The sequence below is a fragment of the Marmota flaviventris genome, chromosome 3, assembly GCF_047511675.1.
Source record: "Marmota flaviventris isolate mMarFla1 chromosome 3, mMarFla1.hap1, whole genome shotgun sequence".
In the NCBI taxonomy this organism is placed as follows: domain Eukaryota; kingdom Metazoa; phylum Chordata; class Mammalia; order Rodentia; family Sciuridae; genus Marmota; species Marmota flaviventris.
This window is the reverse complement of record NC_092500.1, coordinates 52,638,730-52,749,983: the sequence shown is the minus strand read 5'-3', so window position 1 is coordinate 52,749,983 and position 111,254 is coordinate 52,638,730. Positions and strand designations below refer to the sequence as shown.

General features: G+C 36.8%; 1 protein-coding gene and 1 pseudogene across 4 annotated transcripts; both read right to left on the bottom strand.

Annotated features, from left to right (window-relative positions):
- Nucleotides 1–14,968: 14,968 nt before the first annotated feature.
- LOC114087740 (small ubiquitin-related modifier 2 pseudogene) lies at nt 14,969–15,373 on the bottom strand (annotated as a pseudogene).
- A 17,901-nt stretch (nt 15,374–33,274) lies between these two features.
- Nucleotides 33,275–108,925, bottom strand: C3H12orf56 (chromosome 3 C12orf56 homolog). Of its 4 annotated transcripts, XM_027930156.2 has the most exons (13): nt 108,588–108,925; nt 89,269–89,431; nt 84,064–84,136; nt 71,979–72,387; nt 67,575–67,636; nt 58,068–58,212; nt 48,687–48,793; nt 48,281–48,370; nt 41,272–41,395; nt 39,177–39,251; nt 38,853–38,927; nt 35,888–36,066; nt 33,275–34,058 (listed from the first exon to the last, which is right to left on the bottom strand). In XM_027930156.2, the coding sequence occupies exons 1-13, from the start codon at nt 108,837–108,839 to the stop codon at nt 33,932–33,934; spliced, it is 1,881 nt and encodes a 626-aa protein (XP_027785957.1). In that variant the 5' UTR covers nt 108,840–108,925; the 3' UTR covers nt 33,275–33,931. The 4 variants fall into 4 exon arrangements, with proteins under 4 accessions (XP_027785957.1, XP_071465802.1, XP_071465804.1 ...); XM_071609701.1 differs by lacking the exon at nt 35,888–36,066; XM_071609702.1 differs by lacking the exons at nt 33,275–34,058; nt 35,888–36,066 and adding an exon at nt 37,078–37,153.
- Nucleotides 108,926–111,254: the final 2,329 nt, after the last annotated feature.

The window sequence follows — 111,254 nt, the reverse complement described above, 5'->3', positions numbered from 1 at the left end:
ATAATATATGTAGTGAATTAACACATCCATTCAACTCACATAGTTTTGTATGTGTGTGTATGTGTGGTGAGAACACTTAAAATCTATATTCTTAGCAAATTTCAAGTGATTATACGACATAGTATTAACTGACAATACAGTATTAACTATAGATGACATGATTCACATCAATGAATTTATTCATTAAATGAATCATGATCACTAGAATTTATTCATCTTATAAGTGAAAGTTAGTGCCCTTTGATCAAGATCTTCCCATTTTCCCCTACCCTCCAACTCTGGCAACCATTCTACTCCCTACTTCTGAGTTCAGGTTTTTTAGATCCCACATAAATGAGATCACACATACTTTTCTTTCTGTATCTGGCTTATTTCATGTAGCATAATATCCTTTAGGTGCATCCTTGTCACAAATGTAAGATTTCCTCTTTTGTCTGGCTGAATAGTATCCAATTTTGTGTGTCTGTATGTGTGTGTATCACATTTTCTTACATCATTTCCATATCTTAACTGTTGTGAATAAGGTTGAAACAATGTGGGTGTGGATATCTTTTCAAGATACTGATTGTATTTCCTTTGGGATTGCTGGGTCATATGACAATTCTATTTTGGTATTTTATTTCCCTTTTGTTTATTTTTGTAGTACCGGGGATTAAACTCAGGGCCTTGCACACGCGAGGCAAGTACTTTTCCATAGAACTAGGTGGTTCTTGTTTGTTTGTTTGATTGGTTGTTTGGTTGGTTTTTTGAGACAGGTTCTCACTACTGAGTTGCCCAGGCTTTTTAAACTTTTGATTTTACTGCCTTAGCCTCCCGAGTAGCTGGGATTATAGGTGTATACCACCACCTTGTCTCTTCACTTTAAACATTTTTGAGGAACCGCCATTCAGTTCATTCCTGTTCATTCCCACCAACAATACACAGAGTTCCTTTTTCTCCATACCCTCAACACTTGTTATGTCTTATGTTTTTGATAGTACTCATTCCGACAGATGTGGAATAATAGCTCAGATTTTTACTTTTCTGATGATCAGTAATGTTTAGTATGTTTTCATATATATGTTGTCCCTTTGTATGTTTTCTTTGGAGAAATATCTGCTTAGGTCCTTTGCTCATTTTTTAATCAGGTTATTTATATTTTTGCTATTAAGTTGTATAAATTCCTTATATGTTTTGAATATTAACCCATTATCAGATAATGTGGCTTGCAAATATTTTCTCCCATGCTATGGGTTGCATTTTCATTTTGTTGATTGGTTCCTTTGCTATGCAATTCTTCCTTTCTAACTTGATTATTATTTATTTTTCTTGCTTTCCTGAGTTTCATATATCCTCACTTATTTATTCTTGCCTTTGTTGCCTGTGCTTTTGGTTTCATATTCAGAAAAATTGTTGGCAAGACCAAAGTAAAGGAGCGGAGCTTTTTCTCTGTGTTATTTTCTATGAGTTTAATGATTTCAGGTCTTAATAATGTTTTTAACGCATTTCCAGTTAATTTTTTTGTGTTATATAAGGGTATATTTTCACTCCTTTGATGTAGATATTCAGTTTTTTAAATATTATTCATTTATTGAAGAGATTTCCTCTTCCCCATTGTATATTTTTGTGCCCTTGGCAAAGAATAACCTGTATTTGGGGGTTTATTTCAGGACTCTTTATTCTGTTTCATCGGTCCATATTTGTGCTTTTTGACAGTACCATACTATTTTTTAAAATTTTTTATCAGTGTGTTATAATTACACATAACAGTGGGATATGTTGTTAGATATTTGTATATTCACACAACATAATTTAGTCAATTTCATTCCTCAATATCTCCCACTATACTATTTTGATTAATATAGCTTTGTAGTATAATTTGAAATCAAGAAGTATATTGACTCTACCTTTGTTCTTCTTTCTCAAGATTGCTTTGGTTTGGTTTGATTTCAGGTATTTTGTGGTTCCATACAAAATTTAGGATTGTTTTTCCATTTCTGTGGAAAAGTGCTATTACAATTTTGATGGTGCTTACAATCAATCTGGAGATGGCTTTATGTAGTATATATGTTTTAACTATTCATTCTTGCAATCCACAAACATGGAAAATCTTTCCATTTGTTTGTGTTTTATTCGTTTTTTTTTTTTTTTTTATCTATGTCATAGTTTTTAGTTTACAGATCTTTCACCCTCTTGGGGAAATTTTTTCCTAAGTATTTTATTTTTATTTTTGATGGTATTATAAATGAGACTGTTTTCTTAATTTCTTATTCAGATACTTTGTTGTTAGTGTATAGAGTCACAACCAATTTTGTATGTTGATTTTGAATCTTGCAGTTTTCCTGAATTAATTAGTTCTAACAGTTTCTTGGTAAGCCAGGGTTTTCATTGTATGTGTCATTTTTATAGACAATTTAAATTCTTCCTTTCTGACTTGATTATTGTTTCTTTTTCTTGCCTAATTGCTCTGGTACATTCCTTCCAAACCTAATTTATTTAGAATTTTTTTAATCATGAAAGGATATTGAACTTTGTCAAATACTTTTTCCACATCGATTGAATTGGTTATATGATTTTTATCCTTAGTTCTATCAGTGCGATATAACATAATTTGTGTATATTGAGTTGTCTTTTTATTTCAGGGATCCCACTTGATCATGGTGTATGATCCTTTTAATGTGGTGTTGAACTAGCTTTGCTAGTATTTTGTTAAAAACTGTTGCATCTATATTCATTAAGGATATTGGTTTGTAATTTTCTTTTTTTATAGTATTCTTGTCTTACTTTGTGGTACCTCATAATGTAAGTTTGAAAGTATTCCCTCCTCTTTTGTTTTTTAGAAGAGTTTGAGAAGGATTTGTATTATTCTTTAAATGCTGGGTAAAATTCACTTGTAAAACCACTTGATCCTGGGATCATTCTTTTTTTTAAAAAAAAAAAAAAGAGAGAGAGGAGAGGGAGGGGGAGAGAGAGAGAGAGAATTTTTTTTAATGTTTATTTTTTAGTTTTCGGCAGACACAACATCTTTGTTTGTATGTGGTGCTGAGGATTGAACCCGGGCCGCACGCATGCCAGGCGAGCGCGCTACCGCTTGAGCCACATCCCCAGCCCCCTGGGATCATTCTTTGCTGGGAAGTTTTTGATTACTACTTCCACCTCTTTATTCACTCCTGGTATGTTCACAGTTTCTATTTCTTCATGATTCAGTCTTGGGAGGCCATATGTTTCTAGGAATTAGAATAATATCTTGTATTTAATGGATGTTCATTAAATATTTGGCTGATGCTTTATGTTTTGTGAGAATGTTATAATAAAAGAGATAGAGTTAATGATACATCAAGCTGTTAAAACATTAACATTATAATGAAAGAGGTTATTTTGATATTTTGCATAGCAGCAGTAAATATTTGTTATTGATGATGTGTTAGGTGTATATTGTCATATTAAAAGTAACCCCCCAAACTTAGTGACTTAAGACAATAAAAATGATTTACTATTTCTCACAATTTCACTGAGTCAGGAATTCATGAGTGCCTCAGGCAGTTCTGTCTCTCTTAAAAGGTTGCAATTAGATGTTGGTAGTCATTTGAAGGCTCTAGAGAAGTACTTCCAAGGTGACTAACTCTCACATGTTTGGTGAGTTGGCACAGACTGTTGGCCACATGGGCTTCTCCACAGGGCTGCTTGAGTGTCTTCACAGCATGGCAACTGGCTTATAGTGATTAATATAGAAGACTGAAGTAGAAGCTGCACTGCCTTTTATGACTTAGCCTTGGAATTCGCATATCATCTCTCCTATATTTGGGGCCAGGCTTAACTGAATTTAAACAGGAGACAGTTAAAGGTCATGAATGCTAGGAAGCCAGGATCATTGGAGGCTGTCCTAAAGACTGGCTACTGCAGATGATAGAATTTCCAACACAGAAAATTATCTATCGTCTTAAAAATAGCTAAGGATAGAAAACTTTAATTTTTCCTTCAATGGCATTTTTAAAATTTATTTATTTTAATTAGGTATATATTGACAGCAGAATACATTTTGATTCATCATACACAATTGCACACAACTTTTCATTTCTCTGATTGTACACGATATATTCAGTGGGATTTTTTTAATATTTATCTTTTAGTTATAGTTGGACACAATACCTTTATTATAAAATAAAGGATAGAACCCAGGGCCTTGCACGTGCTAGGCGAGCGTTCTACTGCTGAGCCACAACCCCAGCCCTTCAGTGGCATTTTTAAATGTTCTTTCTTGCTGGGCATGGTGGCTTGTCCCTGTAATCACAAGTGTCTGGGGAAGCTGAAGCAGGAGAATCCCAAATTCAAGTCCAGACTCAGCAACTTAGCAAGATCTTTTCTCAAAAAATAAAAGGGACTGGGAATATAACTCAGTAGTAAAGCACTCTTGGGTTCAAAGGTTCAAACTCTGCACCAAAAAATAAGATAAAATGGTATAGTGTATGCCGGGTTTCTGTTCGCGTGACTAAAAGGCTCAGGGGTCACTCCAGATAAACTGGGCTAACTGGGATGTGCAAAATAACCACACAAGAGACACAAATATCTTTTTCTTTGGGGTCACTGTGACGGCTTCTCTGACCTTAAGGGTCCGCAGGAAGAGAGAGAAAGAGTTCATGCGCTGACCCCTTTTATTGAGGAGAAGCTATTCAAATGAGGCAAGGGGTCAGGTTTCAGGGGGCTGAGTCTATCTTCATGATATCCACTGTCAGCAGGTTGACTGACATCTGGGTAGGCCACACCCAAGGCACAATAAGAGAAGGGGACACACATAAGGCACTTCCATGAAAGATTCTACCCGAAACAGGACAAGGGGTTATATTACAAAGGACCAGGTGAGCAAAGCTTCACCCATGGGGCCGTAGCAAGACACAAAGTTGAAGAAGGGTGGGGAAAGCTCTGCCACATTTCTGTGACTGAGAGCCTCAGCACCCAGCCGGGGAGTGTGACTCAGTCACGTGCAAGGTTGGTCTCCCACAAATGTAGAATAAAATAGAATTTTCATAGTTTTAACTAAAATCTCTTCTGTTAAGTCTAGCTGGTTCTGGTGGTTCTGCTCAATGCCGTTGACTTGATGATTTTTTTTTTTTTTTACAGGTCTTTGAAAATATCCGTAGTGACAATACCAGTGACAAAATCATTTTAGTTAACAGCAGTCCATTTTAGGGGCAAAGGGATATTAAGAACAAGGAAAGGTGTTTGTTCTATCATTCATTTGAGAAATAATGGGCCAAGTTTTATTTGTGGTCATTATACACAAAGTAATGCATATAAAAATGATTTTACAATGTAATAATTATGACACTTAATTGCTACTGAAATATTATATTATTTGGGCTCTCTTCTCTTTTCCTAATTTATTTTCTGAACATAATACTTATAGTAATAAAACTGTCACTGCTTTAGCACTTACTATGTGCCGAATGTTTTACATATCACTAATCTTTCTATGAGTCAACGTAAATGTGGTTATAGATGTTCAATATTGGAAGCACAGATATAAAAATTTCCTTCATCATAAAACATTCTTAAGGACAGGATGGAAAAAACAAAGTTATAAAAAAAGAATTTCACAGGTCAGATAAGACAAACCAAAATGAACAATAAAGTCTGTGTATTATTATTTTGAATTCTATCACACTATCATTATTCTTGACAGTATCTACATGTATGTTTTCTTTATAAATCATGTATGTGTGGATATAAATATATTAAGTACTCAATAAATTTAAAATATATTTATTTTGTATTTGTAAATCTAAATACAAAGCAGGGCTGGGGATATAGCTCAGTAGTGTAATGCTTGTCTAGCATGCATAAAACTCTGGGTTCTGTCCCTGGTACCACCAAATTTTTTTTTGTTGTTGTTATCAGGGATTGAACTCAGGGGCACTCAACCACTGAGCAACTCCCCAGCCCTATTTTGTATTTTATTTAAAGACAGGGCCCCACTGAGTTGCTTAGAGCCTTGCCATTGCTGAGGCTGGCTTTGAACTCGAAATTCTCCTGTCTCAGCCTCCCAAGCCACTGGGATTACAGGTGTGCACCAGCATACCTGGTTCAAAAGAAAAATTTTTTTAATAAAAAATAATTATAGATTAATATATTGAGGACATTATAAACTCTATGGATTGTTCTAAATGCTTCATATGAATCAACTCACTTAATTCTTAAGACAATTCTGTGTTATAACAAATTTGGAAAACAACAACAACAAAACACCCTTAATCATTATTAAAACACCCTTATCATTATTGACATTTCTAGGTAGATGCTATGGTGTGCTCCATAGATCCCAATATACAACTGCCAGGAATGTTAGCTGTTGATGGCTCACAGTTGAATTCTTCTCCAAAATTGCCTTCTGTGAAGGAAACTACTTCACTTAAGGTTATATCCTTTCCCTGGGGAAAGCCCAAATCCAATGTCTAGTCATTTTTGGAGGTACAAAGGTTTAGTTCCTCAAATGAGACTATATAAAACATCCTGGTGCTAGGGCATCTTATGAAACCAATTGAAACCTCTGTGGCAACTGCCCTGCAATTCACCCTTCTCTCTCTGCCCAAACTTTTGCTTTTCTTGCAGGTGCTGTTCTTGAATGCATTCTCCAGTAAATCACCTGTGTGCAAATCTCTGCCTTACAATCTGTTTGCTGATCCCAACCAAAGTCAATACTTTGGGGATATAAGTTCCAATTTTACCTTTTTGCATATATGTATTTTAAATTTTAAAATCTAGATTTCTTTTACTCCAAACCACAAATGGGAAATTTTCTTCTTTATGTATTGTTTTGTGAGTTAACTTTTAGTTGAGAATACTTTATAAATAACTTTGCAGGTAAGTTCTAAGTATCTACAGTGGAATTTTCAACATCCATTTATATGGCACATCATATTAAGTCAATCTTGTATTATTGGGTGTTTTGAAATATCCTGGTTTACACTGTGGCAGATCCTGAAACTTGGCAGACAAACACCGTTCCCATCCTTCTTCCCACTTGCCTGCCTCTGGAATAGAAAATGAAATATACTCCAGTATTTAGTATTCATATCCTTCCTATTCTTCTTCTAAGAGGTAAGCTGAAGTTCTCTGAGGCTTGAGTGGGAAGTTCCAGGAAGCCATTTGCCTTCTATATAAAAAGAGACAGCCAAAGCTGGTATCATCTCTTATCTATTTTTTTTCCTTGTTAAGAGGTGTAATGCTGGAGTTGTAATACCCATCTTTTGACCATGAGAGAAAAATCAAGATTAGATAGTTGGCCTTGACAGGATCCTTGAACATTTAAACCAATGCCAGCAACTGCCTACCTCTGGATTTTTTGTTATGATGAGAATAAATAAGTGATTTTTAGCCTACTTTGTTTAGATTTTATGTTATTTGAAACTTAAATTTCACTATTCCTAACGTTAATTTATAGAAGTAATTCAGCAGTGAGCATCAGTGTACATAAATACTTGAATGGCAACACTTAACATAAAAGTCAGAGAGGGAAAGCATTAGGATTGCACATTTCTAGCATTTCTTCTTGATTTTATGCAGCTCTGTCCTTAACCTTTGTATTTTTCCTTGCTATGGGGTCAGAAAAATAGGGCACACAGTCTTCCTAAAATTTTCTATTTCCATAAGCTATGTTGGACAGATTCGATCTGGAGAGGAATAATATTCTGGATAGTGAGGCAATCGATCATTTTTTGGTTTTATTTGTTGTTTGTTTGGTACTGAGGATTGAATATTGAGATGCTTTACCACTGAGTTACATCCCAAGTCCCACTTCCCCCTTTTTTTGAGATAGGGTCTTGCTAAGTTGCTGAGTCTGGCCTTGAACTTGTTATCTTCCTGCCTCAGCCTCCCAAGTCACTGGTGTTACAAGCATGTGCCATCATGCCCAGCTAGCTAATCAATCTTTTTTATGTAAATATTTTTTCTGATTTTTTTTTCTCTTCAGTACTGAAGTCATCCTACTTAGCTTCTCCAATTTTGTACTTCCAAAAAGTCGTAGTGATTGAAAGAGGAAATAAACCTTTTGTAAATCAGAACCTTTCTCTTCAAATAGTATTTTAGCAAATATACAACTTAGCATGTTCATATCTACTCTGACATAATCAGCAAGGTGTGTGTGTGTGTTTTGAAACAAGTATTGTTCAAACTGGGTTGCATTCTAAACTAAATCATGAGTGAACTCCCTATATATTTGCCTGGGAATCAATAAGGTCTCAGGTTTGGGATGTTTTGGGTTATTTTAGATAAATATAGAGAATCAAAGAATCTGAACTGAAAAACCATTTTAATTAAAAAGGAGCAGTGTCAAATTGAAAAACAGATACTGAATTATGTTTGATTTGAGGTTACTAGCAGGCATTTCACGATGCAAAACCTGAATCTAATGAATCCACCAATATACCCCCATTTATTCACCCAGCCTTGAAGTTGCTGCTAATTCTGCAGCCCCAAAAGTGTTAAATTGGCTGGTTCTGATCCAAAGGAAAGGCATGGGGTGCTTTCAGATATTATAAGCAATCAAAGTGTCTATACTTGAATATCCAAGATAGAGGTGCTGCTGGCTCATTCCTACTGATGTCTTTAGGACAGAAGACAGCTACAACAGACCTGGCCAGACTGTAAGTAAGTTGCTCCAAACTAGACTTTCACTCATGAGCACAGATTAAAACTGGACTAGCACAGTCGGTAGAGTGAAAAAGCATCCTAGCTCCAGAGTATAGCTCAGTGGTATATCCCTTACCTAGAATGCATGAGACCATGGATTTGATCCCAGCACCACAAAAAGAAAGGAGGGAGGGAAACGCAACCTACAAAATGTGAGAAAATATTTGCAAATCATATATCCGGTAAATGATTAATACCAAAATATATTAGGAAATCATCAATTCAACAAAAAATAACCTTAATCCCCCCACCAAAAAATTGGACAAAGGACTTGAATGGATATATCTCCAGAGAAGATATACACGTGAACAAGAATATGAAAAGATGTTCAACATCACTAATCACTTGGGAAATGGAGATCAAAACTACAATGAGATACTTCCTCACATCTATTAAAATAACTACTATTAAAAAACCATAAGTGTTGGCAAAGATGTGGAAAAATTGTAACCTTTGTGCACTATAAATTGGTGCAGCCACTGTGGAAAACAATACAGAGATTCTTCAAGCAGTTAATAATAGAACTACCATATGATCCAGCAATTCCACTTCTGGGTATATAGCCAAAAGAATTGAAAGTGGGACCTTAAAGAGGTACTTGGCACACCTGTGTTCATAAAACTGATATCCATAATACTCGAGTCAGAAGCAACCCACTTGTCCTATCAAGGAATTAATGAGGGGCTGGGGTTGTGGCTCAGCAGTAGAGCAATCGCCTAGCCCTGGGTGCAATCCTCAGCACACAAAAAAAATAAGTAAAATAAAGGTATTTTAAAAAGGAATGAATAAAGTGGTATATATGTATAATCATATTCTGTTCAGCCTTTAAAAGGAAGGAAATTCTGTCATATGCTACAGATGTGTGAATCTTGACATAATACTAAATTAAGCCAGTCACAAAAAGGCAAATTGTATATTACTTATATGAGGTATCTTCAGTAGTCAAATTATTTGGTACAGAGTTGAATAGTGGTTGCCAGGGGCTGGAGGGGGTAGAAATGGGGATTTGTTTAATGGGCTTAGTGTTTTCAGTTTTGCAAGATTCAAAAAATTCTGCAGATGTGTTTTGTAAAAGTGGATATGTCTTTGTAAAAAAAAAGTTTTCTAGTTTTCTGACCCCTGAAGACTATGTTATTTATAACACTTTTTGCATCTTTTTATTGTTAGTGTATTAGGTGCAAGAAATAGGAAATACTCAAACCACTTTCAGCAAAAGGAGATTTGATACAAGAAATCAGGAGTTTACAAAATTATTGGAAAGTTTAAAGGAATGGTCATTTGACAGGCCTGCAGAAATGATTCCTAAGACTGCTGGATGGTCTACTTGGGGAGCTGCTACCTCTACAGTAATTAGAATGGCAGGGAATCAGGGGTATCTACTGGACTGTTGAGTTCAAGGACATACCCCTGTAGCAGTGATCCAAGTTAAATAAGGAAATCACTACTGCCCTACAATGATCTCTCAGCGCCCACAGAGTTAGTTGTTAGACACTGACATACTACTACAGAAAAGTCCAATGTGTCCATAATTGAGTTTGCCATCAAAAACAAAACAAGATGGCTGCGGCCTGGGATTCACCTTCCAAGTGCATCTAATTGGCAGAAGCAGAACTCTAGCTGAAGGAAATGTGGCTTTCCCCTCTTGTTGCCTCTGCAGTGTAAGAAAGAACACTGGCCTGTAATCTCAGCAACTAGGGAGGCTGAGGCAAAAGGATTGCAGGTTTGAGGCCAACCTCAGCAACTTAGTGAGGCCCTAAGTAACTTAGCAAGACCCTTTCTCAAGATAAAAAAAATTTAAAAGGGGGTTAGAGATGTGGCTCAGTGCTAAGGCACCCCTGGGTTCAATCTGCAGTACCAAAAAAAAAAAGAAAGAAAGAAAAAACACTGAAGATTGGCATGGATGCTGAGAGCCAGTTAGTTTATAAGAACCACTACAACTGGTTTGTGGCTTTAGGCAATTTTCAGGTCTCATCTTTGGCCAACTCCATATCCTTTCATTTGAGAAGCCTTCTCTTACACTCCCTTTTGGATGCCCTTTTGTGAACTTTTATAGCACTCCCTTTATTATGTGTCTATCATTCCATATCATAATTGCCTGGTTTCCTACACTGAACTGGCGCTTTTAAAACAGAAACTCAGATTTATCATTGCTAGGGGCTTAGAGTTTTCAGTTTTATAAGATTAAAAAAAAATTCTGCTTATGTTTTTTTAAACATAGGAATATGCCTTACAACCATACACTTAAACATGATTTGGATGACAAATTTTTGTAGCTTTTTATAATCAGAAATTAAAATTATTTTTAAAATAATTAGATGGGACATCAGAGGTAGGCAGAGGACAACTTTTTGTTTACCTCACTAGGTGATTGGTTGTACTTGTTGAGAATGATAAATAGTTTCTGTATTATAACATCCCAAATAATTTTTCTTCCCTGTGTTCTTTGTTTTATACAATTAGATACTGATATCTGTATCTAGTGAAAGTTTAGTAAATGTTAACTGGCTTCTTTTTTGGCAGGGTAAAGAGAAGTTCTGTCAATATTCTATGTATGTGTATCTTTGACTGTATACCTATTTAGGTTAATAAATGCTATGGAAGAGCTAATGTTTGAAAGTTTCAACATGAAGTGTACTAAATTAAAATTTCATTTAATACACATACTGCATAAATAGATTCTATTTTTATTCCCATTTGAAGGAACAAGGTCTTAGAGAAGGTAAGTAGCTTATCTACAATTACAGAGTAAATGACAAAACTGGACTCACATCAAGTTCTGGCTAATACAAATTTGTATTCTTCACCACTGTGATGATGATGATGATTGTGATCATGATGAATGGTTCCAGACATTGTGCTAGAAATTTTATGTGTATTTTCTGAAGCAATGTATATCCTTGGTTAATGAAATATATAGTGAGGTAGACATAGCTCTTGATATTGGGGATCTATTCCTGGCTCTGCCACTAATTTATTTTGTGATCTCAGATACACTACTGACCCTACTGGGCTATACTTTTCTCTTTGACAAAACAGAGAATGATCCTTAAAGTAATTTTAGTTCCAAAAATTTCAGAACTCTGTGAATTAATCCTACTTTGTTTTTCACTGTATAATTACTACTTCTATGTAAGGATACTTTACTCACCCTTGAAATTATTAGCTTCTATAGGATCTTGATTTTGTTTTATAGTTTTCTTACATCTTCCATGATACCTTTTCCACTGCTCTGTATAATATATAACATTCTCATGATAGATGTATATATGTAGTTATATGGATATAGGCTGAGATCTTCAGGGAAATACCATCCTCATAAGAAACCGTGCTTATTGTCATGTTGACTTCCTTAGGGGACAACATTCAAATATAATTCAAATGAGCACTTTTGGAAACCTTTGAGTTATAGATAGATTTTTATCCTTAAAGCAGAGCTGTGGTAACTGCCCAAGAATACAGTTCTGTAACTGAATGCAGAAATGTTTTATTTTTGGAAATGATTTACCTGAGTACAGGTAAAAGGGTCTTTGCCTTTGGACAATGAAGATACTGTAAAGAATTTTCTATAGGGAACCAATTCTCTGCTTCCCATCATAGAACAGTCAGAGATTCACAAAATTTTTGACAGTTTTTCTAAATTAACATGAAGTGTTAGAGCCCTGCAGCAAAAGCCCCAAACTGTGTAGGGTTAGCATGGGGTGGGGGTGTCCATATGTTGTTGGTCCAGTTTTCCTGAAGAAGTTGAATATAGAGAATTCATAAAGGAAATTGGAAACCGATATTAAGAACCATTCATTTGGGCTGAGATGTAGCTCAATGGTAGAGTGCTTGCCTGTCATGTGTGAGGTGCCACGTTTGATTCCCAGGAGCACAAAATAGACAAACAGGAGAACCATTCATTTGGGAAAACACTACATATTTGAAAAAAAAAAAAAAAAAAAACGTTAACCTGTTCATATGTGCATCTGTGCATTTCTTAGTAACTGTCACCATGGTAGCAAGGCAATTTGATAAGGGACCCTTTTTAGCACAGAGCATACGAAGAAGATTGACAGCTAATTGTGTACTGTCTATACCTTTATTAAATTGTGTTGATCCTTTACCTTTAACTGTTAGACCCTGACATTTCTCCTCCTTATACCATCAACATGGTACTAAGAATATATTGAGCATTCAAATATATGTATTTACTGACTGAATTAAATGAATAGTATTTCTGTTATGTCTTCCTTTCCAAGCTACCTGGGCAGCAATTTGCTTTTTAAAAATTACCTCTACATTTGCCTGGGGGATCAAATCGAATCATTTTCCTGACTGGCCCAACATGGATTTCATGTTGGGGGGTTAAAAGGACAGCAATTAGGTATTTGGAAATACTGTATGATTAGGTAAGTAGAATAGTAAGTAAATTCACAGTCATCAGGCCATTCAAGGCCCAGAGGTTTTGTGTGAGGACTTCTGGTGACAAGTTTGGCAGCAGTTCCTAAAGTGCTTAATATCAGGCCTGAGTTAAAACCTTGAGAACAAGGAGTTCCACCACTAGGACTTCAGATTGAGAAAGCTTTTTAAGCCCCCACCTCCTCCTTATATTCAGTTAGCACTCAGCCTGGGAAGCCTCCTTATTATACCTCCTTGAGTTAATGATCATCTCTTATATAGCCTTTTCCCTAGTGTGTTCTTACATTTCATTTTTAATTGTCAGGTATATAATTGTTCTGAATTTCAGTTACTTCCATATCTATTTTTAGTATTTTGTTTCACATTTCTTTTTAAAAGAGCTTAAATGTAGATACACCCTTTTTATTTTAATAGTACCTTTATTTGCTATTTTGAGATCTGGGTTCCTGTAGTTTCAGCAGACCCTCAGGATGTGCCACACCAGCTTATAGATTGATATTCTCGTCATGTTCAAGTTTGAAAACAGCTGCAAGAATTTGTCCTTGGAATTCTTTAGCAGTAGTTTCCATTGCTAAAGACCAAATTTGGCCACTCTAGTGGATCAGCCACTGGGCCAATATCATCAGCATATTATCACCCTCACTGAGACAAACTAAACCAGATCAGCCTCTTGCAGAACAAGTTGGAGAAGCTACTTTTCCTAGAAAGGGACAGGTTAAATCCTTGCAAACCTGCTAAGGAATTTGACCTAGTTCCTTGAAACTAGAATGTTATTTGAAAGAAAAACTGGTTGCAAATGTGTTCTTCAAAATTACTTTTGAACCCCTCTGAGACAGGGGGAAAGTAATTCTCTTCACATGGCCTCACCTTCACCACCAGTTAGTTCAATTTAATGTGAAGTTGGGGAAGAAACAAATAGTACAATTTCATTTTATCAAAAGAATATGTAGGTCTCTAGTTGTAAAAGTCTGAATACAGACTGAATAAGAACTTGCAGTTCTGGCACTCAGTGCTTTTTACTTTTTTTCCCCATGTGTAATTTATACTCTGTCAAAATAACTTGAATTTCCTAAAAATGTCTCCTTTTCTGCTTCTGTACCTTTGCAGTTGCAAACCACTTAGACTATGAATGTGTTGCTAATTTTTAAGCCTCATCTCCAGTGTTAACCTCCTCCATGAAAATGTTACTGGTTGTCTGAATAAAGTATACCCTATTTCCCATGAAATTTGGAATCTTCTGGTCATTTGTTATGAAATCCCTGATGACTATAGTTATAGTCTGTGGTTAGCTTACTCATCTTGCTACACTGGAAACAACTTTTTTTTTTTTCATTTTAAATAAGAAATTTATTTAAATAACAAGATGCTTGACTTGAAGGGAAAACTATCTAGGAATCTTATTTTTTAAGAATACTTTACCCCTACTTAAAGACAGATTGTGCTACATGTAATAGCAACATACAAAAAGTTACAAAATTGTCCTAGGTTTTACAATGATAAATGAAAAACATTAAAATTCTTCAAGTGAACAAGGTATGCAAGGATTTTTATGTTGTTCAGGTTTTTTTGTTTTATGTTTAAACAGAGCAAAATAACACTGAAATATAAAGATAAGGCTGAATGAGCACGCCACTAATGGAGAAAGGGGATATTTTCACAGAACCAGTATTTTTTCCTATCCCATCTCTATCCGATGTCAATCAAAACATCATTGGCCATTTAATATTTTTAAAATGCAATATGGGGAGAGGGGCGGACTGGGGTTGTGGCTCGGGTAGAGCGCTTGCCTCGCACATGCAAGGCCCTGGGTCCACTCCTCAGTACCACATAAAAATAAATAAAATAAAATGCAATGTGCTTGTGCACATATACCAGTTACTTTTTGTACGATAAAGGAATGGGGAAGGGGAAAATGAAAGAGAAAACTATACTGTAGTCAGGATTTGGTGGAACCAAATTGCAGTTTTCTAATTGAGAATGTATTCTTGATCTGTAAGAACAGAGTTCTGGAGTAAAGTAGCAAATTCCCTTTTTAGTAGACACCTCCTGTCTGCTGCTGGAACACATCAATTGTCTCTTCATCCTCCATTTCCAATTGTGCAGGTGTGTCTATTTCATTAATTGGCTGCCCGTCAAATGGGAATCTTACCTGCCTCATTCACAAATCCTGTCATTCACAATATGCTTCCATTACTTTACTATGCCTCTTAATCTTACAGTGCTCCACAGAACCAGCCTGCCCTGCCACCTTCAAGTTAATATAATCATTGTTCTCAGTCCTGACTCCTTCCTTGGGCTTTTCTTTGGCCATGGTGAGCGCCAGAGTCTCCTCAGTTGCCGCTTCACAAGAGGTACCAGATCCTCACTGAAGGAGCACACAAGCAGCTCCAGGAGCGGCAGAAGTTGGAAATTTCTTGAAGATAGTCACTGGGTCTTATCTATTTTTGAAGTGCCTAACACAGAGCTCTGTAATTAGCTATTGGAGTAATTATAACAATTTGTTTTGCTAGTACTATACTATTGAACCCTAGCAAATAACACTTATTTTCATCTTTTTTCTTAAAATGAATGTTATTCTTATTTACAGCCATTATTTAAACTTCAGAAGTGTATTGGAAATAAACCTTTGTCAACATTTTCTTTCCAATTAATTCTGTAGAAGATTGGAGCATTCATTAGGACTTCCTTTATGCTTTAAATGATTATGGATTTTTTTTTCCTAGTAACATCATTAAAATTCACATGTGCTCTTCAGAGATCTTTTGAGTGTATTTTATAAAGCATGGACATATCATTAAATTTCTAATTCCTCTGAACATTCGTTCGCCCTTATCATTCTTGTCTGCTTTACTAGAAGGTGGCATTTCCATTCATTCATCTATTTACATAGGAGGCAAAGGTCTGCATGGGCCCATGGGGCCTTGCTTTCTTCATGATTAAAAAATTCTTTCTAGAAATGTCCTCTTCCTGACACTTAATGATAAAACCAAACATCCTTTTCCTTTTTTTAAATTGGCTATCACCACCTGAGCAGCAAAAAGAGAAGAGATGAAACAAATTATCCTAGAATTGAGCCTGAAAGTGAATTACTGAGAAGCTTCACTCATGAAAGCAAAGAAACTTCTAATGCTGTATTTCCTGAAATGTCTAGTTTCTTGAGGAAGGTTTGTAATATGTCACTGGGAATATTCTAAAGACTCAAAGCAAAAGAGGTGAAACAAAATTGTTCTTAACAAAATTTGGAACTCTACTCTGGCTCATGTATGATTAGTAGCCCTGGGTTTCAACTTTCCAAGTATCCTGAAAACTTTATTTCTAAAGTAAATGCTCTTCCAGTCAAGACATCACTATTATATTAAATATAATTCTTTTCCCCATCTCCTCCTCTTGCAAAATAGCTGTGATTCTCCCAATTTCTTTCCCCTGTCTTTGTCACTCTCTGCTCCACCCTGTCTAATCATATCCCTAATTTTTCATCTTTTTATTCTAATTACTGTATCATAATATTTAGCCATAAAATATTTTCTTACTTTTTAAGGTAATTTCTTAGTCATCTTCTCCTAATTGAGTTTTTTTAGAACATGTTTCTCATTAATAGTAACTATTGGGCATCTACACTTAGCCAGCTTGTGGTCCACTTAAAGAGGTACAGTAGTAAACAAATCACACAAGGCCCTGCTTTATGGAACTCATAGTCAAAAGGAGGTGATATTCATTAAATAATTGCATAAATAGCCATGTAGTAACTTAGTGTATAATAGGGTAGAATCAGAGGTAGCCTTATTGAGAAAGTGACATTTAAGTTTCATCTTGTGGATGCGAATGGAAATAAACCCAGTGAAAGTGGCAGTACTCCTCCAGGAAGAGGGTCACAGCAATGTATAACGGTGAGCTGTGAAGGGACTTGGCATGTTCAAAGTAAAGAGGAAAGACTGGTGTGGAAGAAACAATGTAGGTAAGCCAAAGGTATAATGATTTGAGGTGAGGTGCACAGAACAATGTATGCAGTGCAGCCAAAAGCCATTCAGTATTTTGGATTTAATCCTAAGAAAATTAGAAGAGCTACTGAAAGGTTGCAAGTAAAGAAAATATATAATGAGGTTGATTAATAACTAGGGATAAACCAAAAATTCAGAGACCATTAAAGAAAACACTATTGTTGTAATCTTAGTGTAGAATGATATTTTGCTCAGACTATTACTAGAGTTGGAGAGAAATGAGTGTTTTTTAACCATACTGTGGACAGAACTATACAGATCAATTTGGGATGAGTTTGGATCTATCCTGCGTAGAGGGAGAAGTGCAGTGACCTCTTATGCAGCATAGGAGCCTGATTCAAGGCTAATTCATGATAATATAGTATTTCATTATGGAAAAAAGCAGATAAAAGAAGAGTTAACTATATTAGAGCAAAAATTCCATGAGATCAGGGAATTATGTCTTGTTCACTACTGTATCTCCAGTACCTGGAATAGTGCCTGACACATAGTAGGCATGACATAAGTATTTATGGAATGAATACATAAGCCCCCAAGAGCAGTACAGAGGCTAAGTTGCCTTGCCCAAGACTGATTAAATTTCATCACCAACTCCTCACGTTAACTTTCCAAGAGAACAATGAGGTGAAATTTCTTGTTTTTAAACTTGGGAAGTTTAGGATTAAATTAACTAGCTGCTATGGAATGAAATGTTTGCCCTCAATCACTACAAATTAATATGTTGAAACCTAAGCCCAGTGTGATGGTGTGGAGGTGGTGCCTTCAAAAAGTTATTTGGTCATGTGGGCAGAGCCTTCATAAATGGAGTAGCATTAATTCATTTTCTGTTGCAAACAAAGAGTGGATAAGTTATAAAGAAAACAGGTTTATTAGGGCTCAGGGTTATCCAACTTCAAGGCTATATTGAGTGACAAGAGACAGGGAGTTAAGACTCTCACAACCCAATCATCTCTCCTCTGAACCTTCTTGCATTTGCATTCTCTCACACATAAGCTTTTGGGGAACACCTCACATCCAAACCATAACACTGAGTGTGTCTGCATTTGTATGCTGAACTCCTGGCTTTAATTACAAGCCATCAAGTAAGTAGGAATTCGTCAGTGCTTATATCACACATCTATAAGACATACAGATACCCTCACCAATAAGTCCTGAGAACAAAACCTTTCCTGACTATAACCATCTTCCAGCTTTCCTAAACTGAATCTTTCAAGTTTAAATAATTGAATTCACCAATAAGCTCTGAGAGTTCATCTGGTATCTTGCATGAATGGGTCTACAACAGAGACTGGTAAACTATTGTCTATAGGACTAACTGAGCAGCAACTTGTTATTATTTTTAACAGCTTTATTGATATATAATCCACATACTATACAATTCATCCTTTTAAATTGTAGAGTTCAATAATTTTTAGTATATTCACTCACTTGTGCAACCATCACAATCAATTTTATATTTTCATGACACACGCACCCAGAATCCTCATACCCATTTACAGTCATTCCCCTGTCCCCACAATCTGCTCAGCCCTAGCTAATCTACTTTGCATTTTTATAGATTTGTCCATTCTGTTCATTTCATATAAATGAAATCATATAGTAAGTGATCTTTTTACTGGCGTCTTTCACTTAGCATATTTGTTTTATTTTATTTTTTTGTTTTTTTGGTACCAGGCATTGAACTCATGGACACTAAACCACTGAGCAATATGCCCAGTCCTATTTTATATTTTCATTTAAAGCCAGGGTCTCACTGAGTTGCTTAGCACCTCACTGTTGCTGACGCTAGCTTTGAATTTATAATCCTCCTGCCTCAGCCTCCTGAGCCGCTGGGATTACAGGTGGGAGCAACTGCACCTGCAACTGATCATGGTTTTTGATTCATCCATGTTGTAGCACATCAATATTTCATTCCTTTTTTGAAGCCAAATAATATTCCATTGTATAGATATTTCATGTTTAGTTTACCCACTGCTTAATTGATAGTCCTGTAGGTTATTTCCACTTTGGGGATTATTAGGAATAACATTGCTATGAATTTTCACATACAAGTTTTTTTTTTAAGTTGGACATAATCCTTTATTTTATTTATTTATTTTTATGTGGTGCTGAGGATCGAACCTAGGTCCTCGCACATGCTAGGTGAGCCCGCTACTGCTGAGCCACAACTCCAGCCCCTCACATACAAGTTTCTGTTTGAAAATGTTTCCATTTCTCTTGGATATATACCTAGAAGTGAAATTGCTGGAGCTTATGATAACTGTTTAACTGTTTGAGGAGCTACCAAACTTTTTCTGAGGCAGCTGTGACATTTTATATTCCCATGAGTCATGTATGAAGGTTCTAATTTCTCCTTATTCTTGCCAACATTTTTTATTACCCACCTTTTTTATTACAGTCTCCCAAGGTGAGAAGTTATATCTCATTGTTACAGTTTGGATCTTAAATGTCCCCCAAGACTCCATGTGTTATAGGCTTGATGGTGCTATTGGAAGGGGGTGAAAGACCTTTTTTTCCCCGTCTAATGAGAGATCTTTAGGTTATTGGGGACATGCCTTTGAAAGGGATTGTGAGACCCTAGCACCCTCTTCACTCTTGCTTCCTGGCAATGAGGTGAGAAGTTTTACTCTGACAAACGCCTCCTCCACCATGTGCTGTCTTGCTACAAACCCAAAGCAATGGGACCAACTGTTCATGGACTGGAACCTCCCAAACTATGAGCCCAAATAAACTATTTTTAATAATTTAATTATACCAGGTATTTTGTTACAGTGGCAGAAAATTCACTAACACACTCAGTCTGGGTTCTTTTTGTTTGTTTGTTTGCAGTGCTAGGGATTGAACCCAGGGCCTTGTGCACACAGGAAAGTGCTCTACTGAGCTATACCCTGTGATTTTTGTTTTGCATTTCCCTAACCTACAGCCTGTTGTTTTTTTGTTTGTTTGTTTTATTTTGTTTTTGCCACTTGAAAAACTAAGAATTCTTTTTACATTTTTTAATTGTTTAAAAAAGAAAGCATTTCATGACCCATAAAAATCTGGAATTGAAATTTCAGTGACTATATATAAAATTTTATTAGAAAACAGCCATTTGGGGCTGGGGTTGTGGCTCAGTGGTAGAGCACTTGCCTAGCATGCATGAGACACTGGGTTTGATCCCCGGCACCACATAAAAATAAAAACACCTAAATAAAGATATTGTGTCCATCTACAACTAAAAAAAATGTTAAAGAAAAAACAGCCATATCTGTTCATTTTGTATTTGGCTTCTCTTCTTGCTACAGTGACAGAGTAGTTGCAGCAGAGCCCATATGGTCACTGAAATATTTACTATCTTGCAAAAGTTTACCAATCCCTATTCTACAGTATAGATGGATGAGACTACAAAGGATCTGGGATAGGAAGAAAGAAATGTGACTGCCCGGTGGAAATGATTTTTTTTTTTTTTTTAGGAAATCAAGATGTTATGGAACTTAAGTAGACCACCATATTTTTAACTGAACTATTATAAAATCTTTCTAACTCTGAGCTCTCCTTGTAGTTCAAATCCTAATCTATTGTCCTGATCATATTATTCATCAGAAACCTTCAGTGGTCCCCTCCTTCCTTCACTACAAACCTCTCAGCCAGGACCACTTAGCCAAGGTGCTGCATGATTGGACCTTATCTTACCTTTCTAGTTGTTTTCCAGCACTCATCTGCAGTAGAACTGACATCCGGCCCTGAATTTCAGGATTCTCTGCTTTTGTTCTTACATTCTCTTCCATTTGGAATGTAATGTTTTTGTCTTCTCTAAGTCGTAGACACACTTTATTATTGTGAAATATTCCAAGCATATAGAGAAGTGAAGAGGCTAATATAGAAGTATCTATGAATTCACCACAAAGCTCTGTCAAATCTTATATTTTTCCATGTTGCTTTAGTTTTAAAAAATATTACAGACTTAAATATTTCTTAAAACCTCCTCAAATACCAAATCTTCCAAGTAGGCCTTGTTGATCTATTCAGTCAGAGTTAAACTATTCATCCTGTGGTTTTATTTATTTATTTATTTATTAGAGAGAGAGAGAATTTTTTAATATTTATTTTTTAGTTTTTGGCGGACACAACATCTGTGTTTGTATGTAGTGCTGAGGATCGAACCCGGGGCCCACGCATGCTAGGCGAGCGTGCTATCGCTTGAGCCACATCCCCAGCCCTGGTTTCTTTTTTTTAAAAAAAAAATATTTTTTAGTTGTAGTTGAACACAATACCTTTATTTTATTTATCTATTTTTATGTGATGCTGAGGATCAAACCCAGGGCCTTACACATGGTAGGTGAGCACTCTACTGCTGAGCCACAACCTGGGATTGAACCCAGGGTCTTGTGCACAGGAAAGTGCTCTACTACTGAGCTATACCCAGCCCCTCCTGTAGTTTCTTGTAACACTTTCTTTGTACCTCTAACATCTGAATTTCTCTGCCCTTGTACGTTTTCTTCAGGTATTCTTTGTTTGTTTGTTTGTTTGTTTTTAGTTGTAGTTAGACATATTATCTTTTATTTTTATTTATTTACTTAATGTGGTGCTGAGAATCGAACCCAGTGCCTTATACATGCTAGGCAAGCACTCTACCATTGAGCCACAACCCCAGTCCCTCTTCAAGTATTCTTTACTGAAGCCAAGCCCTTGTCCTGAAGTAGCAGAGTGATAGCCCAGATGGACTGGAGCATGGGTGGAAGGCACGGGCTAATGCCTAGCAGAGCCCACTGTTCCGGTGTGGAACTTTGGCAAGCCAAGGCCTGCCAATCTGTCATGCAGCTCAGCTGGTCCAGTGTAGATGCCTGATCCACATAGCACCGTATTCCAGAACCCCCAAAGCATCCCCATCCATGATGACCTCAACTTCCCACCTCCCTACAAGCAGGCAGGAAGGTGGAAGTGGGCCAGACCTGAATGTGACTGCAGAGCTAACCAATAGCATTGGTACTTTTCCCAGCCCTTATTAGCATAAATGTGAACCAATTGTGTTGGAACTCTTCCAAGTCCTGATTAGCATAAATTTGGACCAATAGTGTTGACCCAAGTACTATATAAAACTCTAGACTAGCACACAAGGAGCAACCTCTCTTGGGACCCCTCTCGCCCTGTGGGAATTATATTTCTATTCCCCCTTGAATAAATCTTACTTTTACACTCACTCATCCTCATCTGTGGGTCTCATTTTTCAAATTTGCAAGCCAAGAAGAAATTGGGAGTGGTCTACTATAACACTAGAGGGCATAGCTTGTCATTAAGAGCTGCAACATATTTCTCAGCTATAGATGCCTACAGCTTATACAGACCCCATCCACCAGCAGAAGTGGAGAATCTAGTTTAACCTCCAACTCAGATTTCATTACCATGTTCATTCCCATAGAGTGGTACAAAAATAATTTTAGATAATCCAAGGAAAGACATTTAAATGTTTTTAATTGTTTTTATTTATTCATGTATATTGGAAGTATGTACACACATGTACTTAAAAATATATTTCTAAAACATCAATTCTGTTATTTCCCAAATACGTTTTAGGAAAATCATAAAGTAGATATAGATATTGGAAAAATATTGAGCAAATAATATTAAAAAATATTGAGTAAAAAGAATTCAGAAGATATGACAAAAATTTTGAAGGTTGTGCTCAAGTAACTGCACATAGAAAAATTTAGCTTACTAAAATGCAAATCCTTGCCAACAGACCCAGTTTTATTTATTTTTGTATCCTGCAAGCATCCAACAAAGTCAGAATAGATGTTTATTGAATTGAATTGATTTCTTTCTAGGGCAGTAAGACCTTTTAAAATCATATGAAACTTCCCAAACCTTCTGACTGACAACTTTTAAATATTTTCCATGAACTGAATGCCAGTGCCAGGGACAGATGGCGCATTTCCCCCTCTTTCTTCCCTTCCCATTATGACAAGTTGCCCCAGTTTGGAGCTTGATAAATACAAAATAATACTAATAATAGTCATCCTCTGAAGGAATGAGGACTCAAGATTGCCAGAATGCTTACGTTAGTTTTGCTCCAACAAACCAGTGTCAGCATATTTCAGTTTGTGAACCACTTGGATTCTTGGATTTGGTCCAGTTCACACACCCACACACAGATACACACCCACACATAGTTTTTCTCAAAATGCTTTATATATTTTTTAGAGAAATCTTTCTCAGTCTCCTTAAAAATCACTATTTCATGCCATTTTCTCATTATTGTTCACACTGAGACATCTGAAGTCATGTTGGCAACTGAATTTAGTCTTGAGACTTGGCATTGAAGAGTCATTTTGTTATGTAGCAACCCCTAGCCACAATGTCAGCCAAATTATATCATATGGTTTCAAAACTGCTGTACTATATTCTAATTTTTCTCAGTAAATGTGACCCTTTCAGAAGTCTTTCTCCTCCTACCCTAAAATGACCTCAGATATTAGAGGAACCTAATTATAATAAAACTTTTACTATATTTTCTTATTTATTTTGAAGGGTGTTTTGGAGACACATGGAGTAGAGGGAACCATTTAAGTCTCTGAGTCACAAAAGGAAATCAGAACAATATTTCTGTTTGTATTGACCTCCAAAGCACCTCTCAGTTTGGAATAGGTATGCTTCCTGAGGGAGGTCTGTGAAACTTCTATAAATGACATTTTATTCTGTTTCTTATTTCCTATTGCTATGACACAGGTTTTTCCTGATTATAACCCTAGGTCAGCTGGGTAATTCCAGCTACTCAGGAAGCTAAGGCAGAAGGGTTCAAGGCCAACCTTAGCAAGTCTCTGTCATAAAAAGAAAAAAAAAAGGAAAATTCCTAGGACTGGACTGGCTTATAAACAGAGTATATAACTTTATACTTTATCACCCAAATCAGTACACTTCTGATTGAAAGGAAGTGTTGGGGGAGGCATAAACCAGTGCCCACATAGGCAATCCATGACGTTTGATAGGTCAACATACGTAAAACACTTGGGCTCTTATCTTCTATGGCTAAAGCCTCTCAAATTAAGGTCTATACATTTCAATTTGAAAGTCTGTGAGGTTTTTCTGGAAAATTTAAACTTTTGTTTAAATCACAATGAAATGCCTGTGATTTAAGTATCTCTGTTTGCATTGTTTACATTGGTCTGTTGTTTATCTTTACATGGGAAAACTTTGATTGTCCCTGGTCAGAGAACAGAGGTGACAGTAACTCACAGTGAAATGTTAGGGTGTAAAAGAGTCAATATAAAGTAGTGGTCTGAAAAAGTGCAACATGATAGTAGGATGCTGAATTCAGGAATCCGTATTACAGCATTCTGTCATATTCACTTTACAAGAAACGGTTTGGGCAACACATCATTTGTTACACTGATATTAAATTGCATTTATTGTATAAACTTAGATTATAAATTTGTGTTTTTATAATAGCATAGGAGTTTTCTTACACCTAGATTTGTTAGCACATATTAAAGAGAATGAGAGAAAAATAATTTTAAAGGTTTGTTTGAATTTTAAGAATCATTGTTAATATGACATTAAAAACATTGGCAACAAATGCAACAATAGAAAAGTGAAAGGACATCAAACTAAAAAGCTTCCACACAACAAAACACTAAAATGGAAAGGCAACCATTGAATGGGAGAGATAATACAAGAAAAAAAAAAAACACAATTCAAAAGTAAAAACAAAAACAAAAACAAATCAAAATGAACAAAAGACCTAAATAGACATTTTCCCAAACAATACAAATGACCAAGAGGTATCTGAAAAGATGCCCAACATCACTAATCATTAGGAACATATAAAAATCATAATAAGATGTCACCTCATACTGCTAACATGGCATTTGTCAAAATGACATAATGTTGTAATTATTATAGAAAATAATATGGAGATTTCTCAAAAAAGTTGAACTACCATATGACCCAACAATACCACTTCTGGGTATGAATCCAAAAGAATTACAAAGGGGTTTTGAGAGGATATTTGTATTCTCATGTTCACTGCAGCATTGTCTACAGTAGTGAAGAGGTAGAAACATCTGAATGTCCATGAATAAATGAGTAAATTTTTTAAATGTGGTATGCAAATACAATGAAATATTATTCAGCTTAAAAGAGAAGAAATTTCTGTTACGTGCTCCAACATAGATTTCTAAGACAATGAAGTAAGTCAGTCAAAAAAAAAAAAGAAAGAAAGAAACAAATATTACAGGATTCCACTTATATTTTCTAATATAGTCAAACTCAGAAGCAAAAAGTAGAATAAGAATGCCAGGGAGTGGGGAAATTAGTTACTATTCAGTGGATAAATGGTTTCAGTCATATGAATAGACTGGTGAATAGTTCTGGTGTATGACAAGGTGCATATAGTTAAAAATAGTATATACACGGGGCTGGGGATGTGGCTTAAGCGGTAAAGTGCTTGCCTGCCATGCGAGGGGCGCTGGGTTTGATCCTCAGCACCACATAAAAATAAAATAAAGATGTTGTGTCCACCGAAAACTGAAAAATAAATATTAAAAAAAAATTCTCTCTCTCTCTTAAAAAAAATAGTATATACATAAAACATTGAGGGTAAATCAGTTGTTGGAGGTTTAAGCTATATTTTAAAATTTTTATTGCATATATTTAAGATAAACAACATGATGTTATAAGACATATATATGGTATATAGAAGATAAACTACATATATAGTAAATATATATATATGTGTATAATATGTATATATAGTAAAATAGTTACTACAAATATATGTGTATATTTTACTATATATAGATAGTAAAATGGTTACTACTGGATCAAGTTACCTTATCCAGTGTTGTTTTTTTTTTACACTTAAAAAAATCAATATTCCATGGTTAGATCATAATTTTGCCTTTTTTTCCTCTTTCTAATACAACTGTGCCCTCTGGTGGTTATAGTTTCTAATAGATGTACTCCCTTTCCAAATTCACTTGTAGGTCATCAGTGTGGAACAGGATAAATCCCCTGTAGGGGTAAGGACTTTGATTTTAATGCTGGGTAGTATAAAGCAATACAAAGGTTTTAGTTGTTGTTGTTTTGGTTTGGTTTTGCAGTACTAGGGATTGAACCCAGGGGTATACTGAGCCATATCCCAGCCCAATACAAAGGTTTTTAGTAGAAATTTTGATTCTCTAATTCAAAATATCACTTCCAGGGCTGGAGTTGTGGCTCAGTGGTAGAGCGCTCACCTAGCATACACAAGGCACTGGGTTCAAGCCTCAGCACCACATAAATGTAAAATAAGGATACTGTGTCCATCTAAAACTTAAGAATAATTTTTTTTTTAAATCACTTCCATTTTAAAGAATGGATTGTAGGGGTCGAGGATGTGAGAGCACAGTAACTAAATAATCTATTACAGTAGTTGTTGGATGTTTAAGCTAGGGGGTAGTCAAAATTATGGAAAATCAATAGATCAGGAAAATATTTTGAAGGTATTGCTAGTAAGCACTTCAGATGGATTGTATTTATGGAATGAATAAAATGGGGAAAACATATCTCTCAGGTGTCTCTTAAGCAGTGGAGTAAATAGAACAGTCTTGTTGGGTACAAATATGCCACAATGAAACTCACTCTTCTGTATAATTAATACATATTAATAAAAGGAATTCTGTTTTGAACATGTTTAAGTATATTATGCCTATGCAATAATTTATAATTAAATGATTTGACTTGATTTGTGGTTTATCCAAATCTATGCAAGAATAAGTAATGTTATAGCAAAGTGCTATGCTACCTGGGAAATTAGAATAAATTGTATACAATAAAATACAAAGGCAGGAAGTAATTGTTTCTGTTAACTTAATAGTTACCATTTATTGAGGGGGTTTCTATTTGAACCATATGGGATTGCAGATTTCAACAATATTGGACCTGCAAAATGGCAATGTCATATATTTCATCCTACTTTAGACTATCCACAATACTAGATGTTTATATTAAAATTAATATTCATAAAATGCTGAATATAGGCTTTTATTATTGCATAATTGATTATACAGAGTCCCTAAAAGAGTTATGAGAAGTAGGTGGGTAGGCAATATTCAAAATAAGTTCTTACATAGCATTTGGATTCTTATCCACAAAATTACAGTACTCAGATTTCTAGCCAACAAATCACACTGCCTCCCCCAAATGGGAAAAGCTTCAGATCCAAAACACACAGAAGAGCTGACTGGATGGAGAATTGCATTTTCCTTTCTATAGAGAGGCAAATTCAAGTTGACCTTACAAGTCTGTACTGCATTTAGAAGTAAATACAGTGAACACTGAGAAATCAGACAATTATTTATCACTATTCCGTTTCCTCAAAAATTCCCATCAAATACATTCTTTAAGAAATTTCCAGCTTCTCTTCCATATTTATCATTGAACCTCTCTATTCTGCAAATGTGTTAAATATAAAACAAGTGGTTCTAGACTCAGAAAAAACATAGAACACTAATGATTGGAGCATATCAGCAGTCAACAAGCTTGATCACTCTCATTAGCTGCTTTATAGCACATTTGCTAATGTAATCATAAGTTTTCCTATCACAATTAAAAGCAGCATTAGCAAGGAGTAAGATTCAATATGAAAATATGTAAAATACTTTTTTTTGGGGGGGTGGGTACTGGGATTGAGCCCAGAGTCACTTTAGCACTGAGCTACATCCCTAGTCCTTTTTATATTTTATTTTGCAACATGGTCCCACTAAACAGAAGAAATTGACAGTTAAATCACACTCCTACTAATACAAAGTTGAATTTTTAACATTCAAATGAATCTGTTCTCCAATGCTATATAGGCCAGGAGTTCTCGGATTGTAGTGGCTGGTCTCTAGAGTAGCCCCACAAAAGGGTCGTACTTATTAGTCTCTAAATTCTCAGCCACCTTTGGTATTATTTTAATAAGAATAATAAATACTAAGCCAGGCTCAATGGCACATGCCTGTAATCCTAGCAGCTTGGGAGCCTAAGGATCATAAATTCAAAGCCAGTCTCAGCAACTTATCATAGGCCCTAAGCAACTTAATAAGATGAGGGGAAAGGGAAAAATAATACAAGGGGGACAAATGAATGTCAGTAGAGGGGGCAGAGAGAGAAGAGGGGAGGGGAGGGGAGGGGAGGGGGGATAGTAGAGGATAGGAAAGGCAGCAGAACACAACAGACACTAGTATGGCAATATGTAAATCAATGGATGTGTAACTGATGTGATTCTGCAATCTGTATATGGGGTAAAAATGGGAGCTCATAACCCACTTGAATCAAAGTGTGAAATATGATATATCAAGAACTATGCAATGTTTTGAACAGCCAACAATAAAAAATTAAAAAAAAAAAAAAAGATCCTGTCTAAAAATTAAAAAAGGGTGGCTCAATGGTATCGCAACCCTGGGTTCGATTCCCAGTACAAAAATAATAATAAGTACTATTTACTGAGTCCTTACTACATGTGAGGGACCCTAATTAATGCTTCACCCACAACTTTTCATTTATGTCCCCTAACTCTTTACAATAGGTTATATACATTCTGCATTAACTGAAGTTTGGAGATGTCATTAACTTCCCAAGTCCAAATCAAGTGTAGAGATGGGATTTAAACTCATACATTTTAGCTTCAAAATCAATACTCTTAAATTGTACATACAAAGTGTGTATGTGTGTGTACTTTCAAAAATACTTTTTTAAAGAATTGCTTTATGACTTTTGCTGGTAAACAGATATAACTGGAGACTATCATGCTAAGTGAAATAAGCCAATCCCAAAAAACCAAAGGACAAATGTTCTCTCTCATATGCGGTTGCTAACAGACAATGTGGGCTGGGTGGGGGAGACAGAAGTTTGACAAAGGAGAATGATGAAAGGAAGAGGGGGGGGATGGGAATAGGAAAGACAATGGAATGAACTTTCCTATGTTCATATTGAATACATGTCCAGTTAAACACTGTTGGGGATGCAAATCAAGTCAAGATGGCGCCTGGCAGCTTGCCAGGAGGATTGGTTTGTGAAGCAATGCCAGCAAGCCATTAAGATGATGAGGATTCTTTATTGGCTGACTGTTGTATCTAGATGATGTTAATTGAGTCAAGCTGTGTGTGATTAGTTGGGTATATATATATATACCTCTGCTGTCCGGCAGAGAGGCAGCTCCTGCTACCTTAGGTGCCCACTACTTTGAGTTCTCGCTCAGTTGCCGCTGAGTTCACTCGCAATAAAGTAGTTCCTGCTTGAACCTTCAGTTGCTTATCACCTCCCGGTTATTTGCCCAGCCGGACTCTGGCAAAACACCACATCATGTATAACCACAAGAATGGGATCCTAAGTAGAATAAGTTACACTTCTATGTATGTATGTCAAAATACACTCTACTGTCATGTATATCTAAAAAGAGCAAATAAAAAAATACTTTCTAAAATGGTAGAAATGATTGTCTTTGGGGTAAGTAGGGTTGGTAAATGACTGCACTCACATCATGAAGGTGTTCAAAGGATATAGAATCTTGAAACCAGCTCAAAAACTAGGCTCTTTCTGGTGACATTTGTATTCTTAAAAATATATTTATGTGATTTCCATATTCAAGTTTGTTTTTTGCTTGAGGCCAGTGTTTAGGTAAAGTATTAAATGTGTCTGATCACCAACAGAGATGGTTTATTAGGTGATTTTTCTTGCATTTGGTAATAATGCAAACAAACTCACAAGCATAAAAGAATTATGGAAGAATAACCCTTTTAAAAGTGTTAAAATTTCTTGTTTCTTCCTCTTCCTGGGACTGTCAAATGAGTCATACAGAGTAAACTGAAGAAAATCAAGGTGACAAATCCAACCATTAGCTCTTTAAAAAGTCAATGACTTTATCCCTACATGGAAAGATTCAGGTACATTCTGACAGAACTTTGGCTCCCAGAAATTAGACAAAGTATGATTTCAATGGGAGAGGAGCTGCAGAAGAGTCAGGACAGCACATGAGAAACTCTAAGCCCTCAGCAGAGACTGCACTATTACCATCAGAGTTTGCAAAAAAAAAAGAAAAAGAAAAAAGAAAAAAAAAAATGCCTGCACTACTACCTTCCCAGGTAGAAGCACCCTACTAGCCAGGGTATTTCCAGAAGACAAAGTGTAACTGAGTTGTTGATGCTCTTGGTGTTGTCCTATGGGTTTCATCAGTATACCATTTGTCTAGTTTCAAGTGATGTATGCTGGTGTCCTCAGAATCTCGTCACACTCCTCTGACTGACCATCTCTTGGGAATAATCCCTCATCTAGCAGCCCAGAATGCTCATTTTGCTCCCAAAGTGGATGACTTGGATTCCTTAATGGGTGATGGTGAGAAGACTGGAGACTTTGTGGGACAATGTTGGTGACACAAAGAAAGCAGGATTATTTGGAACCAGTGTGAAATCATCTACTAAGCCAGGATGGCAGAGGAACACACTATCCCATTTCAGAGTGTCAAAAATTGTTTCGTGGGCTGGGGATGTAGCTCAAGCGGTAGCGTGCTCAGGTTCGATCCTCAGCACCACATACAAACAAAGATATTGTGTCTGCCGAAAACTAAAAATAAATAAATAAATATTTAAAAATTCTCTGTCTCTCTCTCTTAAAAAAAAAAAAATGTTTCTTACAGGCAGAGAAAGGGAACTTAGCATCCAGTCCCACCCTTCCGCATAACAGAAGGAAGCCCAGAAAGAAGTAGATAAGGCCTGGAAAGAAGTAGAATAAAACCTGAAGCAAAATCAGTATTTGGCTTAGAACCAGGAATAAGATATCCTATTTTTTTCCTCTTACTTTCTGCAACTTTCATTTCTAAGATATTTTTAAAAGTCACATTAAAAACATCTCATAGAAAGAAGGCTAACAGATAATTTGTAAACAAAACAATATATAAAAATTTTATCATTGTGTCTAAATATTATTATTATTAGTGTGTGTGTGTGTGTGTGTGTGTGGTGCTGGGGATTGAACCCAGGGCCTTGTGCATGCAAGACAAGCACCAACTGAGCTATATCCTGAGTCCTAAGTATTATTTTTAAAAGTAACATTATACCAGTCTTTTAGTTTTAAGTCAGGATTGCATTTATGTTTGCATTTTTTAAAAATCTCACAATAAATCTGCCTTTATGCATTAAATACTGGCCTAACAACAATACAAGCACATAGGGTTTATAAATGAGGGAAACCTTGCTACTGGCAGATTAAGTCATTTCTGAAGCTGCAGGTGCAGTCTACAGGGTGCTCATGACGACAGGCCGTGGTTGGCACTGCTAAGAGCTGGCGCTTCTGAGAGGCAGAACAATGTAGAAATTTCATCCTTGTCATAGACATAGACATTTTAAAAACTAACAGCATATGTGTATGTACAATTTTCACATAAAGTCTCAGGTTTAGAGCAGGTCTATTTTTACATAGAATGTACGTAAACTATGTAAATATTAAATCTAAGAAAGGCCTTGGAAAATCAATAAGAACCAATACAAATGTTCTGTATACTAAATTTATAATTACAAAATAGTTTATTTAAATATTGCAGAACATGGTGATTAAGAATCTGCTGAAAGTCCTCAACAAACTGTAACTATAATTACATTATTCAACACAGGTGAATATGGCTGGGAATTTTTTTTTTCAGGGTAGGGTACTGGGAATTGAACCTGAGCCAATCCTCAGCCATATATATATATATGGCAATAACGCAAATAACGCATATATATATTTGGTAATAATGCAAATATTATCTATATCTATCTATCTATCTATCTATATTTTTTTTTAATTGAAAGACAGGATCTTGCTGAGTTGCTTAGTGCCTTGCTAAATTTCTGAAGCTGGCTTTGAATTCCCAATCCTCCTGCCTTAGCCTCCCAAACTGCTGGGATTCCAGGCAAGCACCACCATGCCCAGCTGGGAACTCTTTCTTTGGAGGTAGATTTTTCTCTTATCCTTCCTCAAATCATGATAAGTTCACAGAAGGCCCAGTTCCTAAGTTCTTAGAAGTCAAAATTCCATAGCTCACAATGACACCAAAGTTAAGTATTTGTGGGATTAGTTTATAGCCATAATAATAATAAAGATCTCTTTTTTAAATGGTTGTGGGAGAGCCTTCACTGCTCATGAATAATTTCTCTTCCACAGAGACTCTATGGGACTGTTCACATTACCCACAGGTGCCTGAAGTAGAGTGGCAGAATCATTTGTGGGATTTTTTTGTTTGTTTGTTTTGGTGTTTGGATTTTGGGTACCAGGGATGGAACTCAAGGGCACTTGACCACTAAGCCACATTCCCAGCCCTACTGACACTGCCAGTTATTGGTGACGAGTTCTGCTTCCAGCAAGTTGAAGTTTGAACATTAGAGAAGCACAATGAGGCAAGCATATAAAGCAGGATTTTTTTAAAAAAATGGGGTAACACAGACTTCTTCCAGGAGGGAGAAGGGGGCCATAGCTGGTATCCTCAGAAGCGAGGCATTCTACCCTTTTTAGATGTCCTATGCTTCCTTTGTTCTCCTCCCTTTTCCCCCTTATCTTTCTCCTTCCCGCATAAATGACTAGGCCCAGGAATGCTTGGTAGGATGGCCCAAGGGTGGGAAACAGGTGGGCTGAAGGGGGAAGGGCAGGATGGTGCAAACCCCAGCACACTTAAAGCTCCCTGTAGGGAGGGGCAATTCCTGGGACAGGTTACCTTGGCAACAAGTTGGAGCAGGGGCAGTTTCTTGATAAGGGTGGAGGAAGGGCTCTGAAGGAATTAACATTTCAATCCCTCAGGGGGCAGTCTCCAACTTCCCAGACTCACTCAAAACTGGCCTCCTTAATCCGACCTAACTCGATTTACCTATCTATACTGACTGCCTGTCTAATTCTGGCTTCACTACTTTGTATTTTATTTAGAGACAGGGTCTCACTGAGTTGCTTAGCACCTCGTTTTTGCTGAGTCTGGCTTTGAACTCATGATCCTCCTGCCTCAGCCTCCTGAAACACTGGGATTACAGGCGTGAGACACTGCACCCAACTGCATTTGGGTTTTTTGGGTTTTTTTAATTTTAATTTTTATTTATTTCTTACATATATGACAATAGTGGAATGCATTAGATTCATAATTATCCATTCATGGCAACTCTGTATATAAAGCATTTGGTTTTGTTCACGAAAGTCTATGCTTCGTGCCGGGCACGGTGGTGCACTCCTGTAATCCCAGCAGCTCATAGGCTGAAGTGGGAGGATCACAAGTGCCAGCCTCAGCAAAAGCAAGGCCCTAAGCAACTCAGTGAGACCCTGTCTCTAAAAAAATACAAAATAGGGCTGGGGATGTGGCTCAGTGGCTGGGTGACCCTGAGTCCCTGAGTTCAAAAAAAAGAAAAGTCCAGGCTTCTTTATCCTTGACAAATGAGGAGCTGACATTCTGTTCAGCTGTGCCTGTGTTTCTCCTGCTCATTCTTCCAAAAATACTTTTGCCACTAGTTTTTAAAGGTGGAAAAGTAGGGTGTCATCCTATTGCTCAACATTTCTCTATTGATGACTCTGTAGTTTATACTCTGTACAACAATTTTTCATTATATATTTCAATGGCTTCACACCAATTATTCTCCTTGAGCTTCTGTTCCCTTTGTAGTTTTTTGTGTCTGTAGAAACTTTTCTTTCTGGAGAAACGCTAGTTTTTAGCACCATTCTTACAGGGTTTTTTGTTGTTGTTTGTTTGTTTTTAGCAGATAAACTTCAAGGACCTCTTAGGTATTGATGAAACATCATAGGTATTGATGTAACATTTAGATAAAATCTTTGTTTATAGAACTCAAGATGGATTAAATAAATAAATAAATAAATAAATAATTTTTTCATAGATTTCCACTCCCAATTAACATTTTATATTCTTATTAACATTTTACATATTGTTTCTGTTCAACCAATTTGAGAATTTCATGAAAAAGTTGAGTGGTTGGCTGAGTAATAGGGTAACACAATGGGAGCTTCTTTTCCAAGGCTGGCATATGAATAAAGTACCTGAAAATCACAAAGAGAAACAAAAGAGAGATCTTTAAGAACACGAATTTCATACTGGTCACATTCACACTAAGTGGTGCAGGATTGTGGGTATGTGAGTCTGAGCCACAAAATTCAGTCAACATTTAAAGCCTCCCAACCTCCCCCACTTGTGACCTAGAAAATCTCTTGATACGTGGGCCTTTCAGCTCACTGAAGCACTTTACTTAAGCAAAGGAAGTGAATTTCATTAATAATGTATCAGTTATCAAGGCATTAATAAGGAAGCCAAAGGATGAGTTGAGGCTCCTGTGGTTTCTCAGGCAATGCACAATGGGGAGTTGAAATGGAAGTGCCAAGCTGTGGAGACTGCTAGGGCAAAGTCAAGAGGAAAGAGAGGGTTTATCCCACAAGCTCAGTATAGGAAAGCTGTGAAAGAGACAAAAGTGAGAAAGCCTCCCCTTGGATGGCTTACAAAATGGTTTTCAACTCCAAGTGTACATTAGAATCACCTGGAGAGCTTTATAAACTCTCAGTGCCCAGACCCCAGCTCAGAAAACTCAAACAGACTTTCGAGGTGGGAGACCAGACCTGGGTAACAGTATTGTCAATGGTTACTAAGGAGATTCTAATGCAAAGCAAGTTGAAAAATCCTAGGTTAAAACAAGGATCACAAACCTAAATTTAGTAATAGCAATGGTTGCAAAACATTGTGGAATATATTAAAAAGACAGTGGACTATACAATTTTAAATGGTGAATTTTATGCTACGTGAATTTTCCTTAATAAAAAGGAAAAAAGATATGAGGAGACAGGAGTAGGGGGCGGGGACTGGGTTGCTGGACAAACCCAGAGTCAAATGAATCCTCTTTATGGGAGCCATAATGAGCCCTATGGTGTATGAGGAAAAACAGACCTTACAAATGGGGCCAAATTTTTGTGAAGTCAATCTAAGGCCATAATGGATGTCTCCACAGCCTTATCTAGCTCCATCCAAACTAGTAACAAAGCTATGCCAGCTGCACTCTTTCATCTTAAGGCAGACACAACCTGGGTTTTTTCCTTAATAGGTGCTAATGCAGGCTGTGGCTTTGCCAGCCTATAAATAGAAGTGGAACCCCTGAGGTGCAAGAGAACAAGCTGGCTGATGAAACCAATGCTGGCTACTGCTCTTTCTTACCGTTCCCTTTCTGAGTAAGAGAAGGGAAGGATAAATGAGACAAAAAAGAAAAAAAAAAAAAAAACCTCGTTAACACCGTTCATTAATTGTTCCTCCATTATCTATTGATTTTTTTAATGACTCAATTGAATTCACAGTCCATAATTTACCATTCCCTTCCTTAGGGTTTGTTACTCTTAATTACTCACAGCAGGTTACAATCATTACTACTTATGTGACAGGCCAGCTTCAAGAAAGACAAAGAGTGAGAAACAATCCTCCAAAGAGAGTTTGATGTTTCACTAGTATTTTCTGATCTGGAATATATTTTGAACGGCAAAATTCTTTGAATTCTCCCCCAAATTCTTTCTTTTTTTTTTTAAAGAGAGAGAGAGAGTTTTAATATTTATTTTTTACTTTTTGGCAGACACAACATCTTTGTTTGTATGTGGTACTGAGGATCGAACCTGGGCCGCACGCATGCCAGGCGAGTGCGCTACCGCTTGAGCCACATCCCCTGCCCCCCAAATACTTTCTTTCCTCTGATCAAAGTGCAATATTATTAAAGATAAAAATATATATTTTTTTGTCATCACATAACCTAAACATTGGGCCATGTTGCAGGTTTGTAAGAAAATCAGAAAAGAGTGGTCATATTGCAGATTAGATGCAGATTTTTTTTTTCCCTTACCTAAATTCTTCGCTGTAGTCATTCCTGATATACTCAGCTAGAGTCTTGCTGTATTGCAGGCAGCTCTTGAGGATGTAAAACTGCTGGTACAACAGAACTGCTTGGAAGGGACTTAGCAGTTGCAATGAAGCTGAAAGCCCCTTCACTACTTGTTTCATAATACTGGCCACAAAGGTAACCTAGACAAGGAAAATGCCGTTACATATAGGCTACATTCAACCCACAAGAGTTCCTATTTCAGCTGGAGTGTCATTTACAAGTCTAGGTTGAAGTCCTCACCACACTTGCACCAACACCTCTGCACTATTTCTCATTGAAATGGTACTCAGCACCAAGTCATACTGACTGGGGATTAAGTTTTGAAGTTCTTCAGCACTTGTTTTAACCAAAGTAGATAATCAGAGCTGATTGATATGTAGGTGGTACGTTGGTCTCTTTGCTTGCAGATTTCTCTCAAATGGACTGTTTCTACCCATGCTGTTTAGAATTGGGTTAATGTTGATGCTTTTTATGGTGTTAGTGATCCCTTTGGCTTTTGCCACCCTTCATTTTGACATGCTTTATGATTATAGCGTGGCGTTATACTTAGTTCAATTCCTTTGGGGAACCAACTCTAGAGGTTGACAAAGGAGCTTCCCTATTGTTTGGAATCTTGCAGACCCCATATTTTTACCCCTCAGTTTAGATGACAGGGCCTAAAACCACTGCACAAATAGGGGTCTTGCATCTTGTACATTTGGCCTTCTGTTGTTAACAGTAAAAATTATGGCACTCCTAAGTGGGCCTAAAACTGGTTGGGGTCTGTGCACTGCTGAAGTAGCCAAGATCAGGGGCTCGGTCTTTGTATAAGGCAGTTTGTTGCTCAGCTTACAAGTGTTTGGCCCCAGCCAGCTTTTTGTAAACATATGTCATAGGAATCTGACAAGAGAATCTAGATTCCATGGGGCAGATTCAACATTGCTCTGGAAAAACAGCTCAAAGCAGGGAAACACTGTTGGTCCCCAGAGGCATGTTCATATATGGGAAGATAACAATTACCTTGTGTTAAGTCCTCTATTAGCAATGAAAATTAAGTTAGGAATACTTGCTTTTGACGAGATTTCCAATTAAATGAATTATGTATGAATGAATAAAGGGAAACTAGGAGAGTGAGAATAGATTAAGGGATAGAGTCTTTATTAGAATCAATGCAGTAGATATTTTATTCAACATTTATTATGTGCCTAACACAACAGATATAGCTCCCACCCTTGTGACACTTGAAATCTATGGAGAGAAAAAAAAATATTGTATCAGTAATGATGAAGTAGGTAATGTTATGGTAACAAACCTCTAAAATTACCAATGCTTTCCATAAAACAGCAAAAGTTTATTACTTTACACTGTATGTCCCTCTTGTATTATTGGGGGCCCTGTTCATCAGGGTCATCAGCTGGTGGAGCAATCAACATGTGGAACATTGCCAGTCACCATGCCAGAAGGAAAAAGAATGCTCTGGCTCTTACAGCTTCTGCCCAGAAGTGACAGGCTACTTGGGCTCACATTTCATTTGCCAAAGTAACAGAGACCCATCTAATTTCAAGTGCAGAGGGAAGTAGAATTGTACCATGTGCCTAGGAGAGAGAGCTAGAATGTGCCACTAATGGCTATTACAGGGCAGAACCATATAACAGCACAAATATTATCTGTAGCAGTGACAATTCCAATGAAGAAGACCCTGCTGTGCACTGTGTGTGCCTGTGTAGGGAAAGCCTAACCTAGTCAGAGGGTCAGAAAATCATCCTCTGCTTCCCTACAGGAAAGGGCAGTGAGGCCTGAAAGATGAGAAGTGGTCAACTAGGTGGGAAAGAGAGATAAGCACTTCGGACAGCAAGATTGCTGTGGCTTGAATTTGTGCCCCGTGTTCATGTGTTACAAAACTCAATCCCTAATGCAACAGTGTAGTGAGGTGGATAAATGTTGTTATTGGACAGGGATGCCCACTGGAGTGGGGTTGATATTGCAAGAGTGAGTGTGATACAAAAGTGAGTTCACTCCTCTACTCCACTTCACCTTCACCCATGGGACAATGTAATAAGAAGGCCCTCACAAGATGCAGCCCCTCAGTCTTGGCCTTCCCAGTCTGCAGAACCATGAGTGAAATAAATATCTGTTCTTTATAAATTACCCAGTCTGTGTTAGTTTGTTATAGCCACACAAAATAGACTAAGACAGAGATGGAGGGAAATGATAGGTCCTGTGATGAAGTCAGTGGGGGAAGCAGGGTGGGAGTGAATAAGAGCCCCCACATAGCTGGGTGAGTAAGGGACTAGATGAGGCTATAGAGCCAGAGCTCACAAGGCCTTGAAGGCCATTTTAAGGAGTCTAGCCTTTATTTAGAGAAGAACTGCTAAGAGATTTAAAGTAAGGAATGACAATCAGATTTTTATTTCAAATAGCTCCCTCTGGCTATAATCTGGTGGGAAGACAAAGTTAAGCCATTTATTTGGGAATGTAGTGTCAAAAAAGAAGATTGGTGACATTATACATATTATGTCACCAATATGTATATTGGTATAATGTCACCAATAATGTATAATGTCACCAATCTTGGGCCAGAATGGTGACTGCCAGCACAGAGTGCACAGGTGATTCCCATTGTTATGTTCATACTCGATGTTAAAGGTGAAGATTAATCATTTTTACTTAATTATACAGCCAATAATTTAATATCTTATATTTTTATCTTAAGAGTTCTTCATAAAGTAAGGACCATATCTAAAACATCATTTCAGTGCCTTAATAAATCAGATCTCAAATGTAGAACCATTTAATTTTAATTAAATAATAAAATTATCAAATTTATATATTACTTCAGGTTTGTAAGCTAGATCATGTCATAGAGAAAACTTGTGTTTAATTAGTAAAAAAAAAAAATAGTTTCTGTTTAGCTAGGCCTGAACAGTGACTACTTCTAGGTACTTACTATAGGAGGACAACTTTGAAGAAAGGACATCATCCAGCTAATAGCAAACTTTGTAGATCCCAATCCAAGGTTTCCCTAAAAACTCAAGGAAATAAGTTATGAAATTCAGGTCGTATATAAAAAGATACTCATCCTCAAATACATTTTTATCCTGATTAATAAAATCTTTAAAATTGGTATTTGTTAAACATAGTAGATGAGCACTTAAGAGCAAAGGTAGTATCATGTAAATCAACCAGTTTGGGAAATTATCTCTAAATAAGCATTTTGGACATATTATTAATCATAATATGTATAATCACAGAAGATATATAAAATGTGTACCTGCTGAAAGACAAGAAGTATCTCATATAAAAGTGCTGTTGCTGTATCTGTGTATTCCAGGATAAGATTCTGCAACTAGAATTTTCAAAAATAATCAATATATTATTGTAGGCTAAGCCAGAAAATAGAAGTTCCTCTTGGTTTCCTTTAAATACTTCTAAAACAATTTTTATTAACTAAAAATTTAATTAGTGCAATCCATTTTCCTGTTCCATTTGGTTCTGTCATTCTCAAGAAAGTGGCTCTAATTAAGAGATGATAGGTTTAAAACAGCTCAAAGAGCAGTCAGGGAAAAAAGATACATCTGTCCACAGAACATAAAACACACAAAAAAATTGTGCACCAATTTACCAAATCAGTCAGATCAATAACCTTATTTCCTTTCAAGAATGTAGAAATATGCTTCCTAGAATTGAGGTGGCAGATTCTCTGAGGAATTTAGGTTTACGCCCAACTCAAACTATGATCCCTTCTGTAGTATGAGTAAATGCACATAAGACATTTTGTTGCTCTCCAAAACTCCAGGCATTGGGAAGATTGTCTTCTGGCCTGTAGGCCACTTGAGACATAAGAAATGTCTGTGGGCTTGCTACAGGCCAATACATTCTTCCTAAACATATTCTTCTCAGGGGAGAGATCTAGATTGAAATCTCCCTCTCTCTTACACCTTTGGAACAAAACTTTATATCATCTCCTGTTGGACACATTAATACCCCAGGTGCAACAGATCAAAAAGTCTGAAAACTAGACCTATCTATTCTGCCCAATTGGTATTTTCATATAGAAATACCATTGGCTAATCAAGTTAAACCCAAAACCAAGCTTAGTATTTCCCTGTGAGTCTAATTCTCTTGCTGTAATTCCTATCTGACTCTCAAGTCAGAGTCTAAAAGTCATCTTCTAATCTTTACACTTTATTTTCACATCAACCTACCTACACAATTTCTTAAACATTTCTGGAATCTATCCTCTTTACAATTACCATCTTTCTTCTTCTTTTCTTCATTTATTTATTCATCAAATATGCATCAGACACTGTGGTAGGTGTTGGGGATACAATGAAGAACAACAAACATGGTCCCTGCCCTCATGGAATACACAACCTAATTTATAAACCGAAAGCAATCTAACAAATGCATAGTTACAAACTGAGTCCAGGGCTATGAAAGAAAAGTACAGGAAACTAAGAGAGCTCTGAAGAGGAAGGCTAGTCTCCTTTGGGGGTCAGGAAAGACTTCTTTCCAACCTTTGTCATCCCCCCCTCACCTCAACTACTGCACTATCATCTTAAGCACCCTGCCTAGGAGTCTTGCTTCTGACCCACTTTTTATACTCCATCATTGAAAGTGTATTTCAGACACTCCATAGACAGTTTGTAATTATATATTCCTAGGAATATTTGAGCAACATCCGTCCCTCACACCAGTTTGTAAACCAGTGAAAGTAGAGATTGTGTTTTGCTTACTGTTTAGACCCCCTGGCTAGCATGCTATTTGCTCATAATAGATGCTTATAAATACATACTGAGTGAATGGGTAAATGAGTTTTCTAAAACATAATTTCAATTATATGTTTATGAACTATCAAATCATGTCCATACTTTAAAAAACATTTTCTATGTTGATTTGGCTCAAAATAAATTAATAATAAGCTGATTTATTCTCTCAAAATATATGGTTTGCAGTCAATTTGATATTTCCAATGTTTTATTACAACCTTAGGAAAACAAGTAATTCTCTTCCACTTATATAGGTAGAGAAATGGTAAATAAAAGCCCTAGAGTTAACCCTAAAATTTCTAAGACATTGCTTTTTTTGTCCATTAGACCCCTACTATGGAATTCATGTATATTGTATATAGAGACACATAGCATATAACTTTTTAACAATGGCTATTATTTTCCTTAGTATATATACCTTAAAACAAATAAAATGAACACATTAATATTGACAATAGTTATCTAGGTTTTTACATTAATAACAAAATATCTATTCTTTGGTTTAAGTATATGTCTATATTTCTACAGTGTCATGGTCCATGTAAAAAGAAGCCACATTCCCTATATAGTTAGTATGCCCCCAAATTTTCATCTCACCTTAGCATCAAAAGACATTTCAGCTAAAGTTGAATCAGCCATCAATTGGACATCAAATACAGGACAAGATTTTGGAATCTGAGGCTTGCTAATTAAAATCTTCAAGAGATTAAATAGAGTTCCCCTAAAAAAAAATAAACACAAAGAGCGGTTAATGAATAGCTTTTTAATTTTTTTTTTATTTTTTAGTTATAGATGAACACAATATCTTTATTTTTTTTTTTTTTTTTTACCTATTTTTATGTGGTACTGAGGATTGAACCCAGTGCCTCACATGTCTCGTGAGGTAAGAGCTCTGCCACTGAGCCACAACCTCAGCCCTAATGAATAGTTTTGAAAAGAAAAACAGTGAAGCCAAGTTCGCAGACACATCTTGATTAAACTTTTGGACCCTTGGGCATGCAGATGTGTAAAAGTAAGAAATATTTATTTATTTTGAAATAAGAAATTTAGATAAAAATGCAATTTCTTGGGTTTTTTGTTTGTTTATCTCAGAGCAAGTCTACTTCTAGAAGTTCAAATAGCTTGGAGAGTTTAGCAACTCTAGATTTAAGGGAGATGCTGGTGATTTCAAATATAGTAATATTTTCCAAAGGATTTTTTTTGGGGGGGTACCAGGGATCAAGCTCAAGGGCATTTGGCCACCACGCCGCATCCCCAGCACTATTTTGTATTTTATTTAGAGACAGGGTCTCACTGAGTTGCTTAGCTAGCTTTGAACTTACACTCCTCCTGTCTCAGCCTCCCAAGCTGCTGAGATTACAGGCGTGCACCACCACGCCCAGCTCCAAAAGATTTTTTTAGGAATTAATAATTTCAGGCAATATTTTGATCAAAATAGATTCTGTGGTCAAAAGAAACATAGGAAATACTTTGTTACACTAAGTTTATTGAATATCTTTTACTACAGGACTTCTCATTAGCTTTACTATGGTAATATGTACTGCATATCTCTAGGACAAAGCAATAATATATATCATTTCTTTTTTTAGTTGTTTTTTAAATTAACAAATAAAATTATATATGTTTATGGTGTACAAAATGATGTTTTGAAATATGTATACACTGGAGTGGTCGAATGAAGCTGTATGCTTTACCTCTCATACTTAACATTTTTTGTAATGAGAACACTTAAAATCAACTCCTAGCAATTTTCAAATATATAATAAGTTGTTATTAGCTGTAGTCCCCATGTCATACAATAGATCACTTGAACTTATTCCTCTTGTCTAACTGAAATGTTGTACCCTTTGACCACATCCACCAATTCTACTACCCCGACATCCTGGTAACTGCCATTCTACTCTGTTTCTTTGAGTTCAACATTTTTAGATTTTGCAAATAATGAATATCATATGGAACTTGTCTTTCTGTGCTTGGATTACTTCACTTAGTATAGTTTCCTCCAGCTCTAGCTCCATCTATGTTGTCATAAATGACAGGACTTTTTTCTTAATTTTAAGGTTGAATAGCATTCTATTGTGAATGTATACCACATTTTCTTTTTTCTTGCATCCATTCATGGACACTTAGGTTGATTCCATATCTTGGCTATTGTGAATAATGTGCAGAATTCTTTTTTAAATCTTTTTTTATTTTTCAGTTTTCGGTGGACACATCGTTATTTTTTATTTTTATGTGGTGCTAAGGATCGAACCCAGTGCCCGGCGCATGCCAGGCAAGCGCGTTACTGCTTGAGCCACATCCCCAGGCCCCAGAATTCTTAAAGTGCTTATTTGATCCCAAGTTTTATGACTCCAGAACCCCCCACCTTTTTTTAAATATATAACAACAGTGGAATGCATTACAATCCTTATTACACATATAGAGCACAATTTTTCGTATCTCTCTATATAAAGTATGTTCATGCCAATTTATGCCATTATACATGTACTCTTTTTTCTTTTGCATTACAATTCTTAATACACATGTATACCACAATTTTTCATATCTCTGTTTGATATAAGGTATGTTGGCACCAAATTCAAATCTTCATACATGTATTTTATATAATGATGACCATCACATTTCACCATCCTTGCTAATTCCCTTCCCCCTCATTTTCCCTCCCATCCCCTCTTCCCTATCTAGAATTAATCTAATCCTTCCATGCTCTCCCCCTCCCTACCCCACTATGAGTCAACCCCCTTATATCAGAGAAAACATTCGGCATTTGTTTTTTTGGGATTGGCTAACTTCACTTAGCATTATCTTCTCCAACGCCATCCATTTATCTGCAAATGCCATGATTTTGTTCTTTTTTAGTGCTGAGTAATATTCCATTGTGTATAAATGCCACATTTTTTTTTACCTATTCATCCACTGAAGGACATCTAAGTTGGCTCCACAGTTTAGCTATTGTGAATTGTGCTGCTATAAACATTGATATGGCTGTGTCCCTGTAGTATGCTGTTTTTAAGTCCTTTGGGTATAGTCCAAGAAGAGGAATATAGTACAAGAAGAGGAATGGTGGTTCCATTCCCAGATTTCCAAGAAATCTCCATACTGCTTTCCAAATTGGCTGCACCAATTTGCAGTCCCACCAGCAATGTATGAGTGTACCTTTTTACACCCATCCTCACTCTATAACCCTTTTTTAACAGGACATTTTAGAGGTTTACTGTTTCATTGAATACCACTAGCTATTAGTTAATAAAACTAACCTCAGGTCTTTTGCTTTCAAATGTAGTAGACTGTACATTAACCTATATGAATTCTCACTTAAAAGTTACTACATGTTTGAATAATATATGGCACCCTCCTATTTGAAAATAAAAAGGCAAAATTCACAACTCAAAGTATGCATCCTAAGGAGCTCAGCCAGTAACACCATCTTCAAATGTTAAGAATAATCCATGTACAGTTGAATAGGAGCAGGAGAAAATCATGCCTAGCTGTGCATGGTGGCGCATACCTATAGTCCTGGGAAGGCTGGGGTGAGAGGATTGCTTAAGCCCAGGAAGGACTTCCAGACCAGCCTGGGCAGCACAGCGAGACCTCATTTCAAAACAGAAAAGAAAATTCTTGGACTAACTAAAGAAAATAACAGAGTAGATTTGAAACATAGGAGTAGTAACAAAATTTAAGAATAAGGACTATAAAAATTCTCTATAACCATAAGCATTCCTTTTATAACAGAATGAAGGGGACTATAAGCAATCTGTGTTTAGTAATACTTGAGACTTTCTAATCTTTTTACAATAATTTAAATCATACTAGGATAAAAAGCTCACAATCAGCTCAAAAAGCAAGTCTAATTCTTATGTCTGGAAAAGAAGAATCATTATCAGTACATTTCTCAAAAAAAGCAGGACAGATCCTATAGAGTATTCACTACAGTTTTATAAAGGCTACTTAAAATGGCTAGTTTTACTTTTAGAAGATCTTTCCAAAATCACAGAACACTCCTGTTAGAAGCTTTTCCTGATATTGTTTGAGTTGACATTCCATTCATTGTTATATTTAATTATAAACCTTCATTTTCAGTAACAGCTTCTTTTCAAAGCTAAGGAAAGGAACTCTCAAATTCTGGGTCACTTACTGTGATGATATATAAATTCAACTCTAACAATACTAAAATATGAACGGATGTAGCACATTTTAAGAGGAATAAAGCAAAGTGCACTTATCTAATAAAATCCCCATTTATGAAAATAAAGAGGGAAATGCTAAAATGAATAATTGCTTTTTATATTCTCAAATGCAATTTAATTTGAAACCCACTCCTTCCGTCAACTTTATTTAAACTCCATTAGGCCAATAATTTTAATCAAAATGGTAGTTTTATCCTGGAAATACTTATAGGTTTGACATCCCAGGCTTAAAAATAGCCCCAACAATTTAATACTTTTATTCTTCTGTTTGTTATTATTTCCAGTATATGAATTTTTAATGCATTTCAATATACTTTAAAACACAGACTCTAAGAACAAACTTATAGTCTCTTAAGTCAGTCTATGATATTGTGAAAGCAGAATTGTACTTTGGCTTCCAGGATTCTCACCTCCCATATTCATTTTGTATATAATTCCTTTCAAGTTTGGGCAGTATCTATGAATATGCTTTTCTAATAATTTATGATTATATTAGATGAGAAAGGTGAAGAGTTTTGCAAATATAATTAGACCTCTAATTAATTGACTTTTTTTAGTCAATTCAAAGAGGAGTATCCTGAACAAACCTGATCTAATGAATGAGCCCTATGAAAGAGAACTTGAGCCTCTCCTGAGCTCAGAGATATGCTCCTGCTAAGCAACAAGTTCTATAGCTGTGTACAAATCAATTCTGCCAGCAACCACCCAGATGAGCTTGGAAGAGAACTCCAGCCCAGATGACAGTGGTGCCAAAATTCCTAACTCACAGAAACTATAAGATAATAAATATGTTATTTTAAGTTACTGAACTTGTAATAATTTGTTACATGACAACAGAAGACTAATACTGTTATGTAAACATTCATTGTGCTAATTAATACTATCGATAACAGGACTTGAGCCTATATATATCAAAATGGACAGTATAACATTACAACCAGACTCTACTTAGCAAATGGATATATGTATTAAAGGGCATGAAAAGGATTAGTCATATCAGGAAAGATGATTAATATAATAGGGCTGATATGGTCAAACCAAGTTAAAAACGGAAAAATTAAAGAAAGGCAACATTTCACAACAGAAGTGAGGAAGATTTTTTTCAACTTTAACAGAGAGAAGTAGAGACAAAAAAAAAAAAAAAAAAGAGGAAAGGAAGACAAGATTTAGCAACAATTTTAGTGTAGGAGAACAGAGAAATACCAAAAGTAGTCTTAAATCTCTATCTTAGAGACTGAGGGATTAGCAGTACTACCAATGGCTTAAAGTATGCAGAGTAAATAACAGTGTACTTTCTTTGTTTGCTATAAAGCAGGGGTCAGCAAATTATGTCCTGCAAACAAATCCAGCACACAGCCTATTTTTGTACACAGAGCCATTTTTGTTTGTTTTAGCAATGCTGGGGATCAAACCCAGGGCCTCACTCATGCTAGGCAAGTGCTCTGCCACTGAACTACAACCCCAGCTCTGTAAATAAAGCTTTCTTAGTACACAGCTGTGCCCATCCATTGGCATACTGCCTAGGGCTGCCTTTGTACTACAGTGGCAGGATTATAGAAATATCTGCCCATCCCTGCTATAAAGTATTCCTATATGCCCTTGTAAGTGGCAAGTTACTTAAAAAATATTTATGATTATTATCACTAAAATTTATGTTTTAAAAGTCTAATAAAAACCCTGGAAAAATATTACTAAGTTATTATTCTTCCCCCTGGTTTAAGTGTTTTAGAGCTCATCTCCTTTATCCTTCCTACATTTTCTAATATAATGAATTTAGGTAAATAATCAATGAGGGGTGAGTGAAACAAATTCAGTTTTAACCAGAACTTTGCCCAAGGATATAATTCATGTCCATAAATACATATTTAAAAAGTCAAAGCAATAAAACATGTGAACACATTATTTTTGTGTATTGAGTATTGTCCCCCATTATAGATTCTCCCATGCTTCCTTTAAATAACAGATGTGCTGACCACCATTCAAAGTTTAGCTAGGCCCTCGGCTGTCCAATTACAGATACATTCCGTCCTCTCTGAGTTCTTATCAATACACTGTGAACCTAAGTGCTGTAAGCCTTGCTTAAAAAAGGAAATTTGCTTGTCCTCTGCTTCTCTTTCTACTTCCCAGTGGTATAATGAAATCATTAAGGTCAGGTGACTTCAACCAAGAGGACACAGCAGAATAGGAGGTGACAGAGTAACTAAAGGGGAGGAAGCCAGGCCCTTGGCTGGCCTTGTGGAGGAAAGCTTGACTGTCTACTATAGACTGTTATGTGAGAAAGATATCAATTCCTATCTTCTTTTGGCCAAATATTTTTAGAGTATCTTCATTACAGCAGCTCATCCTATAACTTAATAAGCCTTCTAAGGTCACAGTTACAGTCATGAGCCTCATAATGATGTTTTGGTCAGTGACAGCATATTCAGCAATGACTCTATAAGATTCTAATGAAACTGAAAAATTCCTATCACCTAGAAACCCTGGAGCCATCAAAACAATACAGAGAATTACCCACATTATTTATGGTGTTGCTTCTGCAAACCTACTGTGCTGCAAGTCAAAAGTACAGTACATGCTGCACTTTCTTAGTGCATAATCCTTGATTATGTGCTAACAAAGTAATAAACAACAGTTACCGGTTTATATATTTACTATACTACACTTTTAAATCATTATTTTAGAGTGTAGTTCTCCTTTTAAGTAAATAAGTTTACTCCAGCAACATCCTCATAACTTCTCATTTATTGCATCTCTCAATTGCATCATTTTTGCTCATGCTTGATTGAATCTTGTGTTACCTTGTTTATCATGGCTGTAGGAGTAGTAAGCTATAGTGTATATATATATGTGCATATATAATATATCTTTATGTATATACACATTATATATATACATAATATATATACATTATATATATGTTTTTTGTCACTATTATAAATTAACATATATATATATATTAGACTATACCATCTAGGTTTACACAGGTACACATATTCTTTCCATGGTTAAGCAATACATGACTATACATAATAAATGTGGCCAATACAATTCCTGTCTTTCCAATGTGATTTTTCTGTTGTAGATACAAATGAACCCTAGAAAATTCTCGTGGAAAGTCCCTGGCTTTTAATGTATGATGGGTTATTTGGTCTTTTTCGAGTTCACCAAACTAGGATAAAAGATAAAATTATGTTATTAAAACCTCTGTACCCTTAATAATCCAAAGGGACAAAGAGAACTCAGCATGTGCCAATTAATCTAATCATCACAGAAGGAATCAGAGAGTCAAAAGAGTGTAATGTACTTACAAGAGGGTTGAACTGAGAAGTTAGAATATTATGTGTTTTGGAAGACATTCAACAAGAACAGTTAAAAAATCAAAACTACAAGGGCCAATGTCTTCTAAAAGATCTTACTTCTTAGCTGCCAATGTGTTTAGGCGTGATGATTCAATTTCTGTTTCTCTGAACATCAGTCCTAAGGTCTGTATAATTTCAATGCATGTCCTAGAAAACAAAGAGGAGAAAGAAAGAAAATTGCATAATTTCTCCTTTTTTTTCAAATAAATAATATTTGATGACTCAAAATATCAAAGGTGAAAAAGGAGATACAATAAATGATGATTTTCCTCCAGTCACCCATTTTTCCTCTTTGGGACAGCCAATGTTACCAGTTTCTTGTGTAATGCAATTTTTAAAATTCTTTGTGAAGTGAAACTTGCAGCACCATTAATTATTAATACCACATATATTTTGTCTAGTGCCTTCAATTTATCATTAACACTGTAGGGGGGAACTATCAAAGTATCTAGTTGGTACTTACACCAGCTCATCAACCCTTTGGCTTTTATTTTGAAGTGCATTCTTATCCTTAGACTCTGGTAAGTACTCATGTAGTTTGTTCACTAGGAAGTAGAAAAGGTCACTGGTCTGTGAAAACAAGTGGGAAAGAAGATGGTAATTAAGATATCTACTGTTAAAACTCTCTATCCTTACATGAAAGTATGGAAAATGATTTGTTTTTTGATTCAATAAATAAGTTACATTATTTCTCATTAACATTAACATGATCCAAGTTGACAATATAAGTTTTATTACAACCAGGAGACCTCTGTACTGGTGAACAGAACAAGAACTAGGGGATGATGTAAAGAGATGCCATTTAGGCCTGGCTGAACCACTAATATTGATGATCATCCAAAAGTTAGTGTATAATCTCAGACAAATCATTCAATTATCTTGGGTTTTTTTTTAATAGTTCCTGCCTTTCCAAAGTAATTGGGCTTTTGTCAGGATATAATGAAATAATGGATAGGAAAGCTCTTGTTTTAAAATGTTTACTAACACAAAAACAAGTGCATATCACAAATATACCCTGTAAAAATTATGCAGAATGACACATTTCTGGTAAAACAGTGGAAACACAGATCACTGTTTTTGTCTCAAGAAATACTGACTCAGAGTTGGGGAACTAATATTGTTGTATTCTTATTTAGTTTCATGAGATAAATCAAGCATGAAAATAAGCACTGGCCCATCAAATCAGGCAAGTTGGTACTAATGAGAAAAGTTGTATAATTGCTTCTCTTTTCTATTCCTGTTTTTCACTTTTTTCTCCTGGACTACTGATTACTAGTGACAACTTAGACTCCATTTAGACAAGTGTTGTGTGCTCTTGCTTAGGTGATATGGCATGAGAAGAGGCTAAGGATGGCAGTGCAGAAAGGGAAAGGAAAAGGAGTAGGATGGACACCAGATCCTCTCCATGTGCTTGGGCTTACCCAGTACCTGATAAATTAGCAGTGAGGCAGCTTAACACACTTGACTCTGGAGCACAGCTCTCCAAATTCACTTCCTAGCTCTGCCACTTGTTGGCTGTATGATATTTGGCAAGTTATTTATGGTCCCTATGACTCAGTTACTCCATCTCTAAAATAGTGTTAATTGTTTTGCTTCATGGAGTTGGTGTTGAAACTAAATAAGATAGAATTTGTAAAGTTGAATAGTGCTTAGCACATCATAAGTGCTTAATAAATTTCAGTTATTATGATCTCCCATCTGCTCATTGGTTCATGAATTTTACTCCCTAAATATCATACAACCAATCTATAATAACATGGAAGACTCTCAGAAGTATTAAGCCAAAAGAGTACATTGTGAACAATTCCATGTTAGAGGACTACTAAAACAGGCCATGTTAATTTATAATAGTGACAAAAAAACATATCATTAGTTTCCTGAGGCCAGGAGTGTAAGGGAACTTCCTGTCAAAGGGCACACAGTAGCCTTCTGGGGTGACAGATATGTCCTAAACCTTGAATGGGTTAGTATTACATGGATACATATTCATCAAAACTCTTCAAGCTATACCCTTAAATATGGGTACATTTATATGTATTTATATGTATTATTTACATGATTTATAATTATACCCCAATAACTTCTTCAAATAAGATATACAAATATCCAATAAACACATGAAAAGATGTTCAACATCAATAACCATTAAGGAAATGCAAATCAAAACTGCAATGAAGGGATGGGGTTGTGGCTCAATGGCAGAGCGCTTGCCTCACACATGTGAGGCACTGGATTCCATCTGCAGCACCACATAAAAATAAATAAACCAAATAAAGGTATTGTGTCCATGTATAACTAAAAAATATTTTTTTAAAACTGCAATGACGTATCACTTCCCATTCATTCAGATGGCTGTTATAAACACACACACACACACACACACACACACACACAATAACAAGGGCTGGTGAGAATGAGAAATTGGAACCCTAAGACAATGAATGCATATTCGACATCTTGGAAATGATTCCTAGTCATAATCATTTCCAGTGTAAATATAAAATAGCAAGACACTATAGAAAACAGTATAGTGGTTCCTCAAAAAACTAAAAATAGAATTACCATATAACCCAGTGTAATAAGCCAGTCACAAAAAGACAAATAGTCTATGATTCTACTGATATGAGGTATTTGGACTAGTCAAATTGATAGAGACAAAAGTAGAATGGTTCCCAAGAGCTAGGGGCAGGGTGGTAGAGGATTAGGCAGTTATTGTTTAATGAGTTTAGCATTTCAGTTTTGCAAGATGACTAGAGTTCTGGAGATTATGGTGCTAATGGTTGAGCAACAGTGTGAATGTACTTAATTCCACTGAAATGTACACTCAAAAATGTTAAAGATGGTAACCGTTATATGTATTTTACTAGGCTTTTTAAAAACTAGAAAAAAAAAAAAAACCTCATGGAGAAAAACAAAAGACTAGGAAAGGACATGAATAGAGAACTCTCATTTATGCATTTATCCAGTAACTGAACTTATAACTACTGATTGCCAGCTCTACAGCAGGTACTATGCTAGGTAATAAAATAACACCTTGAGCTGAGCAACACAGATAAGACATAAGCCTGTATTCCTAAAACTTTCAGTTTAGTCGACCTATAAGAAAGTGTTCTCATAATTTAAGTTCTAATTGCAATACAATGAAAAAGATGACTTTAAAGAAAAAAACCTATACCCCAATAAGTTGATTTTAAAATATATAAATATATATACACACATACATACATATATGTATAGATGTATACACAAAGTAGGAATATATGTATACACATATATGCATGTATGTATATACATCTATACATATATGTATGACATGTGTGCATACATCTGTTCATATATGTATTTGTGTGTGTGTGTAAAATTTTCCATCTTCTTTTCCAGGAACGAAAAATAAAGTAGCCTCTAATCTCTAGACCTTACTGTGAGTTCCTGAAGGAGCTTTATACAACCTATGTTCAGGGAAATTCAATATAAGGTAGGAAAACCACAGCTTTCACTCATGGACATGATAGCAATCATTTAAACTTTTAAAAAAGCTACTAAAAAAAGTAGGAATGTTGACATTTATTAGTTACATATGCTAACTTTGTGTAAATGAATATAAAAATAGATTTTGTGGAGGAGAAAGAAAAAAACATAAAACTACCAGGTCTTGATGGCATGGCCAGGGAGTGGGCCATGGGTAGTCCACTAAAGTGTGGAAAGATTCCAATCAGGATGGTACCCACATGCCTTTTATCTCCCTCTCCATTCACTCTGATCTTTCATATTTGAAGACTGAATTAAAAGATCTTCTATTTGGTACATCTAAGAATATTACATTAAAAAATGTCTGCAGCATTTCCAAGTGTGAAACAGAACATGAATGTTTTATTCCTAGACTTCTTACCACATTAATTTTCACAAGAGAATAAATTTGATATCCCATAGGAATCATTTCCAAGATGTCGAATATGCATTCATTGTCTTAGGACTTAACTTAGGAAGAACACAAAGATGAGTAAGTAAGACACATGCCTGTCCTGAAGAAGTGTATAGCATGTTGTAGTAAATAAGAGAGCTGAAATGGGAGTTCATAACCCACTTGAGTCAAATGTATGAAAGATGATATGTCATGAGCTTTGTAATGTTTTGAACAACCAATAATAAAAAAAGAGAGAGCTGTGCCAATAACTATAGTAATACACACACACACACACACACACATCTAATTCTTGAAAATAGATATCTTCTTTTCCTCATATTTTCTTTTTAATTTTTTTTCCATATTTTTATTGGTGCATTATAGTTGTATATAATGGTGGGAATCATTGTTATTATTTGTACATGCACATACTATAACAATATAATTTGGTCAGTATCATCCAATATTTTCCCTTTTCCTTCCCTCCTCCCTCTCCCTGGTCTCTTTTACTCTTACTCTACAGATCTCCCTTCGATTTTTATGAGATCTTCACTACTTCTTTTCCTTCTTCCTCTCTATCTTCCACATATTAGAGAAAACATATGACCCTTGACTTTCTGAGTTTGGTTTATTTCAGTTAACATGTTCTCAAGTTCCATCCATTTTCGCAAATGACATATATTCTTCTTTTTATTTTTATTTTTATTTTATTTCATTTTATTTTTGTAGAGAAGGGCTCATGGTTTCAGAGGTCTCAGTCCATAGACAGCCAGCTCCATTCCTAAGGGCACAAGGTGAGGCAGAACATCATGGTGCAAGAGTGTGGTGGAAGGAAGTGGCTCACATGATTATCAGAAAAGCAGAGATAGAGATCTCCACTTGCCAAATACAAATTATACCTCAAAGCCATGCACCCAATGACCCACCTCCTCCAGCCACACCCTACCCACCTCCAGTTACAGTCAATTAAGTCAAGAGATTAATCCACTGATTGGGTTAAGGCTTTCACAATCAAATCATTTCCCTTCTGAACCCTCTCACATTGTCTCACGTGTGAGTTTTTGGGGGACACCTCACTTCCAAACCATAACATTCTGCCCCTGGCCCCCAAAAGCTCACACTCATCTCACAATGCAAAATACATTTTGTCCATTTTCATAAGTCCCCAGTAAGTCTCAATAGTTCAAGATTGCCCAAAGTTCAAGTCCAAAGTCTCCTCTGAGACTCAGGGAAAGCTTGCATAGTGAGCGCCTGTAAAAATCAAAAGCAACTTACAAGTACCCAATATGCAAAGGCACAGAGTAAACACTTCCATTTACAGAAATAGGGGCATAGAAAGAAGGGCTAGGACCAAAGCAAGACTGAATCCAGCTGGGCAAACAAGTCCTATAGCTCCATGTTAGGCATCTGGGGCACATGGCAAGGTAATGTTCTGTGCAGGTCTCCCCTGTAGACTTTTAGTTGGCTTGCCTCAACTTAACTTCTGCAGGTTTCCTCAGCAGATGTTCCATGGTACTGGCATTTCTTAATCTGGGGGTTTTCCACTGCAGTTTTAGCTTCCTTCTCACATCTCCATGCATTGTCCTCTCGGGTTGCCCACAGGGACTCTGACCCTGCTGCACTTTGCCTGGCCTCCCAGGCCTTCATTTGAAATCTTGGTGGAATCCTCCATGATCCCTTAGCTCTAGCATCCTGCATTCCTGCAGAAGCAACACCACATGGTTGACACCAAGGTCTGACACCAACTCAAGCAGTATTAAAGCCTCAAGGGACCCTGGCTCCTGCAGCCTCTGAGTGTCTGGGTGGCTAAGTCTGTTGAAAAAACTTCCTAGGCTCCCTTGTGCAAGAAAAGTGTCCCACTGGTCTATTCTCTAGAGAATTTTTTACTTTTATTTCCTTGAGTCTGAGATGGATATGAACTTGCCAGCTCCTGAGATGTCCTCAAGCCATCTTTCTCATTGTCTCTAGGCAAAGTCTTTAGCATTTCTTCAGTGGCAGTAATGTTTTTAACAACTGCAACTTTCTTAGCCCTGGTTTTACTTCCACCTTTCAAGTCCAAGTTTTTCAAATCTTTCTGCTCTGCTTTCTGCTTCTGATTATCACAATAGATTTGCCTAAAAGCCACCAAAAATGTCCATGCCACCATCTGAATGCTATGCTGACTAGACATTTCTTCGAAACAGATTAAAGAGTCCATCACTTTTAAAATTAGTCTCAGAAAATCTCAGGATATGGGCAAAAGACAGACAAATTCTCAGCCAGAATATAACACGAATGGCCTCTAGTCCAATTACCAATAGTGTTCTCCTTTTTTTTCTAAGCCCTCTTAAGCCCTTTCTTCACTGTCCATGGTCCTATTGGCATTCTAGTGTTCTGAGCTCCCACTGAAATCAGCCATTAATTTCTGCTTACAACAATCTAAAGCATTTACAGCTTGCACTGCTAAACATCTCAAAATTCCTCCCACCAATTCTAAAATGCTCCAGAAACTTATGAATCACATGGTCAGGTTAGTCTCAGCAAGGATCCCACTTCTCACTACCAATTTCTGTTTCAGTCAGCTTTTTTGCTGCTCTGACTAAAAGACCTGACCAGAACAATTGTACAGGATGAAAAGTTTGTTTAAGGGCTCACAATTTCAGAGTTCTCAATCAATAGACAGCAGGCTCCATTCCTAAGGGCTCGCAGTGAGGCGGAAGAGTGTGGTGGAGGGAAGCTGTTCACATTATGATCAGAAAGCTTCATTCTTCTATGACTGAATAAAAACTTCAATGTGTATATATAACACTTTTTCTTTATTCACTCATTGATGTATACCTAGACTGTTTCCATAGTTTGGCTATTGTGGATTGTGCAATCCACATGGATTGCACAATCCATGTATGTATGTATCATTATAGTAATGATACTAATGACTTTAATTCTTTTGGATAAACACTAAGGAGTGGTATAGCTGGATCATATGGTGGTTCCATTCCTAGTCTTTTGAGGAACTTCCATACTGATTTCTACACTGGTTGTACTAATTTATAATCTCAACAATGTAAACATGAGGAACTGAATATCTTAACCACACTTGCATTTCTAATGCCCGCTTCTGCTACCATTAGAACTGCAATGAATGTCTATTGAATTATTAGAAAATACTATGAAAAATGCCATAGAACTGCACTGGCCAATATAGTAGCCACTGACCACAGTGGCTCTGTAAATGAATTAAGTTAAAATCAGAATTTCACTTCCTTTGTCTTTAGCCACACTGAAGTGCATTAATAGTCACATGTGGCTAATGTCTACCATACTGAGCACCACAGATTATGAGACATCAAAGAAAGTTCCATGGACAGAGCTGCTATAGAAGATAAAAAGGGAAGATTTTACCAAAGTTCTTCGCTGAGGATGACAGGAAAGGCAGAAAGATGACATTTGAGCTGAACCTTGAAGAATGGGTAGGAGTTTAACAATAGAAAATGGAAGATGTATCCTAGAAAAACTTTGGTTCATTCATTTAACATAATGTTCTTGAATTCCATCCATTTTCCTGAAAATGACATAATTTCATTTCAGGGTATTCAAGTCATACCACAGAGCTCAAGCTTTTAGAAGACAGACTTCAGAAAGAAGATGAAGTGGTTAGCAGACACTGTGTATTAGTGTATTAGGTCTGGCTTTATTCTCTGTCTGCATCTTTATTTTTGCTCCACAGCCATGGCCACCTACATCAGGCTTGGTTTAATATTGGAGATGTTTAAATGACTTCTTCCTATCTAACCCTCAGATGGCACTTTGGTTCTCCTATCTAAACATCCACTTTAAACCCAATCCCTGGGCTGGGGATATAGCTCAGTGTTTGTTAGAGTGCTTGTCTTGCAGGCCCTGGATTCAAGCCCAAGCACCACTAAATAAATAAATAGATAAATAAATAAATTCAATCCCTGATTGTTTTCAGTTTGTCTAAGGGGTATCCTGACTGAAATCCTTTCCCATCCTTACCCAGCTATTAGCTTTACTGTTGACAATCTTTGTGTCCTTGATCCTGGATCCAGACCTCACATTCCATGAAAGACCTGTTCCCACACCTTAAATAAGCAGATCATCCTAGTACCAAATGCTTGTACATCTAGTGTAATTTCACCCATATGCTGGAATGCTCACATATTTAATTTTGCCCACTTCTATCTAAAGATCACTCCCACCCTTGGGAACTATACCTTCTCCATGAGCTGGATCAGATACCAGGACTTGCCCTGCCCAGATGATAGTCCCTTGCTGATAACACTGCCTTCCTAAAATAAAGGCCAGGCCTGTCCAAATTCAGAGTATGTGACAGAGACCATTAGTGGAGAGTCTTAAATGCCAACGTGGCTGCACTTAATTTAGTAAGAAAAGTCACAAGAGGTTTTTCAACAAAGAAGCCCACATAATCAGGGTCATTGACTAAATTAATACCATGTGTGGGATGGAGTGGGGAGGTTTAGTTGGGTGACGATAATCCCAATTTCTTTAGCCTTTCCACATGAATTCCATTTCCATTTTCATAATCAATGTGGTTGGTCTTTTTGATGTTCATCCCTTTATTTTCCACAATTCTCCTCAAATCCTAGAGTCAAAACATGGATGTTGCATTCCTTACAATATCTGTCCAGTATGGACCGTTTTAGAACCATGCAGTACCACATCATTCTTACCTGAATCTCAATGTTTTCAGACATTTGGCATATTACTCTCTATGCTGATTCTGTTCTCTAATTAGAGTGATAGACCATCCTGATTTGCATGAGACTGTCCTAGCCTTCCCATGTCCCAGGAACTTCCTCAGGCCCACATTAACTGGAACAGCTGGTCACCCTAGTCTAGGCAAACCAACATGGTTGGTCATCCTACATTTGTATTATCTAGAATTAAGAAGTGGCCAGGACTGTCTATAATGGTGGAGGGGTTATATATTTCACAACTGCTCAATAAGATGGTAGCAGCTATGTATGAGGCCACTAGCCAGAATTAGGATGCAACATATATCCACCAACATGAGTTTGGCCTTAGGCAGGGCTTACCACTTCACCTTGCCTCATTACCACCACATCATTAATCATCTGAGCTTCTTCAAACCTTTCCCCTGAAACTGAAAATGAAGCATTTATAACTTAACCAAGTGAGAACTAGGCTGCCTTGTTTTCTCAGGAGTCACATTTTTAAAAATAACTATCCCACACTCAAAAGTAATTCTTTTTTTTAAAAGTTGTCAATGGACCTTTATTTTATTTATTTATATGTGGTGCTGAGAATTGAACCCAGTACCTCACACAGGCTAGGTAAAGTGCTCTACCACTGAGCCACAACCCTCAAAAGTAATTATTTAAAATCACATTTTCATTATAGAGGAATCTGTACAGTAAAACTTCTTGAAATATACTTTCCCATATTACAACTCATATTTAAAAACTTTCCCTCTAAAACCTCTTTTTTGGGGAGTGTGGGGTGCAGGTACTAGGGATTGAACCCAGGGGAATTTAACTACTGAGCCACATCCCCAGCCCTTTTTATTTTTTTTATCTTGAGACAGGGTCTCACTAAGTTGCTTAAAGCCTTGCTAAGTTGCTTAGGCTGGCTTTGAAATTGTGATTCTCCTGCCTCAACCTCCTGAGCCACTGGGATTACAGGCATGGGCCACCACACACAGTTCTAATACCTTTCTTTGGGTCTACCAACCCAACCCATGTGAGCCACTTTGTGCTATGGCCACCCTCTCTCTCCAACCCCTATCTCCCCACCCCATTTAAACATTACTGACTACCTAACAAACTTTCAAGTATTAAGACATGATTGTATTAAATTTAAACAACAATTTGAAACATAGCATCAGCATACAACTTCATATTTTAATTTATGCTTGAATAACCAGGTCAAACAAGTTTTATAGATTAAAAATAAAACACCTACTTTCCAAAAAAGTCTTTTCAGAATGAAATTTTTCTGGGCTGCCACCTTAAGTTCCGTAATTAAACAAAGTATCTTCCTCAAGGTATTGTCTTTAAGAAAAAGTTCAGATTTAAGTTGACTGAAGTGCTTAATTTTCTCCTCAGATCTACAAGAAAAATTTCCATGTAAAATATAAGAAAAAAGCAGTTTAAGAATATCAGTGATTATTAACAGGTTGTAAAACTTTGTTACTAATGAAATTTTAGTATGGTTTTGTACCCCCCTATCCTTATTATTCATCAGTCATGAAGCTTACTACCCCCAGACTAAAATGTTTCTTGCTCTCGAACTTACTTTTTACTCATACTCTTTACTAGATTGAACCTATACCATACTCTTGCTGTCCCTGGTAAATGTCCATCTCTCTTTCATAAGCTAGCCTTATTACTTACCAAAATCCACAAACCACATTTAATATTATTTCCTTAATGTTTTTTCTTTTAATCAATTCACATTGGCTTAAAGAAGTTTATTCATAAAGAAAACTTTGTATTGATCCGGGGGCCTAAATGTACACCTAAGGAACTTCCGGATATGGGGGCTTAAACATGGATGTGCGCCTGAGGAATTTCTGAGGGCCTAAACATGGATGCCTGAGGCATGCCTGATCCTAGGGCCTAAACATGGACTCCTGAGGCACTTCTGGATCCCAGAGCCTAAATATGGATGCCTGAGGAACCTGGGGGCTTAAACATGGACGTGCGCCTGAGGAACTTCCGGATGCTTCTGCCTAAACATGGAGAACTGAGGAACTTCTGGATCCTAGAGCCTAATCATGGACGTGCACCTGAGGAACTTACGGACCCAGGAGCCTAAACATGGATGTGCACCGACGAACTTCCGGATCCTGGGGCTTAAACATGAACGTGTGCCTGAGAAACTTCTGGATCCGGTGGCCTAAACATGGACGTGCACTCGAGGAACTTCCGGATCCAGGGGCCTAAACATGGACGTGCACCCGAGGAACTTCCGGATCCGGGGGCCTAAACATGGATGCCTGAAGCACTTCCAGATCCAGGGGCTTAAACATGGACGCATGCCTGAGGAACTTCCAGATGCTACGGCCTAAACATGGACGCCTGAGGCACTTCCGGATCTGAGGGCCCAAAGATGGACATGTACCTGAGGAACTTCCAGATCCGGGGACCTAAATATGGACGCCTGAGGAACTTCCAAATCCTAGAGTCTCAACATGGACGTGCACCAAAGGGACTTCCGGATCCTAGAGCCTAAACATGGATGTGCAACTGAGGAACTTCCAGATCCGGAGGCCTAAACATAGAGGACTGAGGAACTTCCGGATCCGAGAGCCCAAAGATGGACGTGCACCTGAGGAACTTCCAGATCCTGGGGCCTAAACATGGATGCCTGAGGAACTTCCAGACCCGGGGGCTTAAACATGGACGTGCACCCGAGGAACTTCTGGATCCGGGGCCTAAACACGGACATGCACCCGAGGAACCTCTGGATCCGTGGACCTAAATATGGACGCCTGAGGAACTTCTGGATGCTACCGCCTAAACATGGATGTGCACCCGAGGAACTTCCGGATCCAGGGGCCTAAATATGGACGTGCACCCATGGAACTTCCGGATCCTGGGGCTTAATGGACGTGCGCCTGAGGTCCAGGGGCCTAAACATGGATGCTTGAGGAACTTCCGGATCCGAGGGCCTAAACATGGACGTGTTCCTGGAATTTCTGGATCCTTGTGCCTATAAAGGGCAGGGTGTGACTCTCAGAAGAGATGTGGCCCATGAAGGGGAGCCTAGTATGGGGCCTGTTGGGGGGCAGACTGAGCTGTCACACCCTGAACTTGAATGTGACGGTGGCCTCACTTCCCGGTCTTCCCCTGGGTGTCACTTCCTCCCCTTTCAGGCAGTGCTGGGGAGGAAGTGAGAACAGACACAGGGGCCAGGCCCTGAGGAGGGACACTGTCTTTCTCCTCGCTTAGCCAGGCGCCCGGCCTGGCTGGGGACAGGGACGTCTTGTGACACTGGCTGCCTCCTGCATCCCTGTCCCAGAACCTCAGGGACCACAGGCAGGGACAGTCGTTGATTCTCTCCTGGTCTCTGACCCTCAGCCCTAGGGTCTGTGCAGGGAGAGCTCTGTCTCCCAGAGGGTCAGGGGGCCCCTGTGACATGCTGCACCTTACCCACGGTTATCCTGGGTGAGCACAGATTAGGACACCAGACGCTACTGAGAGTGACATCTCCTAGATGGGCAGCTGGGGACTTTGCCTCTGTCCCCAGGCCTCGTACACTGGATGATCCCCCCCAGAGACAGAAAATAACCCCACACTACCCAAGACTTATTTTTAAGCTTTGGATTCTGAAATTTTCCTGCAGCCACCTTCTTTGTGAAGCCAGTTTTTCAACAGAGACAATATTCCAGGGGGGAAAAAAAAAAAAAAAAACATGGAGTCAATCAAACCAAGCTGACACATCTGGTCCTCCAAGAGACATCTGGGTTGGAGGGAGAACAGCCATTCTCAACTGGCGAAATAGTGAAGTAAGTTCCCTGGTCCTTATTTTGTGTAAGCAAAATAAATAATCTGATGTTAAAAAAAAAAAAAAGAAAAAGAAAACTTTGTATTGCTACTTGACAGAGAAAACCAGTATAACTTGGCATAAATATCAGGTAACTGTGAAAACAGCATGAAAGCTACACAGATTCTTTTTATTGGTGCACTATTAATGTTTGTTTTTTAATTGGTGTATTAAAATTATACATAAGTTCCTCCCCTCCCTCCTCCTCCTTTCCCTTGATCCCTTTCCTCTGTTCCACTATTCTCTCCCTTCTATTTTCATGAGATCCCCCTTTTTCTATTTCTTATTTCTCTCTAGCTTCCACATATAATAGAAAACCTTCAACCCTTGACTTCCTGAGTCTGGCTTACTTTATTTAACATGATGTTCTTCACTTCCATCCATTTACCAGCAAATGACATAATTTCATTCTTTTTTATTTCTGAATAAAACTCGTGTGTGTGTGTGTGTGTGTGTGTGTGTGTGTGTGTGTGTATGTGACATTTTCTTTATTCATTCATCTATTGACACCAAGCCTGGTTGCATAACTTGGCTATTTTTGTGAATTGTGCTGCTATAAACACTGGAATACAGGCACCACTATAGTATGCCAATTTCAGTTCTTTTTGATGAAACCAAGGAGCAGAATAGCTTGGTTAAAAATATGGTGGTTCCATTCCTAGTCTTTTCAAGGGATCTCCACACTGCTTTTCATAATAATTATACTAATTACATTCTCACCAACAATGTATAAATGTTCCTCTCTCTCCACATTCCCAGCACTTATTATTTATGTTCTTGATGATTCCCATTTTAACTAGGGTGAGATGAACTCTCATTGTAGTTTTGATTTGTATTTCCTTGATGCTAAGGATGTTGAATTTTTTCATATATTTATTGACCACATTTCTTTTGAGAAATGTCTGTTTAGTTCATTTTCCCATTTATTGATTGAATTATTGTGTGTGTGTGTATGTGTGTAATTTGTTGTTGTTGTTGTTGTTGTTTTGTTGTGGTGCTGGGGATTGAACCCAAGGCCTCATGCACACTAGGTAAGGGTTTTACCACTGAGCTATATGCCCAGCCTGTTTTTTGAGTTCTTTATGTATTCTCAGTATTAACCCCTGTAAAAGGAGTAGCTGGCAAAGTTTTTCTCCCATTCTGTAGCCTGTCTTTTCATGCTCTTGCTTCCTTGGCTGTGCAGAAGTCTTTTAATTTGATGTCATCCCACTTATGGTTTTGGAGTTTTATTTCTTGAACTTTAGGGGTCTTATTATGGAAATCAATGCCTACAGTTATTTTGGAGTGTTGATCCTAGGTTTTCTTTTATCATTTGCCAAGTTTCTGATCTAATTCCTACCTCTTTGATGCACTTTGAGTTGACTTTTGTGCAGGGTGATAGATACAGATATAATTTCATTCTTCTACATATGAATATCCAGTTTTCCCAGCACCATTTCCCAGCACGTTAAAAAGGCTATCTTTTATCCAACCTGTTTTTGGCACCTTTGTCAAGGATCAGATAGATACATGACTGTATCTGTGTGATTTTTTTCTCTGTCTTCTACTCTGTTCCATTGATCTTCATGTTTGTTTTTATGCCCAAACCATGTTATTTTGTTCCTAGAAAAGCTACACAAATCCAAAGTAGATGCTCCATATTCTGAGCTTCAGGTCTACACTCACTTTGCAGAAAAGACAGATGAGCATATGTTGGAGAGCTGTCCCTACCAGTACTAAGTCAAGAGCTGCTCTCTGAGGAGAGGAGACTAGCTGGAGAAGAGAATCATTTTTCCCACTATGAAATTCAAAGTTGTTTCAGGCCATGTCAGAGTGCTACCTGAAATCAGCTCCCATCACTGATCCACCTGATCCCACACATCAGAAAAAGCTGCCTTAACTGAAAAGGTCAACACTTCTGTTTAGATCTTTCCCTAGTCCCTCTAACAAATGCAACCCCTCTGCCATCACAGGTTTTTTCACATTTCTGGTATCACAATAATCCCATTTTGCCCCACTGTAGTTATTTATGTATGTGATCCTGGCCCCTTGGCTGATTTTTAGCAACCTGAAAAACAAATGTTATCAGATTAAATATTGTTTCCATCTCACACTGTGCTCAGCAATCACAACTTGCATGTAACTGGGACTGACTGGCAGGCTCCAGCCTGGGCACTTTTCATAGACCAGCTCGTTCACTGAGCTAGCTCCCACTGAGTAGACTGAGCTGGAAATTACTCAGCATTTTATAGAAAGCTAGAGAAAATAGGCTAACCTCTCCACCCTTAAAAAACTAGGGATTTAGATCACCAACATGCAAAGTAACAGCAGGAAGGACACTCCATGTTCTGTGTGGTTGATGGAATTTTAGAATCTCTGACCTGAAGTAAAAACTATCTTACCCCCTCCTTCAGAAATCTATGATACCAGCCATCTATTCCCATGCTACTACATGCCACTACTTTCCCCTTTATTTGTAAAAGCATTTAAGATGTTCTATTCGATCAATGAGCATTTCCTATTGACTCCAAAATTAAGACTTTCTTTAAAAAAGCACTGTATTTTTCTAGTGGGAACACTAAAGATAAAATAATCATTACAAATTCAGCAATAATAATCCTAGAGGCAAGGGAACATGATAATTATGAGCATGAGGGCTGAGGTCAGAATCCTGGACCTGCCCCTGGTAAGCTAGGTAATTATCACCGGGGCAAGTTATAACATACTCCCTGTGCCTCAGTTGCCTCTTCTATATGATGCAGATGATGACAGTACCCACTGTGCTGATACTTCAGTTAATGCATGTCCTTCACACATGACAAGTGTTTAATAAGTGGATTCTAAATAAAGAAGGTATGTTTGAGATCCTGCTTCCCTCTACATCCACTTCTAATTATTACCACATTTCATTAAGAAAAAAGAAAATCATAAAATCCCTCTACTCTCTGAGAACTCCTGAAACAACAGAAATGTAGCTTTCAAAAAACAAATGAGCTTAGAAAAGCACAAACTCAGATAAAATACAGCATCAGTAGAATTACTTTGAAATTAATTTTATACTTTTTCCCATTCAAAGTCAGCAATCTGCTAAGACTCATAATAGAAATAAAAATTTTAAAAAATATATATTTTTAGCTATAAATGGACACAATACCTTTACTTTGTTTATTTAGTTTTTTATGTGGTACTGGGGATTGAACCCTCACACATGCTAAGCAAGCACTCTACCACTGAGCTACAACCCCAGCCCAAAATAAACTTTTTAATCCTTTGCAAACCTATGATCATAGATTGTAATGCCAAACTAATTTTTTAAAACACCAAAACATTTTTCAGAGGAAAAAGCACACTAATCTCTTCACACTAAAAATTAATTCACGTATAAATTGAGGTCTCATATATATCATAAATTCAAGTCCGATTAGGAATTCTATATCTCTACAGATAAATAACCAAAATTACAATTTGTATGGACAAAGAATATTTGCTTTTATACATATTATAAATTTCATTTGACTAATTTAAATAATAAAATGTACCAGAAGACACCATTATTCAATTTAGGAGTAAGAGGAAAATATATATTAATATCAACAGGTACTCTATATTTTCATCCGTTATAAAACATAATTCACAAGACAATATTGCAAGAAAGATCCTTGTAATGATAAGCTCTATTTTCCTGCATTATTTTAATTTTTCCAGACATTTAATATAAGCAATACCTCACACTTGTTAAAAAAAAAAAAAACTTTAGAGCTGGAAAAGACTTTTCAAAAGATTATCTCAGAAGTGTTTTGCATTTTGCATTATATTTACAATGTCCAAGTTACAGAATTGTCAAGTCTATGACACACAGCTCCAATTAAACTAAAGATGTCATGCAGGTAGACACTATTTCTTGTGATTATTGTGTCCCTCATAGTATGTTTTAAGTCACTGCATTTTAAATACTTCAGGAATTAAATCTGTAAGAAACATGATTTTCCTCAGTCAGAACAAAAACAATGGTAGAACTCTCCCTCTTGCCTTCAAGGATAAATGCCACATTTAGAAAGTTAGTGTGTAATAGAATTAGCCTGAAACTCTCTTTAAATAAAGCACTAAAATGAAAAATCAAAGTCCACTGAGGTAGTGCATGCCTGTAATCCTAGCAGCTTGGGAGGCTGAGGCAGGAAGATTGCAAGTTCAAAGCCAGCCTTAGCAATTTACTGAAATCCTAAGCAATTTAACAAGACCCTGTCTCAAAATATGAAATTTTTTTTAAAAAGGGCTGGGGATGTGGCTCAGTAGTTAAGCACCCCTGGGTTCGATCCCTGTTACCAATAAATAAATAAAATTAAAATTCATACTTTTTTACAATAAACATATGAAAACAGAAATTTTAGGCCATCTGTACAGTTTTTTATTTTTTAAGAAATCCCAAACTTTATGTCCTTTAACTTTTACATACATTGAAATGAATCTCAAAAAGGAACGTTTTCTTACAAAATTATTACTATCACACTCAACAAAATTACAGAAAATTCTTTGATATTATCTAATACCCAGTCAATTTTATAATTCTTCTGTTGTCTTAAAAATGTCTTTTTATATTTGGTCTGTTAAAATCAAGATCTTTATAAAAGACTTCTTGTATTTATTCATTATGTTTCTTAAGTCTTTTAAACTTTTTTTCAGTATGGGAATTTTCAAACATACATCAAAAAAATGGAGAAAATTATATAAGAAACTCCCACAATACTCATTATCTACCTTCAACAATTTTCAACAAGTCAAACAAGTTAGCCAATTTTGTTTTATCTATTCCCTTACATACACACTTTTTAATAACTGAGTAAAATAAATGCAACATAAATTTACCAGCATTCTCATCCTTTAGGTATAAATTCAGTGGTGGTGATGTGCATTCACAGTTATGCAAAGTGTAAATCCTTACCACTTTCAATTTCCAAAACTTTTTTCCATCCCATACAGAAAGTTTGTCCTGACTGCATTCCTAATTGGCCTCTAGCTCCTGGTAACTTTTTCTATTTTCTGTCTCTATGAATTTACCTATTCTAAGTACCTCATATAACTGGACTAATACAATATTTGTCCTTTTGTTACTGATATATTTCACTTAGAATAATGTCTTCAAGTTTCAGCCACATCAAGCATGTGTCAAAATTCCTTTTTACTTTTGGCACACCCACACTTTTAAGTCAGATTCAAGTTTAACTGACTTAACAAAAATACTTCATAGATGGTGCTGTATGCTTCATATCATATCAAATAATGAGGTGCACCAAGTCTGGGAGTCCCACTGAAAGAATGCTCAGACTAATAGATGGGTTTAGTCATGTACAACATGATCTCTGTATTTGGGAACTTCTTTTCACCCTTCTAATGATTTCATCCACTGAGGGTTTTTGCATGAATCTATTATTTCATTAGAGATTGTGAAAATGGTAATTTTCTAATTCTGTTAAAGCTTCCACATTCATTACTGGAATTCTGTAAGAGGGAATTTGCCCTTATCAAATAGGGTTACTTGATTATTGCAAACTGGTTACATTTCTTACAGGATAATTCTTTCTGTTTCTTTGCTGATTTTACAGTGTAAGGGTTTAGTGCCTCATGTTTGATGTGTTTTATTTTTTTGGTGGAGGAATAGAGAGAGAGCCCTTTCTGTAGATACATCATCACATATTTCTGAATTTTTACATATTCATTATGTTTCAATCACTCCATTCCTTGTGTTTTCGGAGGTTGTCCCTTCTTTAGCTAACTAAAAGGACATGGGTTCCTCCATCCTTTTAGTCCAGGCCCTTTTCTCTTTGCTTTCTAGTATTAGCTGTTTCAGACTCATTTTTTGTTTCCTGTCCCAGACCCAGAAGCAGCCATTCCTCTAAAGAACTTTGGTTCCTTTTTGGTGAGGAATGAACATGCATCTTTTAAAATTAATTTACTCTTAACTCATTTACTTGATCATCAACCTCTCAAAACTTACCCATATCAAAATATCAAAACTGTCAACATCATCAATTCACTGAGTGCTTATTATATGCAAAGTACTATTTTAAGTAAGAATACTTAGACTAATAAGATTTATTCCTTGCTTTTTAGGAGCTCACAATCTAATGAAAGAAATGGTCATATCACAAGTAAATACAGTAAGAGACAAACCTGTGATAAGAATGTAATAGAACTTTGAAGTCTGAATAAAATCCAGACTCCTTGGCTTTGCATATAGGGTCTTTCATGATCTGGTCTCATTTATTCACTCATTTTATAAAGGCTTATTGCAGCCTACTATGGGCCAGTGACCAAGGTATAGTTCCTTCCCTTAAGGAGCATGCTGTAATATATGGTAGTAAATAACCAAATAAGGAATCATAACACAGACTGGTAAAGATTTTTGGAGAAAAGAAGAGATAAACTAAGACTTGATGTATTGAAGTTCCCTTATTCACAAAGGGGAAGAAGAGATGAGAGTAGGATTCCAGAAGAGGGAATGTCATGTTAAGCCCCCAGAGAAGAGAAAAGAGTTTTCTGAGAACTGTGAGAAGTTCATTTGGACCAGGAACTTAGTGCAAAAAAGTGGGGTACACAACAGCTGAGGATGGAAAAATAAAGAGACATTATAAACATCTTTGTAATCTTGAGTTTAGAGTTTCACCTAAGGGCAATGGGGAGCCCTTCAAAGACTTTGTGGAATGAATTAGTTACATGAACAGTTTTGTGCTTCAGAAGATCTCTCAGTTGTAATGGAGAAAGAGCTAGAAAGGGGCAAGAGGGAAAACAAAGAGGCCAGCCAGGAAAGTACTGTTGAAGCCCAGAACAGTGATAATCGAAGTAGAGGTACAAATATGATAGTTACCCACATGTTCAATATAGTTAGGAGAGCTGAGGAAGACAGAAAAAAATCCCCATGCAGTTCTATCATATATCACTCCTTACCTGTATGGCTTTTGACTTTTAAGCTCACTAGCATACAGGGGATCTTGTAAAAGAGTAGCTTTCTAAAAGAGAAAAAAAGCAGAAATTGTTAGAATTTTTGTTTACTGAAAAACAATTACCCCTACCGTTAGTCAATATCATGGATCTACTCCTTAATCCCTTCTATTATTTGTTTATATCATTCATTCCAGTATTTTATAACACCACAGGGAATTTTTTCATTATCTAATTTTTTAAAAAGTTTTAAATCTTACATTTTTCCAATATAAAATAAGTTATCGAATTCAAACAGAACATAAACACATAAAGATGAAAGTTCTGTTTCTTCTTACCCCTTCCATTCTATTCAAAGTAACTATACTTGGTTTGACTTGTTCTTTCAGATGTATTGAATACTATAAATGCTATAAATGTTAAATACTATAAATGTTATAATATATGTATCTATACATATATCTATACATATATTGTAATATATGCATTTATAGTATTCATGTATTATGACATGTTTTAATAAGACAGATTTAATCCTAGCTCAATTATATCACATGTATTAATCTGAGACCTAATTTTTAAATCACTTAATATATAATGGACAATTTTTCATGTCTGTATATATAATTTTTAATGATTACCTAGTATTCCATAGCATAGATATACAATATTTCTCTTAACTGTTCCCTTTCCCTTATTGAAATGGCTAACACTTTTATATTTTATTAACTATTCCCCTATTGTAAAATTAATGGAGTTGATTTTTCCTTAAAGCTTTAGTGTTAACATTTCCTATTTATTCTCAGTCCTCAAAACAAACATATAGTGTTTAGCAAGTTCTCTAAGTAATCTTTTCTCTGTATGAGGCTTTAGAGACAGGTCAGAAGGAATTCTGAGCCAAGTCCAGGCGTGGTGGCACACAACTGTAATCCCAGAGGCTTGAGAGGTAGGATTGGGCGTTCAAAGTTAGCCTCAGCAACTTAGTGAGGCCCTAAATAACTTAGTGAGATCCTGTCTTTAAAAGGTTAAAAAAAGGGGGGAAGGGCAGGGGGTGATGTGGCTCGTGGTAAAATGCGCCCCAATCCCCCAACTAAAAAAAGCGAAATTCTGAAATGTTGCTGATTTGCAATTCCAAACATGCTTACCTATGTCTTAATAGCAGAGCAGGGTGGTGAATGGTGGTCTAGTTTTTATTACTGCTTTCATTATTATTCTGTTTTAAAAAGAAACTAAAGCCAGACTTGGGCAAATTGCCTACAATTACAGCTACTCAGGGGAACAGAGGCAGGCAAATCTCAAGTTTGCAGGAGGATCTCAAGTTCAAGGCCAGGATGGGCAACTTAGTAAGACCCTGTCTCAAAATAAAAAATAAAAAGGTCTGGGGATGGGCTGGGGTTGTGGCTCAGTGGTAGAGTGCTTGCTTAGCATGTATGAAGCACTGGGTTTGATTCTCAGCACTGCATATAAATAAATGAATAAAATAAAGGCCCATCAACATCTAAAAAAATATTTTTTAAAAAAGGTCTGGGGATGTAACTCAGTGGTAAAGTGCCCCTTGGTTCAATTCCTAGTATCCAAAACAAAATCTTTCCCTTTACTCCATTCTAAATGTTGATGTTTGACTTAAATCTAGAATTTAATATGGAGTATGGCTTCATCATTTAGCCTTCTAGCAGCTATCTTCACAACATATAAAGGGCAAAGAATTACCATATTTCATCTTTACAGAATTAGAGATGCTAAACGACCCAGAAGTAATTATTATTGGTAAAAGTTACAAATAAAATGGACTATTGATGGAGACCTAACTCTTTGGACACCCTTAAAACCAAGATGAGTAATGCTAATTTCTAATTGGATGACTTAGACTAATTCTGTGAAAGAGTATATAGTTAAAATGTCTACCTACTTCAATATGATAGATCATTCAGGATCTCAAGGCACAAAAGATCAGTTACCTCAGAAAAGCCTGGCTGGTTTAAATGATCTTTCCCAAAATTTCCTAAAACTTATGAAAACATCACCACGACTAACCAAAGGTGACCAATCTGAGGAGAGAATTCAACAGGGTCACAGAAAAGTCACAACTTTTATATTGTTTCTATTGAATTATTATCTTAATGTTACTAGGATAAATATTAGCCCAATTCATAATTTATATGCAAAATATTTGCTTATTCATTTTTCATCTTTCAAGGGATAGGATATTATTTTTAATGATACTATATACCAACTCATAAAAATAATACTCCTCCAACCAAATTGAGTTTGTTGGTCATTTTCAAAGAAAAAAAAATCCAATTATCTGAGTTCAAATCTCAGCTCCACACTAGCTATGTGACCTTGCACATACTTAATTTATTTGTGCCTCAATTTCCTCACCTATTAACTTGGGAATAACATCCTACCTCATAGGGTTATTGTGTAGACTAAACAGGTTAATATCTGTTTTTAAACAAACATATAGAAGGCCATTGTTTCACACAGGGCTCCTGCACAAGACCCAACCGATCTTGGAATCACTACTGCCAAATGCTGTATACTCAAATTGAAACTTTAAGGTACAGACAGATCCTAAAACATAGTCTGTCTGAAAACAGAATGATTCTAGTTTACCTGTCAATGTAACAAGAAAATTCCCTCTATTTTAACCTTACAAAAAAATGAATCTGAAGTAACCTGATATTAATCATTTTTCCCTGTTGTTCTGTTTCCTCTTTCCCATCTTACAGAACCCACTGTTCTGCTATTGCCCAGAGGAAACTCTCATAATATTTTGTAAAATGGAGGCTTCCCCCAATTCATTAATTGCTAATAAAAATCCATGGGATCCATAACCAAACTTGTAACTCTGCCTTTGACTCAATAAATCACCAGAACAGAGCCTACTAGATAACAATACATGTTAGTAATTGTTACTGCATTTATTATTGGAAAGGTTATACATAGCTTTATAGGTATGAATTAGTCATACTTGCCCCACCTGTGCCTCTGCTACAGAGTTAAAAAGTAGTATTGAAACCAGAAGTTAGTCAATTCAGGGAAGCATGAACAGTTGTTTTAAAATATTTATTCAGATTTTTTTTAAAAGTCAATTAAGTTTTGGTTTTTCTATTAGAATACAGAGTTCTTTTAATAGGCCAGGGTTTTCCTCTATTTGTGACTTGGTTACATTTTTAATTTGGACAAAGCTGTTTAAAAATTTAGAGGAGAATTTTAAATATTTGTAGTCTTCTGAATCTTGCTATGAGGGAAAAAAACTAGAGTTATCTTGCAGTTTTTCACAATTTTTAGTCTCTTATAAAACCTTTGCTTCATAGTTTTTTTCTGAATAAAACAGCTTTTTATATTTATTAATATTGTAAAGGAAGATCAATAATAAATGTTATCACTGAAGATAACTTAAAGGTATCACATTTTTTAAATAAGTTACTTGTTTTCTTAAACTAATCCAGATGTTTAAAAAAGAGCCCTGGGCTGGGATTGTGGCTCAGCGGTAGAGCGCTCGCCTATCGATTCTCAGCACCACATAAAAATAAAGGCATTGTGTTGTGTCCATCTACAAAAAAAAAGATTCTCTCTCTCTCTCTCTCTCTTGAAAAAAATAAAAAATTAAAAAAAAATAAAAATAAAAGAGCCCTAAGTGGGAGTTCTGGTTCTTCTCCTAAAGTTACTTTATAATCTTGAGTAAATCACTTAAAAGTTTTGTGCTTCATTTTCCTGGTTTGTAAAACAAGACTTAGACTAATGATTTCTAGATAAAATTATTTGATTCTATAACAATGATACCTATTTTCAAGAATGCAGAAAATAAATACAGAAACACAGTGACAGTGTTAAATTTTACCTGGGTCACCCCAAATAACTGCAAAAGGCTACCTAGTGAGACTCACTGATGACTGTCTCACTTACCTACGTCTACAAAATCCCAGGTTCTCCATTTTTGTCTTTCCTCATCAATGAGCATTTCTCCCTCTGCAACAGCCTGAATAAAATGATCCCCTTCATTGTCCAGTGCAGTTTTTGAGATGGTGGGAGCTGAACCCAGGGAAGCCCTACCACTGAGCTACATTTAAGTTGCTCAGGCTGGCCTTGAATTTGCAATCTCCTGCCTCAGCCTCTCAAGTCACTGGGATTACAGATGTGCAACACCACACCTGGCTTGTCCAGTGTATCTGTCTTTCAAAATATTATTAAAGTCTAGGGTAAATTTCCAAAATAGGGCGGTAGAGCCAGGAAGGCATGTTTATGGAAAGAGAGGGGGAGTGGGGAGAAAGAGAGAGAGAGAGAGAGAGAGAGAGAGAGAAAGAAAGGAAGGGGAAGGGGAGAGAAGGGAAGGGAAGGGAGGGAAAAGGATAGGAAAGGAGGGAGGGAGGTTAGAGGTCAAAGTTATCTTATGAGGACACTTACTATGATGTAATTGTTCCATGAACTTTTTAAGTGCAGAAATATTGATGAGGTTGTGGAAATAACATACAAATGAAGTTCCAACTCCTTCTTCTCTAGGTTTGAATTGCTCTGTAAAGGGGAACCTAGAAGGGAATTTTCTGAATGAAACTCATTTGTGTTCCTATGGCACTTGAAAAGGAATTCACTTGAAGAGTCTTTGTGATCCGGAAGTCTCTGGGGTTCTTTTGGGTTCCTTGTACAAGATGTCAAGCCAACAGCCTTGCCAGTAGCTGGTGTGAACTGACAGCTCCCCCTGGGGGGCACAGGTAAGGGTCGAAAGGCACCTTGGCCATGAAGGAACAGCTTCTTGGGGTCTGAAGGTGAACACAGAGTTGAGTCCTTGGATGGTGTGCTGCTCTCTTGGGGGTACCTGTGGGTAGAATTTAGTGTTAAATATAACAGTTAGAATTAATTAACACTTAGGATATAAATATAACATTTAGAATAATTAACACTAAGGAACAAAAAGAACCTGATGAGCAATTGCAACTAAGATTGGGAAAGCAAGTATTTTCGCATAAATGGAATGCTTGGTAAGAGGAGGAAGTGATTTGACCTGACTACAAGAAAGACAGCACGGCAATCCTTGATCAGACTTTCCTGTTTACGGAAACTGCACTCCACCCAATGTCATATCAAGAAGCACTTTTTATATTGAAAGCATTGTGCCTGCCCTTTGTGGAGCCCCAATAATTTCACTGAAAGGACCTTTTCATTCTGGTTTTTAACCTTATTGTCATTTTGTTGTCCATTCTGAACATCCTATAAGAAAAAAACTACTCAAATAGAGATACAAAGAATTTTTAATGCCGATTTCTTTAATTCGCATACTCCTCTGATTTTCCCAGGATCACCCCAGTAGGATCCGCCCTTCTTTCGGCATCAGTGTCGGATCCCATCCCTTCAGGTTCTTCATTCTCTCCACCACGACCTTCTCCTATCATGTAACACAAAGAAGCTGGAGAATACAGAAAGTGGCATTCCAACCCTGGCTCTGCCACCCAGTGGTTCTTTAACAAAGGTTAAAGTTTAAGGGAGGCCATGGTTTTGGACTAGCCTCCTACACTAGGCCCCAGCGGGTCAGATACCAGAATGGAGTCACTTGTGCTGAGTGTCACATACTCAAACTCAACCTGATTCAGCATGAAGAGGAAGTCCCCTCTACTTTGACCCTCTTTGTTCTCTGTTTCTACTTTCTTAGTCCTTTTCTGCCTATAAAGCCAACCTCCTCCTCCGCTCAGCTCAGCAGAATACTCGTTCTACTTTCTAGAATGAGGTGCTAACTGACTATAAAATCACAAATAGATTTGTGATTAGATCTTTAAACTGAAATTTTGGTAATTGTCTTTGACCTCATAATTGACTTAAGCCTCAATTTCCTAATTTTAAAATAGGAAAAATAGCACCAATCCCCTAGGGCTTCTGTGAGGATTTAATAAGAAAATACACTTAATGTGTTTGTAACACTAGAGACAACAAGTGCTAGCTGTTAATAATACCCTATATTGTCTTTAGTTGATGGCTTATCTTTTTATATTAAAGTATCTACATCTCCCATAAGATTGGAACCTCATGAAAGGGGAAAGCCACTTTCTTTTTATTAGTTTTTAATTCATTCATTAGTTCTAAAATTCATTGTCTGTATAGTGTTCTTGACTGAGCTCATTTCCAATCTGAGCTCTCTTCCCCACTGATACTGCATGTGCACACACATGTCCATATGCACATGTACACACACACACACACACATACACACACACAGAGTAGTCATTCCAGGTCTCCCATCCATCCCCCTATAACCACTCCTTGCCAAACTTAAGAATATGTATATGGCACTATGGCCGGGCACAGTGGCACACGCTTGTAATCCCAGCAGCTTGGGAGGCTAAGGCAGGAGGATCGCGAGTTCAAAAACCTTGGCAAAAGCGAGGCACTAAGCAACTCAGTGAGATCCTGTCTCTAAATAAAATACAAAATAGGGCTGGGATATAGCTCAGTGGTTGAATGCCCCTAAGTTCAATCCCTGGTACTGCCCTCCCAAAAAAGGTATATGGCACTATGGAAATAACCTAGGTGCTCTTCAACAGTTGAATGGATTATAAAAGACATGTGATATAATACACACACACACACACACATATATATATATATTATACATATATATAAGATATATATATAATGGAATATTACTCAGCCTTAAAGAAGAATGAAATTATAGCATTTGCTGATAACTGGATGGAGCTGGAGAATATCACACTAAGTGAAGTAAGCCAACCCAAAAAAACCAAAGGGCGATTGTTTTATCTGATATGTGGATGCTAATTCACAATAACTGGGTAGGGCTAAGGAAAATTAGAGTTACTTTAGATTAAGTAAAGGGGAGTGAAGCAAGGGGAGAGGGTATGGGAGTAGAAAGGATAGTAGAATGAATCAGACATTACCCCCCTATGTACATATACAACCATATGACTGGTGGGATTCTACATTATGTATAATCAGAAGAATGAGAAATTATGCTCCATTTATATATGATGTATCAAAGTGCATTCTACTGTCATGTATAACAAATTAGTACAAATTTTTAAAGATTTTTTTAAAAAATAGTATGTATGGCATTGTATTCCCAGAATAGGCTCTGGAAGGAAGAGTTGGGTGCTCATACTCTTCTTGCCCTGCAGAGTGGGACATGGCATAACCAGATTTTAATTACACAATGGACAAATTACTGTACATGATATACACAAACCCTAAATGCTGTTCAATAAGTGTCTTGCATGACCCTATTTTCTTCATAGGATTCTAATATTAGATAACAGTATTACTTAAGTGTCTAAGAATATATAATTTTTTTTTTTTTTTTTTTTGGCACTAGGGATTGAAGTCAGGGGCACTTGGCCACTGAGCCACATCCCCAGCCCTATTTTGTATTTTATTTAGAGACAGGGTCTCACTGAGTTACCTAGCGCCTCACCATTGCTGAGGCTGTATTCAAACTTGCAATTCTCCTGCCTCAGCCTCCCAAAGCTGCTAGGATTACAGGCATGTGCCACTGTGCCAGGCCACATTATGATTTTTGAATAAATGAACGTTAGAGATTGAGAGCTCATGACCCTCCTCCCACCACCAAATTAATATGCTGAAAATTAACCTTCATTGTGATAATATTTGCAGGTGGGGTCTTTGGGAAGTAATTGTGAAAGTAAATCCCTCACAAACGGGATTAATGCCTTTATAAGAGAGACTCCAGAGACCTCTTTAAGCTCCTTTCCATCATGTGATGGCACCCTTGTCTCTGACCTCTAGCTTCTGCAACTGTGAAAAATGAATTTCTGATGTTTATAAGCCACTCCATCTATGGCACTTGTTATAGCAGCCCAAACTGACTAAGATAACAACTATGTTTAGCTTAGAAAAGAATGAACTATATATATTTCATATCTCTTTATAGTAATACATTTTCTTCCTCCCTCCCTCCCTCCCTCTCTACTTCTCCCTCCCTCCCTCCCGCCCTCTCTCCCTCTCTCTCTCTCTCTCTTTCTTTCACAGTGAGGGGATTGTACTTAGGGCCTTGAGCCTTCTAGGCAAGCAGTCTACCAGAGAGCTATACTCCCAGTCCTAGTGATATACTTCTTGGTTTTAACTTGGTAAAATTTATAAACTGCTTAATTAACTCTTGTGATCTACAAAGTAAGAATTACCTTAAAAATAAGAGGATTTGAAAAATGCTGCAGTATATCTGAATGCTCTGAATATTTATTTATTTTTTAAGAGTAGGATTTATCCAAGTGAGAAGAAATGACACAAAGCTCCCATAAGGTGAGAGGAGACCTGAGAGGGGTTGTCCTAAATCTTATTTTCAACAAATATTTAGATAACTTTTTAATGTGCCAAATATAACTAATCTGATGCATTTTATAATTTCACGTAAAGTCACACTTAAGTCAGTTTTAAAAATTGAATGCTATCACTTACTAATCTATATTTTGAGATGTTTCAGCTTTATTTCTGATTAATTTAGTCTCGCTTAAATTTGGCTATTATTCCTAATCATTTTGAAGTTTCCCTATATCAAATACATGAGAATGTTTGGTAATCACTTAAATTATATAAAGGAGATTACTATTTAAAATAATCTTAGTTAAATCCCATTTGTGAATTCAATAAACCTGTAATACAAAATAAAACAATTCCTTCTAGAATCAAATCTTAAAATTCAGGCAGCAACCATTTTTAAATTAATAATAACATATATATGGCAGTTATGAAGTTATCCGAGTCAATTTCTCTTAGGTAATACCAGAGATACTGTAAATATTCAATGCTCTGTGCACAGCATTGAGCTCCAAAGTGGTGTTTAAAATAACTGCTGTGAACATGATCCCAAGTAAGCAAACACTATCTAACTGCTTGGAGAAATACTTGGCAATGATTTCACCAAAAAGCCTGGTTCCCTCACTAAATGATTATTGATCCCTCATACAGTGTACACAGCACACTGACTACCCTGATATCATGGAAATGTGATATAAAGAAAAGAAAGAAAATCCCCATTCTTGTCCAGGGTATTTGCAATTACTAGGAATAATTCGAAAAAAGAAAAAGAACTTATGGTTATCAAAAAAGAAAGGGAGATGAAGTATCAATCTTTTTTCTTGTTCATGTTATTGTTCCCACTGTTATTTATTTCATTGATTTTTGCCCTATGTTATTTTTTCATGCTTTTTAAAGTTTGCTCAGCTAACGCAGAATTTGTTTACAGTGAAGCCTTGGGAAAGAGGAAAGTAGCTGAGTTAGAAAAACTTTTGGCCTTCAGAACAGCACTTTACCATCTGTTAGTGGAGGAAACAGCTGATACTTGTACTACTTGCGAAGTCTGATATCTTAGGGTCAGCCTGACTGGCTGTGCTCTAATGTGCTCTGGCAGAAAGCCAGACAGCAGGAATCAAGGCCACCTGACTTGGTGTTGGAGGAGGAGATGAGATGTGCTAATCAATGTTCACTCAAGGGTTCTCTGTGGTGTGTGGTATACAGCACACACTAAGTACAGGGATCAGCTTGCCATGTATTTCCACTAGTCACCAACTGCACTGACTTAGGTACAAGGGACATAATAAGAAAAAAGAGTTTTTTTTTCATTTTTGTTTTTGGAATGTTCAAGTTACTCTGCCTCTGGAGCTAAGACCTAAGTGTACAGGAGACAGGATGCTTTGTTTGTCTAGGAAAGACAAAACATTTATACCCAAAGTAAACACTGAAAGAATCATCTATAAGAAACTTATAGCTGGGCACGGTGGAGCACGCCCAAAATCCCAGCAGCTTGGAGGCTGTGGCAGGAGGATTAAAAGTTCAAAGCCAGCCTCAGCAAACCAAGGCACTAAGCAACTCAGTGAGACCCTGTCTCTAAATAAAATACAAAATAGGGCTGGGGATGTGGCTCAATGGTTGAGTGCCCCTGAGTTCAATCCCCAGTACAGAAAGAAAGAAAGAAAGAACTTATATTGCTGTTTCTATGTCACATGAAATCATTTGTCACATGGCCTATCTTTCCGAATTTAGAGAGTATATCTGGGATTGTCGGCCTTAAAATGTAAACTATGTGATGTATATAAAATTCACACAATTTCAGCTAATACACAATAATAATTTCGGCTAGCTATCACACAGAACTTGCCCACATGGCCATCTCCACTAACAAGGATGTCTAGGAAGGCAAATGCTTTAAACTGAGCACATTACCATCCCAACCAAACTGAGATTCAGTTAATAAAGAACTGTAGAATTTGTTTATTCTTTTCTCCCTGCCCCCTAGCTTTAGGGAATTCTTAAGAAAAACAAGATACACCTCTCCTAAAAAAAACAATTTTGATGAAAAACCTGCTTGTGTTTTCTTTTGTAAAATCCATATGAATACATGGAGCTAACCACTGATGGAGAGCTACCCTGAAGAGAGACCTAAATATTAATCTATCATCAGAGATCACAAGTCTGTTTTCTATCCCTTAGGTGTTTAGAGGCCTGCTGTTTATTATTACCTTGAAAAGTAATCATATTAATGTAGGTCTCATGTCCCAGGATAACAGCATCCTCCTTATGACCTGCAGCTTCTCATAATTAAGTCTAAAGCTTTACACCTCAGAGGTGTTTCAAAGCTCTGCACATGGTAGCATCCTTTAGTCCTCTAATTAGGATTTTCTATCTCGACCTGCCCTTTGCTTAGACTTCTGATTCAGATGTTTAATTGTGGAGGTGACAGTGCTAGGAAACTAAAGGCTAGTAGACCCAGCTCCTTCCCCACCTGCTTTACTTGGCAACTACTCCTCCACTCCACACATGGGGTATACAGAAGCTGCCATGTTTTTAAAGACCCTGATATCTTGTCTGTGATGGATATTTTTAAACAGTGAATCATTTATTCAATCTGGATAGTCAGAAACCTCTTCCAGCATTTTAAATTTTTGAGACATGAAAATATGTGAGTTGGCCTATGTCTAATAGTGGGAGCTGCAGAGAACTTAAAACAGGTGGTTACTTACTTGTCTGACCCATGGAGGACAAGAGATACAGTGAGAGAAAATGAAGCTGATAACACAAACATTAGGGGAGGAGACAGAGAGCTCTGTGCATTCAGCACCTAGTTCCAGCTGTGCCTAATGCAGCTTCATTCTTACCATTCCTACATTACCATGGTTTGGTTTCTAAACTTTGCTAATTTTGTTCACCATTGTTCATCTAAAATTGAACATAAAGCCCAATAATTAGAATATGTCAGATTAGATAGATAAATAGGCCTCCATGTATATCTATTTCCCTATTTATCTGTCATCCACCTATTGAATGAGTGTTGAATCACAGAAGTTGCCCCAGTAATTCCAATAAATTCCTCTTTTAAAAAAATTTTATTTATTCTACTTTGTTTTACATGACAGCAAAATGCATTTCAATTCATCATACACAACTGGAGTGCAATATTTCAATTCTCTGGTTGTACATGGTGTAGAGACGCACCATTCATGCAGTCATACATGTAGCTAGGGTAATAATGCAAATTCCTCTTTTAACCCAAGCTAGGTTTCTGACAATTTTAACAGAGTTCTAACCTCCATGATAACCTAAAACAACTACTGTAACCATTCATTAGAAAAAGTTTATTTTTCTAAAGTAGAGGAAAACAATGAGACTCAGTATCAGTGTTCTAGAAAATTTGGGAACCATATGTCAAAATATGCAGTGAAAACTATAGAGTCCAGAAGCACATGGATGGCTGTCACTGGAACTGCCTCTCCCTTAACCCTCCCAGTCATGAAGGCCATGCTCAGAATTTCACGTAGTGCCCTGCTACTAGACAGAGCCCTCTTCCAGAAGCTCAGAAATCACAATAACCTTGAGGAAAAGAGTAAAAATACATCAACATGTACTTCAAAACATGATTCATTATTACATGGATTTAGACCAGATCAAATTCCTACAAGTCCATATAAGGTAAGCCAGGCTAGATTGTAAAGAACATGATCATTCATTCATTAAGTACCTATTATGTCCCAGGCACTAGGTCAACACCAGAAATGTCTCAGTGAACAACAGTATTTAAGTCCCTGTTCTCATGGAGCTTACATTCTAGTGGGATGACAAACAACAATAAACATGTAATTGCAGCTTTCAAAAGTGCTATGAAATAAACTCACATAAAGAAAGCTGTACATTTTTTGTCAGATAGTGGTATATTCTTAACCAGGTGATCAGGCAAAACCTCTCAGACATGGGGTCATTTAAGCTAAGACTTGAAGGATAAGAAAGTGGGCCAAGGGGAAAGGACAGAGCTTGGGCTGTGCTCTAGCCTTTGTGATAAGTAAGAGGTAAAGCTGGAGCAGTGTATCAAGACTAGGTCTTGCAGGGATGTTTAGTCAGTACAATGTTTTATTTTTTTGTGTAATAGAATGCCATCATGGACATTATAAAAAGATCAATTTGGCTTTCAATGTAGATAATAGATAGTGAGGCAAAGGTGGGGTGGTACCAAGGAGGAGTAAGTAGTTAGAGGTGTTCAGTTTTGCAAGTGACAGATTATCATGGCCTATACCAGGATATCTGAAGTGGAAAGAGACAATTTAATGGATGGATAAGAAATACATTTTGAGTATAGAACTCAGGAGTCTCAACAATCCAAGAGAAAATTGATGTCATTGTAGATTATCTACACCAGTAATTCCCAAACCTTTGTAGCTAGTTAACAGAATCATCTAGACCTGAAGAAGTCATGGCCTTTTGCAATTAATCCAGGTCGGCTTTATTTCCACACTCCAAATGACCTGGGCTGCCTCCTCACATGGCCTCAAATGACCTGGGCTGCCTCCTCAGCATGTGTTAAGAGGGTAGACTAATCTCAAAGCCATAACAACACTTAAGAAAGAACTGGGTGTCCCAGGTTCGGGTTTACTGACAAGCAAATTCAAGTCCCTATAACCATTCTAACCTTAAACAGCAGGAAGGTTTGGGAAAATGAGCTCTTATATTCAATTGACTTCTCAAACTAAACTTGTTTTAGATATTTAACATTGTTAAGAAAATTTTTTAAGTGTGTGGTTTTGTCTTTTGTAAAAGGCAAAATAGTAGGCATCCATGAATTTTTGATAATTAGTGGGTCTTTCTGAGCTTTAGGATTATCTTCATTAACAGTCAGGAATTGGACTTGGTAAACTGGCCTGAAAGAGCAGACTCCTAACGGCAGAAGCCAAGAGGGTGTGGCTTTAGTGCCTCTTACTCCCCAGGATCTCCAACAGTCCTCCCCAGAATGAGCCATGACAAATAAATATCAACACTACATAAAAGCAATGTAGTTGTGACCACTGGGGGAAAAAGAGCTGCCCCAAATAAACATATGGTCTAAGTAAATGAGTTCCCTAATCTCCCCTATTGCTACCCAAAGATCCTCTTTTATGGAAATTCCAGAATGACCCCGGGCTCCAGGAAGTATCTAATACTAGTCCAAATTCTTCCCCATATATACTAGTGTAAGCTTAAAATTCTACTAGTTTTTCCTCTGCTTCCAGCAAAGATGAAGTAGTAGGGGCCAGAAAAACACTCCCACCTGAAACAACCAAAAAGGGACAAAGTACGCAAAAATAGCTTTCAAAAGACGTCAGGCAGCCGGGTGTGGTTGGTGCAGGCCTGTAATCCCCGCAGCTCGGGAGGCTGAGACAGGAGAATCTCTCTTTCAAAGCCAGTCTTAACAACAGAGAGGCGCTAAACAGATCAGAGAGACCCTGTCTCTAAATAAAATACAAAATAGGGCTGGGGATATGGCTCAGTGGTCGAGTGCCCTAGTTATTGTCTTGAAAAAGTTTTCCAGACCACAGTAGGGGAAGGGACAGATAGAGATATTAATTGTGGTGATAGTTTCATGGGTTTATATGACAAAACAGGTATACACTGTTTATTATATGTCAATTATACCTCAGCAGGGCTGTTAAAATGAAATCCCACTGAGAGGTAACCATTTTAAATCTTATTATTATTATTATATTTTCATACTGTGTAGTTAGTAAAAACCCAGGCACAAAATCTTACAGGACCAGCAAGGATATTGACTAGGAAGTCAAGAGAAAGTATAGAGATGTGGGAAAGAGAGCAGGATGGAGGAAATGTTAACAAACTTGACCACTTGACCAGTGTGTTGAGAGCTGGAGCCAGCAGGGGCAGTCACAGGAAAGGCATGGTGGTGACTTTAGTTGCCACCATAAATGGGCAGCATTACTGGCATTTAGTGGACAAGAGTCAGAGAAGCTTAATTCCCACAATGTGTGGGACCACTTCACATGATCATGAATGGTGCACCATGAAATGCTAATAACACCCCACTGGAAATTCTTAGTATAAAGAATTCAGTTAGACTAGCTGTTGTCCCTTCCTTAATGTCACCGTTATCTTTATAATGTGTGTTTTGAGGTTTGCAATGCTAGCAGAATATTTATGAGTCAATTCTGTATTAGCCAATAAGATTTTCTGATGTTTTAGTCTCTATATAATCAGAATCTCCAAAGCCCTGAGAAAGCTGACAAAAACACAGAGAATGTTTCTATAGCTAACTCTTTAAACACTTTTAGGAAAATTACAGTTATTGTAGCCAATTTTCGACCAGTTGTCTTGTCCAAATAGTTAGTTGTAAGATTCTAAGATTAAATTTTTTTTTTGTGGGGGTGGGAGCGATGCTGGGGATGAAACTCAGGGCCTTACACATGCTAGACAAGCATTCTACCACTGAGATAAATCCCCAGCTCCAAAATAACTGTGTTTTTTTTTTCTTTTTGAGATGGGGTCTTACTATATTGTTGCACAGGGTGGTCTTGAACTTCCAGACTCAAATGATCCTCCTGCTTCAGCCTCCTAAGTAGCTTGGACTACAGGAACATGCCACTGTGCTTGACTCCCAGACCCCAAATAAAGCATTTGAGGTTAAAATTCTATAAAGCAAATGGTGATGTGTTTCCAGTAAGGGGGAAAAATTTGCAAACCTTTTTTTTCATGCATGAGAAAAGAAGTTATAATAATTTAGGATTAGAAGAGAATTTATAGATCCGCTTGTTTAAACAGTGACTGAAAGTGCAGTGAGAAAAGGCAAGCTTTTCCTAGCAACCTCAGCATGCAGTATGGTCACCACAGGCTTCTGAAGACTCCCCAGGCAGGACTTCACTTTTCCTGTACAGCATTTTGCAGTGCTTTCCTAACATGGATCTCTCTCCTTGCCATGCCTCTCTTTCAGGACCCCAAATTAAATTCATTTTCTCTATGCCTACAAATCCCATGACAGACAGCTCTCAGAATCTTATGCTCTCCTCTTTTTTCTAATGTCTAGATTCATAATTATATAATAGTATCATTCTTGAAGTTATGCAACTTGGGAATCTCCTTATACCCAGATTTCTCTCTCTCATTACAGACTGAAATTTTAACTCCAGATGAATTTCTCCACCGGAGGACACCCTCTAGGATCTCAGGCTTACTCTGTCTCAAACTTAATTAAAAAATATTGATTGGGCCTGATCCCTCTGCATCCTTATTTCTTTGCAAGGCATCACCACTCAGTTACCCCAGCTGCAAACCACAGTGGTTTCTCTCTCCATCTTTCCCATTTTTCAATCAACTGCAGTCTTGTAGATTCTGCCTTTGAAGTGTTCCTTCCATCCCTTTTTCTTTATTCTTGCTACCTCCACCCCACTTCTGGTTCTCACTACTTTCCACTAGTCTTTGATCTTTCCTTGCTTCAAATTCATTTTAAGCACAATTGTTAGATTATTTTTTCTGTAGTAATGATTTCTATCATATCCTCCTGGTTGTGCTTTGAATAGTTTTCTCAATTTCTATGAAATGAAATGTAAAATCTTCATCAGGCCTTTTAAGAACCTCCGAAATATGGGCCCAGTTGCACTTTTCAAAGACTGCTAGACTGCTTACTGTTCCTAATATGTTTTCCATTTTTACCTTCCTTTATCTTAGTTTACACTATTCCCACCATTTGCTATGTCCCATTCCATGTACACTACCCCTTTACGAACTGTCATCTGACATTCTGACTTCTACCCAAACTGAATATAATCTTTACCCTCTTTAAATCTCTTTGACACTGCTCCAACTCTTTTAGGACCTTTAGCATGTTTATGTTGTATTATCTTTGTGCAAATGTAACATCCTGGTTAGGGTTCATTTCTGAAGGATAGAAATTATACTTTACTCATCCGTGTACTCATCATAGAGCCTAACATTGTGTCCTGCACAGACCCAGGGCTCAATCAGTGTTTTTAAATTCAGTTTTAATTATTTATTTATTTATATTTAGACCTTTATATAGTCCATGGAAATTAGAAAAAATAGATTCTTTTGCATTTGAATTCAGGAGAAAGTTCTCTCAAAATACCTTCTTCATCATTACACGTATGAGATATATAGAACTCAGTTCAAAGCCATTAGAGAAAAAGCAAAAAGAAAAACAAATTGCAATATGAAATAACTTTTGACTAGCAAGTTAAAAACATACTCTAAACAACAATCTCACCTGAGAGAGGATTCATTCAGACTTCTACATTTTTTGCTTCTCCAAAATATAAGGCCATTATTCTCTTCCTTGACTTAAAAAAATTAAAAAGGCATTTGATTATTAATTAAACAAGTTGGTTGGGTTTACAAAGAAAACCTAGCCACATGTCTTCATTTGGTGACTATTCATAAATCCTCATCAAAACTTGCAAGTTGTCCAAGAATACAGTTGGGCACCATGATAGAGCAAAAAACCTTCAGCTCTGACATTAAAATGTGCTCAAATTCAGACCTTTCCCATAATTGCCTATGTGAACTTTAAAGTTACTTTGTTGCTCTAGCCTCAGTATCTTAATTTGCAAAATTAGGGCACATCCTGAATAGAACTCCTGTATCTCAGAAATAATACCAAGAATGGAAAAATGGTATGACATCAAATTAAAAATCTTCTGTACAGCAGAGGAAACAACAATATGAAGAGAGAGCTTCATGTTGGGTTAGGATTAGGGTTAGCTCAGTAGAACTGGTCACATTTCAAGTACTCAGTGGCCACAGATAATATTATTATACATAATCATGCTAGATATAAAACATTTCTAGGATATACCTGAAATTAGTATTTAATAACCCAATCTACGAAAGACCTTGAACAACTAATACAGCTCACTACTTTCATTCTGTTCCCATCAGTACTGTCCATTTAAAGTTTTCTATAGTTTGGATCTGGAATGTCTCCCAATGGCCCACTGTGTTAAAGGATGCATCCCCAGCTCATGGCACTGTTGGAAGGTGGTGGAACATCTGAAATGTGGGGCTAATAGTAGGACATTAGGTATCAAGGACATGTCCTTGAAGAGAATATTGGAACCCCAGCCTCTTTCTTCCTCTTTACCACCATGAAGTAAGCAGCTTGTTTTACTATGTGCTCCCCTCCATGACATGCTATCTTGTCACAGGCCCATAAGCAACAGTGTCAACTGTCCATAGCTGAAACCTCCAAAACTGTGAGCCAAAATAAATCTTTCCTCCTGCTGATTTATATCAGATGTTTGTTATAGTAAAAGCTGATCAACGGAGTTTAAAAGCCACCTCTTTCATAAAATGTAAAAAGTATGACTCAAAGTGCTAACCATACTCCATATAAGAACACATGTATACTAAAAAAAAAAACTTCCTTTTCTCTATATTTCTGAAAAAGTTGGACCTAATTGGGAATCCTGTGAAAGTGTGATCATTTAAACTAAGTATTGTTACTACAAATGACTTGCAATTTTGAACTTACTTTGTTCAGATGATTGAGTTGACTGGTGTGTGGACACTTCTGCCATATGACAAAAATATTCCCTAGGCTTTCACCCAAGAGGCTTGGAGTCAGTCTTAATAATTATCTTTATTTAAATACTCAGTAGTTAATGCTTGGTGCTTCTCTAGGCATGATATCATCCTTATTAACATTAAGGATTTCGGTAATGACAATAAAATAGGTTTGAGCCTATATCTTGCTTCAGGATCACATATTACAAAATGTCTAGAGGGTGAATCATGGGGTCCTATGCAATATCTAAACCAAGGAACCAAGAGTTTTGAGGAAAACAAAATATAGCACACATCACTACTGGAATTATGGGAAAAGGTTTTTTTTTCTTCTTCTTCTTCTAATATGTGCTATGGCTCCATGTAATCATGATAGTTTTGTGTTTCAAAAGCTCCTGCACAAAAGTTTCAGATGGTGCTTTTGGGTATGAAAGTAAAGAAAAGGTAGCAAACGGTGTGATCTATGTGTGTACACAAGATAAATTCTTCATTGCTTTAACATCATTTGCAAGGTTTCTAGGAATTTAAATTTCATAAAACCTATATATATTGTACTGTATTCTTTCAACGTGTAGTTTGATGTTCCTATATATGTTGGGGGGGAAATCCAAGAATAATTATGCTTGTGAACAAGGGTAAATATGCATTTAAGGCAACTAACACCAGTTGCACACCCTAATTAGTGCAACAAGAGACCTGGTAAGCAACCAGGGATTTGATAAGCCTACTAATTACAACAACTTTTACAAACAGTTTCCATGCCCTAGCATGTCAGTGCTTATCCATGAAAGTATACAAATAAAATTTGCCCACATTTTGTAGCTCTTCAATAATCCAAGAGGCTCTGAGTTTGACCAGAAGTGAAGTCTAGTGAACAATGAAAGACTAATAAAGGCTAGTCTGTCTACACTGGCTAGACACCAGAAGTAGAAGGGCTTATCCATGTGCCCCCTTGGACCTTTATTCTTCCATTCGTCTATGCAAAGGAATCAATCCTGATGGCAGACTCCCTTAAGTCAGCCATCCAGCTGTGTGCCCAATCCTGGCCATAACATTCCAGATAATACAGTGACTACAGAGATGAGGAAATTGAGGTTCAAAAGTTTAAGTGATTTGCAGAAGATCACAGTCAGGAGATGTAAGAACCAGGATTTAAACCTGGCTGAGCCAAGTCCAAGTTCATGCTCCATTTCTCTGCTTTTCACTAATTCCCAGTCATAGAGGTAGATACCTTAAAGGACTCTCATATATTTCTAGGTACATCTATATCTATATATCTTTATCTCTAAATATCTGACTATTTTTGTTCACAACACTTTGACATCAAATTAGTGAGGTTGTTTACCTTCACCCAAAAACCAATCCTTCAATTCTCTGAACACCAAATGGTGGTCCTATAATTCAATTCAGTTCTGACACTAACTATCTGGAATTAGCATACACCACATAGGTTAAGGACTCAGTCACAAAAGACTGTCCCCACTTCAGATGGGTGTTCCCCCCTGAAGAGGGCCAGAGTAAGCCATTTCTAAATAATCCACATTAGCATATTGGCCATTTTGACCAGATAGTACTTGAAAAATAGTAGATATGCGAAGGGCTCACTGACCTACTTTAAAGTTGGGACATAAATTTCCCATGAAAAAAATTTAACCTTGCTACCCTACCCCATACCTAGAAAAGAACATTCTTATCCCTAGAGATAGAGAGCTGACACTAAGAAGAATCTGCACAAACTTAGTAAAATAACCTTTATCTTTCATTAGATTCCCCTATATATTTTCTGGTCACTTTCCTCTTGACAACAGCACCTAGCTAAATAAAACCCCTTTGATTTGTCTTTTCACAGCTCCACAATTTATCATTCTTTGTCAAGATAGTATATAAGCTTTTAGGTCTGTCTTCTTTTGGGGGTCTCCATTTCTCTTCTATGAATCTTCCATTGCCATGTAAAATGATGAACATCAAATTAAACTTGCATGTTTTTCTCCTGTTAATCTGCCTCTTGTTGATTCTCAAAGCCAACCACAGAGAGTAGAGAAAAAGTCTTTCTTTCCCCATGCAACCCTCCACCTCAGGTTCAATAATTTGCAAAAACAGTTCATGAAACTCAAGAAAGTGCTTTACTTACTATTACCAGTTTATTAGGAAGGATGCAAATCCCAAGCAGCCAAATGGAAGAGATACACAGGGCAACATGTTGGGGGTGGGTGTTCAAAGCCTCCCTGCCTTCTCCCAGCACACCCCTCTCAATGACTTCCATGTGTCACCAACCTGGAAGCTCTCCAAACCCAGTTGGCTTTCCAAACCCCATCATTCGGGAGTTTTTTTGTGGAAATTTCATTAGGTAGTCAGTGATTGATTAAATCATTGGCCATTGAGTCAATGGTCAGTCTCTAGACCTTCTCCCCTCACTGGAGGTCAGGGTAAGAGTGAAGGTGGAAAAGGACTGAAAATTCCAATTCTCTAATCACATAGTTAGTTCCTCAGACAACCAGCCTCAATCCTGAAGCTACCAAGAAGCTAACCAAGTGCCACTTCATTAACTTGAACTCAGGTATCATGGAAAGGAGTTTGTTATGAGTAACACTATTCCAATCAGGCCCATTACTTGGGAAATTGCAAGGATCTTCAAAGCTCTGTATCAGAAACAGAGGGCAAAGACCAAATACACAATTCTTATTGTATCACTCTCTCTCTCTCTTTGAAGACCATGAAAACAAACACTGTTATTGCACTATATATTATATTCTACATTTATCCACTTTTTCTTGGAGTTTTTAAACTTCTTCACAAGAAAAGCCCCAAATGTGAAACATAAAGGATGGCAGTTCTGGTAGCATCAGGTGAATGCCAGGAGCCCTGACTCCTTGTCCTCCCCTTCTCTCCCCACCACACCATGGACCTTCCAGCTGTCTTTGGGCACAACAGGAAAATCACCAGCAACAGACACTGAGTTCTTTAAGGACAAGATTGATCTAGTCATGTATTATAGTTGTTGGGTGGTGACAAAGATTCTTTCCTTAACCAAACGCTCCTCAGATTCTTCTAAGCTTTTCAACTAGGCCTCAACTTTTAGACTTCTATATTCTCTGCATTGTTCAGTTTTAGCTAAACTGTAGAGTTATATATAGTAAGGTCTCTTTTTCCCTATTTCAGTAGTTCTGAGTAAAATCTGTTTTTACCATCTTAACTACTATTCAGCTCTGGTTTTCCTTGATAGTGAAGATTCCTAACAAATATTTCTGAATGAAAAATAAGTGCTCTTGATATGTTAGCCATAACTATTCGGGCAGGACCTCATGGCTTTCCTTGCTGGCTATAGAGGCAACTATCAAGGAGTATCCTAGAGGAAAGTTCACATTCCTTCAGGTTTCTCACTGTACTTCTTTACCAGGTTTGTAGTGGTTGAAATCTGTAGATGTCAATATGATTATTAAAATTAAATAAGAACTGACCAAATGGAATCTAAATTATAACTCATTCTTTAAAACAAACAAACAAACAAAAGCAAAAACTTGGGGCTAGGGATGTGGCTCAGTGGTAGAGTGCACACCTAGCATGCATAAGGCACTGGGTTCGATCCTCAGCACCACATAAAAATAAAAAATAAAGATATTGTGTCTACCTAAAACTAAAAAATAAATAAATAAAATAAAATAAATAAAAAGCAAAAACTTACTGAATACAGTTCTCTTTCCTCCTTTATCCTTTTGTCCTGCCTTATTTCCTTTCTCCCTCTAAGCTTTCCTTCCTTTCCACATACCCTAAATTTATTGCAAATTGTGCCCAGCCACTGAGCTGCTGATAATGGATTGGTCAGTTCATCTTCAATTTACAGAACATTGGGTAGCTTTTCTACCTCATAAAGAAACTGATCTTACATCATTTTGAGAAATATATTCCATACCTTTTTTGTTGTTAGCATTGGCATGATGAAATGGAATTATGAATTTCCTGACACCTTTTGATTTTTCACACTCTTTTTGCAAAACAGTTGAAGAATAGATGATACGAATGTGTTGGTTGATTTCTCTATCAGGTGAACTCAAAAATTCTGGGTAATCATCAACCTGAAAAATAAAAGTAATCAAACTCATTGAAGACAAATATAACTACTTACCCATTTGGGAATAATAAGTCCCCCAAAAGTAAAGGCAAGTTTAAACTGCATTCTTTCTTTTCATATTTCCACTGGTACAAATAAGTAGTAACATGCTTTCATTTGTTAAAGTATATCCCACTCCACTTTTCATTTTGAAAATAGATCTCAAAATATATAATTAATTGGGTTTAAATAGGATTTTTCTATATAGCAGCCAACATCCTGCAATAGTCTACAGAGATTCTGTAAGTACAAACATTACTATGGGAACTATTGGAAATGTGTTCTGCTTCCTCCAATTAAATCAAAATCTAATTTTGATTTAAAAAGAAAAAGGTCTCAATAAATACTGAGGACTTTTAGATTTTCTTTCAATAACTTACTTCCTTTTTCATGAAAGAAAGCAACAATATCTGATTGTAAATCTAAGAGTAAATCTAGAGAACCATACAGGCATATTTCAAAACATAAATTCAACAATCAGGAGAGATTCCACTATAGCCTTTTTCAAGAATTTAGAATTCAGATTAAAATATTTCACCATTTCATCTTTCTCTTTGTCACAAAGAAAGAAATATCAAATAATTATAACAATTTAATATTCTAATTCAGAGTAACTGAAGAAAAATAGATCAATGAAAACTTATCAGGATCTACTTAAATTTAATATATAAAAATTACTTTCAAGGTATACCTCAGTGTTAGATGAAAGGCCCTGAGTTTGATCCCCAGCACTGCAATATATATATATAATAAAAAATAAATACATCATATTTAAATATATATTAAAAACAAAATATATAAATATATCTTTATAAATAAACATACATTTTTTTCAAAATATAGAAAATAATTCATAGAGTTAATGAAACATAGCCCAATGTAGGTCTTCAGAGGATGTGCTTTAATTAATAATGACATTTTATAGTTAGTAAAGGAATTCTCTTGTGCATAGGAGTCTTCAGAAATCCCTTAACTTATTTCAAACTTTCATTCTCTAGAATTTTAAATGCCTTTTTATTATATATGATCATTTTAAATAAAAATAGAAAATGCATGTAAAAACAGAGAAGAAAATAGAAAACCATTATATATAATTCCACCCCACACCCCAGTACTTGGGATTGGGGAATTGAACCCAAGGCACTCTACCACTGAGCTACATCCCTAGCCTTTTTAAAACTATTATTATTTAATTTTGAGATGGCATATTGATTAAATTGATGAGGCTGGTATTGAACTTGCAATCCTCCTGCCTCAGCCTCCTGAGTAGCTGGAATTACAGGAATGTATGACCACAATTGTATTTTATAATATCTCAGATTGAAGATAATTTAAATCCTTGAACTGATATGAAATTGAGTTATTTAAAGTACAATCATAAGATACCAAGATAATTTCTAAGAGAAAATACTGAAACATTGGCTACTTAAGTATAATTTTAAGTATATATACTTCTGCTTCTTATTTTTATATTTATAGAGAAGCTATGTTTTGGTCATTTTAATGTATGTGCTTCTTTACAGTGGTTCCACTCTTGCAAAAGAGGTTTTTTGTTTTTGTTTTTGTTTTTGTTTGTAGCTATAACCCTCAGCCCTGAAAGCAGGTTACTTTTTACATCCATTTTTTAAAATATTTTTTAGTTGTCAATGGACCTCTATTTTATTTATTTATAAGCAGTGCAGAGAATCAAACCCAGTGCCTCATACATGGTAGCACGTGCTCTACCATTGAGTCACAACTCCAGCCCCTTCTACATTCATTGCTAAATGTTTTGTTGCCAAAATTCATATGCAGCAAAAATGAACACACACACAAAAAACAAAAAACCCAATCAATAAATGGGCTAAGGAGCTGAACAGACACTTCTCAGAAGATATACATTCAATCAACAAATATATGAAAAAATGTTCAACATCTCTAGTAATTAGAGAAATGCAAATCAAAACTACTCTAAGATCTCATCTCACGCCACTCAGAATGGCAGTTATCAAGAATACAGACAACAATCCGTTTGTGAGGATGTGGGAGGAAAGGCACACTCATACATTATTGAAGGAAATGCAAATCAGTCCAAGCAATCTGGAAAGCAGTACGGAGATTCCTTAGAAAACTTGTAATTTGGGGGGGTGGGGGGCGGGGCGCTGGGATCGTGGCTCAGTGGTAGTGTTCTTGCCTAGCATGTGTGAGGCATTGGGTTCCATTCTCAGCACCACATACAAATAAATAAAATAAAGGTCCATCAACAACTAAAAAACATTAAAAAAAAAGAAAAAGAAAAAGAAAACTTGGAATGGAATGACCATTTGACCCAGCTATCCCACTCCTAGGTCTATACCCCAAAGATTTAAAATCAGCTACTATAGTAATTAAGCCACATCAATGTTCATAGCAGCTCAATTCACAATAGCTAAACTGGAAGCAAGCTAGATGCCATTCAATAGATGAATGGATAAAGAAACTGTGGTATACATACACAATGGAATATGACTCAGCATTAAAAAAGAGAATAAAATAATGGCATTTGCAGGTAAATGGATGGAGCTGGAGAATTTCATGCTAAGCAAAGTAAGCCAATCCCAAAAACACAAACGCCAAATGTTCTCTCTGATAAGCGGATACTGATCCATAAAGCGGGGAGGGGGCATGGGCAAAATGGAGGAACTTTGATTGGGCAAAGGGGAGGGAGGAATGGGGGCAGGAAAGATGGTGAAATGATATGAACATCATTACCCTAGGTACATGTGTGACTGCACATATGGTGTGACGCTACATCATGTACAACCAGAGAAATGAAAAGTTGTGCTGTAATTATATAAAATGAATCAAAGTGCATTCTGCTCTCATATATACCTAATTAAAATTAATTAATTAGTTAAATTTTAAAAATGTTTTGTTGCCACTTTGACTATACAGGTAATGAAATATGATTTCTAATTTAATTAACCATATTAACATCTTTAAATATGTTTTGCAAATCTATAGTATTATATAAGTATTTCAGACTAAATTTAGGTTCTAAAATCATTGCTTTCTCTTAACCAAGAGTCCAAATCTCTTCTGATAACCTCTGAACTTTTACCTTCCCCAAGTCAGATTCTAATTATAAGAAATCAATATATAAAATTTTCAGGATATCTTTTACCTCTAAAATATCCTAGAGATTTTCTGGAGGTTTCCTAAGAAAATCACAAAGACTCTTTCTTTCACCTTATAAAAAGAGAAGTGCTTGAAACAGCTTATTTGGTCTATTTACAATTGTAAATTCCATGGAAAGAGTTGTCAAGTCAGAAGAGATGCTCAGCCTTCCTTAGGTTTAATTTGTATAGTTAAGTTGTTATAGTATAAATATTTTAGAAATTGCATGTTTTATGGGAAATCTCTGGGGATTTGCTAATGTTCTTGCCGCCCATTTGTCAGGATCTTGGTGGTGCTTCGCTTCATCATATTAGACAACTGGAATGCATGCTATCAGTCATAATTTCAGTCATGCAGAATGCTGACTTGGCCACAGCCTTGCTTTTAATTTGCATATGCCATTTTCTATTCTAGTAAATTTTTTGAGGGATTATTTTGGTCTTATTAATGTAGTTAGTGAAAAATACAAATATCAAATTCCTTCTTCAACTCTCTTTATTTATATTCTTATGCTTATTCCATTCTTGGCTTATATAAATGTTGTATCTTAGTATTATTATGTCATGTTTCATTGTAAATTGTGTTCATTTATTTTTGTAAATCAGATGTAACATTTACTGATTTCTTTGAAAACAGGCTTAGTGACTGTCCTTAGAGATATTTTTAAAATGTTTTTGCAAATTTATTATATTTGCTCTGCATGACACAGGAATACCCAAATTTTCCTGTCAGTTGCCTTAATCTTATTATGACCCTCTTCAAAACTTTCACTATTAAATGTTCTCAGAAATAAACTAACCACAGTCATTTGAATTCTCTGACTTTTACAGATCATTTTGGTTTTACTCGAATGCTGGCTTGAGGGTTCAACTCTAAGCAAAAGATCACTTGTCTTCAACAAAGGATGGTCACAAAGCCTCCTGGAAAAGGATTAAACCAGTACTTTAAACTACTAACACTTCAAAGCTGTGCAGACATTGCTTAGACATGTCTCAGACCACACCTGAGTCAGGATGTCTAGCACTGTATTTAGGTCAACGAGTAGATGACTTCATGAGACTTCTAACTCAAGATTCAGCAGAGCAAGAATTAACTTTATAGAGTGAAGGAAGTTGAAAAAGAAAATTTTATTGTTGTTGTTTGGTTCGTCATAAAGTTATGAATAATGTAGCCAGAGCATAAGGATACTGGAAATTGGAATATTATTGATATTGTTTTACTGTTCTATTCTGGGGACATAAAAGGAAGCTGTTTCTTAAATTATAACCCATATGTAATCCATTCTGCTTTTGAAAACTGAAAATTTTTAAATATCTGATTTTCCTTTACTCTCCAAAATACAGAAACTTGTACTATATTCAGTAAGAATCTGCCTTCCTTTTTATACCAGGACATAATTGGCCACATTGACTGTATAACCAATGGCTTACATGAAGTATCATATATAAGAAGGTTGTTAATGTAGCAAGGAAGAGCAAGCCACATTAAGATCAAACGTTGTTGGTTCTTATGAAGCCAGTGCTTACAAACCCCTCTGCCCACCACCACCCAGAAAATAGCCCTCATATTTGCTCAAAGAGTCCCAGCCTTACAAAGTGAGACATTTTTAGGACCTCAAGAAGAAATTTTTGGGACCTCAAAATTCACTCAAATTTATAGGTACTGCTAAAGAAGTCTGGTAGTTTCTTTGGCTTGGTTTCTCAGCCTTAGGATAGCAAATAGTAGAGGCTTTTGAAGGGCTAACTTGACATCCATTGTGAAGTTTTAGAACCTAAATTTAGTCTGAAATAGTTATATAATACTATAGATTTGCAAAACATATTTAAAGATGTTAATATGGTTAATTAACACTTGCTGTACCTATGTACCCAATTAGGCTAATTTAAGAGAGCCTTATTTTATAAATAAGAATCATCTTTTCTTTGATATTATTATGATGGTGGGACTGGGAGGAACTTTGAGGAAAATTTGTGAAAGACTGAGTTGTAGGAGGAGAAGTTGGTATTTTGTTCAGCTCACACATCCGATTATGTGTGCTTTTCATTGTCTTTGAGCTGTTTCATAATGCTGTAATTTGTATAAATGTTATTGTATTTTAAAAACATAGAAAGTTAAATTTTCTGTGTGATATGTCTGTAAACTTTTCCTCTTATTTCTTCCTTTGATTGATGCTTGGAAATGCCTTCTACACCCTGAAATCAGATAAATATTCTCTTCTATTTTTTTGTACTACTTTATAGCTTCCTTTTTTACAGTTTGTTCTCCAATTCTTCTAGATTCCATATGACTATACCTTAGAACCTTAATCTAACTAGCTATGACTCCACGTGTATTTAGTACTAATCTGAGGAAAACTATACTTTAAGTAAAGAAAAAATGCAAATAAATATGCAAATATTTCTGAGCCAGATTGCTAACTATAAGTTTTGGTGGGAGACAAAGCATAATTTAAATAATAACTATACAGTTTGTGGAACACAACACATAAATGATCTTAAAAAATCCTCACTACAAGCCTATAAGGTGGTTATTAACACCATTTTGCAAATGAGGAAACTGACGTTTAAAGGGAGTCAAGTTCACAAAACTAGTAAATGGAAGAACTAGGCTGACAAGACAAAGCTGTATGACTACAAAGCCAGTTTTATGAAAGCAACCAAGATTCAAAGGTGGGAATTATATCCGTGAGAGAAAAGAGAGCATCTGCAGAGCCTTACTTATGGGAATGAGATGTATCTACATAAATATGTAATTTTCTATGTATTTCATTAAGAATATTGCTTAAAGATATTCCAAAGAATTCATACTTTGTAAAGGTAGTTGCTAGTAAAACTACAAGAAATAATAAAAGGGGTCCTTCAGGTTAAATTAAAAGGACCCGCTACTAGGGAGGCTAAGACAGGAGAATTTTAAGTTCATGGCCTCTGCAACTTAGTGAGACCCTGTTTTTAAAATAATAATAATAATAATAGCTGGGGATGTAGTGCAGTTGTAGTGCTCCTGGGTTCCATGCCCAGTACTGCAAAATAAATAAATAAATAAATATTTAAAATATGTTAATTGGAGGGCTGGGGTTGTGGCTCAGTGGTAGAGCACTTACCTAGCTTGTGCAAAGCCCTGGGTTCTATCCTCAGCACCACATAACAATAAATAAAGACATTAAAACAATTTTTATTCATTTTTGCATCTTTAGTTCCTGATAATTCATAACTTTAGTGGAATGCACCATACAAAATTTAATATCCACTCAGTAGAGGCATACCAAATAGAAAAAGTCTATATAGATCAACAGGCTGCAGTTTGGAGGTCAGTACACTTAATGAGATATTAAGTAGTACAAGGCAGATCTAGCAAGAGATAAATTGTTTACATCTTTCAACTTCCATGGTCCTTTCCAGATTTAATATCCTCTACCCACAGTAAACTTTAACTCTCCAGTTTCCAATAAAAGAAGGAAAGTAATTAATTAATTATAATTCAATTTGTTACCAGTTCCAAGAATATAAGAGAGGACCAATGTCAAACCCAAAGGATTGACTATATTGATAAAATGGCAAATACATGGAAACATTTTGAGTAGATTTCCCTCAAATTAAACCACATTAGTTGTTATGGTTTTGATATTAGATATCTCCCAAAAGTTCATGTGTTAATGCAAGAATGTTTGGAAGTGACATGATTAGATTATGAGAACTGTAACCTAATCAGTGGATTGATCCATTTGATAGATTAATAATTCAAATGGATAACTAGATAATACTTATATGCAGGTGAGGGAATGGCTTGCAGAAGTAAGTTCCTAGAGGCATGCCCTGGAGGATTATATTTTATTCCTGGCTCCTACTGTTCTTTCTGCTTCCTGGCTACCATAAACTAAGCAACCTCCTCTGCCATACCCTTCCACCATGATGTTCTACTTCACCTTGGACCCAGAGCAATGAATCTGTCCAACCATGAACTACACTTCTGAAACCATGAGCCCAAAATAAACTTTTCCTCCTCTAAATTGTCCTTATCAGGTATTTTGGTCACAGTGACAAAAAGCTGACTAACACATTAGCAATTACTTATGTCACATTGTACATAAGTTTAGTCTTAAGTAGAAGCTATTTTTATATTTGGAACTTGGCAAATCCTCCAATTATCACAATTTACAAACTGATTATAGTCTCCACCAGAGTTTTTTTTCCCCCCATTATATTCCGCCTGTATTGATACCTAAGGAAGCGTGAGCAGATAAGCTGTTTATAGAATCCATGAATATTTCTGACATGAAATGACCCAACCACATATTCTAAAAGTAATTCCAGTTTTAAGAATTGGGAAGTACCCTATCAAAATAGTAAAGGCTCACTAGACTATTTCAATGTTAGATTTGAAAAATCATTACCTCAGGGCTAAGAGTGACATCTGAGAAAGACTAAGAGAAAAAATATTTCAAGCCTTGGTCCTGTAAAAGGGATGCGGCATCTCACCTCGGTCTTTTCAGCCAAGCTTATCCTTGAGCTTTATCAGTAATAGTAATGACACCGTTCTTGGCTTTGAAGGACAAAGAGAGCTACGGTGTGGGGAAGTGAAAAAGGTGTTTTGTTCATAACTTCTTCGCTTCCTTCCTTGGCAACCTATGCCCAGAAACCACATTATTTGCACACTGAGATAACTATGTTGTCCCTATTGCAAAACCTAAAACCTTCTACAGATATACCGTAAATTTGCAGAGGGTCGGTTGTTGCTATGTGCATAGTTCTGATTAAAGAATGTTGACTCTGAGTTCACACCGACCTGGATTTACATTCCAGTTCATGTTTTCCAATGTGATCTCATGCAAGTATTCACTCTTTCTCTGCTGCAGGTTCCTCATCTGTAAAAGACAGATAACACTGCCTTCCTTATAAAGTTAATAGGACTAAAAGAGGTATTCCATTTAAAAGATTTTGCATAAGGCTGAAACATAGTTTATGCCCAATCAATATCTGTTATTACTAATGATCATTGATTGTTCATAAGAACTTCAGTGGGCTAAGAATATAGCTCATGGTAGAGCACTTGCCTGGCATGTGTGAGGCCCTGGGTTCAAATCCCAGCACTATCAAAAAAAAAAAAAAAAAAAAAACCCTCACTAGTGAAATACTGAACCCTATTCATGGTCTCCTCAGGACAGTATTTGTCTCTGATGATGATAGCAAGGGGCATTTTGGGACAGAAAAGAGTATCTTTTGTTATGTTTGGGTTGTTGTCATATACATTATAATATACATGTATATAAATATGTGTAATTTTTATCGAAAATAGTCTTAACTTCTTTTACTAAGAACACTATGTATCCATATCATTTTTTTACCATATTTATATTTGTGACTAGTGTTTTTTTTTTTATTTAAAATACACTTTCTAAATATAAGGGGACATCTCTTATCTCTTGATTTCTAACATTTTGTGGACAAATCCATATTTACCTTATCCTTTCAACTTGATTTCATAGCCTTGCCTCAGATCTTCATATAACTTTTCATTTCAGAGGGGAAATACCCCTAAACTTGAAGCAATTGATTAATTCATTCTAGGTATTTTTGAGCTTCTGCTAAAAAACACCAAATTGAAATGTATAAGATAAAAGATGGGTCTCTGTTTTCAAAAAGCTTAGAGTCTCATGGGGATTCATTTAATCAAAAAGAATTTTTTATCGCCAACTATGTCCCAAAGCAGCTATAACCTAGAGATTGAGAGCACTGGCTCTGGAATCAGATTATCTAGTTCACTTCTGGTTCTGCCACTTAGTGAATGTCCTTAAGCAAAGTACTTAAACTCGCTGTCAAACCAAGGCAACGATACTAACTGGGGTTGATAAGAGAGAGTTCCAAGTTAAGCACTTCAAACAGCACCTAAGTGGCATATAGAAGAACTCAATTGTCAGCAATTTGAGGTTGGCACTAGGTTTGTTCACAAATTCCTGTTCTTCTTCCTTCCAGACACATGGAATATACAAATGGAGGGATCCTAATTTCCTGGCCCCTTTTAAATTAGGCATGGCTATGTGCCTGTCTCTAGCTAATGAAATGTGAGAAATGCCATGTGTCACTGATAGGTAAAAGCTTAAAAACCAGTACATAACTTGCCAAGTTAGTGTTCCCCTGCCATAGTACTCAAGCAAGCACGTGCTGAGATGGAGCCTCTGATATTAAGATTAGTGACTAAGTGTCTCTTAACTAAAATAAACAGAGCCCTTTGCTAATCCACCATGGACAAGTGGCTTGAACAGTCTCATAAACTTTGTTATGTTAAAGCACTGAGACTGTGGAGCTGTCTGTCAATGCAGCTTAACCTGGGCTATCTTAACCAGTGTATTATCATTGCAGTCACTGAGATATAACAGTGAATCAAACTGACGATACTGTTGCTATCATGGAGGCTCTTAAGATGTGCACATAATATTCAAGGCAGGTATTCCTGTGGAAGTGATGCTGAATTGAGGTTGAAACATGACTGTCAGGAAGGAGTCAACCCTCTGGAGGATCTGGAGGGACAGTGTTATAAATAGAATGATAAGTGCAAAGGCCTGGAGCATAAAGGAAAAGCATAAAGAGCTTGGCAAAATGTTAGGAAATGAATCAAAGAGATAGAAATGTTCAATCATGGAGGCTCTTGTGGGCAACAAGAATTTAGAAGCCCATGGACATTTTCAATCAGAAAAGTGATAATTTATGATTTATGATGCAAAGATCAGTGCAACTTCTGTATGGAGAGGAATCAGTTTGGAGGCAATTTCAATACTCTAGATATGGAAATGAATAGCTGGCACCAGAAAATGGGGTAAAAATGCTTATAGATGGACAAATTTTGGAAGACAGGTCAGGAGAATATACTAATGAGTTGGATGTGAGGAATTAAAAAGATCAAAGATAATGAAAGATGATAACATTCCATGAAATAAAGAAAAGTAAGGAATAGATTTGGGGATAGAAATCAGAAATTCAGTGTTTTAACATATTGAACTTGATACATCTAATGGGCAGAATTTTCAGAAAGAACAAACAAGATAATGTATTTTATAACAACTAATACATAATCAGTGCTAAAACAATAGTTACTGTCTTTGCACATTTGCTAAATTTGCCAAAGCCAAGTGCCCTAATTTGCAGAGAGAATAATAATACCCATCTTGCAGGTTCATTGTGAGCCTTAATTCACTTAATATATGTGAATCAAGGCTATTAATAATAACCAACATGAATTATGTAGCTCTTACCATGTACCAAGCACTATTCTGACTGTTACATTAATTTAATCCTCCCAACCCTATGAAGGAAGGTATTATCTTCATTTTACAGATGAAATTGAGCAAGAAGGTTAAGTAATTTGACCGAGTCTGCCCAGGTACAAAGCAAAGATAAAAATAAAAGCTGAATAAAAATGTATATTGCAGATAATACATTCAGAAATGTAAGTGATGAATTATGATGAATATTTAACAAATATGCATTGACATTCTCATTTGTGTCAGGCAATGTTCTTGGAACTGAAGATGCTTAAGAAAGAACAGAACAGACCAAATGGCCTGTACCTGTGGGATCGGTCAAGAAAAACTGTTTGGAGAAAGAATGACATCAGCTTAGCCCAGCAAATATACAGGAATTGAATAAAGAAAGGAGTAGAGCAAAGGTCAGGCACTCCTGTGGCAAATCCTATGACCCATTCCATTCAAGCTAAGGATGTTTTTCACATTTTTAAAGGAAGCGGGAGGGGGAGAAGAGGAAAATATGGAGGAGGAGGAAAGGAAGAAAAATGAGAAGGAGGAGGAGATGAGCTAGAGATCACACAGAGCCCAAAGTATTTTTCTATGACCCTTTATAGGAAGAATTTTGCTGAACCCTAGAATAAAGGTCTTTCCAGGAAAATAATATATGTAAAAGTTGCTGAAATAGAAATGAAAAAAATGCAAGAGAAAGAAGTTCAGTTTCAGGGAAGGGTGAGGTCTGGAGAAGATTCAGCCACCCAGACTAGGGTGCCCCAATATATGAAATCTAACATGAGACTTCAAGACTGAGAAGTTTGGTGCCAGACACAGTGGTCCATGCCTGTAATCCCAGAGACTTGGGAGGCTCAGGCAGGAAGATCACAAGTTCAAGGCCAAACTCTACAACTTATCAAGACCCTGTCTCAAAATAAAAATTTTTAGAAAGGAGCTTGGGATGTAGTCCAGTGGTAGAGCACCCTGAGTTCGATCTCCATTACAGTCCAAAAATAATATTATAAAAAAGAATTGGAAGTTTGGGGAGAGAATATAATATAAAATAAGAACTGAAACCACCTTCCTTTTAAAAGAGGTAATGGGGCTGGAGATGTGGCTCAGTAGTAGAGCACTTGCCTAGCATGCATAAGGCACTGGATTTAATTCTCAGCACCACATATAAATAAATGAATAAAATAAAGGTCCACCAACATCTAAAAACTATTTTTTTAAAAAAAAAGAGGTAACAATTTTAAAAATGTGTATTTTTCAGGTTCATTATTCTGTCCCTCCATCAGATGCTGGCACACACCACCTATATGTCTGGAAATGTGTTACACTATGAGAAAACACAGCTGTATAAGGCTGGAGGGATTCTGACACTCCAGTGGAACATCATAATACTTCAGGTTCTAAAAGAGAAGCAGGAACAAGCTTCTGATGCAGCATGAAACCCATTTTTTTTTTAGCTGAGATGGGAAGAATTAACATATGTAAAGAGTTTATAGGAGTGTCTGATACATCGGAGATGCTCAAAAATTATTAGTTGTAATTATTTAACTTATTTTTTAAAAGCTGCTCATGAACACATACTAATAAGATGAGCCATGTTCTTTTATTTATTACACAATTTTTAAGTGTCTCCTATGTGCTGAGTCCTGTATTACATAAAGATAATCATTTCAAATCCTCAACAGTTTACACTGATGGGAGGTAGACAAGCCAACACATTTACAGGAGAGAATAAGTATTATAAGCGCCAGGAGCATGACATGGCACATGGTGCCATGGGAGAAGTAAATGGGACCATGGCCTGGTTTGGAGGGTGAGTGTTTCTGGGAGCACCAGGGTATTGAAATTATAGGAGTTAAGAGAAGAGGGGAGGTTGCAGTAGCAAGAACAGCCTTTGCAAAGGCCAAGGGAAACAGGGCCTGGCATAGCCAGAGAACAGAGTGTACTCCCTTTCTGTTTTTTTTTTTTCTTTTTCTTCTTCTTTAGTCTTTCTTAGAACTCCTCTCCAGCTCAGCCACAGTTACAACCCCTGAGTGTTCTTCCCCACCTCTCCACCTCACCCCCGTACTGGGGATTGAACTCAGGGGCACTCAAGCACTGAGCCAAATCCCCAGCCTTATTTTGTAGTTTATTTAGAGACAGGGTCTCACTGAGTTGCTTAGTTCATTGCTTTTGCTGAGGCTGGCTTTGAACTCTCGATCCTTCTGCCTCAGCCTCCCAAGCCGCTGGGATTACAGGCATGCGCCACCACGCCTGGTCCCTGAGTGTTCTTTTTGTGACTGAAATGCAAGGGAGAACTGGGCAAAAAGCAAGGCTACACTTTGAGCAAGGACCATCTAAGGTTCTTCATGTTAAGAACTGAAATGTTTTTCAGTTAAGACATTTAAATTTTAATCCTGTGGGTAATGAGTACCTGTTGAAAAGTTAAGGGTGTCATATGAGTTCACGTACTGCATAGGGGAAAAAAATCCATTTCCTCAGCACCTCTACATAGTTCCATTATTTAACTGTAAGAGTCATTTCCAGTTCTGAGGACAGTTTAATTCACTTTAGCATTTGTTCATTTCTCTTTGCCCTCTTCCTTTGGGCTGTCCTCTTATTTGGCCATTGCCTCATTTATTAGCATCTTACAGCCTTGATTAGAGATTTTAGCAAGCCTGAAACAATGAACCTAAATAAGTCTATTCTAGATAAGTCCTGGTGAAAGTAATTAGGTAAAGGTAGAATTGTTTATGAATTTTGTCTTCTGTGGATTTTAATTTTATTCATTCCCATTTCCATTATCACTGATAATTGAGAGTTGGGAACCAGTCACTAGATCTAATTTTTAAGTATTTCTGTCATCAAATATGAATTGCAAATGGAACTTTCTCGAGGGCAAACAGTATATGTATATGACATTTTAAAAATCTAAACATGAAAAATAGCACAGAGAATGTAATGAACACTCCTGCATATCAACCCAGCAAATATTTTGCCATATGTGCTTCAATTTTTTTTAAAGTTAGTTGCTTATGCTCCCTTTTCTAGCTTCAACTTCTCTCCTCAGGTATAACTACTCTCGTCAGTGCTTTTCCTACTGTTACTAATTATGTATGTATCCCTAAGCCATATATCATCTTGGCCTATCTTTATATCAATGGCATAATACTACATGTAGCTTCTAGAAATTTTTTTTCTATTCTGTTATTGAGATATAACTATATTGAATCTAACTCATTCTTTTCATTACTGAATATTATTTATTTGCCAATTTACTATTGATATTTAAATTTTTTCTATTTCAAATATTGCTATTTAATTATTCTTGGACACAGTATTTCAAGATTATGCACACTTTAGGCATATATTAAGAATGGAATTGGTGAGTAAGAAGTCCACAATTTTATTAGATATTGCCAAGTCCTACTGGCAGTGTAGTTCCTAGTTCTCCACATCCTCATAAACAAAAAGTGACACAACTGATTATTAGTGTGATGATCTTACCCATCTCGAAGTAGAAAGAAATGTGCCTGGAAACAAGCCAGCAAGTAAAGGGTGCATTTGTTGCCTGTCCAAGAAGTTTCATGGAGCCTGGGATTTTTAGGAGAGTGTGAAAGGAAACAGAAAGAAACAGAGGCAGGGCAGCTGGAGTTGATAGATTTCTCATTTCCTGTAGGTGATGAGATGGCTCTGAAGGAGAATGAATCCATCTGAAACTCATAGACTGTTCTGGGTATTTGTTCTCATATTTTAAAGATGCATCTAATCACAGAAGGGCTTAAAGAATAGTATTTTGATGCACACAAGAAAAAAAAACTCTATAGATAATTCTTTCAAATTTAACTTAGTAAATGTTGACATTTCATAAAAGCTTTACCAAAGCAATCTTGGAAACTTTCTTTAAGGAGATTAACAATATCAAATACCTGCTGAGATCTCCAAATCTACCTCAAGCTTAGATTTGCTAAAAGGGAAATCTCACTCTCTCCAATTTTTTTTTAAGAGAGAGAGAGAATTTATTATTATTATTACTTATTTTTTTTAGTTTTCAGCAGATACATCTATGTTTGTATGTGGTGCTGAGGATCGGGCTGCACCCATGCCAGGCGAGCGCGCTACTGCTTGAGCCACATCCCCAGCCCTAAACTTTTTTTGTGATGATGGGAATTGAACTCAGGGCCTTGTGCATGCAAGGCAAGCACTTTACCAACTGAGCTAAATCCCCAGCCCCCTCTCCAAATGTTTAACCTCTCCAAACCATGTGTAGACTTCTGGTGTAACTTTTTGTGATTGTTACTTCAACCTCCACTACCTTAGAGAATCTTCTCCCTTAGAGAAGAAAGTGGAATTTCATCTCCATATTTGCAGATTTTTTTCCCTAAAGTATAACCCTGACATAGAACAAGCACTAAATAGAGTTATCTGGCCCAACATCAAACAAGAAGGGCTGGAATCCAGAAGCATAAAGATAGGTTTGTTTAGGAATTACTAAAGTCCAGCAACCATGTGACAATAAGAACAAAGGCAGAATGTGAACTTGAGACAACTGAAAGTTAAATAACAAGACAAACTTGTAAAGTAAAATAAGAAAACATACAGAATGGAAAAGAATGATTAAAGAATTGGTATTAGAAAGAGGATGTTTAAAAGTGGCCTTGGAAAGAGGATGGAACCCTGGTTTAAAGAGAGACACACAGAGACACAGAGAGAAAGGGGGTGGGGGAAAATAAAGTTGCCTGGCAATGACTAAGGTAACTTGAGTTAGTATGGATAGGATGACTATGGGTGATATGACACAGAAATCAGGAAAATTCTACACACTGTGGTCTTAGGATTCAGCATTCACAGACTGGTCAATTACACCTGTGGTTATTAATTAGTACTAAGTTAAGCAATTCTATGACACCATCTTTCATACACCCTATGAAGTTTAATACATGTACTGAACTACAACAATCCTTGAATGATTTTATAAAAACTCATAGAGATTATTAAGGCACTTGACCTTGACAGGATTATATTCATTACTCACTGAAAAAAAATAATGTTTAAAAGATTACCCATTTTAGGGGTTGGAGTTGTGGTTCAGTGGTAGAGTGCTTGCCTTGCATGTGTGAGGCACTGAGTTCGAATCTCAGTACTGCATATAAATAAATGATTAAAATGAAGGTTCATCAACAACTAAAAAAGGATTACCCATTTTAAGCAACACAATAGGAAATGCTTCCATGTTAGTTTCCTATCTATGGCTATTGTAACCACAACTTTAATGGTTCTTTCTTAGTTCTGGAGCTCAGAAATCCAAAATTGGGTCTTAGGTCCAGGTGAAGCTGAGTGATAGTCAACTTGCCTAGCCTTTTTCCAGCACTGTAAAACAAAACAAAAAAAAAAAAATGGGTTTCAGAAGTAGGCCCCAATCTCCATCATATCAGATGAGGCCCCAACTTCCTTAATAAGACTCCTATAGCACAAGAATTAAAATAAAAAATTAATAAATGGGATGGATTCAAACTAAAAAGCTTCTTCTCAGCAAAAGAAACAATCAGTGAGGAGAATACATAGCCTACAGCTTGGGAGCAAATTTTTACCCTTCACACATCAGGTAGATCATTAATCTCTAGAGTATATAAAGAACTCAAAAATCTAAACTCCAAAAAAACAAATAACCCAATCAATATATGGGCCAAGGAACTGAACAGACACTCTCAGAAGATGATATACAATCAATCAACAAATATATTTTAAAAATGCTCTAGCAATTAGAGAAATGCAAATCAAAACTACTCTTAAGACTTCATCTCACTCCAGTCAGAATGGCAGCTATTAAGAATACAAACAACAATAACTGTTGGCGAGGATGTGGAGAAAAAGGCACACTCATACGTTGCTGGTGGGTCTGCCATTATGGAAAGCAGTATGGAGACTCCTTGGAAAACTGGGAATGAGACCACCTTTTGACCCAGCTATCCCACTCTTTGGTCTATACCTAAAGGACTTAAAATCAGCATACTACAGGGACACAGCCACATCAATGTTTATTGCAGCACAATTCACAATAGCTAAGCTGTGGAACCAACCTAGATGCCCTTTAGTAGATGAATGGATAAAGAAAATGTGATATTGATACACAATGGAATATTACTCAGCAATGAAAGAGAATAAAATCATGGCATTTGCAGGTAAATGAATGAAGTTGGAGAACATAATGCTAAGTGAAGTAAGCCAATCCCAAAAACACAAATGCCGAATGTTTTCTCTGATATAACATAACGAGGCTGATTCACAGTGGGGTTGGAAAGCGGAGCATGGGAAGATTAGACAAACTGTAGATAGGGCAAAGATGAAGGAGGGGGAGGGAAGGGGAAAGGAGGTAAAAAAAGATGGTGGGATGAGGTGGACATCACTACCCTAAGTACATGTATGAAAAAGACACAAATGATGTGACTATACTTAGTATATAAGCAGAGAGATGAAAAAATTGTGCTCTACATATGCAATATGAATTGTAATACATTCTGCTGTCATATATGACAAGTTAGAATAAAAAACTTAAAAATACATGTATAAGGCCTAAAAAAATTTAAAAAATGGGTTTCAGTAAGCTTAAAATAAAGGTGTTGGTGGTACAGTATATCTTTTGAAGACTCTATGGGAAAGCCTATTTCATTGCCTTTTTCAACTTCTAGAAGCTACCATGTTCCTTGGCACAGAGCCTCTTTCTTCCTTCAGTCTAGTCTTTTTCTGGGCCCATCACTTTGACATTGGCTCTTTTGCCTCTCTCTTCCACTTTTACACTGGGCCCACCTCAATAATCAAATAAATCTCCCATTTTAAAGTCAATGGATTAGCAACATTAATTCCCCTTTGCCATGTAATATAACATGTTCACAGGTTCCAGGGATTTAGAATGTGGTTATGTTTTTGGAGTAATTATTATGCTTACCACAACTTCCAAAGTTAAACTATATTGTGCAAGATGGACATCCAATGTAACACTAACGTTAAAATCAGATTTCTTCAGCACATCTAGAGATATTATGTATTCTACATCCATAAAAAGTGAACCTTGTACATTAAAGCATGGCTAAATATGATATGACTTTGTAGAGGAATCTAGGCTCTAGGCCTAAGGAGGTTTACAGTACTTTCCAGTTTCTGACAATTTAAAAAGAAAATTAACAACTCTTGAAATGCATATGTTGTCTCTCTTGGGGGAGAATAACAATATCCTAAAATTAGTGGGGGTTTTTTGTTTGTTTTTTTTTATCAAAATGATAAATGCTTATAGTGAAGACACTAGAAACAGCCAGGCTTTTAAAAGTTTCTAAAACATTTTGAAGGGCTGGAAATGTAGCTCAGTGGTAGGATACTTGCCTAGTGCAATGACTTGGGTTTGATCCCCAGCACTGCAAAAATAAATAAATAAAAGACAGTAATTTCAGTTACTCAAGAAGCTGAGAAGGATTGCAAAATTCAAGGCAAGACCAGCCTAGGAATCTTAGTAAAACCCTGTCTCAGAATAAAAAATAAAAAAGAGATGTAGCTCAGCAATAGAAGACCCCTGAGTTCAGTTCTCAGTTAAAAAAAAAAAGGTAAAGGAAATTAAATTTCTTAAAAAATAGTTCAAGAGAATGGAAATAATGGTAGTAAGTAAAAAGGCAAAGTTTACTTCCAACTTTAACTCAAAAAAAAAAAGTAAATAAATTTGCACAATAATATTAGCCCACAGGGGTAGTTTGAGTAGGAAAAAAAAAAAAACCTCTCTTCATTTAATTTTATTATTTTCTTACGGACATGTTCAAAACAATCTATGATTCTCTAAGCAAAACAGCTCCATCAAGAGTATTGCCAACCTTTCCCCTGGGGGACACAGAGACTCAGGCAAGAAAAAGTAAAAGGAGGCTAGACATCTGTCCCCAGTGGAAAAAAGGAAGAACACACCTGGAGAGCAGCTAAGACAAAGAGACTCGGAAGGAAAAGAACAGTAATCAAAAGACCATACTACCAACTGTTGCTGGTTTAATAAAATACATCCAACTGTTGCTGGTTTATAAAATACAACTGTTCCTGAAGGAAAGAAATACAGTAACAATATACTAAAAACTGGAACAAGGAGGGGTTGTGTCACATTGTATATCCTTCATGGCTTAGCTTTGATGACACTCCTTCCAGGAACTTTTCCCAGCATGCTCTGAACTCAATTTGGATCAAGAGACAAGCCTGAGATTGCCAAGCATCCTGTGCACATTTTATTTATGCATCATTCATTCATTCACCTACTTATTCGAGTGCACCTAGCATGCTTGAAGAGTTAGGGCAACAAAAGTAAGCAAGGTATAATAGCCCTTAACACGAGGCATTATTTGCTTTGGTGTTGTCTTTCGATCCCTCCCACAACCGCTTCTAGGAAGAGTGCTATTTGGTTTTTGCATCCTCCAGGTCTAGCACAGTTCCTGCATGGACTAAGTGTTTTAACATACCAAAAAAAAAAAAAAAAAAAATTAAAGCTTGATTTTGATCGATGCTGTTTTCAAACCTGTAGCCCAACGGAAGGGGATAGGGCGGGGGAACAGCTCAAGAATGCGAAAGACGTCTCTATTCAGGAATTATCCAGCAAAATTCACAGCTTTCCTGAAACCAGAGAGTGCGGAGTCTCGGGCGGGATGGGGAAGGTCTTCCTCCTCCTTCCCGCGTGCAGGATGCTGGGACCCATAAAGGGGTCTCCCTGCGCTTCCGAGCCCGCCTACTAGCCCGCGCTCCTCACCAAGTCAATGGCCACGACGTCCCGCAGTGCCACGACCCGCCGGATGGACTTAGGCGGGTTCTCGGTCAAGTAGATGAGCCGGTCGCTGAGCACCACATACTTGAAGGTGTGCCTCTCCGAGTCTGACACCACGATGCACGGCTCGTAGGCGCGGATGGCGTCGTAGACCTTGGGTGCCAGATGCCGCCTCAGGAACGCATCCAGGCGGCTGTTTGTGCGTGCGGGGAAGCCGGACTGAGCCCGGCTGGCCATGTGGTGCCCGCCGCCGGGCTGAGCGCGGGGACCGCGGACGCCTCCGCCAGACCACACCTCCCACGGTGGAACCCGCGCGCGCCACAAAGCCGCCTGCCCGGCTTCGGCCACCGCCCCGGGCGCAGGGAACCGGGCCCCAGATTCTGGGATCCACTCCCGGGTAGGGTTCTCGGGATCCCGCCCCCGCGTGGTTCCGCCCCTCATCTTTGTCCCAACCTTAGACAGCGATGGGCGGAGCCAGGCGCTGGTCCTTCTGGCGGTACGGACCCGCACCTCTAGTTAATCACGGGAAACACTCAGTGACAAGGGAACAGTTTAGGGGCGCTCCTGTCCCTCCCCTCCCCTCCCGTCAGCCCCCATCCCGCCTGCACTAGCTATTGCTAGTGGTTTCATGTTAGAAACTTGAAAGAGATGAAAGTTGCCGATTTATTTTTTTAGAACCCTATTAAGACACGAATTTAGCATTTGATTATAACATTACCCGGTATAACTCTAGTTTTGTCTTGGGTGTAAACACAGGTCTTATTTATCCATCTAGTTAAAAACTATCTTCGAGAAGGGATTCTTATAAATGGTTTGGGCACACCCAAGCGTACCTAAAGGATGTTGTGTTCTGGCTGCTCAGGACAATCTATGTAAGATAAATGCCTGGGTGAATCCAGTTGAACTTGACAGGTTGATTACATAGCCCTGAAGGTATAGAGTGATAAAAGTACTGTTTGATTTTTTATAGGCCAGGAATAACATAAAATTAGGTTAGCAAGACGAAAGGGACACAACAGAAACTTCCTACATAAGCACTTCCATTTGTATTTCAAAATTTTAAAGGATTTATCTTCTTTTTCCTATTCACACAAAGGCCTGACAATGAACCATTATCATTGGTCCAGCTGCTTGGAACCCCAAATCAAATTAAATATTCTTTACAATAATTGATATTCCCCTTTTCTTCATATTTTTCTATTTTATTGTATGTTGTAAGCAATCTCAAATCCTTTGTGGAAAGAAGGTATATAAACGTATTACAAGATATTGTACAGATATTGTATACTACACCCCTACAAAAAGCAAAGAGGAATGCTTGGATCTGGCTACACTCAAGATCATTCCGCAGAATTGAATAACAGCAAAGAAATAGGAATATTGTACCTTGGAAAGACTGTATTTGGTAAGAATAGGAGAGAAGTGCCACCTGCTGGCAAAATCTTAAATGGTCTCCATATTTGGAGTTTTCCCAGGATCTGATAATTTGTCTGACCCTCCCATTGATGCCAAGGGACCATATACCATTCCTTTCAGGAAGCTGCATGGCTATTCCCTCTAAAGTAAAGACTGTTCATTACCTAAACCATTCTAGTTTGTTGCTTTAAACCAATAGAAACGCAAAGTCCCTTTGCCTTTCCCACTCAACAGAGAAATTTAGAGACAAATAACTCCAATAGAGGTTGGAAAGTGAGACCCAAGTAAGAGAAAAGTTCTCACTCCAGTCACTATTCTCTCAGGCTTCTTGCATCCTATCCACTTCCCAGGACTAAGAGAAAGCGAGGGATTGAACTAGGACCAGAAGAGGCAGCATACCTGATCTATTTGCTGCCCTTATGAAGAAGCTTGTAGGGACAAAGTTACTAAGCTTAACACACCTTAACATGCAGCATACAAAAAAGGAAATTTGACATGTGGTTGGTGATCAAGGTGGCTTCAGTTAAACTTTTAACTTTGGGGCACACAGAGATGACAATATCATAGTTTCCAATATTCTATGTTCTATACTGTTGCTAAGGTAACAAAGATTACTGTATTTGGAGCCAGTAAAACTGGATTAGAGTACTAACCCTTCATTTGGTACAGATTCAGAGCAATTGAGCACTTAATAGATGTTTCTTGTTTAAACTACCAAAAGAAATGGAGCATTTCTCCCTGGAGCTAATCCCCAAAGTTACTCTCCTTTTCATCAGAATAGGAAGATCTTGGATCCAGAGATAGTCAATTCAGTTGATCTGAAAGGACAGATGAGCATAGAACTGTAGAGTTGGATGAGCTGGGTTCAAATCCCAATAATAGTTACATATAATGAATCTGTTGAATTTTTAAAGGTGTCTGATTTGGGAACCTCTTAGTGCTTTCACATAGTATTAATGAATACTCTCCATTTAAATATCCACAACAATTAGCAATCAAATGATAGAGAGATGTCATTATAATGAAATATGAAGGAACATGCAAATAATTGGATTAAAAAATGTTTTCTTTTACTGAATAATGCTCTAGTGCTCTATTTTGCCTCTCAGGCTTCCTGCTACCATATACATACTTCCTCTAAACAGAAATCTATAACTGGACCAGGACCAGTAAAGACAGTATACCTGACCTGTTTCCCAACTTCTTTCATGAAGCCCATCATGAATGAGGTTTTGT

What these genes read in the sequence shown, in the direction of transcription:
- C3H12orf56 (XM_027930156.2), bottom strand. Translation starts at nt 108,839, where the DNA reads ATGGCCAGCCGGGCTCAGTCCGGCTTCCCCGCACGCACAAACAGCCGC. An exon ending in TGAAAAGACTTTTTTGGAAA is followed by an intron (nt 48,794 to 58,067) that starts GTAGGTGTTTTA and finishes TTGTTTTCACAG; the next exon opens with ACCAGTGACCTTTTCTACTT. An exon ending in TACTTCTTGTCTTTCAGCAG is followed by an intron (nt 38,928 to 39,176) that starts GTACACATTTTA and finishes TTGAGTTTTTAG; the next exon opens with GGAAACCTTGGATTGGGATC.